Source organism: Bos taurus, chromosome 18 (assembly GCF_002263795.3).
Source record: "Bos taurus isolate L1 Dominette 01449 registration number 42190680 breed Hereford chromosome 18, ARS-UCD2.0, whole genome shotgun sequence".
Classification (NCBI taxonomy): Eukaryota; Metazoa; Chordata; class Mammalia; order Artiodactyla; family Bovidae; genus Bos; species Bos taurus.
Window position 1 is genome coordinate 10,772,668 of NC_037345.1, and position 143,166 is coordinate 10,915,833.

The 143,166-nt window shown below is 47.5% G+C and overlaps 3 protein-coding genes, 1 long non-coding RNA gene and 1 other non-coding gene across 6 annotated transcripts in view; 3 read left to right on the forward strand and 2 right to left on the reverse strand.

Moving 5' to 3' along the window:
- Positions 1-3,110: 3,110 nt before the first annotated feature.
- COTL1 (coactosin like F-actin binding protein 1) lies at positions 3,111-47,457 on the reverse strand. The gene is given in 4 exon segments (NM_001046593.1): positions 3,111-4,380; positions 22,837-22,994; positions 46,860-46,942; positions 47,211-47,457. Coding segments are annotated over 4 exon segments (429 nt in total). The 5' UTR covers positions 47,288-47,457; the 3' UTR covers positions 3,111-4,269.
- A 17,256-nt stretch (positions 47,458-64,713) lies between these two features.
- On the forward strand, positions 64,714-76,298 carry KLHL36 (kelch like family member 36). Of its 2 annotated transcripts, none has more exon segments than NM_001077118.1 (5): positions 64,714-64,846; positions 67,284-67,362; positions 71,967-73,040; positions 74,552-74,709; positions 75,587-76,298. In NM_001077118.1, coding segments are annotated over 4 exon segments (1,851 nt in total). In that variant the 5' UTR covers positions 64,714-64,846; positions 67,284-67,299; the 3' UTR covers positions 76,143-76,298.
- A 10,754-nt stretch (positions 76,299-87,052) lies between these two features.
- On the reverse strand, positions 87,053-88,797 carry LOC104974744 (uncharacterized). Its single transcript, XR_812587.4, has 3 exons — positions 88,676-88,797; positions 87,755-87,899; positions 87,053-87,506 (listed from the first exon to the last, which is right to left on the reverse strand). It is a non-coding gene; the product is annotated as an uncharacterized lncRNA (long non-coding RNA).
- Positions 88,798-98,060: 9,263 nt separating this feature from the next.
- The window catches only part of USP10 (ubiquitin specific peptidase 10), a 63,155-nt gene continuing 18,049 nt past the window's right edge, over positions 98,061-143,166 (forward strand). The window contains exons 1-4 of the mRNA NM_001098924.1: positions 98,061-98,155; positions 127,537-127,605; positions 132,231-132,291; positions 136,464-137,510. Coding sequence (NP_001092394.1) covers positions 98,135-98,155; positions 127,537-127,605; positions 132,231-132,291; positions 136,464-137,510 — 1,198 coding nt within the window. The 5' untranslated portion in view covers positions 98,061-98,134. The remainder of the gene's footprint in view (positions 98,156-127,536; positions 127,606-132,230; positions 132,292-136,463; positions 137,511-143,166) is intronic.
- TRNAH-GUG (transfer RNA histidin (anticodon GUG)) lies at positions 140,316-140,387 on the forward strand. Its single transcript has one exon. It is a non-coding gene; the product is annotated as a tRNA-His (tRNA).

Consider the following 143,166-nt stretch of genomic DNA (forward strand, 5'->3'; position numbering starts at 1 on the left):
CTGGGGCTGAGGGCAGCGGGAGGCCCACCAGGGCGGCACCTGCAGCTGGGCAACCCCCTTGCCAGCCTCAGATAGCCCCCTGGAGAGTAAAAGTCCATGGGGAGGCTGGCAAAGTTGAGAAGCAGAAGCCTCCCCTCAGGGATCAATCAGCAAAGAGCAATAACACCCCCCACCTCCCACCCCCTCACCACCTCCCTCGCCCCTCGCCCCTGGAGGGCACAGCAATCACTAGCACAGCAGCTATTGGCTGGTTTCCACGTAGATCTCCTCTGCCCTCCACCAGCCCGGTGCAAGTCCCCAGAGCTCAGGCATGGGCCTAGCACAGTGCCTGGTCACAGCAGAAGAGGTGTTTTTTTCAGGGAAGGGGGTGTGGGTCTTGGCACTCCTCCTACTGAGAGGTGGGGTCAAGTCCCCTTCCCTTGAATGTGAGGTGGGTGGTGCTCATGACCACCTCCCCCTAAAGTCCAGTGGAAATGCTGCCACGTAACCCCGGAGACTTGGTCAGAAAAGGACACACAGCCTCACCCAGGTCCCCCTGGGCTCTCACTCTGGGGAGGACTGGCTGCCATGCAAGCCCACAGCCCTTAATGAAGTTAAGGTCCACATGCACAATGAAACGCTATGCAGCCATAGCAAGGAATGAAATAATGCCATCTGCAGCAACACGGTGGACCTAGAGGTTATCGTACTAAGTGAAGTGAGCCAGACAGAGAAAGTCAACTATCATTATGTGGAATCTAGATTATGACACCAATGAATTTATCTATGAAACAGAGACAGACTCACAGACGTGGAGAACAGGCTCCCAGTTGCCAAGGGCAGGGGAGGGAGGGAGGGAGGGAGGGAGCGGGAGTCTGGGGTGTGGGGTGAGCGGAGGCAAACTATTACATATAGAACGGATGAAAACCAAGGTCCTGCTTATAGCACAGGGAACTAAATGCAGCGTCCTGTGTTAAACCATAATGGGAAAGAATATGGAAAAGAACGTAAGCATATGTGCGACAATCATTTTTCTCTACAGTAGAAATTACCACAACATTGTAAATCTACTATATTTCAATAAAATACATTTAAAACATTTTTTAAAAGGTCACAGCCTGATACATTGTGGCAGGAGGATGCGCTGGGTGCACTCAGCCACAGACCGGCCTTGGCTGCTGGCCGGGGGCCGTGTGAGACGGCCAGCTTGAGCATCCAGACCAGTGGATCCGACCACAGCCAGAGGAGAGACCCTGCTAGGGAAAATCGCCCTGCTGAACCCTTCCTAAATCCCAGTTCTACAAATTCACGGGCCAAACAACACAGTGGTTGGTTTACACCATTCAGTTTGGGGGAACCCAGAATAGCTACTGAATGTCCAGTGTGTCAAGTAATTAAGAGTCTAAAGCAAGAGCTTCACCCCAAGACCTGCCAGACCCTGAGGGAGGCCAGACTGGGGTGCCCATGCCCTGGGCAGCACTGGGAGCAGCTGAATGGAATCAGCTCCAGGCAGCACTACCAGATACCTTCTGGATGCTGGTTATTGGGGGCGGGGGGTTGGGGTGGAGTGGGGGGCTTCACTGGTGGCTCAGAAGGCAAAGAATCTGCCTGGGATGCAGGAAACCCAGTTTCTATTCCTGGATTGGGAAGACCCCTGGAGAAGGGAATGGCAACCCACTCCAGCATTCTTGTCTGGAGAATCCCATGTACAGAGGAGCCTGGTGGGCTACACTCCATGGGGTTGCAAACAGTCAGACACAACTGAGTGACCAACACTTTCACTCTCAACGACATAAAGGCAAGGTCTCTCTGCCCCTGAGGACATCAAGATCCCATCAGCCAAGTTCTGAAATCCCAGCAAAGGCCTGAGCTGCAGTTATCAACTAAAACCCCAGCTCCCTGACGCATAAACCCAGCTCCACCCTCTCTGCCCTTCTTGGCAAACATCCCCCAGGAGGCTTTGTCCCAGGTCTCCTTTTCCCCAGACCCCTTAGCCGGCTTCCCTCCTCCCCTTCACACCTCAGATGTTACCTCTTCAGAGAAGCCCTCCTTGATGCCCCTAACCAGCCCTAGTGCCTTTATAATTTTCTTCCTGAGGGGGCTTATCTACATGTGTAATTATCCAAGCTCTCTGACCAGCGCTAAAAGCCAGGAAGCCGGAGACCTACTTTGGCTCCCTCTGTTCTACGTTTAGGAAAAACTAGGGCACCCAGAGCTGTCAAGACTGAGTGGCAGGCCTGATGGGATGATGACCGAGCCCTGCCAGACATCCTCATAATCCTCACTGCTCCTTAATGATTTCACGGATAAGGAAGCTGAGGCTCAGAGAGGTTAACCAACCTGCCCAATGTCGCCCAGCCGTGAGCAGAGGAGCCTGGCTGAGGACGGGCCCTGGGCTGCCTCGGGCCTTGCCCACATCTTGCAGGATTCCTTCCTGGTCTCCCCGCCCCACTCACAGCTCCTCCAAAGCAGGCTGTGCATCTGAAACTCCTCTGGCCTGCTTCTGCACTCCCAGCAGGGCTGGCGTGCTGGAAATCTCGTTTTGAAGCTCAATCTCAGAAAGCATGTCATAGCCCAGCTGAAGGGGGATGCCTTCTCACAGCTTTCCCTGAATCCACAGAGTGGAGGGGTCTGACCACACAAGACATGTCACAATCCCACTGTCTCATCACTATTTCGGGGTTGGGCCTCCCCCGCTCCGGTCCTGAGCCACAGCACCAGGGCCACCCAGAGACTCAGGTTCGAATCCCAGCTCTCCCACCTGCCAGCTGGGAGGCCACAGGTGAATCACTGAGTCTCTCTGAGCCTCGATTTCCATAAAATGGGGATGCAAACAGCAACTTTTTTTTTTTGGCCACACCATGTATGGCATGTGGGGTCTTAGTTCCCCAACCAGGACTCAAACCCATGCCCCCTGCACTAGGAATTCAAGAGTCCTAACCACTGGACTCCCAGAGAAATCCCAAACAGCACCAACTTCTTACGGTTATTGCTAAAATCGAACAAGGTATGGAATATGAATACAACCAGCCCCCAATAGCTCTGTGAAGGCCAATTAAAATCTGAAAAGACAACCGCCTTCGTTTTTCCAGGAAAGAGAGAAGCTTTATAACACCAATCACACAGCCTTGTTTTTTGAAAAACAAAAAAACTGTTTATTTCTGTAAACCATTTTGAGTGTGGATGCTCTTGACGACCCCAACGCAGCACAGACTTCCCCCAACGAAATGAGCAAGGAAAAGAGAAAAAGAACGCTACCAAACGTGCTCATGAACAACCAAGCCAATCGCATCTTTCTTTGACAAAAAAGGAAATCCTTGGGCCGCTCTGATGCCACCGAGGATTACACCCACAGACTCTCTGGTCCCTCGAGGGCGGGGCTCCCGCCGCACACGCTCTGTCCCCTGCTCTGTTTGCTGACTGGCTGGACCTCAGTTCCCATCCCACACCCCGGGCCTCTCTCCCTAACATCCTCATCACTTGGAGAGCCCGGGACGTGACCCCTGAAAGACTCCTCCTGTTGAATCTGGACTTAGACCTTTGCCCCCCACTCCACAACATCGTGAGATTTCCATCAAGAGGGTGGGAACGGGCCACTTCAGACCGATGGCAAAGCCAGGCAACTTTTAAGGCAAATATTCTCTCTTCTCTTCTGGTCTGAGTCAGGCCTGCGCTTCTCTCCATCGAGCACCATCTCGGATGGGCATGGAGCTTAGGCAACTTGGAATGGGGGGGATGGGGGGGGACCCTGGAGCGACTCTCAGGAGCATGAGCCTGGCCAGCGGGATGCATGTGTGCTTGTAAAGGCCGCTGTTGAGGGCACGGCTCCCGGCACAGCCGTTGCCTCAGCGGGAAGCAGGCAGGCGCCAAGGAGAACCGAGATAGCAGCGTGACCCAGGTGCCAGAAGCGACACAAGGTTGGTGGGTGAAGCCGGACAGGCTGCTTGTGCGTCAGAGAAATATCAGGAAAGGGTCACCGCAGGAGGCGCCTCTGATCTGATGATGTGCGTGACCTTGGCATCAAAATGATTTTTCTTTAGAATAAGAAAGAAGGGCGGGGAGAAAGAATAAAAGAGAAAAGAAAGATGTTCAATGAGCTTCAGGGTCTAGGACACAGCAGGTGCACAAGGGAAGTGGGGAGGGGAGCTGGATTTTGGACGGGGTGGTGGGCGTCGCCTCTCATCGCGTCTCCTCTCCCTGGTGGGCTGGTGGGCTGGTAGCTGAGGCTGTGGCCCCCTCCCCTGGGGAGCAGGCAGATGACTTTGGCAAGGGGCGGGGTGTGCGGGGGGGTTACTCCGTCTGGGCATCGTAATTGGCTCCACCCGCCTTCTTGAGCTCATTCTTGATGAAATCTTCCTCCAGCTCCTTCCGATCACTGATCACAAACTCTTTGGCGAAATTCTGCAGGAACAAAACAAAACACAGAGTTCCCGTTAAAAGAGAGGGGACGGGATGTGAGTGTTGCTCAGGCAACACACCAGGAAGTCTTGGCAACTAAAATACTAAGAAATGATCAAAACGAAAATCTGGGGGCAGAACGGTTCTGCAGAGGGATAAAACAAAAACGTGGCCAGAGACCAGGAAATCAGAGATCCCGAGAGCACGCAGAAAGGCCAGGGTCAGGTCTGGGTTCAGATTCTGGCTCTGTCGTTTTCCAACTGTGTGGCCTTGAGCAAGTTCCTTCAACGCTCCGTGCCTCCACTTCCTCATCTGAAAACCCATCTTGTTAGGAGAATAACAGAAGAGGAGGTTGGAAAGGTAGGCTGGTCTACTGGCCAATGTTTAATACCAGGCTCTCTCACAGAAGGGGTTAGGGGTGGATGGTAGCCTTCCACCCATTTCCAAGGCTGGCATAAATCTCCCCACATTGGCTGATTACAAACTACCAACGGGGGCTTGTAAGTGGAGCTGGGAAGAGACTCATGACTGGCTGTCGTCAGCTGGTACAAGGTCGCTTCAGACACTCCTGTGAAGTGAGGCCTCTGGTCCTAGGTCTGAGTGATCAGCCCAGACACTGGGTGCAGTGAAGGCTGTACAGGGCTCTCCAGCCACACTCAGTTACATGAAGGTGGAGGAACTGCTTGCATTCACTCAACAAACACGGTGCCATGAGATGGGGCTGTGGTGATGAGCCAAACGGCCATAGCTGCTGTGGTATGCATGTGCCCACCATAAAAGCCCGAAGACCCAGCACACACGAGGTGCTCGCAAATGTGTGTGGCTTGAATGAGGGAAGCGGGTGATCTAAGCCATGAAGAGTCAACAGGTATTTGAATACATGCATTATAAAACTGCCATAAGGAAAATGTCAGGATGGTGACAGGTAAGAATACGGAGAAGTTACCAATATACGAATAACACGTCTGAAGGCCAGAACATCATCCACGTTAAAAAAAAGAGTCCGTGAGGAAATAATGTAAACGGTGACCACTGTATACAAAGGGCCTAAGTGACCAGGCAGTGCCACACATTAACAAACTTAATTCTTAAAACCTTTTAGCATGACTCGGCGATTCTACTCCCAGGTAGCTACCCTACAGAAATGAAAGCGTATGTCCACACAAACACTTGTAATCACAAACATTCATGGCAACGTTATTCATAACAGTCAAAAAGTGGAAACTACTCAAATGCCCATCAACACATGAAAGGGTAAACAAAATAGGGTCTATCCATATGATGGAATGCTGCTGCTGCCGCCGCTAAGTCGCTTCAGTCGTGTCCGACTCTGTGCGACCCCAGAGACGGCAGCCCACCAGGCTCCCCCGTCCCTGGGATTCTCCAGGCAAGAGTACTGGAGTGGGTTGCCATTTCCTTCTCCAATGCATGAAAGTGAAAACTGAAAGTGAAGTCGCTGTCATGTCCGACTCTTAACGACCCCACAGACTGTAGCCCACCAGGCTCCTCTGCCCATGGGATTTTCCAGGCAAGAGTACTGGAGTGGGTTGCCATTGCCTTCTCCAATGGAATATTACTCAGTCATAAAAAGGAGTGAGGTGCTGATTCAGGCTACAACAGGGATGAACCTTAAAACCATTATGCTCAAAAAAAAAAAGAACGAACCATTACGCTCAGTGAGAGAAGCCGGACGTGAAAGACCACATATTGTGTGATTCCGTTTATATGAAAGGTCTAGAAAAGGCAAACCCAGAGAGACAAAAGGAGCTAGAGACTGGAGCAGAAAAAGATGGAAATGCTCGGAAATTGAATGGCAATAATAGTTGCACAACCCTGTAAATTTACTAAAAATAACTGAACTGGAGACTTAGGGTGAGTTAATTTTGTGGCGTGTAAATTATATCATAATAAAGCTGCTTTAAAAACAAATCCTGTAATATATTAATAATCAATATTATTTCCATTGTGAAGATGACAAAACAAAGGCTGGAGATAACAACAGTTGCCCAAAGTCACATGGCTAGCAGGTACAGCTGACTCTAAAGCTGGCCTTCTTCTTTTTATTTTACTTTTGGCTGCACTGGGTCCTCGTTGCTGGGCACGGGCTTCTCACTGCGGTGGCTCCTCTCGTTGCAGAGCACAGGCTCTAGGCGCACAGGCTCAGTAGCTGGGGCGCAGGGACTTAGTTGCTCCACAGCAAGTGGAATCTTCCTGGACCAGGGATCAAACCCACGCCCCCCGCATTCGCAGACGGATTCCTTTCCCCTGCACCACGATGGAAGTCCTGAAGCTGGCCTTCTTAAAAGTGTCACCATCTCCTTTAGGAGTGATGAAAGTATTTTGGAACTGGATACAGGTAGTCTGTACAACACTGTGGAGGTACTAAATGCCACTGAATTGTATAGTCTTTAATGGTGGTTAATTTTATGGTATGTGAGTTTCACCTCGATTTTTAAAAGAGGGAGAAAGAAACAAAAAAGAATAAACCAGAAACAACCTCAAGGTCAAGTTGCACAATATTAAGACAAAACATGCCAAGCCACCAAGAATACTAACAGGAAGGAGGAAAGGGGAGGTTAATGTTTATCAAGCAACTAATAGGTGCCAGGTGCAGCCTCACACATTTTCTCGGTTATCCTCCTTCAGTATATTAGCTTTTTTTTTTGTTTTTAAAGATAAGTTCCACGGGCTGGACTTGGAGACATTGTGTAATCAGCCCAGATGACTAAATATCCTTTTCTATTCCCAGTCTGCCATGCTGTGCTGCTAAGGGTCTGTGTAAGTCATCAGCACAGAGTGAACACAGCAGAACGGCAGAGCCAGAAAGGGGAACCCAGAAAAAAATAAGGTGTTTCTCAACCTGAGCCCCAGCAGCAGGGGGAGGGGCGAAGAGCAAACCCGGAGGAGGAAGCCCCACAGCTCAAGATGCCTACAGAAGGAAGTCCAAAGTTCCTCTGCCCCGTGATAGCTATATATGGCTATCTAGAGAAACAAGAACACTCGCGCTTGTGTCTGTTAGCCATTAGACAACCTAGATTAAGAAGAGGTTTGATAAGGTCTAAGAAATCCACAGTGCAAGTGGACACAGCACCGTCCCCCTTAAAACCACAAGTATATGGGAAATCGAATCATAGCTAAAGGAGCAAGCCAGGGTAGCAGGACCCAGTGAAATACAGTATAACAATAAATGTAAATGAACAAAATTACGTTAAAAAAAATCTACGTCTCAAACTGCAAAAATAAAACTCAAACCCTATACATTTGGGAATTTGAGACATGCTTAAAACCAAAATTTTTTGACACGTTTGCCAAAACCAATTCTTTCGAACCAAAGTACAGAGACAAGCAGCCTCATCTGTCCCTACTATTGGAATCAACCCCCTCCCTCCAGAGGGCAGACAGGAAGTGGCCGGCCACATAGAGGTGGTCCTGGCGGGCCTGGAGGGGCTCTCCCACCACAGGATGTTGGGGTGGAGTTTGTGGAAGGCAGAGGCTTCAAAAAGGTGAGATCCCCTCAGGGTGTGGACTCCACAAAAAGTCCCCCAAAGGTCTGAGTCAACCTAAACTCAACCCCAAATGACTGTACATTTCTCCACCTCCGTTCCTTCCAGGGTCCTCACAGAGCGGGCATTCAACATGGCAAGGGAGGCGCCACCACCTCTGGGGAGTGGCCTTAAATGTCAGCTTTCAAAAACAGGCAGAAACAGCAAAAATGATTCTGTGGACAGCCAGACCTCAATGTAGGAGCAAAGCCCACGACCTGAGGGGCCTGCAAGGACTCGCCCACACTGAAAACCACAAAGAACACGTCTACAGAAAGCAGGCCCCCCCGCCCCGGCCCTGCCATGCGCACACCCTGGACTCTCAACCGCAGTCCCTGGCACCCTCCAGGTACCACCAACACCTCCCGGAGAAGAGGCAGGCCACACGGAGGCTGCAAGCGGCAGGGCGCAAGTCCTTGCGGAAAGGAAAACAGCACGGCCCAGAGCAACGCTAACACATAGGGAATCGTAAATTTGCTAGAAGCCACACCGAAACAAGTGATTTTGTTCTCCATACTTAATCTCAAAAAGCCAGTGCACTCAGCACACAGCAGTGTGACAAGCCAGGCTTTCCACGCTCTGCGGCCACACATGGCCAGTGGCAGTCCAGGTCCAGAGAGAACAGGAAAGAGCCTGAAGGAATGACGTGCTCAGGGACTTCCCCGGTGGTCCAGTGGCTAAGACTACACGCTCCCAGTTCAGGGGACCTGGGTTCGTTCCCTGGTCAGGAAACTAGATCCCACATGCCACAGCTACGAGTTCGAATGTTGTGACTTAAGATCTCGTGAGCTGCAGCTGAGACCAGAGCAGCTGAAAGAATAAATAATGAAATACGTACGGCTGAGTTCCTTTGCCATGCACCTGAAACTATCAACATTGTTAATCGGCTACCCTTCAATATAAAATAAAAAGTTAAAAAAACAAAAAAGAATAATGTGCTCAGTCAAGCAGACACATTAATCATAAAATATCAGAGCTGATCTGGGTCGGGGGGAGGAGAGCCTTCCAGGGCAGGAGTGGGTGGCTGCTGGATCCATGTCTTGATCTGGACGGTAGTTTCATAGGTGTGTACAAAAATTCCAAATTTTAGAATTCATAAATTCATCAAACTGTACACCTTAGATATATGTGTTCTCCTCTATGTGTACCTTGGTTAACCAAAGAAAGTCAGGGTGAGGGAGTATTGAGCTGAAAGAGCCTTTGACACTCTGACATTCACCCCCTCATTTGATAGAGAATAAGGAAGAGACCCAGAGAGGGGGAGTGATTCGTCCCAGGGAACACAGCAGCATCACACTGGGGCCCCGGGGATAGGCCCTCTCGCCTCGACATACTACCCGGTGGGCTGCGCGTCCCTCCCACGCCAGCAGCCATCACATCCTTCAGGCTGCCAGAGCCACATGCCAAGGACTTCAAAGCAACACGGGCTGGCCTGGGGGCACTGTGACCTAGAGTTCTAGAAAGATCTTTGTCATGTCTGGGAACTCGGTGTCCCTGGCTGACAGCCTGCAGACAGGGTCTCTCCCTTTTCTGCCAGGGCAGGACTTCTCAAAGGAAGACACCTCATCCAGCTAACCAGGACTCCTAGATGGCTTGCAGACACACACTGAGCAAATTCAGGACACATTCTGTCCCCGGGATGTTTCTCAAGAGCATTTAAGCTCATGCTTCAAAGACAGAGGATGGACATCGGTCTGCTTCCAAGGCGGGCAACTCTAGAGAAGGACAAGGATTAGGAAGTGGTGCTCTATATACAGTCAAGAATCTATTTGCAAGGCTGGTCTAAAAAGTGCGTATTATAGTTTCCCATCCTTGGTTTTAAATCATCTCACTTTTATTACTTTTGAAATACTATTTATTTGGCTATGCTGGTCTTAGTTGCAGCAGTCGGGATCTTCGGATCTTCTTTGCAGTATGTGGGTTCTTTAGCTGCGTCATGCAAGCTCTTAGTTGTACGTGGAATCTAGTTCCCCGACCAGGGATTGAACCCAGCTCCCCTGCATCAGGAGAGTGGAGCTTTGGCCACTGGACTGCCGGAGAAGTCCCAAAATCATCTTGGTTTTAAATAGCTCCCAACTCCCTGGGTTTAAGCCCCCGCTTCGGTCCTAAAATGTACTGGGAGTGGCCTGGGCCACATACTGAGACGGCTGCCCATGTGCATTTCCAGCAGCCTGACCCTCCCCAGAAACTTACCCTCCTGACCCTCAGTTTCCTCTCTCAGGTGGGGACGGTAAGAGGACCTACATCCTGTAAGGATCTGATGAGTGTGCCTAGTACAGAGCAAGTGCTCAAGAATGGTTAGGTAATATTTCACAAGATCATGGATTTTCTTCATTCTCAAGATTGTTAGGGCAGTCTGTGAGCTCTAAAGAAGTTTTCTGAAATGCTCAGAGCAAATGTATGCTGCTGCTGCTGCTGCTAAGTCGCTTCAGTCATGTGACCCCATAGACGGCAGCCCACCAGGCTCCCCTGTCCCTGGGATTCTCCAGGCAAGAATATGAGTGGGTTGCCATTTCCTTCTCCAATGCATGAAAGTGAAAAGTGAAAGTGAAGTTGCTCAGTCGTGTCTGACTCTTTGCGACCCCATGGACTGCAGCCTACAGGGCTCCTCCGTCCATGGGATTTCCCAGGCAAGAGTACTGGAGTGGGGTGCCATTGCCTTCTCCACAGCAAGTGTATAGGGTGTGGCTAAGTTCCCTTTCCCTCACCCACACTGACTTCTCCATCCTCACTGTTTACTTTTTAATGAAGGGAAGTCTGGGGAATTTCTCAGAATAAGCAGGAGAGTGACACAGGCTCTCCTCGCCCTTGCAGAAGGAAGACAGCAAGTCCAGCTGCTCACTCAAAAGCTGGGGACAGAATTAGCCATGGGAAGACAGAGAGGAGGTCCGTGGGGGCAGAAGTGTGTCTGGTCTTCTACCCAGAACATAAGGACCATGATGAGTTGCTACCCTACACGGAGAACACAGGTGCCGGGAAAGTCTGGAGAGAAAAAGTGAGTTAAGCCTGTGATGCCAGTAATGCCCATTTCTACAAGGTGGCGCCAGGGAAAAGAGGTGACCTTCATCATATCCTAAGATAACGAGAGTTAATGCAAATCATTCTTCCAATTAACACCTGCCTACTAAACATCTATATATGCCAGACACTCTCTGAGGCCCTGGGAAGTTAAAATCTGATACTAACAGGTCCCTCTGACAGTCTCAGAGCAGAGAAAAAAGAACCAGGAGGGCTCTAAAAGGCCCTGCAGGAAGCAGTCAATGGCTCTAGGCCCTGGTCTCCATCTCCATGAAAGAAGTGGTGTGGATGGTGGGTCTGCCATCTCTTTCCCCACCAGCCATCCTTGGGTTTGCACCTGAGCCTCCAGAGCCCACGGGACAAAGTTCCACCTTGGACACCAGAATCCAAGGAGCAGTGAGAGAAACCAGCACAGAAATGTCAACTTTGGGATTTGAGTATGACTTTCAAAAAGAAGGTTGTGTGCTGGCTTCAGGCCCATCCCAAACTCTTGCAAAAATGGGGGGATGGTACCTCCCCTGCCACCTGTGTGAGGTGGGGCAGTGTGTGTAGGCAGTGAGATGGGGCAGAGGGTGGATGGGACACATGCTGGCCACAATAATGTATCTTTTCCCCAAGTGGGCGAAGATTAATTATAAACCAAAGACCTTGGCGTGCTGAAGAAAAGCAAGTGGTCCCCAGCAGCCTGCACCTTGCTAAGAGAAAAGGCACCCTCCAAGGAACATGGGCCAGAAGAAAACACACAGCTTCAAAACTGCCAACCCCTCCTGGGCCCCCTACACCTTCCCTCCTACAACTATTCTGCAGAGTCTCAGAGACCAAGGTTTTAAAAGTCCTTCTAGTGGGGTATATTTACTAAAAAAGAAAAGGTTCCTGTAACCGGCATGAGTCATCACAGACAAGGGAAAAACAAGCAGGTTGTTTGGGAACGCAGGCACCTGCATCATTGTCACAGGTCAGGAATGACACAACCCTATTTCACTCAGGAGGGGACAAAGGACGAGAGAGCAGCCTGTGGTGGCATGCCGAGTGGACTCAAGGTAACTGTCCAACACTGACCACGGATATTTACAAGAGCCCCGACTCCACTCTGCCTGATTTCTGACAAGGCTCCATCAAGATCAAGGGTGGTAAGAATGTGGGAATTGGGGGCTTCCCTGGTGGTCCAGTGGTCCCCTGCACTGCAGGGGACATGAGTTCAATCCCTGGCTAAGGATCTGAAATCCTGCATGCCATGGGGCAACTAAACCCAAGCACTGCAATGAAAAATCTGCATGACACAACAAGACCCTAAGTGCAGCAAGTAAGAGCCGACACAGCCAGATAAAGAAATATATATAAAAAAAGAAGGCAGGAACAAGCTCCACTCTCTCCTCTGGTACCCACGGCAGACATCACAAACCAGTCACGGCACTTTCCCCACTGAGTCCAGACTTAACCTCAGAATCCTTCTTAATCCACACCTCCAAATAGCCCCTGCTATCAATCAACTGACAAGAAATATTAATCCAGTTTAGGACTTCAATTTCTGCCTGGTTGAAGCTGTGGCTAACATTTCTTTCTGTTTTTAACTTGGAGTATAACTGCTTGAGAAAACCATAGTTCAAAATGACAAATGTACCCCAGTGTTCACTGCAGCACCATTTACACAATAGCCAGGACATGGGAACAATCTGAATATCCATTAACATATGCACACATAAAGAAGATGTGGTACATATATGCAATGGAATATTGCTCAACCATAAAAAGTGGTTAGTATTTCTTGCTCCTCAGCAATATTCACTTTTGGGAATTTTTCCCAAAGGAAAAACTCAACAGAATTAAAAAAAAATTACAACATGTATACTCACAGATGTTCACTGTCAGTAAATACCAGACTGCTTCCACTTTTCAACAAAAGTTGAGTAAATAAGTAAGTAGCACCTACATTGAACAGTTCCTACACGGCAGGCACTTAGGATACACAGTATTTTATTTAATTTTTACAATTCTATGAGTTAGATATTATCATCCCCAATTTTCAGAGGAAGCTGAAGCTCAGGGAAGTGAAACAGCTGGCACAAGGTCACACACATCATGGGGTGGGGCTGAGACCCAAACCCATGTTTAACTCCACACCAAGTCTTCATCAGGGGGATGAAAACCACACACACACACACACACACACAACCCCACATCCACTGAACAGAATAGTATTCAGCCATTAAAATTATGAAAACTGAAAACATCTATGAAATGTTACATAGAAGGACCCTGAACCTCTGCAATGTTTTGTAATAACATGTATCATGCGCCCAGGGCTCCAGGGGAATTAGCAGGCTTAGCTGTGTGATTAACCATCACTCGAAGTGAAGCACAGTGAAGTCGCTCAGTCGTGTCCAACTCTTTGCGACCCCATGGACTCTAGCCTACCAGGCTCCTCCGTCCATGGGATTTTTCCAGGCAAGAGTCCTGGAGTGGGTTGCCATTTCCTTCTCCAGGGGATCTTTCCGACCCAGGGATCGAACGTGGGTCTCCTGCATTGTAGACAGACGCTTTACCGTCTGAGCCACCAGGGAAGTCCTTAATTTTGTCCTAACCATTTTTTCAGCGCCTGGGGATAAACCACCATAGGGGAAAGAACAGAGAGCCTGGAGCTTGTTCTAGGAGGGACTCTCAAAAGGCAGGGTCCTGGGGATAAACTACCACAAGAGAAGGACAGAGGTAGGGGGCGGTCCCGCAAGGCAAGAGACTGAGGGAGGGAAGATCTGAAAGGCTCAGAGGTCCAGGGCACAGGCAGCCTTCTCAACAGCACCACTGGGTGTGCGGGTCACACTTGGGGACCTCTCTGGACTCAGCGCTTGGGCTCCTTCAGTAAAGACCTGCACGGCTCTAATCTGATGTCCCCAGTCCATGGAAACCGTCTGCTGTGAGTGTCAGGAATCACTGTGTGGACATCAGGAGGCCCACCACTGCAGGGGTGGGGGGTGGCGGCAGGCAGGCACCACACCAAGGCTGGCTGGCCCAGGGCTGGGACCCATCTGGGGTTTTTTAGTGACGGGAACCCAGCCACAACCTACTGGCAGAGCTCTCAACTTGTGAAAGCGACTTGCATTTACATGCCGGGCTCAGGGTGTGGGCATCTTCCTCTTTCTCCCATGAGCTTTTAACCTCTTGGTAGCAAGAGCATAGAACCACGTTCCCCACTGCCCTCCCCTGAATAAAATGACCTCTGAGCCCCATCACCTGGCTTCTGTCTTGACACTCATCCTTGGCTTGAGGCGGCACCCCTCCAAGCCTCAGTTTCCTCATCTGCATGTTGGACACATCATGACACCTGCCCCTCCACACAGGATCCCGGCACCACCATTCACAGGCAGCTTGGGACTTTAGTGTGTGTGTGTGTGTGTGTTATCTGGTTGTGCCAGACCTTGGTTGTGGCATATAGGATCTAGTTTCCCAACCGTGCATCAAACCCACGCCCCTTGTATTGGGAACATGGAGTCTTAGCCACTGAACCACCAGGCAAGTCCCTATGTTTTCAATACAGGATTCGATCACCGGAAAGCCCCCTTGCGTGAGTCCAGGCCCAGGTGAAACACATGAGCACAAAAAGCCCCCTTTCTGGTTCTGAGAAGAATAAACAGCCAAACCACAGGCTTGAAGAAGCATAAAACTCCCCATGAGATAGAGGTAAGAGAAGTCGCTTCAGTCGTGTCCGACTCTGTGCGACCCCAAAGACGACAGCCCATCAAGCTCCACCTTCCCTGGGATTCTCTAGGCAAGAACACTGGAGTGGGTTGCCATTTCCTTCTCCAATGCATGAAAGTGAAAAGTGAAAGTGAAGTCGCTCAGTCTTTGACTTAGCGATCCCATGGACTGCAGCCTACCAGGCCCCTCTGTCCATGGGATTTTCCAGGTAAGAGTACTGGAGTGGGGTGCCATTGCCTTCTCCGAAAACTCCCCATAAAAACAGCCTTTTCAAAGAGGGATGAGGCATCCAAGCTGGTCCCCGAGTGGCGGGCAGCACTGATGCTCTGCAGGCGGGGGCAGCAGCCCTGTAAATCTCCTGACACCAAGGTACACAGGTTCTCCCCGCTGATCCAAACAGCTCTCACCTCTGCTTTCCACTGAAACAAAAGAAGAGCCTGTGGAAATTCCAATTCACCTTCAAGCCCCTCCCTGAGTGTAAATGGCTTCTACAACTTAATTCAGCCCGAAGAGCAGTTGTTGAACATTTACTAGCTTTTGTCCTAGAATACAGAGAAGGCAATGGCACCCCACTCCAGTACTCTTGCCTGGAAAATCCCATGGATGGAGGAGCCTGGTGGTAGGCTGCAGTCCATGGGGTCGCTAGGAGTCGGACATGACTGAGCGACTTCACCTTCACTTTTCACTTTCATGCATTGGAGAAGGAAATGGCAACCCACTCCGGTGTTCTTGCCTGGAGAATCCCAGGGATGGGGGAGCCTGGTGGGCTGCCGTCTATGGGGTCGCACAGAGTCGGACACGACTGAAGCGACTTAGCAGCAGCAGCAGCAGCAGCAGCAGTCCTAGAATAAGAATAAGGCACAGACTAGAGCCTACATGAACAGATCTATTTCTTCACATTTTAGCATGTTTTAGTACTTTTCTAGGTACGAGAAATGCAAATAAAGCAGCCATGGTCCCTGCCCTTGAGATTACTTTCTCGGGCCATTTAATTATAATTCAAGGAATTTGAGCTACAGGACAAACACAGGAGCAATTAATTCTGATTGAGGCTGGTAGGAGAATGGGATTAAAAAATCAGGGTCGTCTTAATGTTAATTTTTGTTTTTCATGTGTCTGTTTTTCACCTGTGTGTTCTATTTGGGAAAATTTCTATTCATATTTTGGCCTACTTTTGTTTTCTGAGATTTGTGTGTTCTCTTTTTTTGACAAGAAGGAAAGCAAAGAAACATCAGAGACATCTGTTAGATTTCACTCATTCAGCAATAATATGTGTGACTTTTTTTCTGCATGGAATCGTAATTCATAGTACTGAAAGTATATGTTCTAAAAGTTTATACTATGGGTAATGTAATGGCCACATGCATTATACGTGTTTTCAATAAATCTGTTTTATTCACATTTGTTAAAAAAAAAAAAATCAGGGTTGTGAAGGATGATAGGCGTTCATCAGTCACTAAAAGGAGAAACCTTTTCATTTTGTTTTTCTTTCATCCTTCCAACAGCTATGTGAGAATCTACATTCTCTTTAAGTGAGAACAGCTTCTACGGATAAAGTTACTTGCCCGAGGTCCTAGGGCGAAGGGGCTTCCCTTGTGGCTTAGCCGGTAAAGAATTCGCCTACAATGCAGGAGACCTGGATTCGATCCCTGTGTTGGGAAGATCCCCTGGAGAACGGAAAGGCTACCCACTCCAGTATTCTGGCCTAGAGAATTCTGTGGACTGTTATAGTCAGTCCATGGGGACGCAAAGAGTCGGACACAACTGAGCGACTTTCACTTTCACTAGGGCGAAAGGTTAATAATGCTGGAATATCAACTTGGATCTCACTCCCCTTAGGCCCATGATCTCTTCCATTTGACACAGCAGTATTTAAAAAAGAAAGAAACACTGTGCAATGATGTTCAGTTTCCAGTTTCAAAAAAAAAAAAGTTCTAACATCAAGGAAGATTAAGAACCAGGTCAGTATTTTTAAAAATCAATGTAAGATGTTTGTTTCCTGCAGATCTTCTCAGAGCCTTTAACGTGTCATGCGAGTCTATAAAAGTAGCTTCCAAAAGGTATGTTGGCCTCAGAACATTCTTCTTGGTGCTAGAGGACTTTGGGAAACGTGTAGTGGGCTGAAGTGGCAGAGTCGGGGTCCCTAGCCAGTCTGCAAGCACAGGGGACCTTTAGCAAATTCCCCAACTTTCCCCAGTCCTCAGACTCCTCATCTATAAAATGCAGATGATGGCAGAACTGGCCTTGTGAAGAAGAAATAATTTCAATATGTGGAAAGTCCTTCAAAGTGCCAGGCGTAAGGCAAGGGCACAGTAAACCTCTTGTTATTAATATAAGTACCACACTTGTACATAAACATGACCCTCCTGGAAGGGAGTTAGGACATCTGGCCCTGGCCCTGTGGGTGGACGGGCCCAGCGTGTAAACTGCCCCTGCTCCTGGGATTCAGAAGCCTTCAGGGTACACGTTACACTGCTGGCTCCATGCAGTCACTGACAGGCCCGTCCTTCCCACCTTCACTTTCCCTTAGAGGAAACACTCCCTGCTGTTCTCTTCCCAGAGCTGAAAGCCGAGATGTACCTCCGGGTAATTGGTTCCGTGAGCATTCATATGATGTTCAAAAATAAAAAAAGAGATAAAAGGACCACGTGAGTACAGAGCTTCTGCAAGGCCAGCACAATGCTCCATCGACCGAGTCCGTTTCTAAATCGAGACAGCCTGGCCCGGCGCAGGCTGGTCTCTGACGGGGCTGCTGCATTGTCCCTCTCACCCTGCAGCGGCGCCGGGACAATGGGCTGGGTGTTGTGTCGCCGGCACCAGCCAGGCATTTCTGTGCGGCAGACGACGGCTGTGGCGAGGCAGCCACGCACCCTGTCCACTCAGCGCATTCCAGGCCCAAGTCTGGGTGCCACCCTCGCCCAGGCTGGCACCCCGCTGCTGCCCCCAGCCTTGCTGGCCTCGTCCTGTTCTCCACCAGCCTCAGAGGCTGCTCAGAATCTCAGCCTGGCTCTGAACACAGACTAGGGACCCGCCATCAAACCTGCTGACTTTTGACTCCTCGGGGCTCCAGACCCGGGCCGGCTGCTTGTTAGCCATGGCTTGATGCAAGTCTTATTGCTCAGGGCTACGCTTAGGGTTACTCTCCTAGCTGATGCACCTAGGCACAGGCCCCAGGTGAGGTTCGGATTGTTTTGAAGTTAGCACCAGCAAAGGTGAGTGAGGCTGGAACCTTCCTGTGTTGCTGACGGATGTGACTTTTGTCCAAGCCATTTGTAAGAGTTAGGCAGGATGCTTCAAAAGTAAGATTCATGCCCCAGGTCAGGGACTCAGCATGTGGACCTGTCAGCCCCCAGGGAAACTAGAAAGCTGTGTATCACAGTGGTGTCGAACCAGGAAAGCTGGGAGTAATCGCAACTACACTCCCAGGATGCTGCCAGACACTGTTCTAATTGCATTTCCTGATAGTCGCTCATTCAATCCCCACAACAACCCCAGGAGGCAGATACTATACCAGCCCTGCTTCGGACATCAGGCCCAGAGGAGAGCAACTTGCCCAGGGCTGCACACTGAACAGCAGGGCTGAAACCTGAACTCACTCCATCTGGCTCCAAAGGCTACACCCCCAGACCCCTGCACGGCACACTGTCTCTTCTACTGACAAAGTAAAAGGTTCCTTTAAAAGTAATACACTATGATAAACAAAGTACCCCCTAAACAAATGAAACTATTTCAGAATATGTACAAACAGGACACAGCAGGTCAACTCATCCAATTCTTTTTTTTTTTAAGAAAAAAAATTTTTTTTGATGTGGATCATTTTTAAAGTCTTTATTGAATTTGTTACAAGATTGTTTCTGTTTTCTGTTTTGGTGTTTTGGCCAGGAGGCACGTGGGATCTTAGCTCTCCAATCAAGGATTGAACCCACACCTTCCGCACTGGAAGGCAAAGTCAACGGCCAGGGAAGTCCCAATCCAACTTATTTTTAAATGAGGAAACTGAGGTCCAGGAAGGGAGAGCGACTTGCCCACGAGCAGGCAGGTGGCATAAAGACCCATGCTTCTTGATTTCAGCGGCTCTACATTCATTTATGGGCTTCCCCGATGGTGCAGTGGTAAAGAATTCACCTGCCAATGCAGGAGATACAGGTTCGATCCCTGGGTCAGGAAGGTCCTCTGGAGGAGAAAACGGCAACCTACTCCAATATTCTTGCCTGGAGAATCCCATGGACAGAGGAGCCTGGTGGGCTACAATTCACGGGGTTGCAAAGAGTCGGACTTGACTCACCAACCGAACAACAACATTCATTTACATGCTCTACAGACAGGGAAGCCTGGTGTGCTGCAGTCCATGGGGTCTCAAAGAGTCGGACACGACTGAGCAACTGAACTGAACTGAACGTTTCATACAAAGCATAAGGATGTGGAGTAGTTTTATTATTACTAAAAAAAGGCCAGGAATAATCTTAAATTAAAACTCAATCCATTTATTCTTCACATGGAAATAGTGGTAAAAGGCAGCTGGGGATGTGATCCTGTCCCCAAGATAAGGAATCCAGAATGGCCATCTGGAGACCCCTTAAAGAACATCTGCTCTGAGTGCCCCCCCGACTAAGCAGAGGGGAAAACTGACCTGCCAGCATCAGCAAGATTTTAATGACTGTCAGAAGATACCATTACAGCAGTAAAATCGACCCTCTGTAACATAAATGGCTGTATTTACAACTGTAGTATAAATGTGAGGTCTTGTAACAGTTTCAGGTAATAAACCTTTTTAAATGAAGAGGTGGGAAATGCAAAAGGTAATGGTCAAAACATCACATCGCACCTGCAGTTCAAGATCAAGCAAGCATCCGCTATGCTCTTCATATATCAGCATCCTTTTCTTTTAACAACTGGAATCAGTTCAGAGCTGCCAGTCATGAGGCTCCACACCTCCCGGCCCCACAGGACATGCATGTGACCTCAGCTGGGCCAACTGGATCGCTTTAAGGGAATGACTGACACTAAGGGAGGAGGAGTCTCTCTTCCCCCGGGATCAAGACCCAGAACAGCCACCAGGCCTGGACCATTTCTCCTGCTGCAGAGGCCACCTGGGGCCAAACACAGAGGAGAGAGAAAAGAGAAAAGAAGAGAAGCTACGGCTCAGCTCTGGATCCAGCCACACCGCAAGCGGGCAACCCCTGCAACTCCTAGTTCAGAGAGCCAAGCAATTCCCATTTTGCTGCAATATGTTAGAGTTTACAAACAAATGAATTATAATCAATACTCCCAACTGAAGTCTTTCCACCAAAAAATCATATTTCCCCAAACCACTCTCCACCCATTTCACCAAACTGAGAAGAGTTTTAGATGTAACAGGAACTCTGCAAACTGCTACTAGGGACAGAGTTTCCTTTGGGGGTGATTTTAAAAGCTCTGGAATTTTTGGACAATGGCGGTGACCGCCCAACATAAATGTATGTCACACCACTGAACGGCACACCAAAAGGGCTAACATCTTACGTTATTTCATTTTACCACAGTCTTAAAAGTGGAAAGAAAACAGGGGTTCTGCAGGATTCAAAGACCGCCCCCACTGGATGCGCCCCAGCAAACACCCTCTCCCAGTGCGTGCTGTTCTTCCGGCCATGCCGGGCTGGCTGATGAGAGGGCTAAGCGTGGATGGTGGAGTCCAGCGGGAGACCTCTGATCGTGGACATGCATTCTTCTGCATTTTCCATTCTATTGCCACAAAGGAGACCCTTGAAAGCTGGTTAACCATTAAAGCCTCCAACTGTCCAGGAGAAAAACAGCCCGAGGGGTTGAGTAGGCGGCTGCCCAAAGAAAGGGTGCCAGTCCTGGACAGGGTGCCAACTGCAGTATTCGCTGGTAATGCTGATTAGGCTAGGAAGTGAATGACATTTATGGAACATTTACCACACCCCAGGCATAGTGCTAGCCCTTTAGGAGGTAATTTGACAGCCTATACCTTTTTTTTTTATGTTCAATATATATCTATTTTTTAATTTTTGGCTCAAATATTTTAAAATTTCATTTTATTTATTTTTGGCCACGTCAGCACACATGGGAACTTAGTTCTCTGGCCAGGAATTGAACCTGTGCCCCCTGCACTGGATGGGAAGAGTCTTAACCACTGGGCCACCAGGGAAGTCCTAGCCTATTCCTTTTTAAAGGGATTTTCACCCCTGTTAACTCCAGAACACTCCCCCTCCTGAAAGGCGCGTTAAAGAAACAGTTCAGTGTAGGGCGGGAAGGAGCTGAACGTATTAAAATGCTGGTTGGAACGTATTATTTATAACAATAAAAATGGGAAGCAACTAAGAGGCCAACACCGAGGGGATTTTCAATCCATCACAGTACACTTGCGAAACCGGACTTGTTGGCAGCCAGAAGAACGTTCATTACAAAGACTCTGCAGACACATAATTTACGTAATTATGTTATGTTAGGAAAAAAGAAGCTGATTAGGTGTGATTCATAGGCTGTGACTGTAGCAATGCAGAGGGGAGTGCGTTCACCCACAGGACTGGGAGGAGAGAAGGAAAAATCGGCCGTAATAATGGAATGATAGGAGTTCTCTCCTATTATTACTTTTTAACGGAAGTTTTATTTGGAGATAGTTGTGGATTTAGAGGAAAGTTGTAAGAGACAGCACCAAGAGTTCCTACGCACCCCACGGCCATTTGACAACTGTGAACATCTGAAGTTACCGTGGTGTGTTTGTCACAGCCAGGAAGCCAACACTGGAACACGACTACCAACTAAACCCCAGACTTCATTCCGATCTCACCAGTTTTTCTAGATTTCACCAGTGTGTCCTGGATCCGACCCAGGACACCACACTGCACTCGGCAGATTTGTGTGTGTGTGCGTTTCTTTTTTTTTAGGATGCAATAGCTTTTTGTATATTCTCAGATATGAGCAACCAACACCACAGATTTTAGAACAGTTTAGAATATTTGCATCACCTCTAAGGAAGCCCTGTACAAGTTAGCCATCCACCCCATATCATGGGTTTTGGGAAATCCTTCTGCAAGATGGAGATCCCTTTGGTAGGGAGAAAACCCTCTCCCCTCCACCTCCTTGCCCCAGTCTATGGTTCTGGAATTTGGACTTTTTTCTATGACTTTATTGACTTGCTTCTTCAGGCTATGCTGGGTCTTCACTGCTGCGCGGGCTTCTCTCTCGTTGCGGGGAGCCGGGGCCACTCTCTAGTTGTGGTGTGAGGGCTTCTCTTGTTGAGGAGCGCGGGCTCTAGGGCGCACAGGCTTCGGTAGTCATGGCTCCCCAGCTCTAGAGCCCAGGCTCAATAGTTTTGGTGCACAGGCTTAGTTGCTCCACAACATGTGAGATCTTCGCAGACCAGGGGTTGAATTCATGTCTCCTGCACTGGCAGGCAGATTCTTTACCACTAAGCCACCAAGGAAGCCCTAGAATTTGGATTTTTGTTTCTCAGCATGACCCCAGGCCCTAGCTTCAAATGACCTGCTTTGGAAATTTCCAATAGTGTCAATTTTTTTATGTCCAGAATGCAAAAATACAGAACTTTAAAATGGGAAGCTCTACAGGTAGAGCTGTTTGGAACCCCAGGGACAAAAGCAAGGTACACTATTTCCCCCTCTTCCTCTAGTCTAATAGGGACACAGGAGTAAATCAGCTACCACCAGCGCCCAGCTACTCAGTCTAGGGATCTTTGCCATTGCTGATGCAGCCATTGTCATTCTAGGGTCATCAAAGTCATCTTTAAACCCCTGCTGGTGCCCATGTGGTTGACATTTATTCATTCATCAAATGTCATTGTGCTCCTACTGTGTGCTAGACACCATTCAGCGGGCACTCATGAACTCTCCCTTTGCATCCTCATGGCCACGGCTGGAAGCCCTCCATCACCCACAGGAAGTGGCGCCATTTTGGTCATTCCTCCAGCCTCCTTCTCCATGAGCTGCCTGCCCCACCCAGAAAGGCAGACACCAGCCACCACGTTCCTAGTATTCGATGGTCAGGATCACAAATGCGGCTACCGTACCCAGAAGGCAATTTGGGGTATCTCTCACCAGTGTCGCTGGTGGTCCAAGGACTTCGCACGAGACGTTCAAAGTCATGGACCAAGGAGCCAGGCCAGCCCCTTGTGTCCCTACTGGATGGTGACGCTTTGCGGAATGTGACCCCCACCCCCCGGACCCTAAGAGAACACAAAGACGGTTACCTGCACCACCTCCTTCACCAGAGTCTTGTCGGTGCCAGTCTTAGCGCGCTGCAGCCCGCTGACGTTCTCGCCGATCCATGTGATGAGGGCGAACTTGGACCTCTTGCTCATCGCATCCCCCGTGGTGAAGCGCACGAAGGCAAACAATCGGACGTCATCTGCACCAACAGCAAAAGGAAGGCATGGTGCTCAGTTAGAACACCCAGATCCACACTCCCCAGGCGGGGCTCTGAACCTCAAGGGCACCCAGAGCGACACAGAAGGAGCCACTGTTCCCTCCTTCGATCCCAACAACAGCGCTGCAGGCGGAGATGCCCACTTCACAGACGGGAGGCGCAGAAGGGCCCCAGGACGCTCCGGAGGCTGTACAGGCAGAGGGAGCCCAGGCCTCTCTGGCTGCCACGCCCGCCACCCTGCCCTCCCCTCAAACAGCCATGCCTCAAATTCTGAATCTGATTCAGGGAGCAAAAGGTGGTCAACTGTTTTTATCCCAAATCTTTGAGGCCCTATTTGGAACAGGAAAGCCACACAATAGAGAGGACCGAACGGGGGTCGGGGGACAGGGAACAAAGACAGTGGCCCCGCTTCTGGCGTGGGATTCAGCTTGGGGCCCCCTGGGCATTCTTAGATTGTGGCCATACAATTAGGCCAATCAAGAATTCTGAGCATTTTTCCACCAGGTGTGTTGTGCTTGTTACATGGCGGTGGAGGGCGGGGGGGTTGTAGGGGGTGATGCGTGCGCATGCGTGTGTCTCCACCTCGGCACTCCGGTCATTTGGGGCTGGGTGGGTCTTCCTGGTGGGATCGTCTCGTGCATTGGAGGACTGAGCAGCAACCCTGGCCTCTGCCCCCTCCATGCCAGTATCACACCCTCACCCCAGGATGACCACCACCAACGTCTCCAGCTGTTACCCGGTGTTCCCTGGGGAACAGAACCACCCCCAGCTGCTGCCAGGTGAGCACCAATTTCCAGACATACTTTATGTCCCCATTTAATCAGGACCCCTTTCAGTTTTGCACCAAAATCCAGCCCTTTTAGTTGAGGCCTCACATATCCTTACTCAGATTACTCCCTAAACAGTTCACATGTCAACTGCAGTTACCAGTGAAGTCTCGATTCAGCCCCTCCCTGATGATGGCCAGGATGCAGGCTGCTGCTCAGTTGGTTCAGTCGCTCAGTCATGTCCGACTCTTCGCGACCCCATGGACTGCTGCACGCCAGGCTTCCCTGTCCATCACTAACTCGTGTCCATCGAGTCAGTGCTGATGGTTTGGGGTTAATCATCCTGTACCTGCCCCTTGACTCAGCTCATGCTCTCAAACGGCTTTTCCTTGCTGGCTTTAGGATTTCTCAGGGACCCAGCGACTCGTGGAGCTGTGTTTCCCAAGCACTGTGTGTATCTGAATCACCTGACATCTCACTTAAATGCAGATTCCAATTCGGCAGGTCTAGGACGGGACCCTGGGGTCTGCATTCCTAACTAGCTCCAAGGTCATACTGATGCTGTTAGTCAAAGGATCACACTTCGAGGTTTCACGACTTTATTTCTTAAAACCAAGGCATCTTGGGCTTCCGGTGGTCCAGTAGTTAAGAATCCACCTGCCAATGCAGGGGACACAGGTCTGATCCTGCTCTGGGAAGATTCCACATGCCAAGATGCAACTAAGCCTCTTCACCACAACTGCTGAGCCTGCACTCCGGAGCCCGTGAGCTGCAACTACTGAGCCCATGTGCCGCGATTACTGAAGCCCTCGTGGCCTAGAGCCTGTGATCTCCAACAAGAGAAGCCACCGCAATGAGAAGCCCGAGCACTGCAACCAAAGAGTAGCCCCCACTCTCTCCAACTAGAGAAAGCCCTCAAGCAGCAAAAAAGACCCAGCACAGCCAATAAATAAACAAACAAACAAAAACCAAGGCGTCTTGATCCTAGAATCATTCCAGGTGCCTCCATGTGGAATCCCACACAAAGTATAAAGTGAAAGTGAAGTCGCTCAGTCGTGTTTGACTCTTTGCAACCCCATGGACTGTAGCCTACCAGGTTCCTTCGTCCATGGGATTTTCTAGGCAAGAATACTGGAGTGGGGTGCCATTTCCTTCTCCAGGAGATCTTCCCAACCCAGGGACTAAACCCAGGTCTCCCGCATTGCAGTCAGACGCTTTACTGTCTGAGCCATCAAGACCACCAGCCCTCTGAGTGTGATGGAGACAGTCCACACTGGCTGGTTAGTACCTCAAAGCCCAAGTTCATCCTAGACAACAAGCCAGCCAGTCTAGCAGGGAACCATCTGACCCGGGGGAGCTAAGACACAGCGCTCGACAGGGCACGGACTCCAGATTCAAACTCTATATCCAGGCTTTTCTTAAAGGAAACAGATCATAATCGCCATTCACGCTGACACAGCACCCTTCAGTTTATGGGTTAGTATTCATCAGGTCTTCATAAGGATGCGGGGAGGTGGGCCATGGGGGACATCATGGTCACCATCATCTACATCTAAACCTCCATTTGGGAGATGAAGCCAGGAGGTCGTGTGACATGCCCAAGGTAATGCACCAAGGACAAGCCAGCCTGGAGCCAAGGTGTGTCTCAGGTGTGTCTGCCCAGCCCTCCTCCTTTAGGGAACCACCCCCCGACCTGGCCATGGGAGGCTGGTGGGAGCCCATCCCAGGACCTGACCACAGGGGTCAGTGGGTGACAGAGTGGTGAGGACAGAGAAGAAAGACGGGTCTCAGGGACACTTCATGGGCCAAGTTAAAAGGGGTTAGTGACCAACATACGTCGCACATGTATGCATGTGAGAGCTGGACTATAAGGAAGGCTGAGCACTGTAGAACTGACACTTTCAAACTGTAGTGCTGGAGAAGACTCTTGAGAGTCCCTTGGACAGCAAGGATATCAAACCGGTCAATCCTAAAGGAAATCAACCTTGAATATTCATTGGAAGGACTGATGCTGAAGCTCCAATACTTTGCCACCTGATGCAAAGAGCTGACTCACTGGAAAAGACCCTGATGCTGGGAAAAACTGAGGGCAAGGGGAGAAGGGGGTGACAGACAATGAGATGGTTGGATGGTATCACTGACTTGATGGACATGAGTTTGAGAAAACTCAGGGAGATAGTGAAAGACAGGGAAGCCTGGTGTGCTGCAGTCCACGGGGTCGCAAAAAGTCAGATATGACTTATCAACCAAACAAGTGACTGACTGGCTATGGGAAATGAGGAAGGAGAAGTCTGGGAACAGGAGACCACATGAGTGCCATCTCTAACTCCAGAGCAACCTGACTTAATCCCCAGACATCTGAGCCTCAGTTGGCCTCATCTGAAAAATGGGGTGATTTTTTGGTCCTCTCCATTTTTCCTTTTATGGAAGTAAACGTCACACCACAAAAAATTCACCATTTTAACTATTTTAAAGCATACAAGTCAGTGGCACTTAGGACATACGCAATATGGTGCCATCATCACCACAGTCTAATTCCAGAACATCTGCATCGCCCCCCAAAAGAACCCCCTACCCACCAGCCATCACCCCTACCCACCAGCCATCACTCCTCACCCTTCCCCCGTCCCCCCAGTCCTAAGCAACCACTCAGCTACTTTCTGTCCCTGGATTTGCCTTTTCTGGACGTTTTACAGATGGAAGGAACCCTACAGCATGTGGTCTTTTGTGTCTGCCTTCTTTCAACTCAGCATGTTGGCAAAGTTCATCCATGTGGAAACATGATCGGCATTTGATTCCTTTTTTTTTTTTTTTTTAATAGCTTGAAGGCTTTATTTATTTATTGGCTCCACTGGGTCTTCATGGCTTTGCAAGGGCTTTCTCCAGTAGCGGCGAGCAGGGGCTACCCTTTATTGCGGTGTGCAGGTCTCTCATCACGGTGGGTTCGCCTGCTGTGGAGCAGATTCTAGGTGCACAGAATTCAGCAGTTGCACTGTGCTGACTCTAGGGCTTGCCGGCTTCAGTAGTTGTAGCTCACAGGTTCTAGAGCTCCGGCTCAGCAGTTGTGGCACACGACATGTCAGTCCGCAGCGTGTGGGATCTTCCCAGACCAGGGATTGAACTCATGTCCCCTGCACTGGCAGGCAGATTCCTATCTACTGCACCACCAGGGAATTCTGGTACTTCGTTCCTTTTATGGCTGACTAATACTCCATCGTATGGATGGACCACATTCTCTTCTATTCGTCCATGCACCCACTGATGGGCTTTTGGGATGTTTCCAAATTAGGTGATTTTACACCTCTCTTCTGCATCAGCCATGAGGATAAAATGGGATGCTGTGAAACCTGTCTGGCCCGACCCCGTAGAACCTTCTCCCTGGAGTAGAGCTGCGGGTGAGGTGTGAGCACAGGAAATAAGGCTGGTGGGGCTGAGGAACTGAAACTCACACAACCACGCACGGCCAGTACAGGAGCCCTTTCGTTCCCCTGTATTTCCTGGCACTGGAGGCTGCATTTGGGAAGCCAGTGCGTTCTTCTGAGTAGTGTTACTGGAGGATCAGGAGAAGCAGTTCCAAAGTGTTTAATTAAATTGCAGCGTTGACTTGAGGGGGAGGCGGACCACACATCTGATGCCTCCTGACTTGCTAATGCCAAGACAACACCAGCAAAAGAACTTGCAGCCTGTTTCCACAGCAACCACTCTATTTCCCTTTACCTCATTGGTCAGTCTGGATGTTTGGGATCCCGTGACCACACTTGGATCCCAACTGCTCCGTCACTGGCCAAAGCCACTAAGAAAGTTACAAACCGTGTGTCCCAAGTACCAGCCTAAGACCTGTCACAGGACAGACGCCTTACCCCCAGCCCCAAGGACATGGCCGTAAGATCTTCCAGAACTGCAGGCCAGTGTCATTTAAATTATCACAGCAGGAGAGACCACTTTCCTGGGTGGCAGTTTGGTGCTTATCTGACATTGGTCTGGCCGAGAAGATTGCTGACATTTTTGAAAATCCGAGGGTCACATTTTGCTTACAAATGTCCGCTGCTCGGGATGTGGCATGACACTGAAAAGTCAGCGGAAAGTCTGACGTGGAAAACCTGTTGGTCTGGCAGACCTTTGCACAGCTGCCCACACAGACCTCCAGCCCTCACGCCTCCTAAAGGAGGTTCTTAGCCCATCTGACCTCCAGCTAGTCAACGCAGGAGGAAGTTCTCGTTTAGTCACTAACTTCCCTCCTCTGAACAAACTGGGCAGATCAAACACAGATGTGCGCACAGGTGTATCACCTGGAAGGGAGAGCTTGACCTCCTCACACACACGTATATGAAGTGTGTCTGTGTGTGCCTGTCTGTGTGTACGTGCATGCTCATGCATGAGTGTGAATGTATGTGATGGCGCCTACACACCGGGATAGCAAACTTGGCTAGAAGATTGGTCCTGAGGTTACTGCCACCCCCGGGGTGGCACTCGGGGGACTCAGTGGCACATCTTCCCAGTCTGGGGTTGAGGGGGCAGAGGAGTCAAGGTGCAGCTCTGGATAACCCCAATGGGGGCACCCAGGCCCTGAATTCACACCAGAGGACACACCCTGAGCCCCCTCTGAGAGAGGTCCCAGAACAGCTGTGTACACCTGCTTGCCCCCTGAACCATTCAGTCTCAACATTCTGGTCTACAGCATCCAGGTTGAATCCAAGTTTTGGAATCCACTGGAAACTCATCCCCATTCTGTCCCAGCTCTGTGATAAGACCAGATTCCTGAATGCCTCCAAGCCTCAAGTTCCTCATCTGCAAAATGGGTCACATATATCTCATAAGGCATATTGAGGATTAAATGAAAAAGAAAGAGCGTGAAAGGCTTGGCTGATGGGGCTGGTGACTGTATTTCTCTCCCCACCTGTCTGGTGAAATGAGGTCCACAGTGGCCTCCACTGCCAAACCCCAGGGGATAGCCTCCGTGCCTTCCGGCCTCTGATCTGGCTTTCTGCATCCACCAACTTAACGTTCACTCTGCTGGGTCTCAAAGTAGGGGCCCTCCTAGGCACATGGTCATGGAACCGCTGGTCTCATGAAGATTTCTTGAGGGCCTACTGTGTGCCAAGCACAGTGCCAAGCATTAGGGGGCACAGATAAGACGAACGAGGGTCCTGAAGATAACAGAAGCTGTTCACTGAGAGCTTGCTACCCGGCAGGTGCCATCCTAAGCATTTATGTGTGACTGCACATTTTCTCATCGCAACCTCTCTATCTGGTCAGCACTGCCCACAATCCCACTTCACAGATAGAAAAACTGATGCTCAGAGAGGTGAAGTGACAAGAAACCAGACATCTCTTTTTCCTGGTTCCATCTAGAGCAGCAGCTCTCAAAGTGTGTTCCTTGGACCAGCAGCAACATCATTTCCCAGGAACTCATTAGACCGTGAATTCTGAAACTCTAGGAACGGGGCCATTTTTAAACAGAAGTCAGTTTAAAAGAGACCCTGGGGGAGATTCTTATGCCTCCATAGCCTAAGAACCACTGACCTAGAGGATGAGGTGAGGAGAGCAGAAGATGGGGTTTTCAACTCAGAGGACCTGTTCTCCCCTGGCTGGGAAAGAGGGTGAGACAAGGGTCTTGTGGGCAGAAAAGCTGAAATGCCCAGAGTTCAGCCCCACCCCCATCCTCCCCACCCACACCCTTTCATTTTAAGGAAGTGATCATATAAAGGAGCTTCCTGTATGGTCTGTCTTCTCAATGTTGTAATTTATAGAATTCGAGGCATGGTTCCTTGAGCATCTCACCATCAAAGACCACCAGGACTGTCCCCCAGAGACTCTCCCTCCCCTCGAATCCACAGCCCAAGACAAAGAAGAGTGGTCTCTAGAAAAAGGGCTGCTGAGTCACGGCACTACTAACAGCTTTTCTGTGACCTCTGTGTGTCTACTGACACACTTGTACACTAACTTGTACACTAATCCTTGTACACTAACAAGGATTCCCAAATGCATCACAAAAAGCCACATAGAGCCCCATCTCAGGGGAGCCCTCCACCAATGACAAAACAAGGTCGGGAGCCCCGTCCCTGAACACCGTCAATGGCCTTTGGGCCCTCGCTGTGGTGGCCTCAATTCGGGGCTGTGGACACCCTCCCCTTCCCGCCCAGGAAGAGTCTTGTCCATGAAGAGATGGTCCTTATAGGGTGTTAATAGAAGTCCCCTCTCAAAAGAACTTGACCCTTTCATTGGTCTATGTAGCCTCATCACAGGTCAAGGATGGGTTATCAGTGTGAAACATCTGTACCAGCCAATCCCACAGCCCTAAGGACCCCCAGGACCTAGAGACCCCAGACAGGGCCCACTTGGTTCAAAGTCCTGTTCCTCTTTTCAAGGCTTCTCGCCGTCACATATTAAGTACATTAATCTGCAGCATAAAGTCACTGCATGTAAAGTTCTTGGGACACTGCCTGGCAGAACTGTGCTCAGAAACGCCAGCAGCGGTCACTAGGCGCTCTCTCCTCTGCAGCCCCTTCCTCCCCCTCCCTCCTCTATCACCCTCCTCTATCCTGCAAGGGGATATGAAGGACATGGAATGATACAAAGAGAGAGACATGACCACAGAGGGCATGGGAAGAGGAGTGAAGAAAAAAGGGAGGTCAGATGTCTCTGGAATCACCAAGGCCTCAGGGATGAGCTGCTCTAAAAATCTTCCCAAAAACTATGAACGGCACACAGTCCCCACCAAGCCCTGGAGGACTCCCTGCCCTCCTGCACACCTCCCAGCCACAACGGAAATCTCCTGAGGTTCAGAATCACTGAGGGGCAGTCTGATCCGTCACACTCAATATTCTCGCCATGGCGACCCTGACACAGGATCCACATTGATCCAGGGCCCTCATCTTCCTCCCAAAAAGACCTGTCTTCCCTTCTACCTTTTCCCACAGCTGGCACTGGCCAGAGGACAAAACCCAAAGGCGACTGAGACTCTGCCATGAGCCAAGCAGTGTGACTCTCTCACACTTTTGCAAATGTTTTGAGCAATTTTTTTTCATTACACACAAAACACATATGAGGTGTAGAATAACTAGAAATACAAACAAGCAAAAAAAAAAAACAAAAAACCTCCCTCACCACCAAAATAGCCTAGGAAACTCCCTATGGAACCTAAGCAAAACTTTGGGGGCACGTCCTTTGATCTTTTTAGCTGCTTCCATACCTGTCCAATTCGAGTCACATCTCCAGTGCCAAGCACACAGCAGGCACCCAACAAAACATCTACCAGTCAACAGAAAGAAAAAAGAGAGACAGAAGTAACCATTTCATAATTTCCACCCAGTGCTGAAGTTCAGAGCAAGACAAAAGAAAGGGGGAAGGAGACAGCAGGAAATTGCCCCAGAGTCGGGCTGAAGCTGCCCTTACCTTATATAGACTCCCTAAGAAGTTATGCAAACAAGGTTCAGTAAGGAAGAAAACAACCCACACACCAAAAAAGCTGAGCTGTCAGCTTCCACCGAGCAAGCTCCCCAGAGTGGGCATGAAAGGAAACAGGAAAGAATTCAAACATCCTGCCGCCTGGGGCAGAGGGACAGCTGGACAGAAGCCACAGCTGCATCATTTCCAGTGGGCTGCTAACAGGGGAGACCAGGCGGCCACAGATGAGGACCTGGAAGTGGGGGGAACGGCCCCTCTCTCTGACACAGAGGACAAGGGCTCCGTGGATGTGTATACAGTCCTTGCATATGAGTTCGCACAGCCCATGCACATTGACGCTTTGTCCCACCCCTCCTCAAAGCAGGAGATATCTCAAATGATTCCTTTCCCATTGGATTTTTGTGAAATGAATGACCCCGCTTTCCTAGTCTGACACAGAACACAAGAAAATGGAGTATAGGATAACCAGAGGAAAAGAAAGATGATTCCTTCAGTAGAACCCTCAGGGAAGGACCCGATCAGGAGACCGAAACGATCAGGACAGCTAAAGGTTTTCCCCCAGTGACAAAGCACCAGAACTTTTTTTTTTATGATTACTTTTACTTCCTTAAATGGAAGTCGGTGTGCTACAGCCAACTGCATCTCCTGACTTAGAGAACCAGTGGTTGCAACCAGTTCCTGGAGGCTATGAGTCCACGACAGCCTCGTTGACAAGGAGACACTCTGGAGACACTGAAGGATTCAGCGCCTGACTGCCTGAGCACTACATGCCCTGGGCTACATCTCTGCATTCTCCTATAGGTTTTCTGTTTCTTCCATTGCTGTTAGTCATTTGACAAACACTTGTGGTTCAAAGACTGCTGAATAAGATACAGTCCGAACCCTCCAAGAATACACAATCCTAGCAGGGCAAAAAAAGAAAAACTAAGCATGTGAATACAGTGAAGTTAGCACCATGACCACAAGGCATCACAGGGCAGAGGGGAACATCAAAGAAGTAAAGAAATTAACTCTGCCTGGGGGCAGTGATCAGGGCAGGCTTCACAGAGGCCACGATGTTGGATCTGGGTCTTGAAGGACGACTAGAATTCATCTAGCTAACTGGGTAAAGAGGAAGAAGGGGGCTATGTTAACAACTTAAGAGCTAAATTCTAACAGAACTCCAAAGACCAGAGCACCAGCTTCAGTGGGCAAGTTCAAAACGCCTTTCTCTACCGGCCTCTCTGTTTGTGACTTGCCACTGGCTAGAGGAGCATATAATTAGCTTAGTATTACTGGGTGTAAAACGAGAGTTGAATGGCTCAGAATGACATCCCTTAGGGCTCCTGCAGTCTGCTCATCCCTACCCCAGGAGGACAGGCATTTTGTCCCCTAGGAGGACATCTCCAGGCCCCAGAACGGTGCCTGACACACTGCCCACACTCAATAAACATTTCTTGAGTAAATGAGGAGCCTCTGCCCATCTATCTTAGCAGCTTAGAAGCATTTCAGTCCCCAGTCCTCAGCTGGGTCACTTCAATGGGAGATTCTGTCTTGTAAGAATAAAACCAATCCCCTCCCCAGATTTTAAAGGTGTGCCTTCTAACGAAGAGACCGGGAGAAATAATCAGATGAGAACAGACAGGTAGCAATTGACTGATCTGGACAAAGGTGCCCTGTAAATAAAAGTGCATGGGAAGGGCAGCCCACCACCACAGTGTTGCTAGGATTAGCAATGCCTGCATCACGTGGGCCTTCTTCTCGCCCTTCCCTGCTCACATCGCCAAGCACGGTGCCCCAGAAGAGCAAAGCAGACACCAGCCCTCAGCAGCTCAGAGAGCCAGGAGGCCCGGGTTCAAGCCCTGGCTCTGCCTCTCTCTGCTGTGTGACCAGGGACCTGTGGCATCCCGTCTCTGATCCTGTATGTTCTAAGCTGGGGGTGGGAGGGGTAGCTTCTCAGTCCCTGTCTCCGAGCCCCCTGCGTGGTGGGGACAAACACACAAGTGGGTTTCACCCCCCTGTGGCTGTTGACACTTGCAGCCCTCGAGTTCGCCCACACGTTTACAGCTGACTCATCCCACTCTTTTATTGATTCACACAGCTACTAACCCACATGAGTATCCAAGACAGACTTTCCCGTTTTAAGGACCCACTTCTGAGGAAAGGTTGCTGGCAACGTAATACTCCCCTGGACACCAGCTCGGTGCCAGGCGCTGGACTGGAAGATGAAAACCCAGCCGTGGGGGCTGGTGCCGGGTCTCGCCATCAATCCTCGTCTGAACTGTGGAAAGGAAAGCTCAGAACTGAACCTGGCACAGAGCCAGAGGCTCTAAAAATGGCACAGGGTGACGATAAGGATGTGGACGACAATGGCGGAACGCACAGGGGAGGCGGGAAACGAGAGTGCGCGAGAGCAAGTTCACGCGCGAGAGCAAGTTCATGCGCGAGCACGTGGCGGGGCTGAGCACATCTGGAGCACATGGACCTGCACAGCCGCCCTGGGCAAAGGCAAGTCTGACATGAAGAGGAACATGGCAGAGCCAGAGAGGCCGACCTGCTAATGAACCACAGGAAGGCCAAAGGCGAAACTCCACAAGGTCGTGGACAAAAGTTGTGGGAATAAAATGCAGGCCGTTGAGGCAAAATCAGAGTCGTGGCCATGGCCCTGAGCCCCACCTCTGACCCCGTTCCCTGCACACTGCGAGGCCATCACACTGCTGGATTTCTGCCTTCCTCCCACCGCTTTTCTTCTTTACATTTTAAAAACTGAGAGGTTTACATACCATAAAATTCACCCCTTATAAGTGTAAAATTCACTGGTTTTTAGTATATCCATGAGGTTGCGCAACCATCACCATTGGCTATTTTAGAACATTTTCATCACCCCAAAAGGAGACCTGGTGGCCATGAAGAGTCACACTTTGTCCCTCATCCTCACTACTGGCAACCACTAAACCTGCTTTATATCTCCACGGACTTGCTAGCTCTGGAAACTTTAAATAAATGGAATCCCATGCCATGCGGCCTTTCGCGTCTGACTTCTCGGCATAATGTTTCACTCAGCAATGTTTTCAAGGTTCACCCATGCTGTCTCATGAATCAGTACTCCATTCCTTTTTATGGGTGATTAATATTCCATTCACGGATGGACCACATTTTGTGTATCCCTTCACCAGCTGATGAACATTGGGTGGTTTCCGCTTTGGGGCAACTGTGAATCATGCTGCTGTGAACATTCACGCACAAGTTTTTGTGTGTTTTCATCTCTCTCAGGTAGATACTAAGGCGTGAAAGAGCTAGGCTTAGCCTTTCAGGAACTGCCAAGCTGTTTCCCACGGTGCCTGCACCAGCTCTCCTTCCCCCCAGCAATGCACGAAGGTTCTGACTCGCGACACCTTACAACTCCTGTTATCACAGCCCCCTAGTGTGTGTCAAGTCACATCTCATTGTGGTTTGATTTCCATTCCCCTAATGACTACTGATGCTGAGCATCTCTGCATGTGTTTACTGGCCATGTGTATGTCTCCTTTGGAGAAATGTCCATTCGAATCCCTTGCCCATTTTCCAATACCAGTCTTGTTGAGTTGTATGAGTTCTTTACATACTCTGGAAGCTGGACCATTACAGGATGCATGGTCTGAGGCCCTCCCCTTTTGCGGGGGTCACTCCTCACCCAGGTACCCGCACGCCCAGTTCCTTTTCATTCAGGTCTTGCCTTCGTGTCCCCTCCACTTCAGGCCTCCCCTGACCACCTGGCTAACAGTGGCCTTCCCACAATGTGTCTCTGGCCCACTGCTTCATTTCATTTTCTTAGCACTCATCTCATTCTGAAAAGACCACATTTGCTAGATTGTCTATTAGCTGCCCCTGCATTTTCTGTGAATGCAAGCTCTGTGATCTGGATTGCTCAACTTCCCTAGTGTCCAGAGTCCCTGGCACATAGTAGGTCCTCAATGTACATTTGTTGGATAATGAGTGTAACAAAGTGCCAAAGAAGAAAAGTTACTTTCCCCAAATCGAACACATGGCAGTTAGATTTTGCCAAATCAAGAACAGAGCAAGTGATGTAAATCAACTATATTTCAATATATATATATATTTTTTAAATTGGCTTCCCTGGTTGTCCAGATAAGAATAGATAAGAATTCACCTGCCAGTGTAGTGCACATGGGTTCAATCTCTGGCTCGGAAAGATCCCACATACCACAGAGCAGCTAAGCCCCTGTGCCACAACGACTGAGCCCACGTGCTGTAACTACTGAAGCCCACGCACCTAGAGCCCATGCTTCGCAACAAGAGAAGCTATCACAATGAAAAGCCTTTGCACCGCAACTAGAGAGCAGCCCCTCCTCGCCACAACTAGAGAAAGCCTGCATGCAGCTGCAGCAACCAAGACCCAGCGCAGCCAAAACTAAATAAATAAAATTTAAAAAAACAGTGCAAGTGGCATTCCAGTTCAGGGCTACAAGAGCTCAACAGAGTGAACACAGGCCCTCCTTGATCAGGCAGGGGGCTCACAGGGGCTCACAAAAGTCTGACTCTTTTCCCTCCTCCCCAGAAGCCCCAGCATGTGACCCAGAGGGGCCCCTGGCCAGCCCCTGGCCAGCAGCTTCCTTTATTTTCAAATCCTGAACAATACACTCCATTCTAGAGTCAGGGTAGAATTATAGCCCAAAAAAGGGAAGAAAACTACTTCCGGGTCAGATCAGATGACCTCCAAGGGCCATCCTTTCAGTCAAAAGCAGCAGAGTCAGAAATCTTTCCTAGGAAAAATGGAGGCGTTTGAATTAAGGAGTGTTGCTCCCCAGAGACCATCACAGGTTTTCCACTTGAACAAAGGCAGAAAAATTACCTCTGAGCTGTGTATTCTTAGAAATGTGCCTCCAGCCAGAGGCACAGGCCTCCGGTCTGCCCCTTGGCTTTCAGAAAAAGAGCTTGTGGCAAACTGTTCAGAGAATAGCTCCTAAGAGTTCTTATTAAGGAGAAAAAAAATATTTTTTCCGTTCTTTTTATTGTATCTATATCAGAGGATGAATGTTAACTAAGCCTATTAAGATCATCATTTCATGATACATGGAAACCAAACCATCATGCTGTACCCCTTAAGCTCATACAGTGGTGCATGCCAATTATTTCTCAACAAAACTGGGGGAGGGAGGAGAAGGGGAAAAAAGAAAAGAGCTCGCCCATGGTCTTCCCTCCTTGTTTCAAAAGAATTTCAGCTGCACGTGTTGGGAAGCAGCAGGGCGTCAGGAGTGTTGGCCGGAGGGCAGACACTGGGTAAGGAACACAGTTCCACCTCCATGCAACCCAGGGTTGGTGCTTTCCTGGCTCTGAGCCTCAGTTTTCCTGTCTGTGAAATGGGAATGACAATAGGACCCTGGTACCACATGGGGCCATGGTGTCATGAAATAAAGTGAGGATTAAATGACTCTGGCTGGCAAGACAGTAGCCCCCAAAGATGTCCATACCCTAATTTCCAGAACCTGTGACTCTGTGACTGGACATGGCAAAGGGCATGTCCATGGCACACTTTACAAGTGTGATTAAATTGAGGGTCTCAGCATGGGAAGATTGTCCCGGATGACTAGAGTGGGCCCAATGTCATCACAAGGGTCCTCAAATATGGAAGTGAGGAAAGCAGAAGAATCAAAGAGATGGCTTCATAAGAAGGACTCATCCAGATACTGCTGGCCTTGAAGATGGAGGAAGGGGCCACAAGCCAAGGGATGCAGAACCTGTAGAAGCCAAAAAAGGCAAAGAAACAGATTCTCCTTTCAAGCCTCTGGAAGGAATACAGTCCTGCCCACACCTTTATGCTAGTTCAGTGAGGTTGATTTTGGACTTCTGCCCTCCAGACTCTAAGACGAGAAATTATGTTGTTTTAAACCACTGAGTCTGTGGTCATTTGTTACAGCAGCCACAGGAAACTGATACAATGACCTCAGCACAATTTCTGGCACAATAAAAGCCCAGTGTTCGTCATTATCTTTAAGGATTATGATAACTTATGATTGGCAAGGACAGTTACAGAAATACACAGATGATTAAAAAAAAGAATAAGTGCATGAGGAAAAATGAGACAGATGATTGGAAATTAAGTCCAGAACTAAAACAGGATGTCAGGCAAGTTAATTTCAAATGCACTGATGAAACAAAACACAAAATGCTAAGGTTAACAACCCTGCCTTACACACAAGCCTCTGGGGACTTGGCCCTGCTGAGGCCACTGAGCAGAAGCCGAAAAGCCAAGGCATCAAATTCAGTTGGAGAGGAAGACACCTAGGGACTCCAGGGCAGGAATGTGGGCCAGAGGCCAGAGGGGAACAAGGGTTTCAGAGCCTCAGCACCTAAAGACTCTCCATACAGGCCACTGGGTGGTTACGTTGGCAGAGGGCATGTGGACTGTCCAGGGGTGAGCTCGGCTATCAAACGTCTCAGGGGACCGTGTTCATTCATCTATTCAACACACACTTGGGGAGGTCAGCTGTTGTTCCAGGTGCTGACAGCACAGCAGAGAACCAGGCCAACCAGGTTTCTGCCCTCAGGAGCTCAGATTCTATCTAGCAGCAGAGTCAAACACCAGATACCAGAAGCTCCTGTTTGGGATAGAGGTTGGGGAGTTGCTAAGGGCTTGCTACCCATGACTTGGGTCCACACAAGAGAGTGACACAACCACCGGGGAAAAGAGATCGGGACCAGGTAACCGCGAGGGGGAGGATGCTCCACAGGGTACCACCACCAGAGAGACAAAAGCCCTTCTTTCCACAGTCTCACCATGGGATTGAAGAAACAGATGCACACGTAATCACCGCAGAACAGGATGAACATCACAAAGGCAAGGAGGCCATCTGAGTGGAGGGGATATCTACACTGGGCCTTAAAGGATGTACAGAAGTCTGCCAGGAAAGCAAGACCGACGAGGACAGGCCCAAAGAAGGAAAACTGTGCCCAAGCTCCAAGGAAGGGAGAGGGCAGGGCAGTGCAGCCTCGGACACAGATCTGGATTCAAAGTCCAATTTCTCTACCTACTGCGCCATCTCAAGCAAGTGACTTTTTTATTATTTTTATTATTGAATTAAAGATTCTTTAAGTTCTGTAGTGCTTTACAATCTTCAAAAGTTTCCCACATGATGTCATAAAATCCCATAATAATCCTTTTCTCCCACTACCCCTGTCTTCCCTAGTGGTAAGGAATCTGCCTGCAGTGTAGGAGACCTGGATTCGATCCCTGGTTGGGAAGATTCGCTGGAGGAGTAAATAGCAACCCACTCCAGTATTCTCACTTGCAGAATCTCATGTACAGAGGAGCCTGGTGGGCCACAGTCCTTGGGGTTGCAAAGAGTTGGACGCACCCCTCACGTGCCCCTCCTCCCTCCCCTCTCCCCACTGGCAACCACTGGTTTGTTCTCTGTCATCTGTGAGTCTACCAAACAAGTGACTTTGGACTCTCTGAGGAAACAATCAGATTTCTTATCAGTAAAATGGAGAGGACTCCTACTCTGGCGTCATTGTTCTTATTACATACATACCCCTCACAGGTAAGAAAAATTAGATGAGCTAATACATGCAAAGCGCCTACCTAGTGCAGGACAGTTGGCATCCACGGGGTCAGAATCATGTGTTGGGATGTGCATGAAAGGGGTGAGCTGCTGAGCATCCCATCCTAACGGGCATTCTGGGTCATTTCTAAGCATTTGGACCTTGTGGGCAAAAGCGACAAAAGGTTAAGGGGAGAGAAAAGCTCTCCCCACCTCCCCACCCCTACCTGGACTGCAAGCTCAGGAGGTTCTGAAGGGGTCAATTCAGTCCTGGGCAAAAGGCTGGAACTCAAGAAATGCTCCACAGAAGGAAAAGCCAGGGTCAAGGGCGGAGCCCAGGAAACACCCACACTTCTGGGGCACAAAAGGGAAGCAGAACCAGCAGACGGAAGTGAGAGCAGGAGATGAGAAACAGGAAAAGAGAAGTAGGTGAGCTTTGCACTACAGAAGCAGATGGAAGGGAAAACCATGTTTTTAGTAACTAGCGGTCACTGCCGAAGGCTAGAAGGAGAGAAAGTGAACAAATACAAAGAAACGTCCACTCCATGTGGCCACCAGGAGGCGACCGAAGACCTGGGCACGGGGTACCAGGCTCCAGATGTGGGGCGGCGGGATGCCAGGATGTACCGAGGTGAAAAAACGGTGGGAGATGAGGACATGGATGTAACATCTACATGATTCACCAGCAATAATTTCTAAAAGTTTGCATTAATGTCTAAAGACTTTCAAGGAGGGAAAACTCAATTCATTTCAACTAACTGAACACTTTCGCTGAAGCAGAGACACCCTACTTAGCAGGAAAAGGGACATCTAGCAACCTTCTCCACGGAGGTATGGCCACAAACTCCACAGCAAGTGGAAACATCACATGAAGAGCTGTTACAAAGCCCACACATCTTATGACACAAAGAAGCCACACAACGCGGCTCAGGATCCCCCAACAACACATGCATGAGCCAAGAAGGCAGCGGGAGACTGAATTTTGCAGAAAACTGTGAAAATAATGTTTCCAGAGCACTTCAGGTAGCACTGAAGAATCACCACCCAGCATTGTTTCTGGAGCAACAGAAATGATGTGTCAATCAATCCCCGTTTGTTGATTGCATGACAGAGAGACTGTTTAGCACTTTACAAGGTCCAAAGCCCTGTCACAGATCTACAGCTTCCTTCTGACCTCATATTCCCTTTGACTCACTAGATAATTTCTCTCCTTCCTTTCTCACTCAAATTTCTAAATTTGAGTAAAGCTAGAGGGGGGAAAGATGCATATGTGCAGCTTGGGGGAAAAAAATCCAGTACAGAAGAGCAAAATAGAGACCGCTATACCTGTGTGTGCTGCACAGCCGCACACGCAGAGGCCAGTGAGCGAATTTGTTTCTTTCCCAACCTGTCCCTCTTGCAATAATAGCAAAGAGCCTCTCTTTGACTGAACTCTAACCATGCTCTTCTAACTGAGCTCTTTTTCATCTGGGTCTCAACTTCTGGACTTGTGTGTTCATCTTAGCCTTCACTGATTTTGGCAAGGATCCCGCCAAGTCAACTAAGCCAGAATTCCCCGTACGCCACATCTGATCACCCCTCAATATATAATCAGGCTCCTTGTTCTCACCCTTCCCCGGTGATGTCTGATCCTTGGCATGCCTTCAGCAAGAATCCTGTTAAGTCAGTTTAGCCAGCTTCTCCCTTCACCCCAGACCCTTCCTCCTGGTAACTTTCCAGCCATTGATACCTACCTGGCTCCTTGACTCCAAATTCCCACTTTTCCTTGTGGTATTCAGAGTTGAGTTTGACCTCTCTCCCTTGTAGTGGTCCCTACACCTATCACAACAGTCCTCTGAATAAAGTCTGCCTTACTGGTCTTTGTTTTTTTGGCTGCACTATGCACCATGTGGGGTCTTAATTCCCCTACAAGGGATCTAAACCATGCCCTCTGCAATGAAAGGTGGGCGTCGTCACCACTGGACCATCAGGGAAGTCTCTGCCTTACTGTTCTTTAACAAGCGTTAGGATGAATGTTTTTGTCTTTTAACAGTAAAGACACCCCTGTTCTCCTTAACCATCCCACTGCCAAACTCAGTCCCTGAGAAGCACTTGCAAGGTTCTGTGTTACTGATAACTACCTTAATTGAGCACCCATTGTATAGTAGGCATTGCCTATAAGCTTTATGTGTATCATGTCAATTTATCCTCAATTTTAGCAACCCTGTACCCTGTGTGCAATCACTTACTGAATCTTATAGATGAAGAAATAGAGAATCTGGGAGACTTGCTCAAGGTCACACAGCACAGCAAGGCTACAAGTCAAAGCAAGACACCCTAGCTCTACCTTTGATGCTCATAACCAGCAGAAAACTGGATTCATTCCCAGATGCCTAGATTCTTTCTAAAATAAAAATGCTTGCAACAGAGTACTTTGGGGTCAGTTCATCAATAAAAGATCTGTTAAACAATGTTACATTTATACAAGAGATAGATTAGGAGCCACTTTAAGGGCTGGATGATGACAATAAAACATCAGCACCATGAGAACAGGGGCTTTCTCTGCTGCTAGATTTACCCTCAGTGCCTAGAACAGTAACCTACAGAGTAGTCAATCGAAGGAAGGAAGGAAGGAGGAAATGAATCAATGAATGAACAAATTTCTGAGTGTTAAACTATATTTGAATTATATCTGGTTTTTATTCTCTTCCTTTTGCTTAATCTTGCTTTCTGAATATTCTGCAACGGACCTGTACTACTTGTAAGGTGAAGAAAAAAAACATTTCACAGACACCCTGAGCCATTGACCCAACACATACACATGATCTGTAAGCCCTTCCTACAGAGATCAGAGAGATCATACTGCCAGTCAGTCTGGCAAATGACTCCTTTCTCCTTTCCCAGCTTATCCCTGGCTCCTCCCCACTCACCATGGCTCTGTCAGGGCAACCAGAGACCCTCCAGACAGCTCAGTACCCATTCCCCATCATCTCTTCCCTCCCCCCATCTCTCTGATCACATACTTTACTTCCACATCAATTAAATTCCACCAATGAGATGACAATCACAGTGACTACCATTTATGGAGAACGGACTGCATCCTCGGCACCATGAACTTGCTTTCTTAATCCTCCTAATAATCACATTATAGCAAAAGGATGAGCAGGTGAATAATTCAGCTCACATGATTAGCAAGCATTTGAACCCAGACCATCCAAAGCAGCCTAGACCTTTAACCACTGTGCTAACCACCTCTTACCCTGTACTGACCACCTACTGCATGCAGACCTGGGTCAAAGGTTTCAAGCATGTCCACATGGCACCTACTGTGTGCCAGTCTGGGGTTGAGCACCTCTTCTAAGTGAACTCAGAGTTGAGTGCTGACTGTGTGCTGAGCTAGGGCATGCACAAGAAAGTTCAGATCAGAAAGCACACTGTCATCCTAAACGCTCCTAATCCTTAGGAGAACAGAAATAATGATATAAAAAGTAATAGTAACAACAACCAATATGACTAGGAGAGTTAAAAAAAAAAAAGTAACAGTAACAACAGCCAACTGTATCACTATGTCTGGGCTCTCCATTTAGACATATAACTTCAGTGAACCTTCTCAGTCAGCATCAGAGGCAGGCACCATCAGAACCCCCATTTTACAGACCAGAAAACTGTGGCACAGACAAAGAAATGCCTGAGGTCACATGGCAGGAGACAGAGTTGGGATGCGAATTTAGAATTTCTCTGATTCCAAAGGTCCTGGCTGTTGAAATACAGAAGGGATTGCACTAGGTAGGTTTGCTGGCTCAGTCTCAGATGGACAGATACAGGGGAGAGGAATGCCACCCAGAGGGAATCACTGGCCTGCAGGCTGAGAGTGTTACACAGGGTCAGGCTGCAGATGCACAAAGGGGGCTGTGGGAGCTGCTGCACAGGAGATGTGGCTGCGGACAGACAGGCTGGAAGGCCAAGTAGATAGCCTGTACTTAGTCGCAGATGGGAGCCACAGATGGTTAAGGAGCAGAGAAGGAACTTGAGGAGACCCACGATTTAGGAAAAGTTACTTTGCAGGCTTCCCTGGTGGCTCAGTGGTAAGACTCTACCTGCCAATTCAAAATACACAGGTTCAATCCCTGGGTTGGGAAGATCCCCTGGAGAAGGAAAAGGCAACCCACTCCAGTACCCTTGCCTGGAAAATCCCATGGACAGAGGAGCCTGGTAGGCTACAGTCCATGGGGTTGCAGACAGTCAGACACGACTGAGCAACTTCACTTTCACTTTCACTTCCATTTTTGGGGGTGGAGGGGGATAGAATGAATTTAAGACAAGAAGGACCATGGGCTGAGAGACTGTTGCAATAAAGGGTGGACATGGACTCTTTGGGTCTGCCCCTCTTCTGCAAGCAGCATGCCCTCGCCTTCACTCTTCCCTTAGGAACCCACCCTCCCCGACTCCACCTGCTGGTTTGGTGGGGCTACCCCTCCCCCACTGTCTCCTGGTTTGGTGGGGGGTGCCCCTCCCCCACTCCAGGCATGGGCACTGATCCAGGTATAGACAGCCAGAATTGCAGGGATTAGTTCACATGCGCACATGAACCCAGTCAGAGTCTCTCAGTCTGGAGACTTCTGCGGAAATCGGAAATCCGTGGCAGTCGGTCTCTCTCTCCTCCCCAAAGCCTGGAAGCTGGGTGGTTAGAGGTTATCTCGTCACTGCTCAGGGAGAACTTGCCCTCCTGCCCCCAAGACAGGCGATCAAGGAGGAAAACAGGGCTGGGGGAGGGGGGTGAGTTCGGACAGCCATATCTGCAGCTAGTACTTTACCTGGACTTTCCAACCACAGAAGCTAAGACTGATTTCTTTTCTTCGGGGGTGAGGGAGTAGGAAGTTTACTGCACTGGGCTCCTTTCACTGCACCTGACAGATCTCTAACCATCCCACACGGACTGAAGTTTGGGGTGAGAAGTAAGAGCAGAAGCGGTGATGGAGCGGTCAGTACAGAAGGAAGGGGCCAGGTGAGGCCGGCACCAGAAGAGCCAGTGTGGGGCCCAGAGGGCTCCAGATCCTGTCAGCAAGAAACAGGAGGACAAGGGCGGCCCAGCGACCTTCCAGTTCATGACCTTCAGGAACCAGTGCCTGGGGACAAGGACAGGCCAGCCTGGGGGGCGGAGGAGGGGTGACAGGGAGAGGCTTAATGGGAGATTCCATTCCGAAGAAGAACCGGTGGGGGGGGCGGTGGGGGGGGGCGGGGTGCAGAGGACGGAAGAAAGATAGTAGCCAGAGGGCAAAGGAGGGGCGAAAGAGGGCATTTCAGAGCAAGGATGGGGGGCAGGGCGAGGATATCAAGGAGGAGAGAAAGCCCACAGTGGGGGTGGGGGGCCCTCCAAGCCCCTCGTTCCCCCAGGGCAGACGGAGGAGCGACCAGGCACTGTTTTTAGGCTCCCAGGTCCCCTGTGACCTTGTGAGAGCTTTGGAAATAGGAAGGCTATGCCAGACCAGGAGCACTAGACCCTCCGGCTTGTCAGGACACCTGGCCAGAGATGAGGGCCACGGAGAGGCCTCCCTGCATCACAGGAGTGGGCGAACGTGTCTTCTGTAACTGCCAACAATCCCACCAGCCCCGACCAGAACCTGCTGTACAGCAAAGATGCTCCACGACTCAGGAATGAGCTTCTAAACCACTTTCTTAGTGAGAAGAGGTCAAGAGCACAGGCCTCAAAGCCACTCTGCCCGGGTTCAAGGCCCCGGGCCTGCCACGACCTTGCTGTGACTTGCAGGCAAGTCACTTAACCTCTCTGGGACTCCGTTTCCCCACCTACGTACGGAAGGGAAGCAAGCTCAGAAACGGAGACAAGGTGTGCCCAGTGCAGTGACTTGCGTGTAGAAAGCTACTAGTCAGCGTTCCGAACCCTTGGTCACTGAGTTAGGAGGACGCGGTGGCATGATAGAACAGGCTTTCCTAAGACAAACAAGAGCAGGCACGGCAACCACAGCTTGCCTATGCATTTGTCCAACAGACGGCTGGGGAAGGAAGGCGGACTTCCAGCCAGAGCAGACGGAGCCTTCAGATCCTACGGCCCATTCATAAGCTCAACAAGCAGCAGGGAAAGCATTTTTAGCTCTCCCACCAGGCCCTCCCCACTGCCATCCCTATTATTGGGGGAAGGAAGCCCCAGGGAGGGAGGAAGTGTTCTCTGACCACAGCCTCCCCAATTCAGAATCCACTCACAGGATGCTCTTTATTCCCGGGGTCACCTTCTCCTACTCAATGGACAGAACAATAGCTTCAGAAGCTGGGGGGTGGGTGGGAGGAGAAGACCCCAGTCTGATGGCAGGGGGTGGGGATGATGGATGGCTAGCAGGAGGAAACTGCTACTTTACTGTCCAGAGAGGAAGGAAGCTGGCTTGTGAGAAAAGCTCAGAGCCGGCAAGGCAAAAAATACTGCTGAGCCTCCCAGTTATACACCAAACCCCAGGAGGCTGCACTTACTCCACTTGTGAAAGCAGGCATCATGGTGGTGAAAGGACAGAGGTGGCTGAGAGACAGGGTTCCTGAGTCAGGGGCCTGGCTTTCAATCCTGGCCCCATGCACCTCAATAGATGTGAGTTATGATAGTATTTTACACATCTGCTTTTAAACAAAGGGTTCCTCAGATGGCTCAGTGGTACAGAATCCGCCTGCCAATGCAGGAGACTTGGGTTCCATCCCTGGGTCGGGAAGATCCCCTGGAGAAGGAAATGACAACCCACTCTAGTATTCTTGCCTAGGAAATTGCACAGACAGAGGAGCCTACAGGCAGGCTACAGTCCATGGGGTCACAAAAGAGTTGGACACGACTTAACTAAACAACAACATTTTAAACAATCCTGTCCAAAAGCAGTGAGTGAAGGTCTAGAGGTAGCTCTGGGAGATGTTTTAGTTGGGAGATTTTTTTTGTGTGGGGGGGATGGTAAATCTCAGTACCACCCAGCCCACAGCAGACACTTTATAGATATTCTTTGAATTAGAATAAATTCAAAATAGTCCTTTGAATAAAGGAAAGGGGCTGTTGCATGATCTTGAGCATAGTGTTGTATTTTTTATTTATTTCACAAATGACCATGTCATCTGTACAGGCACTGACTCACCTATCTTTTCGACAGCCCTCTAAGATTACAGGGGAGGAAACCAAGGCCCCAAGAGATTAAGTAACTTGCCCCAAACCACACAGCTAGAAAGTGGCCACAAGGGGATTCAAACCTACCTTGCTGACTCTAGGTCCCCACCCTAACTTTCAGGCCGTACTGCCTTTGTCTGAAAATATCTATTTCCAAGCTAGAGCCCAGAGCCCAGAAAAAGAGCCCATCCTCCAAGCTTAGCTTTAAAGGGCCTTATTACCAGTGATGCTGGGCCTTTTGCTTCAGTGGTGTGTGTTGGGGGGCAAGGATTGGAGGTTGTGGTTGTACATGCATGTGTTTTTTCCACTTACTGGTTCAAGACAACCCAGGGAAAGGCACAAAGTTTACAAATCCTAAAGATTTTGCTTGAAAGATTTCTTATATGTACACACCTGTGTAACTGCCTCCCAAATCAAAATACAGAATATTCCCAACCCCTTGAGACCCCACCCCACCTTCCATATGCCTCCCCCCAGTCAGTGGCTAGCCCGACCACTTTTCTGACTTTTCACGCTACAGATTAGCTTTGCCTTTTCTAAAATTTCACATAAATGGGATCATATGGTATGTACGCTTTCATATTCTGCTCTATATTCTATGAACAAAAACACATCACCAGCACATGGACAATGATTGCAGCAGAAAGGAGAGGGCTGTCGCTAACCATTTCTTTCTCCTTCAATAAGCACCAGGATTGTTTTTATTTTGGCTCTCTGACTAATGAAAGGGGAAACCCGGGAGGGCTGGACCCTGGAGTTTGGAACTCCATGAGTTAACGGTGGAAAGCTAGTGACCATGGGGGCAAAGGAGCTGTCCCGCCTGAAAAGGTTACTGTGAGAGGGAGGAGGCTGCCGGTCACCTCTGGTTGTTCTGGATGCCCAGAGGAGAGAAGGCTTGTGGAGGCTTTCGAACGCTCCAATCTGGTTCCTCCAGCGCTGGGGGCGCCCAGAGTGGCCTCAGACTCCTCCCTAGCATTGACCTTGTTCCAAAAGACCGGGAGTCCCCCCAGAAGGCGCGTCTCCCTACCTGTGCACTGTTGGATGAAGTCCTGATATTCCGCTCCCTGCTCGCCGGGGACGATGGTGGAGCCGTCATATTTAAAAGTCACCCTTTGGATTGGGAGAAGAGAAAAACACACACATACACATACACATCAACGTTGGTGCCTGAACGGTGCCGAGCTTCCACAGAACAATCTAAAAGATGCTCTGGCTAGCGAAAAGCCAGCGCTGGCTTTCCACGCTGTCCCGGGTTAAGACTGTGGGGAGACCGCACGGGGATGACCCTTAATCCGTCCCGTCTGGAAGACGGCTCAGCGCACCAGGCCCCTTGTGAGCTCAGGCAGCGGGGCTCGAAGAGCAATGCAAAGTTCCTCACCAGATGACGGCCGAGCTGTCGTCGCGCACCAGGTTGTACGCCGTTCGGCAAGCCTCTTTGTCGATCTTGGTGGCCATCGCCGCGGGGCCGCAGTGGGGATACTGTGCTCGCAGCGACAGAAGAGCGCGCTTGGGGCGGGCTGCAGGGAGCGGAGCGGAGCGGGGCGGGGACGCGCGGAAGGCGGGCGGGCAAGCGGGCGGGCGGGCAGCTGGCGACAGCAGCGAGAGAAGGAGAGCTCCGAGCTCCGAGAGCGGCGGTGGCTCCGAGTGCGCTAGGAAAGCGAGCTAGACCCAGGCCACGCAGCCCCGCCCCCCTTCGCCCATTGGCCTCCGAGGACGCATTACGCCCCACCCCCTATCGCTATTGGTCACAGAGCGTGTCGGGGCGTGGCGTCTTTACCCGCCAGCGACCAATCCCAGCCCGAGTGGGTTGCGCAACCCTGAGAAGGGGGCTGGAGAGAGGGGCTTTTTCTCCCTCCTCCCCTCTTCTTCTCCCTCCCCGCTCTTCTCCTCCCTCCTCCTCTTCTTTTCTCCCTCCCCCAACCCTTTCTTGTTCTTCCACTCCCCTAACTCCTCCCCCATTTCCTCCTCCCCAAGCCCTGTTTCTCCTTTCCCTCTCTCTACTCCCTCTCCCTCCTCCCTTCTTGAGTCTCCCTCCTCATTCACTGCCCGCTCCTCGCCTCACCTCCTCCCCTTGCTCTTCCCACTTCCCTAACCCCTTCTCCCTCCTTCCTCCCTATTCCCACCTCCCCTCCCTTCCCTCATCTCCTACCCCAGCCTCCCCTAGTCCTCCTTATTCCCCCAAACAACAACTCCGTTTACCTCCTCCCTATTCCTTGTCTTCAAGCTCTTGTCCTCTCGCCTCCTCTCTCTCTCACTTTGCACCCCCCCCTCCTCCCTATCCCTTCCTCTACCTCCCTCCTCCCCACCAGGGCTCCTGGGCTGCAGAGCTCCACAGGGAAGCTCCACATGGGTGACTTACTGCATCAAACTGCCCTGGCCCAGTGTTGGGCTCCGTGGTTTCTAGGTAGGGAGAAATTGGAAAGAAGTAAGATTGTTAGATAGGAGGGGATAGAAAGTGGACTGCTTCCAAAACACTGGTGGGGTCACTGTTTACTTTACGCTCTGGTTATTTGCATTCACATCTTATCTCCCCCTTTGGGTTCCACTGAGGGCAGGAGCTGACTCATTCTGTCTTCTTCCTTCCCTCACTGACTCAGTCATTCATTCCCTCCTGCAATCATTCCACAAAGACCAGTTACAGGGTTCAGGCAAGTAAAAAGGCTGGACCCCCCAAGACCCGGCTCTTGAATCGCATCCAGTGTTGCCTCTTTTTAACTGTAGGCCTTTGGACAAGCCTCAGAAACTCTCTGATTACCTTCCTCCAATGGAATAGTAATAGTACCGACCACTTTAGATTCGAACATAACTTAGCGACTAAACAACAACTACAACTGACATCATAGGTTTGCTTTATGGTTCATGTTTAATGAAACTTGTCAACAAATATGTTAGACATTCAACAAAAGATCATTGTTGTTGGTTATCAACTAAAATAAATCGTAAATAGAAACCCCAAAGGTCAGGGACAATGTTCAATTAATAATAAAATTAATTCTTAATGGTAAACAAACAAAAATCAATCGAGCATTGAACAGGCACATGGGGGAAGGTGAGTGGGGAAAGTAGGAGCTGGTATTGCTATAAATTAAAAGGCAAAAACAAAGAAATTCCAGTTGGATGCAGCTCAAAGCAGCTCCTACCTTACTCCCTGATGAAGATAATGGGATAATTAGTTATTAGAAAGCAAGCCAAAGATGGAGCCATACCTCACACCGCAGATCAAGGTAAATTCCAAAAGGATCAAAGATTTGCCTGTAAATAAAGGAAACCACAAAAGTGTCATAAGAACACATGGGAAGCTTCCTTTATAAGATTGGAATGGGAAACCAAACTAACCGTGACTCAAAATCCAAAAGCCATAACGAAAGATAGTTACATTCAGATATGTAAAAAGTCTTCTTCGAGGGGAAAAAAAAGAAAACAAAACAAGGCAGCAGAGCAGTAGAAAGTATTTGCAACTCAAATCAGGAAGAAGGTACCTCGCTGACATATAGAGAAACCAACCTAGGAAAAAGAGGGAATTCCCTGGCAGTCCAGCGCTTAGGACTCCATGCTTCCACTCCTGGGGAGGTGAGGAGGGTTGGGTTTGGGGAACTAAGATCTTGCAAGCCCTGTCGCACAGCCAGAGAGAAGGGAGAAAAAAGAAAAGTGAGCACAGGATATGACCAGACAGGTCAGAAGGCTCTTAAACAATGAGAAGATGCTCAGTCTCAAGCCCTAATAAGAGAAATGCAAATTGAAGCAAAACTGAGATAACTTAAAAAAAAAAAAACTAACAGTTTAGCAAAAAAGCAAAATTTGACAAGCATGCTTTGTTGGTGAAGCCATGAAGACTCAGGCCATCTCATACAAGCTGGTGGGAGTGCAAGTTAGCACAACCAGGCATGGAAGCCACTTGTCAATATCTAGCAACGTTGCAAATCTCTGTGCTCTTGGCCAGTTTCCCCTAGAAACATCAACAGGACATAGGGCGGCCTGTGTGCCTTGGTCCCACACTCAGAGATTCTGATGTAGTTCATCTGAAGTATGACTTAAGGGCTGGGATTTTTAAAATCCCCTTTCATCATTTTCATGGGCAACTGGGGCTGATGGTCGCTGCTATAGACACAGTCAAGTAATCACTGAGTAATCATCATTCAAGTAACCACTGACTCGATGGATGAGTTTGAGCAAGCTCCAGGGAGTTGGTGATGGACAAGGAAGCCTGGAGTGCTGCAGTCCATGGGGTCGCAGAGTCAGACATGACTGAGCAACTGAACTGAACTGAATCATTGAGCTTTATTGCTAGTAGCAGAAGCCCCTCATTGATGGGGGGCTGGATGAAGAGATAATGATACAGGTGTGCCGTGGAGAAATATGAAGCTGGAAAAACAAAGAGAGTAGGGGGCTTCTCTCTATGCACTGTTACTGATAGATCTACCGTCTACATTAATGATAGATCTACAGTCTACATCGTGATGGAACAAGGCAAAGTACAGAACAGTATGATCAAAACACCTTCTTGTGCAGCTAGCTTTTTAAAGTCGGGGGAGGGAGTACAGAGATATTTGTGTTCGTCCATATGTGCATAAACACCTCTGGAAGAACACACAAGAGAAAAATAAAAGAGTTGTGCCTGAGATGGAGATGAGGAAGGAAGCCAGGTACAAAGGGAAGAGGAGAAGGAGAGAGATTTTACCATATACCATTTTACTTCTATCTATCCTGTTCTGTTTTTGAACATATGAATGCACTATCTATTAAGAATGTTAAACAACAACAACAAAGTGGTTTCTAGCCTGAATTTGATTCCAGAGTTCAGGGACCCTGCCTGGGTGCCTCGACTTTATCTGGATGCTTCCACCTTTAACTGTGTTTCTCCTATTTGTAGTTGCTGTCGCCCTCTACTGGACTGAAGGTGTAAGGTGGGTTTTGAAACAAAATCTGATTTTGAGCATTGTGAAGACAATATGCCCAGCTAAGGCAGAACAATAAACTGCACCCCAGTAATAAATTCGCTGTGTGAATATTTGTTTAAATCTGAGATCCACACAATATAAAAATCAATCTAATCAAGCTCGCGTTTCTTTAGAAAAAAATCAGATCAAAATATTTGACATATATTATGTGCTATGACAAACCTAGACTGTGTAATAAAAAGCAGAGACATCATTTTGCCAAACCATCACAAAGGTCCGTATAATCAAAGCTATGGTATTTCCAGTAGTCACGTAAAAATGTGAGAGTTGGACCATAATGAAGGCTGAGTGCTGAAGAATTGATGCTTTCGAACTCTGGTGCTGGAAAAGACTCTTGAGAGTCCCTTGGACAGCAAGGAGATCAAACCAGTCAATCCTAAAGGAAATCAACTTTGAACATTCATTGGAAGGACCGATGCTGAAGCTGAAGCTCCAATACTTTGGCCAGTTGATTCGAAGAGCCGACTCATTGGAAAAGACCCGGGTGCTGGGAAAGATTGAGAGCAGCCAGAGAAGAGGGTGACAAGATGAGATGGTTGGATGACATCACTGACTTAATGGACTGGGAGATAGTGAAGGACAGGGAAGCTTGGCAGTCCAGTCTATGGGGTCACAAAGAGCTGGACACAACTTAACGGCTGAACAACAACAATGTGCTAGCTACTATGTCAGGAATTGGGGGAGGGGCTTCGCTGGCGATCCAGTGGATCTGCACTTCCAATGCACGGGCTTGGATTTGATCCCTGGTCAGGGAAATAAAATCCCACTTGCCACATGGTGGGACCAAAAAAAAAAATTGAGAGCAGGTATAAATTCATTCATTTATTCATTCATTTATCCACCCATCCATTCATTTATTCTGGCCCTGGGCCTATTGTGTGTCTAAAGGGATCACACACACACTTGCCTGTAGGGGGCAGGCACGTAATGTGAATGAGCCAAGTACACAGTCTAAGAACATTTTTTCCTGAAGGTCATTCTCCTCTGGGTGTCAGTTTCATCTTCAGAACTGCCCTTTTAAAGGGGGCTGCTGGTCCTCAGATCTGTCCCAGTTGCTATGCAGGAATCTTAGCATAATGAGGCCAAGCCTTCCAGTTGTCTAAGGAAAGCAAATAATCTGAATCTTTTTGTGAAATCTCATCTCTAGATTCTTAAACTTGGGCAGTAACAACGTTACATGTAAGAGCTAGACAAACACGCTCCCTGCCCTCATGGGAATTAGTCTTGGAGGGAGACAAGCCACTTTGGTGTGGGTAGTCTTCTTGCTTGTTAACACTTGAGTGTTAGTCGCTCAGTCGTATCTGATTCTTTGTGACCCCACAGACTCTAGCCCACCAGGCTCCTCTGTCCATGGGATTCTCCAGGCAGGAATACTGGAGTGGGTAGCCATTCCCTTCTCCGGGGGATATTCCTGACCCAGGTATGGAACTCGTGTCTCCTGTATGTGTTTTCTGCATTACAAAGGGATTCTTTACCATCTGAGCCACCAGGGAAGCCCAAATGGAAACTCAGTTCAAATAGGCCTGGACAGTGGAGAGAAAGCAATGACTCCATGATGGGAAAGCCCAGAGTTAGTAGAATTCAGGCATGTTTAATAAAAAATAAAAGACAGGTAACCAAATTTAAAAATATTGAAAGGGGACTTCCCTGGTGGCTCAGTGGTAGAGAATCTGCCTGCCAGTATAAGAGACACAGGTTCAATCCCTGATCCCAGAAGATTCCCACATACCACAGAGAAACTAAGCCTGTGGGCCACAACTCTTGAGCCTGTGCTCCGGAACCCAGGAGCTGAGACTATTGAGCCCTTGTGCCCTAGAGCCTGTGCTCTCAACGAGAGACGCCACCGCAGTGAGAAGCCCGCTCACCACAATTAGAGAAAAACTCACGTGGCAACAAAGACCTAGCACAGCCAAAAATAAACAAATAAAATTAATTAAAAATTTTTTTTAAGTAATAAAAATACACAAAGGATGGGAACTTCCCTGGTGATCCAGTGGCTAACACTCTGCACTCCAAAAGCAAGGGGTCCGGATTTGATCCCTGGTTGGGGAGTTAGATCCTACACGCCACAACTAAAGATTGCACATGTGTCAACTAAGACCCAGTACAGCCAAGTAAAATAAATAAATAAATATATATATATTTAATGGGACAAGCTAGGACCCATCCCTGTGATATCAGGCAGGGGAGAAGAAGGGGACAGTGAGTGGTGAGGGGCAATGAGACAGTATATTGATATAATGTTAATACAGCATCTATGTACCCTATTCATGATATAGTAACTATATTATGCAGTATTAGGGATAGTAATCAGGGGGCTTCCCAGGTGGCTCAGTGGTAAAGAACCTGCCTGCCAATGCAGGAGACATGAGAGAAACAGTTTCAATCCCTGGGTCAGGAAGATCCCCTGGAGGAGGGCATGACAACCCACTCCAGTATTCTTGCCTGGAGAATCCTGCGGACACAGGAGCCTGGTGGGCTACCCTCCATGGGGTTGCAAAGAGTCGGACACGACTGAAGAGACTTGGCATTCATGCAGAGTGAGTAATAGCTTACTATGGGTTGTGTTCTCTGTGCTGGCCACCGTGCTAAGTGCTGTACGACTATTTTCTCAAGTAATTCTCACGTCAGCCCAAGAAGACAGAGCCACTAACCGCTGCAACATAAAGGAGGGAACTGAAGCACTGAGAGGTGGCACCATCTCCCCAGGTCACACAGCAAGAGCCTTGCAGAGACACTGTTAGAACCCAGGCGGCATGACGTCAGGGGTCTGAGCCTCCCCAGGAAGAGGCAGAGTCTGGACACAGTGAAACTGACCCAGAGTAGCTCAGCCATGTGTGCTCCATTCTAGAAACACTGTGCTGACTTTTTAAGACCATCATTTCTGCATGAGCTTTGTTTCTGTGATTGCAAATAATAACCTACAGAATTTTGAAGGTCAGTGTCCTAGTTCCCACATTTACCTTGGGGCTGTACATTAAAAGAAGGAAAGGAAGGAAGAAATCCCATCTCAGCTGTAATTAGAGATGGAAATAAAACATAACCCTGAAATTTGCTGTTCTCAGCAAGGTGGTTGTCATTCTAAAGCAGGTGCCTTACATGGAATAGATATTTATGGAAAAAGGTATTTATAGAATCGGTGCTGAGCTCACTCATTGTCAAATCTCTGAAAAGAGGGCCCCTGGGGCTTTTGGGAAGTGAAGGTGCTGAGCTATTGACAGAGGGAACGTAATACCTACCTCCTCCCAAATGGTCTTTCTCAGGAACTGTGAGTCACCCAGAGAGAACTCCGCCTGGACTCCAGAAATCCAGCAAGAAGACACTGGAAGGGCAACATGATCTAGGATTTTATCTACCAGTGAGTAAGGGCAGGGTGGGTGCAAGCCTCTGAGTGGAGCAGTGTGGTCTAATGGCTGAAGGTTCAGAAAATTTCTCTCCCAAACCCTGGCTCTGCCATTCCCTTCCTGAGCCTCAGTCTCCTCTTCCATGAAGTGAGGACCACATGTGGAAAATCATATCAAAGGCAATAAAAGCAACTACTTAAAAAAATTTTTTTTTTAGTCGCACCCATGCAGCATGAGAATCTTACTTCCCTGACAAGGGATCAAACCCACGCCCCCTACATTGGGAGTAAAGAGTCTAAACCACTGGGCCACCAGGCAAGTCCCAAAAAGCAGCTGATATTTTAAGTGCCAGCCACCCTCCCCCTCCCCTTTCCAATCAGTATGAAACTTTAAATTGCCTTACTAGACGTGGCACACAAAACTCCACCAGGAAACAGAAACTATATACAGAGCTCATTCAGCGAGTGGGGAAGTATATAAGCAGGAAGAATTGAATGAAGGATATTGACTACAGCAGCGAGCAGAGAAGTCCAGCAGGTTGGTGCACCCCAAGAAATCAGCCACAGCCCAGAGATGGGTGAGCAGCCCTGGGTCAGAGAGACAGGGTCAGGGGACACTAGAGTAGAGCTGAAATCACCTAAGGGATGCTGCAGCTCAGAGAAGGTATGGCTACTGGAGATTTGCTCCAGAGACGGGTAGAAATACCCCTGCCGTTTCTTCCCTCCTGCCTTCCACTCTCTCACCAGGGTCTTCCACTATCAGACCCAGCATCCTGCAAAGGGGACCCCTTCTCCCACTCCACCACCATCCTCCTAGCCCTTCAGGGTCAAGGAGGGTAGTTAGGAGGAGGCGGAGGGTACTTAGAAGGAGGCGTTCTAATGTCCAGAACCAGGGAAGAAGACATGGTCGAGCTGGTCAGACCACGCCTTGAGAATTGTGTTCTGATGTGGGGATTGTGCTTAAAGGAGGACCCCAGCAGACACTGGGAGGGATGCGAAGCCACAGATGTGGTTTATCCTGCAGGAGAGTGGCTTTGTGGAGGATAGGGGAACTGCCCCTTCACTTGGGAGGAAGTCCCTCTTACAGCAGATAATAGTGTTCTTTTAAAAAAAAAAAAGAAAGACTTGGCTGCATTGGGTTTTTGTTGCTGCACACAGGCTTTGTCTAGTTGCAGTGAGCAGGGGTTACTCTTTTTGTCTAATTGCGGTGCATGGGCTTCTCACTGTGGTGACTTTTGTTGTGGCTCACAGGCTCCAGAGGTCAGGCTCAGTAATTGTGGCACTTGGACTTAATTGCTCTGTGGCATGTGGGATCTTCCCAGATCAGGGATCAAACCCACAACCCTTGCATTGGCAAGTGGATTCTTGACCGCTGAACCAGCAGGGAAGTCCTGAAGGTAGTCTTATACGACCCTCCTGGGAGCAGATCTAACCCGATTACAGGAAGACAGAGTTGGAGTCAATATAAAGAAGATCTTTCTCTTTCATAGAAATTAACACAACATTGTAAATCAGCTGCACTTCAATTTTCAAAATATATTGATAAAAAAAAAAAAAGGAGAAGAAGAAAACTCTTTTCTGATGGAACTGAATTTGGCTTTCCTGGGAGGTAGTGAGCTCCCCATCACAGCAAAGGATTTGTGAGAGTTAATTCTTGGTCTAGTGACCGTTGCTATTTTGAACTAGCTTCTACTTTTGACATGACAAAGAAATTTCAGTAACCCAGGGGATCCGGTATTATCAGTTAAACTTTTAAACTTGCTTTGTGAAAACCTGTTTTATTTCCCCTTGGTGTGGTGTGTTTAGTCATTCACAGGCTGTAAGTTTCTCACAGACAGTAAGATGTATGTAGATCCGCCTGACTTTAAGCAAACATAATATGTGAAAATTTTGGTTCTTGGTTCCACTACAAACAAACAAACAAACAAAAAGCTATCATTTAATTTCTTTAAACAATAATTTTCCCTAGGACATTTAAAATATACTTTCAGGGTCAAATAAAAATTTTCCTGAAGTGTTTATTTTATGTTGGCTAAGGGAAACTATTATCCAGAGGAGGTCTATAGAGAGGAATAAATTAATGTGAACAATATGCAAATAAAAAGCCACAATTTTCTGCGGTATTTGTTAAAATAAGCATCTTTTTGGCTTTTAGCACCCCATAACAGCAGCCTGCTGAAGAAGACAATGGCAACCCACTCCAGTACTCTTGCCTGGAAAATCCCTTGGGCAGAGGAGCCTGGTAGGCTGCAGTCTATAGGGTCCCGAAGAGTCAGACACTACTGAGCAACTTCACTTTCACTTTTCACTTTCATGCAATGGAGAAGGAAATGGCAACCCACTCCAGTGTTCTTGCCTGGAGAATCCCAGCGACGGGGGAGCCTGGTGGGCTGCGGTCTATGGGGTCGCACAGAGTTGGACACGACTGATGCGACTTAGCAGCAGCAGCAGCAACAAGTATATGTATATGTTCTTCTTTGAGCACAGGCTGGCTGAAATACACTAGTGTATTTTTTTTAATTGAAGTATAGTCGATTTACAATATTGTGTTAGTTTCAGATGTATAGCAAAGTACTTCAGTTATATTTATATCTACTCTTTTGCAGATTCTTTTCCATTGTAGATTATTATAAGATATTGAATATAGTTACCTGTACCAGATAGTAGGTTCTTGTTTGCCTGTTTCATATAGTAGTGCATATCTGTAATCCTAAATCCCTACTTTATCCCTCCTCCCTCTTCCCCTTTGGTAATTATAAATTTGCTATGCCTGAGTTTATGTTTTGTAATAAGTTCACTTGTTTTATTTTTCAGATTGCAGATCAGTGCTATTACATGGTATTTGTCTTACTCCGATTACTTCACTTAGTATGATAATCTCTAGGTCCATCCACGTTGCTGCAAATGGCATTATTTCATTCTTGTTTATAGCCCTGTATCTTTCTTCTTGCATGGACCTTCTATAACCTTCTATTGTGATTTCCCATTTCCCATTCTTTATGGTGGTTACAGAACCTAAAGAATCTTTCAAAACCGTCGATGTGCAGAATGAACCCTTTACCTGGAGTTCACAGTCCCTTCCACCTTCTCTTCCCTGGTTTCTACAGTTCATTTGATGTCAATTTCCTTAATCAGGGGCTTCAAGTTTTCCCAAGTTTCATTTCAGTTTTCATAGAGACAATATTCTTTCTTTTTACCCTCATGTTTCCATGATTTCTGTAACACTTAATGGAATCAATTATTGATGATAATAAACACAACTGCCATACACAAGTTTGGGAGCAAACACACACACTCTGCCTAAGGGTAGAGGACAAAGGTGAGGAAGAAGTATGTAGGTGGAGAGTTCAGTATGCACGTGTGTTTCACAGAAGAAATAGGACAAGTTCAGTAACCTAGTGAGTCAGTTTAATGAAAGCTAGTTAAGAGAGTGTCTTAAAAAAATAACTATAAAAATTAAAACTTTGAAACTCAATTAAAGCTTTGAAAAAATTAAAAGCTTTGAAACTCAAAGTGCCTTTTTGTGTGTGCATTAGCTCATATTACTTGGTCATCCATCATGTGCTCTTTCATTCATTAAATATTCCTTCTGTGATCTCACAATAGTAGACATATTGCTGGCTACAGGCTGATTGGCAGGGTCACTCTATTATGCCCATTTTATTGGTGGGGAGACTGAGGCTCAGCCAGCTGACATTGCCACACACATTTAAGTACAAGTGCCAGGTCTTTTGGTTGTACATCCTCATGTACTTCCTACCATGTAAGACAGACGGTTCAGATTTCTCTTCCCCTTAAACCAGAAGTTCAGGTTCTCCATGCTGACAGTATGAGGGAGAAAGCAGACTATTCTATAAGCCATTTTGGAAAACTGACAGATAAATAGATTGAAAGGCAAATTTTCCCAGTGTTTGGAGTCAGAGTGCTGACAGCAAACAGAAGGCACATTAGATGGATTCTGAAGAGAATTTATTTTTTGAAATAAGTGTGTATGTATATATCTATGTATGTATTTATTAGGGCTTCCCAGGTGGCTCAGCTGTAAAGAATCTGCCTGCAATGCAGGAGACACAGGAGTTGCAGGTTCAGTCCTGAGTGGGGAATATGCCCTGGAGGAGGAAATGGCAACCCACTCCAGTACTCTTGCTTGAAAAATCCCATGGACAGAGAAGCCTGGTGGGCTACAGTCCACGCAGTCGCAGAGTCGGGCATGACTGAGCATGAGAATACATTTATTTATTTGGCTGCACTGGGTCTTAGTAGGGACACTCAGGATCTGCAATCTTCATTGCAGCATGCAGGGTCCCTTTTTTTAAATTAATTAATTTTAGTTTTGGTTGCACAAGGTCTTCATTGCTGCATGTGGGTTTTAGTTGCGGTGAGCAGGGGGCTACTCCCTAGTTGCAGTGCATGGGCTTCTCATTTCGATAGCTTCTCTTCTTGTGGAGCACAGACTCTAGGGTGTGTGGGCTTCAGTAGTTTAAGCACAGGGGCTCAGGAGTTGTGGCTTCATACTGTATGTAGGATCCATTAGTTGCACGTGTGGGATCTAGTTCCCTAACCAGGGATCTAACCCGGGACACCTGCATTGGGAGTGCAGAGTCCTAGCCACTGTACCAGCAGGGAAGTCCCTGAAGAGAATCTAGGGACTACAGGGAGTTCCCCACCTTTCTCCTCTTGCCCTCCTGTCTCCATCTGGTGCCTCCCACTGGTTCAACCCAATAGGAAGTCACAGGGGAGAGAGCCCAGGTGATGCCTTCCGTCAAGGTCGGACTTCTAGGACACAGAGAAGGTGAAGAATGAATCTGAGCACAAGCAGATGGGTAACAACCAGAGCCCACCCTGCTTGCCAATTGGCATCACTGATATAATTCTTTTTTCCTTTATGGTGTTAAGAATTCTCTGAGACTGATTCAGAAGGAAGGGGCAGGGGAAGGACATTCCAGCCAGGGCCGTATTGGTACCAGCCCACCAAGGGGGTCAGAGGGAGAGGGTAGGGGCAAGGTCCTAGAGTAGACACAGGGAACTGTATTCAATATTCTGTGATAAACCATAATGGAAAAGAATGTATATACACATATAACTGAACTGCTGTGCTGTACAGCAGAAGTTAATACAACATTATAAGTCAACTATACTTCAATAAAATAATACATACATATATACACAGGTAAAGCTACTTCAACCACACTAGCCAGGCACCCAGCTCACTGCCAAAGGGTTTCTGTTCTCATAGAGTCCAGCTTCCCCTGCATGGACCCCTGCAAGCACCCCATGTCCAGCCAACCAGAGTTCCTCCTCAACTGTCCACTGCTTCACTCCTCCGGGTCTTTGCACATGCAGTTTCCTCTGCCTGAGACCCCCTTCACCACTCTCATCTGCCTAGAATCTCCCACTTACCCTTTCAAACACAGCTCAGGTGTCACTGCCCCACAGTTTTAAGTCATGCACAGAAAAGCTTTATCTCAGGGGTGTCAGGGAAGTTTAGCATTTGAAAAAAAAAAATGTTCATTCCTGGAATTAACCATGCCAACAGAGCAAAAAAAGAGCAAAAAAAAAAAAAAATCTCTGGGGATCTGGAGATGTATGTGTGAATGAAAATATCAGTGAGCCAGTATCACACACAGGTCATCATGCTAAGCCCTCTCCATGGAAGGGGAGGCAGGTAGACAGACTCTACTGCCTCACTGTAAACCTCATTCCTCAGAGGAGGAAAGCAAGGTACAGAGAGGCTGAGCAATTTGCCCAAGGTCACACAGCTGGCAAGTGGTAGAAGCGAGGGCTGAAGTCTGGTATCTTCACACCACATGCTGTAACTACGTGGCATACTGAATGAATGACTGAATGAATGCAACCACCAGAACCAAAATGATGGTCGACCCAGAGAGACGACAGCCCTGCTGAGTCAGGGTGGGCTGCCCAGGTCAGTCCCTGCAGTGGGGGAGAACAAGAGCAGGGACAGGCAGTTCAGAGATGGAGAAGGATGACACCCCCTCCCATGGAGCAGACCCTTCCCTGGGGACCTAGTGTTCCTCCTCCCCTGGGTCCCGACGGCTGGGGGCCAGCCTCCACCCGCCCCTTATATCACTATATTACAACTGCAAGTTCCTGTGTCTCTCTCCCACTTTGGATGTCAGGCCCATCCTGACATTTCACTCAAACTTTTCTGGCCAGGACTGTTTGTCCACCTAGGGACAATCCACTTTTCTTGAATAAAGGAGACAAACGATATTCAAGACTGCAGGAGCCCTGGTGAGAACACGGCCAGACCCCACTCCAAGAAGCAGTGGAGCAAGGAGCCAGTTGCTGGCAGGAGGTCAAAGCAGGACCAGCTGCTTGGCTGACAAGGTATCAACCAGGCACTTGCTCTTTTCCCTAAGAAGAGTCAGGCTTGGGCCTGAAGTCTGAGCTTGAACTCTATAGACAGAAACTAAGGGGTCCTGCAGCTCACGGGGGAGCTTGGAAGAGATGTTGAAAAGGATGTATCTGAGAGTGCTGCTCCGTGCTGTTCCTAGAATCCCATCAGTACCTCAGGGCTCAGTGGGAAAGTGCTGTGATCAATTAGCAATATCTGCCATGCGTACTCTACCACCAGATGTAGAGGTATGCATGCTCTCTGTTTACCATCAGGTGGCAGGGCTGTGGGCGAAGGGGCTGGGCAGATTAGTAGTCATAACAGAATGAACGGTTCTCAAGAACTTGGAATGTGCCCTGTTAAATGCTTTGCCTGTTCTATTTTATTTAATCCTCAAGATAACTCTCAGAGATAAGGGACTCTGGCCCCACCCCTATGGCAGCTCTATGAGAGTCACAATTTTACCTACTTGTATATTTTTTCATATTTATTTATTTATTTGGCCTCGCTAGGTCTTAATTGTGGCACATGGGATCTTTAGTTGGGGCATACACACATTTAGGTGTGGCCTGTAGGATCTAGTTCCCTGACCAGGGATCGAACCCAGGCCTCCTGCATTGGGAGCGTGGAGTCTTGGTCACTGGACCACCAGGGAAGTCCCACCATTTTATTTATCTGTGTTTAGCGCTATATCCGCAGCACCTAAAAGAGTACCTGGCATATGGCTGGCACTCAAAAAGTGTTTGCTATTGAGTAGATGAACTCCCATTTTGAAGATGAGGAAACTGAGGCCCAGAGAGACAAGCAACTTACTCAAAGTCATACAGTTAATGAGAGGTCCTCTAGGGCAGCATCTCTGGAATGTTCTGAGAAGTGGCATTGTTCTATAATCTGTGCTATGCACTAGCTACAGGTGACCAGTCAGGACGTGACATGGAGGTAAGGCAACTGAGAAAGTGCATTTTAAATTTCATGTAATTCTAACTAATTAAAATAGAAATGGCCCAGCACAGCTCTAGAGCTTGAGAGTTCAACCACCCTAGACCGATACCAAACACCAGGTCCAGGTTTTCCAAGTCAAATGAAAACACTGAGAGTTTTTTCAGTTATAATCCTATCAGGAAGGGCAGGGGGTGTAGCAGTGAATGAATCACAAGTAATTGTATTACTTATGTGGCTCTCCTGGCCACACAGTTTTGCGAAGGCTTTTATCCACGCGCTGGGTTTCACACGAGAGGCTTGAAGACTCCATGGGAGACGTGGCTAGTCAGGGTTACCTGCTGACCTTGGACCACAGCCAGCTGTGCAACCCTGAAATGCCAAGCATTTCATTTTCACAGCTGGCAAACAGGGAACCATGGCAAACAGAGTCAAGCTGTGGGCCAGGCCAGCTTCCTTAGAAACCTCAGCAGTAAGTGACCAGCAGTTCTGACCTGACAGGTCCCAAGACAGCATCAGCTCCAGGAGAAGCCGTGACACGCAGGAAGCTTTGTGTACATTTAGCGCCTTCTATCTGCCTCCCCTCCCCTCTTCTCTCTACCCCTCTTAGGGGCTGGCCTCTTCCTTTCCCTCTAGTCATGAAACAAGATGATCTTGAGAAAGCGCCTGAAGCTGATGAATGAATGCTAAGGTGTCAATGACTCATAGAATCCATTTTCAAATGATTTCTATTTTAACAGGAAACAAAGTCTTCAGCTAAGGAAGAGTTTTCTAACTGGTAGACAGGCATCATCAACAAAAGTTCAAATTTATGGAGCTTTGTTCATGGGGTTTTATGCTTCCCTGGTGGCTCAGATGGTAAAGAATCTGCCTGCACTGCAGAAAACCTGTGTTTGATCCCTGGGTTGGGAAAATCCCCTGGAGAAGGAAATGGCAATCCACTCCAGTATTCTTGCCTGGAAAATCCTGTGGACAGATGAGCCTGACGGGTTACAGTCCATGGGTCAGAAAGAGTCAGACACAACTGAGCGACTAACATGCATGGGGCACTGATGGAAGTAGTCAGCATGTATTAATTCATTTATTATTCATTCATTCATTATATCATTCATTCATCATGTATTAATTTGTCAACACCACGAAAGGAACAAAGGCTACCCCATTTGGAGGTGGGAAATGGAGGCACACAGTGCAGCTGGTCCAGTTGGCACCGAGCCAGGGCCCAAATCCAGGCACAGCTGGGGAGGCAAGTTCTGCGGAGAAGGAAGCAGGAAGCAGAAATGCCAACTGAGGGGAAGAAAGTCTTTTCTCTTTTAATCTGAGATTAGGGACGACCAAGGCCTGGGCCAGCAAACCTCTGTGGCTTCACCCATTTACTGGTCTGTTGCTTCTTACCCTCCAATCTAAACAGTTACAAATTTACTGGAGGAACTGAGCCAAGAATTCCACTTGCAGACGTGATCCAGGGTGGCCCCCAGGCTGGCTCACTTATGCTGGGCTGCAATTTTTCTAGATTACTCAGCCTTTGGGAGGAAAGCTGGGCCAAGGACAAACCTCTGGTGAGAACAGAGTGTTTAGAGAGCTGCCTGCCTCCTCCTTCCCTCCTCCTCCAAGAGACTCAGGGACCTGGAGGCTCCCTGGGGAGCTAGGGCTGCAGCTGCAAGGAACAGTTCTCCTAGGCCTCACTCCATCCCCAACACCACCTCCCTCCCTATCCCTCCCACCCGCCCCCCACCCCAGGCCCAGCTGTTCTTGGGACAGGGCTGGCAGTTCACTGACACCTCTCCAAAGGGCCTGCACCACACAGAATCACGTGCATGCAAAAAACACAGGGCTGCTCTACACTTAGGTACTGACAGCTGTTCTCCTTGGGTGAGTAATGTTTTCCCTTTTGTGCTTGTCCCTTTTGATACTGAGTACTTCCTTAGTTTTTATTTATTTTTTAAATTTTGTTTGTGCTCTGTGGCTTGTGGGATCTTAGCTCCCCAACCAAGAATCGAACCTGCTCCATGGCATGAAAGTGCCGTGTCCTAACCACTGGACCGCTGGGGAAATCCCAATCCACCCTTTTTAACTGTACAATTCAGTGGTTTTTCATCTATTCAGAGTTGTTCAATCATTATTATGACCGAATTTCAGAACATTTTTTATCACACTCCTGCCCAAAAACATCCCTTAACAGCCACACTATTTCCCTCAACATCCCAGCCCTGAGTAACCACTAATTTCCTTTCTGTCTCTATGGATTGGCCTGTTCTGGACATTTCATATAAATGGACTCATACAATTCCCGTTCTTCTGTGTCTTTCACTTAGAATAATGTTTCCAAGGTTCATTCAGGCTGTAGTGTAAGTTTGACAATGATAGATCTGTGGTGGTTAAAGCTCATTTATTCCTCAAACACGTAGTTAAGAGGCTACCAGGTGCCAGCCTTGGGGCTGGCAGCAAACCCTGCCCCGGCGGGTTTCCAGTCAGGGAGAGAGAAGAGTAAGTCGAATGAACAAGGAATGATTGAGAAGAATTAGACGGAGGTAAGCACAGAGCTCGGAGAAGGCAATGGCAACCCACTCCAGTACTCTTGCCTGGCAAATCCCATGGACGGAGGAGCCTGGAAGGCTGCATGCAATCCATGGGGTCGCGAGGAGTCGGACACGACTGTGCGACTTCACTTTCACTTTTCACTTTCATGCACTGGAGAAGGAAATGGCAACCCACTCCAGTGTTCTTGCCTGGAGAATCCCAGGGACGGGGGAGCCTGGTGGGCTGTCTATGGGGTCGCACAGAGTCGGACATGACTGAAGCGACTTAGCAGCAGCAGCAGCAAGCACAGAACTGTTTGGTAGTGAAGAGAGGAATGGTGACTTTAACACAGGGGGCCAGCGAAGGCCTCGCTGTAAGTGAACGCAATGCGGCCGGCCGAACTAAGGTTGGAAGAGGGTGAAGGTGCGAAGGTGCCCCCGCGATGCCCCCTCCCAGCACTCAGGTCCCCCAGGCCCCCGACCTCGCCTGTCTGGTCCACGCCGTGTCCCTGCGCCTGGGACGGCGGTCGACACCCAGGAGGCGGTCGCGATGCTTGACTCTTGAGTGGCCCGCCGGGGCCGCCAGTGAGGCCCCGGGTCGAGGGGGTGTGCGGGCCGAGGGGTGGGCGAGGACCCCACGCAGGCCGGGACCCCGCACAGACCCCGCCCCGGCGCAGGCCCCGCCCCGCGCAGGCCCCGCCCCCGCACCGCCTGCGCCCACCCGCTCCCGGCCGCCGCCATTGGCTGCGCGCGCCTCCGCCCTCGGCCTCGCACTTCCTGGCGGAGCCATGGCCGCGCTCCCGGCCGGCCCGCGGGCTCCGGCGCTCCGGCCCCGCCGCCCCGCCCGCTCGGCCCCGCCGCCGGGGGTCCCCGCGCCGCGCCAGTAGCGTGCCCTCCCAGGTGGGCCTCCGCGCGCGCCCTGCTCCTGCGCTGGCCGGGGCAGGAGCCCGCGCGCCTTCCGGGGGCCGGGGCAGGGGGCGGGCCTGCTTCGGGAGGGTCGCCGGCGCCGCGGTTCCGCCCGCGGGAGCCCTTTGTGCTCGGCGGAGCGCCGGTGAGGACCGCAGGGCTAGGGGCGGGCCCCGAGGCTCGGGGCTGGGGAGGGGGCCGCCGCCCCCACAGGTGGGACAGGTACGGCCTGCGCGGCGGCGCGCGGCCCAGGTGGGCGAGCGTCCCCGCGTCCCGCCGCCGGCGCCCTCCCCGCTCTGCGCCCTCCCCAGCCTCGCGGCCGGCGCGAGCCCGCCCGGGCGGCTGTTGTGCCGGCTGTTCCGCCTAGCGGTGCCGTGTCCGAGGAAGCCACGGCGGTGTCCGCCGAGAGCCGGGACCGGTGAGTGCGGGCGGGCGTCCGGGTCCACCTCCACCTCCACGACGCGGTTTCCCCCACCTCCCGAGCGCCGCGGTCCGGCAGGTTTCAGGCCTGAAACCCGGGCTCCCTGGGGACCCTGCCGGCCGCCCGGACGTGGCCTCTGTTCCGTGTTTAGTAAAAAGACCTCTCAGCGCCTCACTGGGTATCGCCACCGTCCCTGCGGATGGCCTTGACCCCTCACCTGCTTGCAGAAAGCACAGGAGGCAGCTGACACCCACACTCCTGGAGCAGCTGGGCACCCGAACCGCTTGCCCGCAGACAAAAGGGAGCCTCCTCACGGGGAAAACTCTCTCTAGAAACGTTGGCCTAGAAAACAAAGCTTTTAGCACTGAAGGCAGACCTGAGACCTGGCTGGCTGCCTCGGGTGGTGGAGACGGTCTGCTGCGGGTGACCTTGGGCGGGCCCCACGGCCACCTGAGCCTGGGCATCAGGAGCGGCGGTGACACCTGTCTCGGAGGGTGAAGGTGAAACAAGGAAGTCAGGGATGAAGAGTAGGATGGCTGCTGGTGTCCTTCCTTTCCGTCTCTGAGCCCCCAGCATCCTAGGGGCAGTCAGAAAGGATTGGGGGGAGGGCTACAGCTGGTCTTTGTCACAAAGTTGCTAATTTGCCGAGAGAAATCTACTTATCCCTTCCTTTCCCCCAGGAAACTGGCAGGGTAGACTGCACCAGGATCGCTTCCCCAACCCATTCCCCCACATCACTGGAGCCCCCTCTTGTTTTCCGTGATTATCTTAACTGAGCGCTGGACTCCTTATTGCACTGTTACTTATTAGCAAAAGCTGACTCTTCTCAACTCGGATAGCAGGGGATAGATCCCTCTGTAAACCCTCTGTCCCAGTATATGACTTGTGCCCATGTTGCTGGCTTAATCCTTCCTCCCTGTGCGCCCATCCTCCGAGGTCCCCCAGAGCCGGCTCTGTGCTCTTAGTGAGTTACTTGACATTTCAAAAACTGGAAGAAGCCTGTCATGGTGTGGGTACACCAGCCTTTGCCATAGACTCCACCATGAAGTGTGTAGAAAGGTTAAATTGCTTGTTCAAGTTTATCTTGGATGTTCCAGGCAGGACATAACCCCATCCCCTCTCCCATTCTCTCACAAAGGTTTCCTGCCTGTGGGTATTTGTTTAATGGCCAGGTGGAGTAGCCTAGGGCTTGAGAGCATGCAAGCCTCCTTACCTTGGAATCCTGACTCTGCTGCTGCTTCCTGAGTGTGAAGCTGAGCAAGTTCCTTCCCCTCGCTGGGACAGCTTCCTCCTCTGTAAACTGAGGGTAATAATAGTGCTGGCCTCCTGGTGATGTTGTGGGGCTTAAATCAGTGAGACAAAGAAAACAAGACAGTGCCTGTGTCCAGAGCATATTTTATACGTGGTAGTCGTCACTGAACCGTATCCTGAACGTCACAGAATTTTACAAGGGTGAGACTCAAAGCCTAGGCCCCATTCAAGTGCCCATGTCTGTCCAGTTTTGAAGCTGAACAGATTCAGCTTTGATTGCCAGCCATTCACTAGCTTTGTGTGACCTTGAGCTCAACATCGTCATCTGTGAAATGGGTTAAGTGACGTCAGCTTGGTCAAGCCAGGTGGAAGGTTACTATGATGGCAGGTGTCAGTCCCTTAACTTGGTCCCAGGGTCATAGTCTGGGTTCTGAAATGACAACTGTTGATACTGTGGTCTTGATCTATTGCAAAGACGGCCTTCTGATCAAACATCCAAAGGTAGGTGTTTGTAGGTGAGCTGAGAGACAAGACGTGGTGGGACTTTAGGTGAGAAGGGAACGCTTACTATGTGTTCTGTCTGATTTGAACACCCGAATGTTTTCAGCACTCAGCGTGACAGAGTGCTTGGAAGTACAGTGTTGTCTCTCTCTTCCCTCCCTTCGCTCTTGCTGTCACTGACACCTGCCAGCAGAGCCTGCGATTTGTGAATGACCTCGAGTTATTACTACATGCTCAGAAACCCCGTTCTTGTCGTAGGGCTGCGATCTCGTTTATGATGGAGGGAAGCCGGCAGACGCGAGTGTCTCGGCCGTACAAGATCAGCGAGTCCTCAAAGGTCTGTGAACGGGTCACTGTGCCGATTGCCCAAGAAGCGTGAGGGTTTTCTAACAAGCTCATTCTCATTGTACAGGCTGATTTTCTATTCTTGGCATTGGTGTTAATCTCCTTAACGGTGACTAGAGGCGGCACAGGCAAGGAGTGGAAAAATCATAAAATCAGAGAGAGCGGGGGTTGAAGGGAGTGGTGGATGTTAGAAACACAACTGGACTCCTTTATCCTGCACTTTGACCCTGAGAGGTGTACAGGACAGGGTGGATGCCATGGGATTCCTGTTTCCACCTGAGGCTCCAAAGATGTCTGTCAAGAAGCCAGCCCCCAGCCTTATAGTGGGGGCAGCACTTGGCATACCTGATGTGAAGGGCCAGAGCCTTTCCTGATCGTGACCTTCTGGGACCCTAGGAGTGAGTGAGGGTGGGCCCCCAGGGCGCTGCTACCTACCTGTGTCACACTGACTGCATCAGACTCGTCTTGGGAAGGGGGGAGGGGGCAGGTGTCTCATTGGAAGTACATGTACCCAGCCCCACCCCAGACCTGCTAAATTAAAGTCTGGGAGCAGGACCTGGTATTCTGTAACCTTTAGCAGACTCCTCAGGTGACTTGGAGTGGCCCTTGTCCCCACAGCCGCTGTAGATGAGGTTCAGGGGACCAATTTGTGGGACAGTCCCCATTTATACCTGTCTCTTTATAAATATCAATAGCGTCCTTTTCTTTAAAAGTCTCCTGTTTTGACGATTAAATGTCATGGTTGGACTATATCATGCATTCTCCATGGGGCTGACATTGCTCACAAGGGGTGAGCTTCGGGGTGTGGAAAGAATTTTACTCTTTCAAAGTACATATAATACATGCCCAAATATATAGACTGTATATTGTGTGTTTAAATGACATAGCAAGCTGTTAGGGAAAAAATATCTTAAAAGCAGACAAATGAAGAAAGATGAAGAAATACCATTTTAGATAAAGGGAGCTGCGAGCAACTTACAGATGAGGACAAAAAGAGGAATGAGGTTCAACAGATGTGTGAAAAAGAAAAATGGGGTGTAATTTTCAGGGGAGGCTGATCCCCCTGAGAACTCTCCTGTTTCCATTTGAGCCGACTGAGAAGGCCCTTGCCAAGCCTGGCTTTATCTGCTGTGAAAACCCAGAAAGGTCTCACTGCTGCCTCAAAGGGGCTTTGTTTCGGAGCTTGGCTGCCGAGACAGCGTAGCTTTCTAAGTTCGACAGCGCTAGAAACCTTTGTCCCTTCAAGCCAGATTCTGAGCCTGTTTCTCTTTGAATTGAAGCTTTCAGGAATAGGCTTCTTTATCCCTTGGTTTGTTGTATTTATGTTCCTAACATTTCATACTTAGCAAGCGCCCAAATCATAACGTGCCCTTGAATTTCTAGACATTCATCACACCCGTGTGGCCAAAACCTGGATAAGTTAGAAAGAATATCACCAGACCCCTCCGGGTCCCTGCAGTAGGGAGAGCCACTCTCCCAGCTTTCAGCAGTTTCACCTGCCCTTGAACTTGTATGAATGGAGTCGGGGGTGGCTGTGTGTGCCTGCTCCTTGCTCTTGTTGGCCTGCTTCGGAGGGTCACCCCAGTTACCGCTTGTGGTGGTACACCTTGCCTGTCTCAGATCAATGGAGCCTTCCATTCTGTGGCTGCCGCTGCTCATTTGTCTACTCTAAAATATGTTGATCCAATTTAATGCTGAATTTTTTATTCTTTAATGTTTATTTATTTTGGCTGTGCCACGTGGCTTGTGGGACCTTAGTCCCCTGACCAGAGATTGAACCCGCACCCTGTGCAGTGGAAGCGACTGGAGTCCTAACCACTGGACCACCAGGGAAGTCCCTGAATTCTTTTTTAGTATAAGGTGCCCCATACCTCAGGTTCCCTGGTGGCTCAGCGGTAGAGAGTCCACCTGCCAATTCAGGAGACACAGGTTTGATCCCTGGGTTGGGAAGATCCCCTGGAGGAGGAAATGGCAACCTATTCTAGTATTCTGGCCTGGAAAATCCCATGGACAGAGGAGCCTGGCGGGCTACAGTCTATGGGGTTGCAGAGTCGGACACGACCTCACAACTAAACAACAACATCCCCATACCTGCTCCTTTCTGCCCAGCATTAGACCCTGAGTACCTGTGTTTCTTTCCCTTGCCTAGCCTTTGGTGAAGGTGCTAAAATAAGAAATGAAGGGATGAACAGGGTTAATGTCATGGGAGAAAGTCGAAGGTCAGAGTTTCTAAATTATGTGAAGTGCTGCAACTCAGTTACTGATGACCCTTTAAAGTCGGGAAGTCACGGTTGTCTGTTTTTAGTTGTTGTCTCTGCTGCTACACTAAACATGTGGAAACAGGCTGTGGTGGAGACCCAGGTGCAGAACTAAACGAGCCCACCTAGCCTGGAGGCCCAGCTGTAGAAGCAGTGTAGAAGCCCTCTCCTCCGGGGCTCTCCCTATCCTTGCCCCTCCTCAGGGCTATTTCCTTTTCACGCCGCAGCTAGGGGCCTGTGTACCCCTATTTAACTGTGATAGTTCCAGTGCCCCCGCCAGCTTGGAAGCAACCAGACCAGGGTGGGCTCAGAGCCCACTTGAGGCCCCTCAGTTGCTTCTCAAGGACACTAGCCTTCACTGTCACTCGATAGACCGCCCCTGTGGTGCCTTTTTATTTCCTTCAGTCTGCACCCAAGTGGGGCCCCAGGCCAGCTTGTGCTGGAGCCCAGACCTTTCCTGCTCAATTATAAGCCAAAACCAGGCCAGCCCAGCGCTCTCTGGATAACCAGAATAGGCAGAAATATCCATGTGTGAACCTCCAAGAAGCCACCCTGTAATGTCAGGCAGGAGAGCCTGGCTCTGTGGACTTGAAAGAGAAGGGAGCTGTAGGGATTGGCTGCATGGTGTCCTCAGAATGTGAGGATGTTGCCTGAGACTCGGTGTGGATGGAGCCATGGATGTTGGAACTGGCTGGACGGGAAGGACCACAGGGAAATAAAGTGGCCCGTTACTGGTGCATTGGAGGTGGTAGAGAGCAGATTTGGAAGGGAAGGAAAAACCAAGCCCCAGCCATAGAATACACGTTGAGAAGTAACCTCTAGGGACCTGTGTGCAAGTCAGCCAGCTGCTTGCACCTGCCCAGCCTCACCACCCCCACCACACATCAGACTTAATGCCTAGCCCTTTTTCCCAATCACCCTTGAATCTCCCTGCTGATGTTTCTGAGTGGTCCGTTTTCTTATATGTTGAATCATCTTCTTGTTTTTATAGAGAGTAAATAGAGCAGTGTGAAATATCCTGATTATTCCGTCCAGGATTTAGAAACTGTTATCTAAAGTCTGAGTTTTCTTTGTATCTTTAAAAGCCCAGGGCAGGCAGACAACAGTCAGTCAATGTCCACCAACCTGAATGTATTGAATTAACTCCTATTAATTATTCCTATCAATTGATTTGTTAATTCCTGTGTAGCATGGTGATTAAAGGTTTGGGCTCTGAAATCAGATCTAGTTTCAAATCCCAGCCCTGCCTCTCAGTCTCTGTGGGATTTTGGACAGATTTTGCAGTCTTTCTGAGCCTGACTTTTCCTCATCTGGAAATATAATTGACACTCCCTTGGAGGGTTCCCATGATGCTCGAACAAGAGCGTGCAGTCACGTGTACAGGGCCATGTGTAGCATAGTGTTGCTGCAGTTTACATACGTTTCTTTTAACCCTGGCCGTGACTGCTGAAGCCGTGTTTCTGAGAGTAAGTTCCCCAGGCACGTTAGTCTCTGGGTCCCGTGACCTTGTTGGATGGTCTCGTAGCCTAAGTGTCGGCACTGCGCCTTCGTGGGGACTGAGGGGCCCAGCAGGTGACTCTGCTGCCGCTCCCCTGGGGCCAGCTCTGTGCCAGGTTCTGTCTCATGACCCCCACAAACCTGGGTGATAAACAGACTCAGCCTCACTTGTGAGACCAGGAACGGAGGCTCAGAGGCTGCTGGAGACTCAGAGGCTGCAGAGCTGGGGCTCCACCAACTCCCGTCCCACCAGAGAGGCTCCGCCCCACATAACTTCACCCTCCCCACGGGACAGCGTTTGCAAACCTCTGCCATGACACACACTTGCTGAGAAGGAAACAGAGATGGGAAAGGAGGGAACGAAGAACACTTTGGGGAATTCTGTTTATAAAGGAGGAAGAGAGGGGGAGAATGAAAGGAAAAAAGAAAGGTTGAGTAAATTTTATTTGTAAAGAAATGGAACTGAAAGTTGCTCAGTCGTGTCTGACTCTTTGCGACCCCATGGACTGTAGCCCACCAGGTTCCTCTGCCCATGGGATTCTCCAGGCAAGAATACTGGAGTGGGTTGCCATGCCCTCCTCCAGGGGAATCTTCCTGACCCAGAGATCAAACCCGGGTCTCACGCATTGCAGGCAGATTGATTACCATCTCAGCCACCAGGGAAGCCCAATACAAGTACATAGCCACACACACACACAGTGAAACACCCTTACTTCTGCGAGGTACTCTGGCACTCTGTTTCCCGTTCTCTCTCATTCTGCTGTATGCTAAACGCTGGTCGGGTGGCGCTAGGTGGGTCCGAGGCCCCCTCCCCTCCTGACAGGCGCTCTCGCCGATGCAGGTGTACCGCTGGGCCGAGCACTCGGGCACAGTGCTGCAGCGGCTGAATGAGCAGCGCCTGCGCGGCCTCTTCTGCGACGTGGTCCTGGTGGCCGATGAGCAGCGCCTGCCGGCCCACCGCAACCTGCTGGCCGTGTGCAGCGACTACTTCAACTCCATGTTCACCCTGGGCATGCGCGAGGCCTTCCAGAAGGAGGTGGAGCTGATCGGCGCCTCCTACATCGGGCTCAAGGCCGTGGTGGACTTCCTGTACGGCGGGGAGCTGGTGCTGGACGGCGGCAACATCGACTACGTGCTGGAGACGGCCCACCTGCTGCAGATCTGGACTGCGGTGGACTTCTGCTGCGAGTACCTGGAGCAGGAGGTGAGCGAGGACAACTACCTGTACCTGCAGGAGCTGGCCTCCATCTACAGCCTCAAGCGGCTGGACGCCTTCATCGACAGCTTCATCCTCAGCCGCTTCGGCACGCTGTCCTTCACGCCCGCCTTCCTGCAGAACATCTCCATGCAGAAGCTGTGCGCCTACCTGGGCAGCAGCGAGGTGCAGCGGGAGTGTGAGCACGACCTGCTGCAGGCCGCCCTGCAGTGGCTGACGCAGCAGCCTGAGCGCGAGGCCCATGCCTATCAGGTGCTGGAGAACATCCACTTCCCGCTCATCCCCAAGAACGACCTGCTGCACCGCGTCAAGCCCGCCGTGTGCTCGCTGCTGCCGCGCGAGGCCAACTGCGAGGGCTTCATCGAGGAGGCCGTGCGCTACCACAACAGCCTGGCAGCCCAGCCCGTCATGCAGACCAAGCGCACGGCCCTCCGCACCACCCAGGAGTGCCTGCTCTTTGTGGGCGGCGAGGTCTCCGAGCGGTGTCTGGAGCTCAGTGACGACACCTGCTACCTGGACGCCCAGAGTGAGCAGTGGGTCAAGGAGACGCCCCTGCCGGCCCGGCGGAGCCACCACTGCGTCGCCGTGCTGGGGGGGTTCATCTTCATCGCCGGCGGCAGCTTCTCACGGGACAACGGAGGGGATGCGGCCTCCAATCTCCTTTATAGGTATGACCCCCGCTGTAAACAGTGGATCAAGGTGAGATTAAAGCCAGATTATTTCTTTACTCTTGAGGACTTTCGATCTTCTTAACCTTAGTCTTGACTGCCCCCTCACTCCCTTCTCTCAGGCCTGGACAGCCGTCCTGCTTCTGAACTAGGTGTGATGATAAGATGACGAGCCCCATCACAGCCCCCTGCCTGGTTGGGGGCACTGAGGGCTGACTGGCCACCTTCTGCAGGGATGGGCCACGCCCAGGGCACCGCTGCCCCGTAGAACTCTGCACCCGCAGAACAGTTCTGTGTCTGTGCCATCCAGCAGTAGCCACCGGCCACATGTGGCAGTTGAGGGCTTGAAGTGTGGCCCATGGGACCGAAGAACTGAGTTTTCGGTTTTATTTCATTGTCACGTGTTTAAACGTGAGTGTGAATGGCCGTGCGAGGCTAGTGGCTACCATCCCTGATGGCACTGGTCTGGAGACTTGACCCATACTTCTGACAGCCTCCCCACGTCTGGGAGTCTCCGCCAAGCTCCTCTTTGGGACAGGTTTGGAGGTGCTTCAGGGAGGCTGCGAAGGCTCATGTCTCGTAGGAGCCATGGCCCCTTGGAAGGTGTGGTGGCTCATGCTGGGAAGGGGCTGGGGCTTGGTATCAGACCCAGGTTCACGGCCCAGCTTGGCCAGTTGTAGCTGAGAGTTTCAGGCTGGCTCCACGCCCGCTCCAAATCTCAGCTTCTCCCTCTGGAAGCGGGTGGGGGGATGTTGACCTCCCAGGGTGTGGTTGTAGCTCACATTGTTGGGGGGTGGGGGTTGTGCTCCTTTCCTCCCCAGAACCACAGCGCCACTCACGAGAGTCTGTCCCAGTCTTCATGCTCACCTCAGTCTCCTGACCTAACTTGGAGGTTTCCTGAGCTCAAGGTTCAGAAGGGACTCAGATGACTTTTCTCTTTTATTCTCAAAAATCTAAAACCAAGCACTCTGTAAGTCTTGCCACAAGAAGGAGGCTCCCAGCCTAGAAGGCTGGCCTCCATACCTTCATAGCAGTGGCAGCCTAACCATATAGTCTGCTGTGGAACCGTGTTCATTCGAATGTCCTGCTTGTCTTTAAAAAGGAAAAAAGAAGCTTGGGTCTCCTGTTGCTAATTTCCTGCTGAGTGCTACTTTCTGCCCGCCAGCACAGATGGCAATCAGTACTACTTTTTAAAATACCTGATTGTGGGGGGCAAGGGGAAAGGTGAACTTACATTTCAGGAAACCAATCCATCAGTGGCTGGGACCCGTGTGTCCTGCAGAATTCTAGTCCAGACAGGTTTGGCCAGACAGGTTTGGGGAAGTGAATTCTCCATGCCCCTCATAGGGATTCATGAGGTCTTGAGGGCCCCACCCAAAGAGCCCCCCTTTCTTCTTCCAGTTTGGCTCCCTTCCCCAGACTCAGGTGGCCTCTGCCTCACCTGGGCTGTGTCTTCCATGGAGCATGCTGGGGACACAGTGCTGGGTGTTGATGCTGACCCAAGTTTGGGAATGGGGAAGTACAGGCGTGTCGCCTCCACAGGTGGCCTCCATGAACCAGCGCCGTGTGGATTTCTACCTGGCCTCCATCGAGGACATGCTGGTGGCCGTCGGTGGCCGAAATGAGAACGGAGCACTCTCCTCGGTAGAGACCTACAGCCCAAAGACCGACTCCTGGTCCTATGTAGCCGGCCTGCCAAGGTGATTGGGGTTTGGGGGCAGATCTACAGACGCCGAGGCTGCGGGGTGGCAGTTGAGCCCACCTGCCTTTCTGGGTATCTTGGCCTCCAATTCCAGGCAGAGTCTCCTGGCTTGTGAACAGCAGCATGAGGAGCAGAGGGCGTAGTGGCGGCGTGTCAGGGCGCCTGTTGGGGGCTGCCTGAGTGCTCCGTTTGCAAGTCTCCTCACTGCCTGAGTTTCAGGGAGTGGGTGCTGGGTTCAGGGGGTGAGAGATTCACTGAAAACCTCTCAGCTTTGGGCAGGAGGAGTTCAGGGGGTGGGGGTCGTCTGTGCTCCATCTGACTTGAGCAGGTGTCCCCACCCTGTGCTGTCTCTGCTGCTTCGTCTGTGAAGGGGGCGTGATGACTGTCCCACCCTTTCCAGATGTCCATTCACTGCGTTTATCGTCACAGGCTTAGCAGAGGGGACTTGTTTATCTGACCAGCCCCCTGCGATCGAACCTGCAGGTGCACCCTCTGAAGCAGGCTTGCTGTGGACTTGTGTCTAGGGGACTTGGTCCCTGGAAGTTAGAAGAGGGTGTGGGGTGAGCGTCTGGGTGTGGATCCCAGCTCCTTCACTGAGCCACCAGGGAAGCCCTACCTGGACACCTGTGAATAAGATGAGTAGACAGTCATGATAGTAGCTACTGATGACCGTGTGCCAGCCTGGGCCTCGTGCTTCACGTGATGAGTTGAGTCCCTTGATCCCCAAAATAACTAGCAGGGTGGATTGTAACCCACGTAGTTTATCACCCAGAACCAGATGACCGTGGTTGAGGAAGCCGACCGATGAAATCTTGACCTTGTCCTAGGCAAGCCCTGAGCTTCCTCTCTCCCTCTGTTCGTCCGCCCATCCACAGGTTCACCTATGGCCACGCGGGCACCATCTACAAGGACTTTGTGTACATCTCGGGGGGCCACGACTACCAGATCGGCCCCTACCGCAAGAACCTGCTGTGCTACGACCACCGGACGGACGTGTGGGAGGAGCGGCGGCCCATGAGCACTGCGCGCGGCTGGCACAGCATGTGCAGCCTGGGGGACAGCATCTACTCCATCGGCGGCAGCGACGACAGCCTGGAGTCCATGGAGCGCTTCGACGTGCTAGGCGTGGAGGCCTACAGCCCGCAGTGCAACCAGTGGACGCGCGTGGCGCCCCTGCTGCACGCCAACAGCGAGTCGGGCGTGGCCGTGTGGGAGGGCCGCATCTACATCCTGGGCGGCTACAGCTGGGAGAACACGGCCTTCTCCAAGACCGTGCAGGTCTACGACCGCGACAAGGACAAGTGGAGTGAGGGCACCGAGCTGCCCAAGGCCATCGCTGGCGTGTCGGCCTGCGTGTGCGCCCTGAAGCCGCGGCTGGAGGACAAGAAGAAGAAGGGCAAAGGCAAGAGGCCCCAGGACCACGGCCAGTGACCCCTGGCATGCCGACAGACCAGCAGCCACCGGGAGAACCCTGGCACCATTATGTACGACCTAGCAGCTTTTTTTTTTTTTTTTAATTTTTACTTTTATGATTCTTGGTATTTCTATGGTATCACAGTAACCGATTAAATATTCTATGTGATTTGACATACCATCTTGCTTGAGTAATTAACCCAGGGCCCAGGCAAGAGTGGTCACTGCGTCTGTGCGGGGCTACTTCCCAAGTCACCAACCCCTGTGGGTGCCCCCCCACCCCCTGACCATCCCGCTGAGAGCAGCCAGGGCAAGAGTGACGCAGAAGTTTCTGTAGTGGAATGAAGGGCTCCGGTGCGACAGTGCAGGCCCCGTAGTCCCCGCCTCCCCAGACCTGGCTGAGCTTTTCAAACACCAGGTTCCTGGGCCCCACCTCAGAATTAGCGATTCTGAAGGGGACTGAGGGGGGCTGAAAACTACTGTCCTCGGAATGACTGAGTGTCAGCCACGCTTGGGAATCACTGGTGAGGTGGTTTTTTACAGGCAGGGCACAGAGGCTCCTGGAGAGTGACCGAGGGTCACCAGCAGCCCAGGCAGTCAGGTGAGGTGTGGGACTTCTCACCAGGGACGTTTCCCCACTGGGCTTTCTTCCTCAGGTGGCCATTTCTCCCGGTTGGTCATCGTCCCGAATTCCAAAAGGGAACAGGGGAGAAAGGAAAACAGGCACGTGGCTCTTGATAAGCGTTATTCTGTAATTTGTGCTTTGGTCTTTTTACTGTCTCTTCTGGAAGCCACTGTTTATTAGATTACTGATGTACTGAGCCCCGCCAATCTCCATTTATCACTCAGGAAAGAAGGGAGCAGGTGGAACGTGCCGTTGTGTTCTATGACCCCTGCTCTGAGACACCCCAGGAGGCTCCCACACGAGGGAGGGCCCAGGGATTCCGACCAGAGGAGGCTGTCGGAGCATCTCCCCAACTCCGGCACCAGATCCTATCCCGCCCGGCCGTCGCCAGGTAGCCCTGTGCTGGGGGCACACTCTTTAACAAGTCTCGAGCTGCTTCCCACCTCCTAAAGGACGGGAGAGATCCTGGCCAGGCCTCCTCCCAGGGGTCGAGGTCTCCTAGTCTGCATGAGTTGTGATGGTGGGTTCTGCACCTCCTCCTGAAATGCGTGACCACCCCCGCTGGTCCCACAGTTACCAGAACTGACAGCAGTAGCATGTGCCCTTTAAGGAGCGTTCGAGACTCCTGCCCAAGCCACCTGTCACACCAGGACGATGGGCGTGGAGCAGGTTTTAATCACCAGCCAGCAGAGGCATTAGTGATCTGTGCCGTGGCAGAGATCTTACTGCAGAGATGACAAGGCCTCGTGATTATCGTTAATGTTGGCATTAGAATAAGAAGCTCAGTGAACTTCTTTCTCCTTTTCCTTTTTTCCTGACTCTTTATGGCACTTCCCTCCCCTTCTCTTGAAGGTTCACTGTGGTTTTGGTTGGCCTGTTTCCATAGTGACCAGGAGAGCTGAGAGCCAGCTGGGAGTTGAAAACTTCGTACCCAAACGAGCACTGCCTCTCATGAGATGGGTGACCTGTCTGCATGTTTAGCCTATGGAAGTTGCTAAAGGCTTACAGACCCTTGAGAGGTTCTGCAAAGCATACAAATAATCAAAGCAAAAAACTGTCCACCTTCTTGGATCTCCTTAATACAACATTTCAAAGTGTATTAAAGGCTCTGAGAAGTCCTGTGTCACCTGTTAACTCTCCATCAACCCTTCACCTCCAAACTGCATTGAAGCTGCAATCCTTCTTTCATCTCAAACTTAATCCAGCCCTCCCCGGAATCCATGTTACAGCACTCCTGCCAACTGTGGGAGGGCTTGCCTTCCTCCTGTTCCAAGGCACGTTTCATTGTTCCCTGAGAGGCACATAACCTGTGGTCTGTTCTCCCCAGCTTAGCCCAGGTCATGAGCAAAGAGGGGGTCATTCAACCAGAATCCAGGGCAGATTGGGCTGAGCACAGAGAAAGACCAGGCTTGCTGTGAGGAGCAGGAAGGCTTTGACCTCGGGAGGACGACAGCTGTGAGTTTTTAGCCTAAGCTAGCTGTTGTGCTTTTGACAAGAAGGGTGTGCTGCTGGCTTCTATTCAGATTTTCTCGTGCCTTGATGTTTCCCTTGCCGTTATGCTATGAAGGATGTTTATGACCTATGCACCTTCGAATCTGATATGATTGAGGCGTGAGTGTTCTTTTAAAGGTAGGGTCGATGAGGAAAATTTCTTCTTGTAGACCCACTTCAAATAGCTAGTGGTGGCTCCACTGTTCTAAGAAAGGTTTTTCCAAGCTCTTTGGGGTCCATGGAGAGGAGCTTTGTGACCCAGGGGCAGTGCCTGCCTGGGTGCGGGAGAGTGCAGTGGTGGGACCATGGCAGGTTCCTGCTGTCTGCGCTTTTAAGGTGGAAATCAGTGTGCTGTGCAATCCAACTAAGACTAGAGGAAAACTGTCTGTAACCCAGGTGGGCAGAACTTTGGGGCACCCTTAGCAGGCGGCCCTTTGAACTGCAGAATCACAATAATGTGATTTCCAGCCGCAGTGACAAAGGCTTGGGGTCTCCTGGCCACCACGTTGAGACAGAAACGGCAACTTTCCCCATCGTGTTGTCAGTGCTCCCAGCTGTTCGCCTTGAACTTTGACAACACCTTGATTGTCTTATTTTGATCTTTCAGAATGATGGGCTTTTATTCAGGTTCAGGGTTTTTGTTTTTTTTTTCTTTTTAAAGAACTAGAGTTTTAACTTCATATGAGTGGTAGGCTTTGAATTTGATCCTCGCCCAAGTTGGAATCCTGTTTGCTTAAGACGTTAGTGTAATGACAGAAAGAAAGCAGAGTAGTAAAGCTGAAGAATCCTTGTTACTTACAGTGGTCTGTCTGCTGTTTAAAATATACAGATTATCTTCGCACCTTGCTTGTGTGTATGGCTCAATCTGTATTTCTAACATCCTGCCGCTTTTAGAAATCTAGACTGCCAGGTGGTACGTCTACGTCTTTCTAGGTCTTAATCTGAGCAGAAAACCTCATGTGTGTATTTCTATTCTGAATGCCCTTCCCTTTGCCCCTTAAATCATAAGTTGGCCACATGGTGACTTAGTGGGAACTGCAGAAGTCAACCCTAAAGGGGGTTCAGTGTTGGATGGCAACCCAGATGCCCAAGGGAAGTGGCGTCCCTTGCAGGTCTAGGATCCCACTCTTGAGTTCAGGTGAATTAAGGGCCTGACCCCTAAGCCAGCAGGGACCTCTGGGTGACAGGCAGCCATGTAGGAAGTGAAGGACTCCCCCCACCCCTTGTAGACTTAGCAGCCGCCTCCTCCTCTTACCCTTTCCTCCATGGCATGCGCCTCGGCCAGCATCTCACTGAGCTTCTGGCTCTCAGGTCTTCTGGTTAGAATCTGAGACCCCTGTTCCCAAACCTGAATGGGCAGTTCCAGCCGTGTGGCATGGACATCCTTGCTGTCTCCATGGATTCTGAGCATCTTCAGAGGGGAAGGGGCCATGTCCCTGACCTCTAGCATAAACCTCTGAAATGTAGGGCCGCTCTCCAGGTGCTTGGAGAGCCCATCCCCTGTGTCCGCCAAGCCTGGCAGTTTTTAAAGTTTTTTGAAATGTTTTGATACTTTTTGATACCATTTGCTAATAACCATTTTGTAGTTGCCTGACGGGGTTTTCATTTTCCATCTCCCCACCACCACCCCTCCCGAGGTCAGCTCCAGGGTCTTGTCCTAGCGACCTCTCATGGCCATGATGCTCTGCCATGGCTGCGATCTGATCCATGCTTTTGAGTTGTATGATGTCACACATGGCCCAGGAGTGTGACTGTCTTGGTCCTCCAGCTGAGCAAAAGGGCAGTGGTGTGTGATGAGGACGCGCCAACACCCTGAGACGTTGGAACATTTCTTCCAAAGCTCCTACCGCAGCAGAGTGTGCAGAGTTGAAAAGATCCCTGAGGGCCGATCCATCTGTCACCTTTCCAGTATGGGTCATTTTTCAGCCCAGGGCCTGGCTGGGTCTCGTCACTCTGGTTTGTCCACCCTTTCTTTTATAAAGACACATTAACTTGAAATCCAACAAAAGCTGTAAGCTAAACCATCCTGCACTTTACAGAGTTTTGGAGATCGCTCATCTTTTTTTTTTTTTTTTTTTTCCCTTTTTACACGGGTAGAATTTGTGGCTTTGCAGGGTGTTCGGTTTGGTGGTCTCAAGAAATTGTATTTTGGTTGCCTTAGAAGAATTAATGAATGTACAAATTTGGGGGAGGGGGGCCAGAGGAGAAACCTTTCTGTGTCAGTTTTCTTTGAGAAAAGGAACTCTACTTTTCCAAGTTACTTGAGCTGTCTTTACAGGTTTGCTTGTGATAGAAGGAAAATGTCCTTTGGATCAACTGAAATCCATCATTACCTCCAGCTCCCTTGCAGAATTAGATCTTTGATGATTAAGTGTTGATAATTCACTGGGTATGTTCTGGCTGCTAATGTTACTGAAGCTGGTTATCACGTGTGTGCTATTTTTTTCATTTGTTGCTTTTGTATTGTAACTGTATGACACCCAAAGCTTTTCTGTTTCTTATCTCTTCTTAATTTCCTGCATGTTGAAGTTTTTTTCCCCTTCTGTTTTTAACTCCATAAAGTATTCAATTCTCGAAACACATTAAAAATGATTTGCCTGCTAGGGTATGGCTTATTTTATAATTAAAGCCCTAGTCTTGTGTGGTTATTATAGTAATCTTCAGTCCTATTTTCTCTGCCCAAATGAAAAAGAGCCCCTTTGCATGTTGAGCCCAAATATAATTTGGAAATTAACCAGACTGCCTTTCGGTGTCATGGGAGGCAAGGGCATTCCCAGTCAGCTCTCACTATGCTCCTAATTACTGTATTTTACCAGAAGTTTCATTCAGTTTCTTGATGACAGCCCTAAGTCCTCTGACCTGAAATGAAACTATTTCCTTAAATTTGTGTCCGTTGGGATAATCTGATTAGAAAAGAAAAACAAGCAATGGGTTATCTTTATCAGAAAGATACAATAGCATTTCTGTAAGAACAGAGTTCCTTTACCACCCTTAGGGCCCAAGAAGAGGCAAATAGATAGCTCTGATGCCCTGCAGGGGTTTCAAAGCCTCCACCAGCAAGCAGACAAGCCCAGACACTGTGGTTGGGCGTCACTTCCCTGAGCCTTTGGTAATTCAGCTTTGGGAGAATGGTGGGAAGAACCTGCCTCAGATTTGCCTCTGAGCCACTGAGCTGCCCCAGATGGGATACCAACTAACAGATGGTAAATTCTCCTTGATTCTTTTACTTCCAGAAGAATCTTAGGTTAGAAATGAGATGCCTCCCATTTTCCAGATGATGCACCCAAATCTCGGGCTAATTATATTACCCACATTGAACTACCTCACCTCCCCAGAAGGTCCACGTCCTTTTGGGTTCTCTTGAACAGAGAGAGAACCTTAGACAAGGACTTGGAGGCAGGTGGCTGACCTGGGGAGCTGGTCTCACAGCCCAGGAAGCCGAGCGAGACCAGGAAGGAGGAAAAGCTGCTCACAGGGGGCTTTATCTATGACTGAGTATTGAGTCACCCCAAGCTGTGGCTTAAAGCCATAGCAGTTATTTTTGGTGATGAATCTGAGGGTTGACTGGGCTGATGGAAATAGCACTCTCCTGGGTCTCACAGTCATAGCCAGATAGGAGCTCCCCAGGACTCACTACATGTCAGGGCCTGAGACAGCTGGGGCCCCTCCCCCCTCATTTTTTTCTCTCTGCTCTGCTTCCCCCATCCCACTGGTCTCTCTCCCCCAGAGTAGTAGGGTTAGTCGCTCTTTGCAACTCCGTGGACTGTAGCCCACCAGGCTCCTCTGTCCGTGGAATTTACCAGGCAAGAATCCTGGAATGGGTTGCCATTTCCTTCTCCACGGGATCTTCCCAACCCAGGGATCGAACCCATATCTCCTGCATTGTAGGCAGATTCTTTACTATCTGAGCCACCAAGAATCTACCTTCTCTGTCTCCAGGTCTTTCTTTACCAAGTTTCTTATCTGGAAGCCAAAGTCTCCCAGGGCAAGTGTCCCAGGCCTGACTAGCAACAGCCACATGGCTGCCGTATCCTGCTCCTTGAGAGCATCACAAGCGACCACCATGGACTTCCCTGGTAGTCCCATGGTTAAGACTCTGAACTCCCAGTTCTGGGGGCATGGGTTTGATCCCTGGTCGGGGAATTAAGATCCTACATGGGGGCAAAAGCAAAGATGCCCTAGGTTGGAGGTTGAGGGGTGACAGAGATGGCACCTTTTTCAAGGGGCATCAATGAACTGGAAAGCCCCACAGCAGCCCATGTGTCCTCACACATCTGCCCAAGGAAGGAGGGTGGGTGCTCCCAGAGGCCCCGGTGATGTCCATCCAGGGCTGCCCTGCTCACAGAGCCAGCTGTTCAGAGAGCTCCCTCCCTCCTTCCCTGGGGCAGAAAGAAGCCCCACGTGTGACACAGGGGCATCCTGTCAGCGTGTGGCCAGCCCTGGAGCAGAATCAGAGGAGGGCAGAGGGTCCATGTTGGACCCCAGAGGCACCTGCTTCTCCTGGAGCTGGATTTTAACCTAAGTTGGCCAGCTCACACCCAGCTCTTTCAACGCCTTGAAAATGGCCACCATGTACATTACCTGCATAGGGTGTTACGCCCCCAGAAGGCACTGCTGGGGTGCAAATACCAGAGAACGGAATATCAGTCAATGAACAGAAATGAAGCATGACGTGGGTGACATGGATGAAGCCTCGAAAATACTATGCTGAGCTGAAGAAGCAGGCACAAAGGGCACCATATTGTGCAATTCTGTTTACAGGCAGTGGTCAGAACAGGCAAATTCAGAGACAGAAAGTGGGTTAGTGTTTGCTTAGGGCTAGGGGAGGGGTGTGATGCGAGAAGATAGGGGTGCAGGAGTTAAAGGATATGGGTTTCTTCTGTGGTGATGAAGATACCCTAAAATTGACAAGTGTTTGTGGTTGCACATGTCTGTGACTGTATGAAAAGTCATTGAATTGAATGATGTATGAATTATATCTCAATACATTTGTTTAAAATACCAAAGCAATACCTCACCCCAGAGACTTTGCTGGCAATCCAGTGGCTAAGACTCTGAGCTCCTAATGGCAGGTTCGATCCCTGGTCAGGGAACTACATCCCACAAGCGGCAACTAAGAGTTGACATGCTGCAACAAAGACCCAGCATGGCCAAATAAATGAATATTTTAATTAAAAAATGAAAATAGTAAGTAGTTCACCCCATTCTCTGAGTTTTGTGTATTGGTCTCCCAGATAACTATAGGTTGAGATTCAGACTAGAAACCCCCCTTCTTAGGTTCTAAAATTGGGGTTCTAAAAAAGTAAGAATAGGACTTCCCTGGTCATCCAGTGGTTAAGTCTCCGAGCTCCCAGTGCAGGAGACACAGGTTCTGTCTCTGATCTGGGAGGATTCCACATGCCACAGGGCCACTAAGCCCGTGCGCCACAGCTACTGAGCCTGGAGACCTTAGAGCCTGAGTTCTACTATGAGGAGCTGGAACACCACATCTGAGACTAGCTCCATGGAACTGGAGAAAGCCTGTGCCGCAGCGAAGACCCAGTGCAGCGAGAAATAAATAAATAATATTTTTTTAAAGGGTAAGCATTCTTTTAAAAAGAATTTTTTTAAAAAAGGGTAGCATTTAAAAAAAAGTAGCCTTGATTTCAGGCCGGCCAAGGGAGCAATTCTGTGTGCAGACCTCGGGGTATCCTTCAGAGGGCGCTCTAGAGCAGCAGTCCTCAAACAGCGGTTCTTGGATCAGCAGTATCTGCATCCCAGGAAACTTGGGAACGCAGATTCTCAGGTCCCACCCCAGATCCACTGACTCAGCCACTCCTGGGGTGGAGCCCAGCAATGTGTGTTTTCATGAACCCTCCTAGGAAGTCTAAGGGGCTTCCTTGTAGCTCAGTCAGTAAAGAATCTGCCTGTAGTGCAGGAGACCCGGGTTCGATCCCTGGATTGGGAAGATCCACTGGGAGAAGGAAATGGCAACCCACTCCAGTATCCTTGCCTGGAAAATCTCATGGACAGAGGAGCCTGGTGGGCTGCAGTCCATGGGGTTGCAAAGAGTCAGGCACGACTGAGCAACTAACACTTACTTAGGGAGTCTAAGGCAAGCTCGACTGAGGATCACTGCTCTCTAGATGGTTCTGTCTCCTTTCTGCTCCCGCAGGCTTTCCTGAGCTACGAGTCTTGCCAGATCCCCAACAGCTGCGCCCGGTTTGCACTGACCAAACCTGAACTATGGGGCGTCCCTCTGGTTAAAGTCCAACTCAACCAGGGAGTAGCGAAAGACTTGGGCTTGAGAAGGCTGGCGAGGTCTCCGAGCAAATCTCTGCAGGGCCACATACCTGCTGCATCCCAGGGAAAGTGAACCTACCTCATCCGTGCACTTCCTGTTGATGGGAGGCAGGAAGTCCTAGGGTGTGGCCTGACCCTTTGAATCGTCTCCAGCATCCGCTGGTGCTGGGAGTTCATGCTTGGCTTAAGTGGAATCTTTTGACCAGGCGTGCCATAGCAGTGATTCATCTTCCCAGGGGTCACCTAAAGGCACTAAAAATATCACTCTTGTCTGCAGTTCTGAGTGCCTCAATGCTGCGGGCTTTCTTTTTTTGTTCCAGACTGAAATTCAAGAGACCAGGATTCCAGTCTGATCTTCCTAACTAATTAGCCTCAACCAAAGCTGTGCTTGGTGTCTCCTGCTTTTAGAACAGGGACTAGATCTCACCTCGGCCACATGGTCGGAGCGCAGGGCTGTGCTTCAGGAATGTGGTATTTTGCTTTCACTCTGAAACATGCCACCTGGACAAGAGATTTTATCGCTTAAGTCTCAGTTCCTTACACTGTGGATGAGATGTCCCTCAGAGTGTGACCTGCCTCACCCTTGTCTCCTATGCAGCTGCCCCAGAGGAGCTCTGGTCAGGAAACGTTTAGGGAACTCTGAAGTGAGAGCTTCCTCTTGGAGACTCACAGCAGGCTACACATTTGTATATTACAGCCTCTGAAAGTCCCATTAAAGACACCTACCTAACTTTAGTTAGGACCCTTCCCTGGTGGCTCAGATAGTAAAGAGTCTGCCTGCAATACAGGAGACCCAGGTTCCATCCCTGAGTCAGGAAGATCCCCTGGAGAAGAGCATGGTAACCCATTCCAGTATCCTTGCCTGGAGAATCCCATGGACAGAGGAGCCTGGCATGCTATAGTCCATGGTGTCGCAAACGGTTAGACAGAACTGAGTAACTAACACAGCTTTGGTTAACCCAAGGTTTCTCAAGCTTGTTTCTGCCTGGGGCCCCCTCCTTGCTAATAACTATAGAGGGCTTCCCTGGTGACTCAGGGGTAATGAATCCACCTGCCAATGTAGAAGACGTGGGTTCAATCCCTAATCTGGGAAGATCCCAGATGCCTTGGGGCAACAAAGCCCAAGTATCGTAACTATTGAGCCTGTGCTCTATAGCCCGGGAGCTCCAAGTACTGAACCCCACATACCCTAGAGCCTGTGCTATGCAACAAGAGAAGCCATCACAAATGAGAAGCCCATGCACCCCAAAGAAGAATAGCCCCTACTCACCGCAACTAGAGAAAAGCCCATGCAGCAAAAAGACCCAGAACAGCCAAAATAAATAAAAATTTTAAAAAGTAAACAAAAGTAACTGTAGAGATTTTATGTCATCATAACACGTTTTAGGAAACAGGAAGCTAAAAGGTTTCTGTGTCTCATCAACTCTGACAAAGATTTGGTGATATTCCCATCACCCATTTGGAAAGATGTCACAGAGATGTCAAAGAATCCTCCATAGGATTCCTCATGGAGGACAGTGGCATGATGTGGTTACTATGTTTTAAGGTCTGGCTCTCAGTTTTGTGTATCTAGAATCTTGGTCTGGTTAATGCATATGTGATGGTTAATTATATGTGTCAACTTGGCTGGGTAACAGTGCCCAGATATTTAGTCAAACATTACTCTGAGTGTTTCTGTGAAAGTGTTATTTGGATGACATGAACACTTAAATCGGTGAACTTTGGGTATAGCAGGAGGCTCTCCATCATGTGGGTGGGCCTTGAATGAGGTGAAGCCCTGACTAGCACAGAGACCAACCTCCCCAGAGCAAGAGGGAATTCTGCCAGCAGACAGCCTTCAGACCTGAACTGCAACACTGGCTCTTCTCAGGGTATCCAGCCTGCCAGCCAATCCTGCGGATTTGAGGCTTGCCAGCCTCTGTAATTGCATGGGCCAATTTCTTAAGATAAATGTCTCTCTCTATCTATATCCATATCGATATCTATATCTATATATATACACACACTTTCTATTCGTTCCATTCTCTAGAGAAGGCTAACATAACAGCCCCAAGAAAACAGACTCAGGGAACTGACTACATGAGCCAAATTCTGAAAGAGTTCAGCCTAGGGTCCTGTGTGCACTGTCTGTCCTTTCCCCTTTTAAAAAATCTTAATAGAAAATATTCAAGCCTACAGGTGGCCAGGGCTCTGCATGCAGAGCTTTCTTTACTCTTTATCAAACTTGCTTTGCTACCACCAGTAAAACGGCAGTGGTTTTGGAAAAGCAGCATTTTTTTTTCCTTTCTTTTTTGTCTGCGTGGCATAGCATGTGGGAGGTCTTAGTTCCCCGACCAGGGATTGAACCCTTATCCCTGCAGTGGAAGTTCGGAGTCCCAGTCCCTGGACCTCCTGCAGTGGGGACAATGTGGTCAAGGGCCCCTCTTCTTTCCTGGGAGGCTGCCCTCCCCAGAACCTGCACATGCTGTTAAATTAAAAATTATTGTATAACTAATATATCAATACTGCTAATAGCGGCAACACTAACTTATATGCAAAACATTTTTATTTAATCATAGAGCAAGCACAGCATAGTAATTACCTACCCAATGGTAATTACCCTTTTATTATTTTTTAAACTTCTGTGAAAAGAAAGCATCTTAAATTGGAAAGAAACAATCCATGTCACAAGCCAGTTAGTCAAAAAAATGTTTGTCTGTTTGGAGAACCCAGAATGATCATGGTAATTTCCACCCCTTATAAAGCACTTATCATGGACCAGGCATCATGCAGAGCCCTTGGGCTTTGTTGTGTCTTCACGGCCTTGATGGAGGTGCATCTCATAAATCATGATTCAAGATGAAGAAACAGAGATAGAAAAATTCAATCTCTTGTTGAGGGCGGGCACAGAACTGAAATTTAAGCCTTGGAGCATTTAACTCAGAAGTAGAGCAATGTAAGCCAGCATGTGGCCTAGTCAGTATGGGTGTGTTCTTCACAAAGCCCTGTTGATGGAAATGAAGAAAAAGGTAAGGCACTGTGCCTCTGAATAAGGACTGTCACTCCCTTGTTTTGTGTTTCTCTCTCTCACCAGACTGAGCAACCAGAGAGGTTCTATTACCCAAGGCAAGTTCGTGCGCCCGACACAGTGAGGTCAAACAAACCAAAATGTCAGAGTTTGAAGCAGAGAAAGATTAACTGTAGGGCCAAGCAAGGAGAATAGGTGGCTCATGCTCAGAGAACTCAAACTCACTGATGGTTGTTAGGAGAATTCTCATAGGCAAAATTTAGGTGAGGGCTGCAGGAGGTGTGACTTTCTTCTGATTGGTTGGTAGTGAGGTAACAGGGTGATGCTCCAGGAATCCTGAAGTTATCCACCTGGGTGGGGGCCTTTGTGTCTGCAGAAGAACCCAAAGATATTGTTTGAGGTGGAACCAGGACTCTACCCCAAGTCTACACTATTGTTTCTTGGCTGCTTCTTGCTTGTTTCTGTATCCCCTGGGCTTCCCTGGTGGCTCAGATCGTAAAGAATCTGCCTACAATGCAGGAGACCCAGGTTCAATCCCTGGGTCAGGAAGATCTCCTGGAGAAGGGAATGGCTACCCATTCCAGCATTCTTGCCTGGAGAATTCCATGAACAGAGGAGGCTGGCAACACACTTTCTTTCCCTTCCCTGATAGGCAACTATCTAAATCTGCCCTTTGGAACTCAGGGAAGGTCAAGAGGGCTGAATGAAGCCTATTTCTTACAAATAAGAAATGATACACACAGAAAGGATGTGTACCATGGAGGGCACCACTGGGTCCTAATCCAGTTCTAATTTTAGTTAAACACCTCATCTTAGACCGTTTCCTCTACCCATTAAAACAAATCAGAAATCCATATGGCATTAGGATAACATTGCCTCTCTTACCTTTGACATCAGCTAACAGGTTCCATCACATCAATGTCTTTCCATTATTTCCCCTGTTCACTAGCTCCTCTGTAGCATCCTGTTCAGGATGGCTTAATTGGGAAGGCTGTGAACTTTTCCTAGCTTCAGGCATGGCTGTATCCAGGAGCTCACAAAGTGTCTCTGGCCTGGGATTCAGTTGAAGGCTCTTAACTAGTACCAAGCCCTCCTGTCTCTTTGTGAGCCTCCGACTTCACCACCTTCCCATCTCCAACAACTTACCTGCCAATACCTGAGATGTCTTTCTAAAGTGAAAACGTGGGGACTTCTTTGGTGGTTCACTGGTTGGGACTCTGCACTTCCACTGCAGGGGGCATGTGTTCGATCCCTGGTCAGAGAACCAAGATCCTGCGTGTCACACGAAGCAGTCAAAAAAAAAAAAAAAGTTCCAGCATTCTTTCTTTCAATATCTATACAGACTCTATCTTGCATGCTTCCTCGAATCCATCCCCCCACTCTGCTGCCTTCCTTATTAATAAGCTTAGTGAACCTCTGACATGGGTTCACTATTATATTTGAATGTCATGTTTTAACTTTATGAAAATGACACTTACATACCAACAATATTAATGTATTTATGGCACTCATTTGGTGGTAAGTAACAAAATTCCAGTCCAAAGTGGCAAAGGTTTGAAGGGGTCGGGGGACTCAGTTCATGTGGAAACCTGAATTGTCTGCAGTTTCAAGCTGCTGTATCCAGGGGCTCAAGAAACATTGTCAGCTGTCTCTTACCTCTGTCTTTGTGTCTGTCTCTCCATCTCTCCATCTTTTATCTCTGCTGAAATCTGCTTTTTTTTTAATTGACGTGTAGTTGATTTACAATATTGTGTTACTTTCAGGTGTACAATAACGCAATTCAGTTATACATATGTACACATTCTTTTTTATATTCTTTTGTATTATGGTTTATTGTAGGATGGGCTTCCCGGGTGGCTCAGTGGTAAAGAATCCACCTGCCAGTGCAGGAGATGCAGGAGACGAGAGTTCAATCTCTGGGTTGGGAAGATCCCCTGGAGGAGGAAATGGCAACCCACTCCAGTATTCTTGCCTGAAATAATCTCGTGGACAGAGGAGCCTGGCAGATTACAGTCCATGGGGCTGCAAAGAGTCAGACATGACTGAGCAACGGAGCACGCGCTCTATTACAGGATGTTGGTTATAGTTCCTGTTTGGCTTCTTCTAAAGCAAGGATTCTCATATGACCACAGGCTGCCCACCCATTAGAACCTTGGTGTGCCGTGTGTGGCTGCATTACAAGGCTGTCTTTCTCACTGGGCTGTGATCTATCTTGGTGTTACAAAGTCTAAGCTCATACTGCTTACCACACGACAGGTCAGTAATGAAGAGATGAGTTTTGGGGGCAAAGAATAGCAACTTTACTTGGAAAGATGGCAAACCAAGAAGAAGGTGGGCCCACCTGTGCACCAAAGAACCGTTTTGCCTGAGTTAGAATTCAGATTTCTTTTACACTAAAAGGGGAGGGAATAAAGTCAGACATTTCCTGGTTCTGGGCTGCCTCTGGAGGGGTGTGTTAATTTCTTTCTTCCTGCAATCATTCACATGTGGGCCTGATCAGGATGTTTCCTATGGGCTAAACAAAGGTATTAAAAATATATATTTATGACATGCTTAATCTTTAGACTTGGCATGCAAATTTTTAGTTGAGGCATGTGGGATCTAAGTTTCCTGACCAGAGATCAAACCCAGGCCCCCTGCATTGGAAATGCAGAGTCTTAGCCACTGGACTACCAGGCAAGTCCCCCCAAAACTCTTGCATTACAGTAATCAATCTTCACTTGAGAGTAGAAAGGATACTTATTTTTCTAGGTTAAAGAAGACTGAAAGAAAGCTATCCTAACTCTCCTCCAACACCAGCTGTCTGTTTTGCAGGAAAAAAAAATGTTAGATGAATATCAATGAAAAATAAGAATTTCTTGGATGAACGGGAAAGGTTGGTAGGAGTGACTGGATCAAGAAACATGAAAGGGTATAAAATAGTGATGTCACCACTTTAACTCAGTGGTAACATGAACGCATGGCAGCTAATGGATTAGTCTATGTGATATAAGCTTCATTTCATCATGCCAGTCCATTTCAGTATCTATCCTATGAGGCCGGCAGGAGACACTGGACTTTCCTCCTATATGAGAACTGAGTATAGAAAATCAATGATTGCTTCAGAGATTCAGAGTGACTTGAGGCCAGAATCAATGCAATCCAGACCCTTGGTACTTCTTACCTTGGCTTACTCCTCTTCTTTAGCACTTTCCCCCTGGCCAAGGTCCTTTAAGATAGTGGCACCTGTTCTGTGGTCTGGAGACAGTGCCCAACCCTGGGTAGGGCAGAGATGAGGAAATAAGTACGACAGAGGAGAGAGGAAATACACTGTGTGGGTGTTCTGCTCCAGAAGAGACTTCAACTACATGAGTTCTACCACTCAGAATAAAAGGCCGAAAGGAGAAGAAGTAAATGCATGAACACACCCTTGGGGAGCTGATATGAGAGGCAGCAACCTGCATTTCCTGGCCCATCTGCTCCCTTCCTTCCTAAGGCAGGTTGCTGGGCTGAATTGGATGTTGATGTTTAAAGTTTAAACATACTTGAGATAACATGCCCTGCAGAGCAAGCCATGATTAGGGGGGCTCCGGGGGGACAACCTGAGGCTCCATTCTGCTCTGGGATGAAAAACCCCCAGAGCTGATTTTATTAAATGACACAGAGGGAAGAAGGCCACATGACAACGCAGGCAGAGACTGGAGTGCTGAAGCGCGAGGCCGAGGATCGCCGGCAGCACCAGAAGCTGCAGAGAGGCCTGAAATAGATGCTCCCTCAGAACATCTGCTTGTCGCAGCAGCCTTAGGAAACTCATACTGCTACTAGGCAGGTTCTTTCCTTGCGTAGAACAGGAGAATGAGATTACTCGGATGCACAAATTTGGCTCAAGGGCTTTTACCCAGCCCTTCCCCATCCCCACTCCTGCCCAGGGGACAGCCCTGCCAGGCACCTGTCCAACTCTCTCCCCGCTGCCCCCAGCCCCTTCCCACTTTCCCGCTTGCTTCTCAGAGGACCTAACCAGATACTCTGATATCTTAGATTCAACGGTTCTCAAGATTTCATCTTGTTTGCTTCACTTACTCCTTTTTCCTCCCTGTTTTTTTTTTTTTGCCTTAAATATTTTTCAAGCAAACCCCATACATCCTGTCATTTCACCTGGATATATTTCAGCACGTGTTAGTCGCTCAGGAGTGTCCAAGTCTTTGTGACCGCGTGGACTGTAGCCTGCCAGGCTCCTCTGTCCATTGAATTCTCCAGGCAAGAGTGCTGGAATGGGTAGCCATTCCTTTCTCCAGTGTATTTTCCTGATTCAGGGATCAAACTCAGGTCTCCTGCAGTGCAGGCAGATTCTTTACCATCTGAGCCACCGGGAAGCCCATATCTCAGCAACATCCCTTGAAACAGGAAGTGGGGTTTTCTAGAACAGCCCCAATTTCACTAGCACACCCAATACTTTTGTTGGTAGTTAATTCCCTGGTCTCCAGGCCTTACTCACACTACTAGATTGTCTCAAAAATGTCTTTTTGTATGAAATAATGCCATTTTCAGCAATATGGATGGACCTAGAGATGATCACACTAAGGGAAGTTAGAAAGGGAAACAAACATTATATAATATCACTTTTATGTGGAATCTAAAATATGACACAAATCACCTTATCTACGAAACAGAAACAGACCCTCAGACACAGAGAACAGACTTGCGGTTGACAAGGGGGTGGGGTGGGGAGGGGCAACTGGAGGCTTGGGGTAGGAGACACAAGCTGGTGTATAGAGGATCAATAAATAACGAGGCCCCACTATAGAGCACAGGGAGCTATATCCAGCATCCCGAATCAACCACAATGGGAAAGAATATGAAAAAAGAGTCAGCTATATGTATAGCGGAATCCCTTTGCCGTACAGCAGAAATTAACACAACATTTTAAATCAATTATACTTCAATAAAATAAAATTTTTAAAAAGAGAGAGAGGGAAAAAAAGGATTTCCCTGGTGGTCTAGTGGTCAACATTCCATACTACTGCTGCAAGGGGCACAGATTCAATCCCTGGTCAGGGAAGTTCTGTGTGCCACAAGGTGGGACCAAAACAAAGAAAAAATGCAAGAGTGTCTTTTTATGGTTTGACTCAATTTCCAAATCAGATCCCAAGCGGGCCTTTGGCAAACCTATTATTTTTTCATCACGATCCACCCCACTTAGAAGTGGTGATTGGAAAAAAAAAAAAGAAGTGGTGGTTTGGGCTTCCCTGGTGGTCCAGTGGTTAAGAATCTGCCTGCAAATGAAGAGACATGGGTTTGATCCCTGGTCTAGGAAGATCTCACATGCCACGGAGCAACTAAGCCCATGTGACAACTGCTGAGCATGAAGGCTGTAGAGCCCTTTCACTGAAATGCAGAATAGCCCCCCTTGCCACAACTAGAGAACGTCTGCCCATAGCAAGGAAGACCCGGTGCAGCCATAAATATATCAATCTTAAAAAACAAAACTATAGTTCTATCTCATGAAACTGCTTTAAAAAACAAAGTGGTGGCTTGACTTCTTTCAGCTTTCAATACTGGACTGAGTGGCCTATCCCTTCTCCAGTGGATCTTCCTGACCCAGGAATCAAACTGGGGTCTCATGCATTGCAGACGGATTCTTTACAACTGAGCTATCAGGGAAGCCCCTCTTTCAGCTTCCTCAGTCCCCAAATGGGGAAACCAATAATCTTCACCTCACTGGGCTTTGTGAGAATTAAAAATGGTCACTTGTTCATTCATTCATTCAAAAACTATCTATTGAAAGGCTGCGAAACATCTGGAAGGGTTACAGGTGTGTAAAAATATCAGGGAATAAAGGTAAGCTTCCTGGAGCTTAGAGTCTAGTGGAGGAGACGGATAATCCACACCTCAAATAAATATTCTGCACACTGTCGTTTAGTGAGAAGTGCTGTGGAGGGGAAAAACAAAAACAGCACAGGAGAGACCGTGGTTGGGCAGAGAAGAGGTCCTTTCAGAAAAGCCCTTTTGGAGCTGGTGGCCATCAGAATCAGAGATCTGAGGGAGTAAGGGGAAAGGGAGTTCCAGGCAGGCAGAGGGGCCCGTGAAAAGGGAAGTGGGGGACCTGCCTGGTGCCGAGTTGTCCTTCTCAAAACTCCTAGTTGGTTTTTTTTTTTTGCTGCATTGGTTCTTCACTGTTTTTTGACGGCTTTCTCTCGTTGTAGTGAGCAGGGGCTACTCTTTGTTGAGGTGTGAAGCCTTCTTATTGTGGAGACTTCTCTTGTTGTGGCGCACAGGCTCTAGGTAACTGGGCTTCAGTAGTTGCAGCACATGGGCTCAGTATCTGTGGCTCATGGGCTCTAGAGCAGAGGCTGGATACTGTGATGCCTGGGCTTAGTTTGCTCTGGATCATGTAGAATCTTCCGGAACCCAGGATTGAACCTGTGTTCCCCTGAATTGGCAGGCAGATTCTTATCCCCTGTGCCATTAGGGAAGTCCTCAGATTTCTCTTCATTTTACAAAATTATTGCTGATCCCCCAAACTTTTGTTTTTGTGAATTCTATCTTATTGCCATTTACCAGTTAGGAATGAAAACCGAAATATTTATAAAAATGTATGACAATTTATTTCTCATAAATTCATTGTGTATCAGTGTAAAAATAAAATATTTTTTTTATTTTTAATGAAATATAACTTTTCAGAACGACAACAACAAAATGGTGTTGAGAAGAGTAACATTGTTTTGCATTTTGCAGCTGCATTCTCATACCTGCTTGTGACTTTGCTTGGTTGTGATATGTCGCTTTGAATTGAAGTGTGAAGAAAATCCAGCCTCACACAGGGCATGCAGCTGGGAAGGCAGAGAGAAGTATTTTCCTAAAAAGTATAGTTCGCAAAAAGGAATGGCCTTTTTTTTTTTTTTTTTTAAGAAAAAAATTAGGAAGGGCCTTTTTCAGTAATTGTGTATATTTTCATTTGTTGCTTGTGAAAAGCAAATTTCTTAAAGGAAAACTGCAAAGTGGAATGTGAAATCATCTCAATAAACTTTTCAAACTCTGTTAGATTAAAATCCACTGATCTATCTTAGTACTTTGAATGGATCTTTTACTCATGCGTGATTTTATAACATCCTACATGGGTCATTTGGAAAATACTGATTCAGTGAGTTATGCACACCTTCCAAATGTTGAAATGTTCCATTAGTATTAAAAAAAAAAGCGACAACCCTCATTTGTTATTATCACCATTAATCTCGTCAGAAAAGTCTTTAAATGTTGGGAAGCTGCTCAGCTCACAATGGTGGATATGTCTCCTCAAATTCCAATTGTTCTTAGAAAGCTTGAATTTTATTATCGGCAATAACATCCTGTCAAATGCACTGAGCCCTTGCTAACATTATCTCCCTTTCCAAAAGTCTGGATAATGATAATTTCCATCATTTATTGAGTTCTTGCTCTATGCTGAACATCTTATTAAGCAATTTACATATGTTTTCTTGTTATTGTATTCATTTCCATTACATTCCTGAAAGGTATCATCCCTCCTGTTTTACAGAGGAGGAAACAGAGGGTCCGGAGAGGTAGGTACTTGCCCCAGGTCACACAGCTACCGGTACTCTTCTATACTATCAGAGCTCCAGAAAATAATTTTCCAGGTAGGATAGGTCTAACTGAAATAGTCTAACCCCTGGGACCCAAGAATTAACTCCTGCTTGTCAGACCATGTAGCCATTGGTTTAGATGGGAAAATATGGGGCCCCTCTCAAGACATAGTTACCAAAGCTTAGCTCAAATGTTACCTCCTTGGAGAAAACTCATACCTTCCCTGGGATTTAATAAAAAGTCCCTTATCACTAATTGATTGGTAGTTAAAAAGTGCTAGGCACCATATTCCATGAGCTAAATACAGTAGTTTCCTCCTGGCAACATGCTTGCAAAGTAGATTGTATTATTCCTCTGTGTTAATTTCCTGTTGCTGCTGTAACAAGTGGCCACAAATTTACTGGTTTACAAATTATTTTGCAGTTCTGTAGGTCAGAAGATTCACTGGGCTGAAGACAAGTTGTAGGCAAGGCTGTCTTCTTTCTGGAGGCTTTAGGAGAAAATCTGTGTCTTTTCTAGCTTCTAGAACTGCATTCCTCCATCTTCAAAGCCAGCAGCCTAGCATCTTGAAATCTCTCTCACTCTCTCTGTCTTCCCTCCTCACTTAGTTGTTAACTTCTCTGATTGTCTGACTCTCTGGCTTCCTCCCTCTTTCTTTTTTTAAGGATCTTCGTGTTTACATGGGTCCCACCCATTTAATCTCTTTATCTCAAAGTCTTCAATTTAACCCCATCTGCAAAGTCCCTTTTGGAGAAGGCAATGGCAACCCACTCCAGTACTCTTGCCTGGAAAATCCCATGGGTGGAGGAGCCTGGTAGGCTGAAGTCCATGGGGTCGCTAAGAGTTGGGCACGACTGGGTGACTTTACTTTCACTTTTCACTTTCATGCATTGGAGAAGGAAATGGCAACCCACTCCAGTACTCTTGCCTGGAGAATCCCAGGGACAGAGGAGCCTAGTGGGCTGCTGTCTCTGGGGTCGCACAGTGTCGGACACGACTGAAGCGATTTAGCAGCAGCAGCAGCAAAGTCCCTTTAGCAATGTAAAGTCACATCTGTACGGGTTCTGGAGATTGGAAAGTGGACATTTTGGGGATGGGATGACTCTGCTTACCACACCTCCTTTTACAAAAAATTCACAGAAAGTTTACCTGCTGAAATTCACACAGCCCAGAGAGTGCGGGTGTTGGGATTTTATTTCAGGCTTTCTTTGGTGGGGCTGTGCTAGGACTTTGTTCCAGTGTGCCGGCTCCCTAGTTGTGGGACGAAGGCCCACAGCATGTGGGATCTTAGTTTCCCAACCAGGGATTGAACCTGTGTCCCTGCATTGGAAGGTGGCTTCTTAACCACTGGACCACCAGGGAAGTCCCTTTCAGGTCTTTCTTGACTGTGCTTTCCTCCCCTGGCTCTCATTGCAAGTATAGTAGTGAAGGCAGTGAAGTCGCTTAGTTGTGTCTGACTCTTTGCGACCCCATGGACTGTAGCCTACCAGGCTCCTCAGTCCATGGAACTTTTCAGGCAAGAGTACTGGAGTGGGTTGCCATTTCCTTCTCCAGGGGATCTTCCCAACCCAGGGATTGAACCCAGGTCTCCCGCACTGCAAAGAGTTGGACACGACTGAGAGACTGAACTGAACTCCCGCACTGCAGGCAGACGCTTTACTGTCTGCGCCACCAGAGAAGGGCCTGCTAAGGACTGCAGGGCCTACAATGTGTTAGTCGCTCAGTCCTGTCTGACTCTGCAATCCCGTGGACTGTAGCCTGCCAGGCTCCTTTGTCCATGGAGTTCTCCAGCCAAGAATACTGGAGTGAGTTGCCATTTCCTACTCCAGGGGATCTTCCCAACCCAGGGGTCGAACCTGGGTCTCTTGCATTGCAGGCAGATGCTTTACCATCTGAGCTACCAGGGAAGCCCAGGGCCCACAATGCTTGCTCATATTTCCCTTTTCACATGTATCTCCTTGTATTGAAATCAAGTGGTGCCACCATTAAAACAAACAAAACATGCTGTTACAAACTAGATGTAAACCACTATAAGTCATCAATGGGTTTTCATATCCCTCCTTGTCTTTATATATAGATTTTTTTCCTGTGGTTTTAATATCAGCATGGGTACAACAGTATTGTTTCCCTAGCTTTTTAAAGTTTTTTTTTTTTCATTTTTTTGCCAGTGTGTTCACACTCATTTAATTTGCTCCTTACATAAATCTTATGAGTTAAGAAATTTAATTAACCTCATTCACGGGTGACGAACCCAAAGACTCAGCTGGAGGGGCCGAAGCAGGTGGTACCCTGCATGGTCAGGTGGGGCTCACTGTTTCTGGAACCAATGACCCGAAAACTGGTCTGTCTGCACACATGCATGTAGGTGTGTGATAGGTAACACTGGATGCTTATCATTTGCCAGGCCCCAATCCTAAACGCTTTACGGGTGCGTTTTTATTTTTTTTTAAATATTCTCCGATGCCTAGTTAAAGGCGTGGCACAGTGCAGGCGCTCAGTGTGTTTGTGGAATGAATGAAAAGTGAACAAATAAGAATGGGTGGATGCGACCTCCATAAACGCAACTGCTCTGAGATCTTCAGCTCGCACTTCGGAGACCCCGGCCCAAGGGTTCGGCGGACCGGGCCGACCTCAGGCCGCAGCTCCCGGCCCGGACTTCCCGAGTCCCGCCAAGCACCGCCCAGGTGGCCTCCGGGGTGGTGAGAAGCTCGGGCAGACCAGGCGCTCCGGCGTTATCACCTCCGTCCCCCGCGCTTTCCCTCCCGGCCCGGCAGCTCGGGTCTGCAGAGGGCGGGGCCGTATCCGCCTAGGGGCGCGAGCTCAGGGTCCACCCCAGGCCGGCTCCCGCCGCGCACGCCCACCTGTCGGCTGCGCATGCGCAGCGCAGGCCCGGCGCGCCCGGCCTCCCCACGCCCCGCGGCGCGCGGCCAGTGCGCAGGCGCGGCGGCCGATGCGAGTGTGTATGTGCGGGCGAGAAGATGGCGGCGGCGGGGGAAGCAGCGTGAGGAGCCGGACGAGCGCCGAGGCTCATTGAAACGGGCCGCCATGGCCCTCCGCAGCCCGCAGGTAGCCGCCAGCCGGCGCCCTCGGCGGGAAGGGATCCCAGGCCGCGGGCGGGCGGGCGCCGGGGCGGACGGGCGGGCGGGCGCACCCCGGCTCTGAACGAGCGTGTGGGAGTGGGGGAGGGCGCCGGGACACGCTCCCCGGGACTAGGCCCCGAGCCTCCCGCTGCCTCCGCGTCTCGGCCGCCCTCAGCCCGGCCAGGCCCGTGCCCGAGCCCGCCGGGCCCCACCTCGTGGGGGCGGCAGAGAGGGGGAGCCCGGGCCGGCCTGGAGAGGGTATGGGGGGGGGGTGCGAAGGGGTTAACCTCAGGGCTGGACCGCGGGGCGAGCCGGCGGTAAGGATGGGGCCCTGGCCGTCCCGGGAGGCGGCCGAGGGGCTTCGGGAGGCCCGGGAGCGGCAGAGCCTTCCACGCCCTCCGGTTGCCTCTCTGCCCGCAGCGAACCACCAAGATTTGGGGGTGCACCGTTTTCCCCGTGGCACTAAAGGTTGCTTTCGCAGTTTGATTGACTCCGTTGCGGGGGTTGGGGTGGAGTGGGGTGGGGTGGGGGTGAGTGAGATTGCTGGTTTTCTGGCTTTTAGATTCAAGTGACTGAGGAGCAGCTTAAGGTTACTGTTGCAAAGGGGACTCGAAATAACTCGCCAGGACTATACTTTTATTAATACCTGCCTTTGAGTGACATGCTTTGCATGAATCCGTTTCAGCCCGTCTGACACTATACTAACGCACACTGTCAGAGCGGTCTCTCAGGCTTAGGGGCCACTTAAGATAATCCCGTAGTGGAAAGAAAGAGGAACGAGCACGCTTTTAGGGAGATAGTTTAGAGTTGAACTCAGTGCTCCCTACTCTCCCAAATACAGTTGCTCTGTTTGAAAATCAGCATGTGGTCTTATTTGTCGAGCTTGCTGTGTAGACCACTGATTTGTCGACTTCCACTCCCTGGAAGTTGTTGCACTTTTTTGTATCAACTCTGTGTGCTGTAGTATTAACTTTGTATTAAATATAGGGAAATGGAACGGAGTAGCTATTGGAAAACTGGTGGCCGGTAAATCATAACTCTCTCTAAGCAGTTGGTTTTTGTTGCCCTTTTGGGAATGGAGTAGGTTTTAATAACTTGTAATTAACGCGTGTCGCGGAATTTAAGACGCGATAATTAAAAAAAAAAAATGAGATCTTAACAGGAAGCTGCAATTTTGTTAAATTTTTGGCGCTTCAATTTGCTCTACAACTTTCCGCCTTTAACTTTTTGTTCACTAGTACGTCTGCTTTTGAAAGTAACTCAGTAAAGTTCTATGCACAAAAAAAGGCTTAGTGGTTGAATAAGTTTTACGTGTGTAATTCAAAGATTTCTTAAGAAATTTAGTATTTGCCTTTTTCTCAACTTAAATATTAAGATAAATAGCTACAAAATAGGTACAAGGTTCATTGTGAACGAATGGGTCATAGTCTTAGTGATTTTGAAATGAAAGAAGCATGTTTACGCATAATTCACTTCATTATCATAAGCACCCGTCGCAGGGCAAAATTGAAATGTTAATGAGCAGTGATAATATGTAAACGTGATTGTAATTTCGTTTGCTTTCCTTGTCCTAGTGTTTGTTTTATACAGCATTATTGCCTGCATGTTGTACATCTTTGGAAAATTAAGGTGGCAACAGTTAGCTGAACATAAATGTTAGCAACACTTTGGGCTTATTCTTTTAAAGTATGATTGAAATGCTTTTAAGTTCTAGCATAGAGAAGGTAGGAAAGGAAATGGTATGATTTCTCATACTTTTCGTAATTTTCTTTTTAGAAGAGTAGTAATGAAAACAGGTAATGAAATCATGTATGTGACAGGATTTAATGGTTGGATCCTGCATAAGTCAGGCTGAGCGTTTTAATAATTCAGTTTTATTCAGTTACCTCCTGTCCTAAGGGTACTGCCTTGGTCATTGCCATTCATACAAATACTGATGGAGCGATCACCCTGTGCTAAGCACGATGATGCATGTTACGTGTTTACTGTGGGGGTTAACAACCACAGATTAGCAGTCGGGGCTCTATTTCATTTTATTTTTTTCTTAGGTTTTTTTAAGGGTCCTCTTTTAAAATTGGATTTTTAAGGTTACAGTTGATAAAAAGAAAAAAAATATTTATTTGACCCAAAATATAAAAAATATTATAATTTATATATATATATACATACACTTCATAAAAAAAAAGAAAGAAAAAAAAATAAAACATTTATAGACTATATCCTATTTCCATAGTATTGATTGAACCCTTTTCCCTGGATTGACGTGAAACTGAAAAACTTGGAAACATTTCTAATGCGGATAGCTTTCAACACATTTTAACAAACCCAAATAATGAACTTTGACAATTGAGGTGAAAGTACATCTCTAATTAATATTTGTTGTCATGAGGGAACTGATGAAATGATTTGGGATAATTAATTTGAACTGACCAGTGCTGTCTTAAACTGGAAGAAGCGTTTGTGATCGTTGCAGCTGTTCTTAGTGAAATCTCTACAGTAACGCTTCTTACACCCTATTTGAATATCATGTGGCTGCTCCTGTCCTGGTCCTCTGCAGCGGGCTCACCTCAATCTTTTCCTTACCTAGGTTAAAATAATGTGGCCCCTTATTTTACACTGTGGGATTTCTTGGATCCAACTTTGAGCATATGGTAGAGTGTTACTGAAGCATTGAATATCTTTGTAACTGACAGCTGTGTTAGTAGTTCTCCAAAGAGAAGCATTTTTATTGGCGTTTCATAGTGAGCAGCTGAAGTAAATAAAATTATTTGCAGTATAGGATATCTGGAGATACCAGTGTTCGTTTGTAGAGTGACAGCAAAATCTTGAAACAGGTCCTTGCACTAGATATGCTATTTAAAGTTTGAGTTGATGATCTCCTCCGTGGTTCCTGCAGACCAGCAGTGGAGGTGAGAGCCCCATCCAGGGCCTCCCCTCGAGCTCTGGAGCCCATCTTGTGGGGACCAAGTGATGAAGTGATGGCAAGTAATAAGTGGACCCGCCTCACTCTAAATTCCTCTCCAGAGCAAAAGTTAGGACGTTTATTTCACATTTTTTTGAATGTAGAACTAACATGACTTGAATAGTGGGTCACATAGGAAAACTAAAGGAAGAAAAAAAATTCCGAAGCTTAATGATTATTTAATGTCAGGCCTAGTGGCACATTTACTTTGTGCTGTGCTCACACTATAATATTCAAGTAATTGAGAAAAGTTGTATCATTTCAACCTGAAGTAGTTACATCAAGATTGTTTGTTTGTTTGTTTGTGCTTTTACAAATGTCAGACATGCAAGTGCTTGCTGTTAAGAGGTCTGGCTTTTCAAGTGGCACATTGAAGGTGGTTGCTGAGGACACTTCTTCCTGACAATACACTAAGTATGAAAACCAGTGGGAAGCGCTTGCTTTTGAATTTGTAATTACGCTGTCACAGTTCTCTTTACTGCCACACAGGCAAGAATCACTGTGGCACAAAACAGATAAATCTGTTTGCAGTGGAATTTCCTGGCCTTGGGCCATGGGATTACTGTCATTTGTCACTTTAGTGCTACTTCAGCAGTGTAGATGTTCAATTCCAAAGACTTGCATGTGCTTGGACTGCAGTTTTCCTGTTTTTTGACGTGATCTCCCAATAGGTCTTTCTGTGATCTTTTCTGTCAGTGCAGGCTGGAGGAAGAACTGAGTGTAGGCAAAGTAAAGATAGCCCTTGGGGTAGGTTTATAGTACTGTTTGTTTCAAGGATCAGGCACTGTAGGATCTGTCGTAAGCCTCAAGGTGGAGTCTTCAGAGCGTAGACTTTGCATGAGTGGGCCACTTTCTATTTGAAAGCTCCTCAGTCGTGACCCCATTTTCAGCAGAGGACCCGAGAAACCAATAGCTCCATGCTGCTCCCTGTCTGGAAAGACCCTGTGCTCGGGTTGCCCTCTCCCGGGAGTAGGCTTGCTGAGGTGTAGAGGTGGAAGTGTGGTTTGGGGTGGGCAGGACACAGCCAGTCTTCCTGGGCATGCCCTCTCTGGCTGCCTTGAGAGCTGAGAGATGACGAGGTGCTCGGACCACGTGCTAGCCCAGGGCTGCTCCTCTGCTCTCCCTCTTCAGGCCTCTCCCTCCTGGGCTTTGTCTGCAGCTTTTTTTGGTTGTCATTCTTCAGGTCAGTTCTCACTTTATTTTTCTGATTATCAGCTCAAGGACCATCTCACCATCTCATAAGCCTACACTCTCTGGTTTAAGAGTCTCACAAGTAGTGCATTGAAAATGAAAATACCTCCTAGTAGAAAGACTGGTGCCCCACTCTTGTGCCTTTGGTATCCAAGTTTTACACCTAGCTGCCTGCCTTTCTCTCTCTGATGGTAGTACAGTTTTGTTTCCCCACTTGTACTTGTTTTATGGAGAAATGCTGCTTTTTATCTGTGTGTATTACATGCACACAGTTGGCATACCAGTGCTCTTTTCTAGCAAAGTAGTCTTTAAAGTGTCAAAAGATCAGCGTGATAGCTGCAAACTTATATTGTCATTGGAGCTACTGTGGAAAAAAAATTAAATGTAACTTGAATAATATTAGAGATTTCAAGCATGCCTTGCTGTAAGACACTGAATGTAGGGAAAAAAAAACCTTGCATTTAAGACTGAACAAAATAGAGGGCTTCATGTTACAGACCTGTTATTGTGGATGAGCTGGCTGGGGAGGGAAGGGAGGAGTCCCATGAATAGCCCCCTCACCCCCCCATCCTCACCCCTCTCCCGAGCTGTAGTTCCATGAGAGCCATTGGATGCACTGGAAGTGGTGGGGATGGTTTTTTGGACCATTTTCTTAATTTACTTTCCTCACTGTTCAGGAAAATAGACGTTTATCATTATTGTGAGTACAAGTCAAAAGTATTCTTTGTTTTAAAATATGTTGACTAAAGCTAGATCTCTGTATAAATTGTCTGCTGCAAGCCATGGGCCTTGTGAACTACATCCAGAACCACCCAAGAACATTTAATACATGGCTGTGTGTGGAGAGTTTTGATTCGGCTTCTGGAGAAGGAAATGGCAGCCCACTCCGGAGTTCTTGCCTGGAGAATCCCAGGGACGGTGGAGCCTGGTAGGCTGCCGTCTATGGGGTCGCACAGAGTCAGACACGATTGAAGTGACTTAGCAGCAGCAGCAGCTGGGCTATGAGTTAGTCTACATTGTTTAATTATTCTCACATAAAGATAGTATCCTTTTCTCTGGATATAAGTGATGCATTTTAAATTTTATTACACTCATTTAAATTTAGTTAGGGCCAACTTGTGAATTTATTTGGTATTCTGGTAACCGTCAAGAGCATTTCTAGTTTTCCTCCTCTTATGTGTCTCTCCTATTTTAGACAGTTTATAACTCCAGAGGAGTGAAGCAATGCCTCTTGAGAGACTTTCATCATTAAAGTATGTACTCTCTATTTTTTCCTGAAAATATCAGTCTTTTTACTTTTAACAGCACTTGGGAGGATATAAAAGAGAATTTGAAAATGACGTTTAATTCTTGAGTTTTTGGAGATTCTTGCCTGATGTTGTAGAAAACTTCTGTCTCTTAATATTTAAATGGTAATTCTCCTTGGATGGTTACCAAGATGTGTGTGTTTATTTGAGACCTGGAGAGTAGGCCTTTGGGGTAGATCTGGTGATTGGACAAGGAGGAGCATATTTATTATGAAATGAAACATTACAGCGATCAGCATGTGGAGTGGTTGTGTAGTTTATAAACTGCATGGTTTGTGAAGTGCTGTGGCTGGCATGATCCTTAAGCAACCCTGTAATGTATTCCTATTACACCATTTTACAGATGGGTAAAGTGAGACTCAGGAGGTTGTGATTGAAGTCACGTGGCCGTGAAAGGCGCTATCGGGGACTTAAGAGCAGGTTTTGGACTTCTAGCCTCTGTCGTTTATACTTGGCCAGACTGATAAAGGCCTGCCGTTTCACAGTGCAATTTCCATATGATAGTTCTCAGAGAAGGTTTATGGAATGACCGAATGAATGAAATAAAGGTTTACATGTTTAAGTAATTATTTAGAGCTGGAAAAGGAAATGGCAACCCACTCCAGTATTCTTGCTTGGAAAACCCCGTGGACAGAAGAGCCTGGCAACCTACAGTCCACGGGGTCGCAAAGAGTTGGGCACAACTTAGCAACTAAACAGCAACAACCAGTCTGTTACTAATTATTAATTGCTAGATTCTGTGTAGAGTGCATTTTGGTAAATCTTGTTCATTGATTTTAAAATACAAAATAAAGACTTGAATTTCTTTTTTTTTTTTTTAAGACTTGAGTTTCTGAAACAGACACATTTAAAGTAAAAAGTCACTGCCCCCTCCCTGATCTTGGTCCCATTGGTCTGTCTGGTGTGCCTTTCCTATTCTGACACTGTTTTTGTTCCCTTGTCTCATAATGCAGTCTTCTAACCAGATGGTTGGGCTTCCCTTGTGGCTCAGCTGGTTAAGAATCCACCTGCACTGCGGGAGACCTGGGTTTGACCCCTAGGTTGGGAAGGTCCCCTGGAGAAGGAACAGCTGCCCACTCCAGGATTCTGGCCTGGAGAAGTCCATGGACTGGATATGGGTAGCCCATGAGGTCTCAAAGAGTCGGACCCTGAGCGACACCGAGTGACTTTCGCATGCACGCAACTGTATAGTCAGTGGGCTGGACTTTTTGGAGCACCTCTTGTTTCTAAAATTATTGAAGCTGTGTATTCAGGTAGAATAGACTTTTTCTTATTTTTATTGGCTTTTGCCAGGGGATGGAGCAGATGTTCTGGAGGTTAAAGTGGTTCTCTGTGACCCAGTATACTGAGAACTGTGGAAGTGCTGTAGAAATCTATGACTATTAAAATGCCTGAACAAATTTTTTTTTTTAAGAAATGGTATTTTGAACACATTCAACCCCATAATTATAGCAGTCATGGTGTCCAATTTCTATATTGTAAAAAAAAAAGGTCTGATTCAGATTCACATTCTAATCTGTTGGTCAACTCTGCATTAGAGAAGACCCCTGAGAGGACAAACCTTTGGTTAGTTTGAGAGGTTAGTAGGTCATCAGCCTTGGTGACTAGTGGGGAATTGGGTAATGAACCTGGACTTTCTCCTGTCTTATCCAAAATCAGACTTTCCTCACTTCCCCACTTTGTTTCTTTCTTTCTTTCTTTTTCGCCACACTGCGATCTTAGTTCCCTGACCAGGGAGTAAACCTGTGTCCCCTGCAGTGACCTATGGAGTCCTAACCACTGGACCACCAGGAAATTCTCTAAAAGATGAAAATCTTTAATTCATTAGTTATTTGGAGGCAGAGTGGGAGATACATTTTGCTTAGTAACATTAAGAAAATAATTAGTGGTAAATTAAAACATGAAGTATTTTTATGTTAAAAAACTTAAAACTACATATTAATTTGATCAAAAAGCAAGTTAGACTGTGAAATATTTGAAAAAGATTGAGAAAGATTTTTTCATAAAATATCTGTCAATAAGGTGATTCATGTTTGGTCTGTCCCCTTTGTATTTATTGAAATACTGCAGTGGCAAGAAAAGAAAAACAAGTCCTAAAGAACTGGCCCACTCCTCATGTCTGCTTCCTCTCCCCAGAAATCATATTCCACCACTTCTAATGCAAAGTCAGGTCTTCCAAGGGTAGTATTCTGTGTCTTTGGAATTCATTTGTAATATACCAGGCACTTTTATTCAGAACTACATATAAAGGACTTTATATCTTTTGTGATTGCTCAAACAAAGAATTTTGGTGGCCAGGCGTTAGCAGGATAGAGCTGAAAAGAGATCTGTGCTTTGGGAGTTGACAGCATAGTAGGAGAGAGAAACAGGCTAATTGGTGAATCCCCTTTTTAGGGTGGTAATTCCTGTAACAGAAGTGTGAACAATATAGTAAGAAACTTTCATTCATTCGTTCAGCAAGTCATTGAGTGGCTGCTGTGTACCATGCACTGAGGATGGAGTGATAAGCAGAGATGGGCATTGTCCGTCTTACCAGGGAGCTTACTGTGGAGATAGACACCCACACTAATCAGATAGTCGCAGGAATGCAGAGGGCCATTCCACACTGAAGACCGAGTCTGGAGGAAGGGCAGGGGAGGCAGGAGACCGGCTCCCAGAAGCAGGGCCTGGGTGATACCCAGTCTGAGATGGCTCTGTGGCTGCAGGGCCTGGGGAGCCCCTGAGAACTCAGAACTGGGTGCCAAGGCGGTGGCGGTGGTGAGGCGGCCAGTCTTACCCCGGCGAGAGCGTGGAAGAGGGTGACGCATTCATGCTGCCTGCCCTGCAGAACCATCCTGCAGGCTCATGGTGGCCACAAACTTGAGCTTGGGGAGGGTGCGGAGGAGGTGGGGGGAGTGGCAGTGCTATGTGGGTTGGAAAGGGGAGCGTCAGGGGAAGCTGAGAAGAAGCGTCAGGAGAAGCCAGTCGACTCTCTTAGAAAGGCGACATTTGGGCAGAGAAGCTCAGGGATGGGGTTTTGTGGGGAGCACATGCAGAAGAGCAGAGTGTTTAGGCCTGCGGCCTGTTTGGGAGACAGACCTGTGCTCGGTGGGTGACTGCCTGGTGTGTAGGGTGGGATGCTGGGACGGTGTGGGGGGGTTGGGGGACAAAGGACTTTGGTAGTTCAGCCTTGGTGGTGGTGGGTGTCTGAAAGCACAGGCTCTGTGAGGGTTGCTGGCGGAGGTGGTTGTTCTAGGCCCGGTTGGGGTCCTCCCCAGGGTGGCAAAGGTGTCCTCTGCTGGCTCTCCTCTAGATCTCAGAATGTTTTTTCTGCTCACTTCAGCACCTTAAACCCTAAAACTTTGAGCAGGGAAAATGTAGGATGTTTGGGGATATCTGAGGCAGATTAGTGCAAGGCAAATAGCCCTTGAGTGTCCTCAGTGATAATTGGATAGAGTTGTTAGGGAAGTCATATGGGGACATCAGTTAGTTCAGTTCAGTTGCTCAGTCGTGTCCGACTCTTTGCGACCCCAAGGACTGCAGCACCCCAGTTTTTCCTGTTCATCACCACCTCCCAGAGCTTGCTCAGACTCATGTCCATCGAGTCGGTGATGCCATCCAACCATCTCATTCTCTGTCATCCTCTTCTCCTCCTGCCTTCAATCTTTCCCAGCATCAGAGTCTTTTCCAGTGAGTCCGTTCTTTGCATCAGGTGACCAAAGTATTGGGGTTTCAGCTTCAGCATCAGCCCTTCCAATGAATTTTCAGGACTGATTGCCTTTAGAATGGACTGGTTGGATCTCCTTGCAGTCCAACGGACTCTCAAGAGTCTTCTCCAACACCACCGTTCAAAAGCATCAATTCTTCGGCCCTCAGCTTTTTTATAGTGCAACTCTCACATCCATACATGACTACTGGAAAAACCAAAGCTTTGACTAGACGGACCTTTGTTGGCAAAATAATGTCTCTGCTTTTTAATATGCTATCTAGGTTGGTCATAGCTTTTCTTCCAAGGAGCAAGCGTCTTTTAATTTCATGGCTGCAGTCACCATCTGCAGTGATTTTGGAACCCAAGAAAATAATGTCTCTCACTGTTTCCATTGTTTTTCCATCTGTTTGCCATGGAGTGATGGGACTGGATGCCATGGTCTTAGTTTTTTGAATGTTGAGTTTTAAGCCAACTTTTTCACTCTTTTCTTTCACCTTCATCAAGAGGCTCTTTAGTTTCTCTTCACTTTCTGCCCATATTCTCTTTAATTTTTTTGGGAGGGGGGCAACTTTAAAAACCAGCATTTATTCCTTGATTGTAAAGAAAATATATCACCCATATATCATGACTCTGAGATGACTTCTGTTAATATTTTTAAATGCTTCCCTTTAAATTTTAGACATTTGGGCTCATTTTACACAATGTGCTGTGCTGTGCTTTGCTTAGTCACTCAGTTGTGTCCGACTCTTTGTGACCCCATGGACTACACAGTCCATGGACTTCTCCAGGCCAGGATTCTTTACCAACTGAGCCACAAGGGAAGCCCAAGAATGCTGGAGTCGGTAGCCTATCCCTTCTCCAGCGGATCTTCCCCACCCAGGAATCAAACCAGGGTCTCCTGCATTGCATGCGGATCTTTACCAGCTGATCTATCAGGGAAGGCCCATTTTATATAGTAGTATTTCTAGTAGTATTTCTTAAGCCATGATCCTTGGTCGTGGTCTTCTCAGTTGAACCACCTGGCATCCTGGTGGCCATCCAGACCCACTGACTAGGGACCCCTGATTAGGCCCCCAGCTGTGTCCCCTCAGCCCCCAGGGCCTCAGCCTGACACAGGTGTCAGAGCCTCTGCATGCTTTTGTTTGCCGCCTTTCCCCTTAAGCTGCAGAGCCCTTTCCCATGAATAGAATTAACTGAGTAATATTTTGGACATTTAAAAACATTTTCAGTCTAGGTTAGGTATGAACAACAACAAAAGACGCCAGTTTGTGGCCCTCTGCAAGATAATGTTAGTAATTTTAGTCCTGAATCGAGTGACTTGTGGAAACAGAACCGACTGAGGAGCCTGACACGTTGCCACTTTGAAGACGTGCCACCCTGGGTCTTGAGCCTGAGAGTTCAGTTTTGTTGGAAGTTCAGTAGCTAAACTGATGGACAAATTCCTCTCCACAAACATTTATCCAACTCTTGCTCTAAATTGTATTATATTCCCCAAAGCCATTAGAAACTGCTGGGTGCCATGTGGTGAGATAGGACTCTCAGTGTGGGGGCAGCTCGGGCTTCGCCCCAACTCCGTTTAACTATGACTGTCTGCCGTCTTTGAGAATTGGGGCATAGCATTAAGCCAATTTGCCATTGGAAATTCTTGCAGCCTTTTTTTGTTGTTGTTGCTGGTCATGGATTTGTCAGCTTTGAAGTTCTTGTCTCCAGTTTTTCACAAATTGGTGCTAAAGTAACACTCTTGGTTCCATCTTGGTTCTTACTGAATTCTTGGCTTTTCCATGCCACACTACACAGTGTGAGTTAAGTGCCAGGAGCACAAACTTTCTTTTCCATGTGTGACTGGAGTTCTATTCCATGAAAATGAGATAAGAGATTGCTTTGAAAAAAAAAAATCTTGAGCAGTCTCTTTAGTTTTGGCTGGAAGCTTCTCTGGCTGTAACTTGAACTTCATTCACAATGACTCTGTAGCAATATCCTAGCCATGACTGGTCTTGGACACAGAGTTGCCACAGCTCAGTTTGGAAAGACTTGGCCTCTCACCCCCTGACACATGTTGAACAAATGAGTTTCTTTTCTTTTTAAAATGGACAGAAGGTAAAATATGTTGCCATTTTGTTTCTTTGCCATTGATTTCTTTTTGGTTGAAAGCATAGATCTGAGTTAGCTTCCTCCCTTCCCTGTGAAGAAGGGAAGGACTCCCAAGCCTGTCCTGCACAGGAGCCTGGAGGGCCCTGTGGACTTTGGTGCTGGGGATGCCTTGTTCTTCCTCCCAGTCAGTCAGCTCTTCCTGGAGGCCTGCAGGCTGCTGGCCCCGGATGGGCAGAGTGCCCGAGCGGTGGAAGGAACGCATGGCCCTGCCTGGCGGAGGAGGGCACAGCACACAGATGTTGTCTGGCAGAACATACTTCTAGTCCTGGGAGTGAAGGTCAGGACCACAGGGTGCAGGAACCACAAGGCACAGATTTGCCCTCCCTAGACATACCTTTATAGTAAGAGAGCTGCTGCAAAAGAGGTGGGCTGCTCCTGAGGTTTTCAGATGGATTGCAGTTCTTGCGTTAAGAATTCAGGTGACCTCTAGGCTTTCTTGAAGGGTTTCGTGACTCTCCTTATTCGTGTTGTATAGTTTGTTGAATCCAGGCGACTCATCTGTATATCAGCTAATCTGTTTTGTTTCATTCTTTGGGCTGTTTCTTAACAGGTTTAGCTGAGATCAGAGGACCGTTACTGATGCAATAAATACCTTCATGGTAGCCTTCCCCGTAGTGGTCCAGAGCATTGATCCTTGGTTGACTTGGTCTGAGCAAATGCCTTTATCTCCAAATTCCAGAGCCACAGAGCTGTCTACCTTCCCAGGTGGAGAGCCTGAGTATGTCATTGGTGAGTGTGGAAAGAGAGCTTTTCCATTGACTTACTGGCTCAGTTATGTTTTGTGTTTCCTACCTTTGTCATCTTAGATATCTCAGCCAGTGTCATCGTTCGCCCACTGGTTATTCCCCCCCCCCCCCCCACTGGTTATTTTTTTTAACTCAGCTGTGTGCCAACAAAAATGAGCACAGATAAGTTGTCTCTGCTGCAGCACGCTACCCCCTCTGTCCACGCGCTTGCTCCCTGGCCCCAGGCCACTTGGAGTGGGTGAGTCTTCTCAGGCAGGCCTGCCTCCGTGCCCTCTTTATTTATTTTAGTTTTTCAAAGTGGACAGCTTGGTTTATTTTGCATTTTTCCTAGGACCAGACCTTATAGATGGCATTGTTGTTGTTTACTTGCTAAGTTGTGTCTGACTCTTTTGTGACCCCTGGACTGATGGGCTACAAATGGTAATATTTTCAAGTTATTGCCTCTTTTGTATTGTGTATTATTTTTCATTTGGCAGGATCATAATTGAAACTGAGAGTATGCTCTAAAATACCATACTTTGAAGTAATCTTAAAGTTGTTGTTCATTCACTAAATCATGTTCGACTTTTTTCCGACCCCATGGACTGAAGCACACCAGGCTCCCCCTGTCTTTCACTGTCTCCAGGAGTTGGCTAGAATTCATGTCCACTGAGTCAGTGAAGTTAAAATTGTTTTATGTCTGGCAATAGCAGATGACGTTCCACCATTTACTTCTGTTTATGTTCAGGGAAAAAGACTTTCTGACCTAATTGGAGATTTCCAGCTCTAATGCCTCTGTGAGTTAAGCTTCAGCTAATATAGTGAAAGAATGAAATGTTAGCTTCATTTTTGAATTTCTTTTCTGCCCTTTTTAAAATCGCAGCCTGCTGCACCCCCGCCACCTTCTTGCCTTGCTTTCTCTTCAGAGCACTTAACACATGATCCCCTTCATCTGATATCCTAGCAGCTATTTGGTTCATTTTCTCTCTCCCTTTACTAGAGTGGAAGATGAGTGAGGGGAAGGCGTTCTCTTGTTCACTGTTACATTCCCTGAGCCTGGAATGTAATAAGTGCGCAAAATATTGATGAATAATTTATGAAAGACATAACACAGTCTATACATTTAGGTAATCCCTGGTTGACTGTGGGAATGAGGCTAATCACCTGTTAAAATCCAGAATAACTCAGGTTTGTTAGGAAAGTAATTTGCAAAGAGGAGACTCGAACTGAGTTCTGCAGTGTGAGAAGTCAGCTGGGCCAGCTATGTTAGCTGCTGCTTGTAGCTGCACAGGAAGATACCTAAAGTGTTCTCACCCTGTGTAGGAGCAGGCGACTCAGCAGGTGACTAGGCATAGGAAACAATTGGGGCAGGTTCTGAGATGTGCAGTGTGTTGAACTCTGCAGTGCACATGGCAGGTTCTGCAGGGGGAATTCAGGAGTGAAGGAGGTGGGTAACGAGTGGCCTTGAGAATGAATGGGATTTGGGCACATAGAGAGAAAGGAGGAGGGCATTTGATGTGGGCCGGTGCCCCCAGCTTGGGTGGTAAACGGTCACCCAGCCTGAGAGAGGAGTTGGGAGCCCTGCAGTAGTGTCCAGGATACAAGGCTCAGCTTGCTGTAAGGAGGACCCTGGGATGCTGTGCTGCATCCCCTGCTTCTCAGGCTGACGCTACGTTAAAAGTCAATGGGGGGTCCTGTTAATGGCATGTTTGGCTTCTGTAGGTCTGGGCTGGGGTCTGAGAGCAGCATAAACTCCCAGGTGTGTCTGCTGCTGGGCTGGGACCCACACTGAGTAGCAGGGTCGTATAGGACACAGGGAGCGTGAGAGTGTCTGCAAGTCCTGGAATCGTGTGCCGAAATGTGTGCGTGTGCATCCTTGAGGTGGTGGGCCTTGTTTGCTTACATCTCCTCCTCACCACCGCCAAAAAGGCTAGGGGAATCACTGTCTCATAGAAGTAATGTGCCGATTAAACAGGGTCCTAGCTCCCTGACCGGCATCACTTAATTGGGATGCTTCTTTTAATTCATGCAGTTGCTGCTGTTTTTACCAAATGAAATCTTTTGAGCATTTTGATGTTTTGATGAGATTGTCCCAGGAACTGGGTTATGTATATATAATTCAAGATAATCTTCCAAGTTTCTCATCCAAGAGTTTGGAAAAACAATGAAGTTTGCTATTGGCATAAGTGCAAAACCTGGTTTTGAGGAAATAGTGGGCCTTTTGATTTTAAGGTTAAGTCAGAAAGTAACAGTGAATGAATCTAGGGGTTGGCAGCTTGAAATATGGAATGGAGTATAACTGAGCAGTCCAAGTTGAAAGTGTGAGTTCAGAATTCATCTGCCTAGTTGAAGCTGTGAGAGTAGGTGGAAGAATGAGTGGGAAGAATGCTTAATGGGAGAATGAATATCCAGGTGTCAGCCCAGAGGAGAGAGAATGGTTAAGAGCCAGAACCAAGTCCTGAAGAAGGTAGAGTGCCCTCCAGTAAAGATTATTATGAAAAGTGTGTGTGAGTGAGATCTTATTATTAATCAAGTGCTTGATAGGTTGATGAGCTTAAGGATGTAAACTGATTTGGTTTGAATTGGGTTATTTTTGGAAAACCAGAATGTTGGAGGCGAAAGATTTCATTGAGTCAAAAGAGCAATGGAAAATGAGTTCCGTTACAAAGCAGTGTCTCTGTGGAAAAGACATTTCTGAAAAGTTGCATTGGAGTGGAATGTTTCTATCAAATTATTTCTAGTTTAGTTGTGTTATAGTTTTTCTTCTGATTGTTGGGCTTTAACTTGTTAATGACCAATAAACCCTTTAAAAGCACTAAAAGAGTTCCCATTTTACAAACATCTGCTTTGTAGAAAGAAAAAAGCGCCTTCTCTGGATGTGCATCGAGCAGTAGGTGCTCTGAGGCCGTGAACAGTCGCCTCAGATTGTCTCGTGGTTTCTCGCGTGTGGTTTAGAGCCCTCACCGAGTATGGGAGCAGTTGTGCTGCCCCCGCCCCAGTTGTCTGCTTAGTTTCTTCCACTCCTGCATCGCTGGGTCCTGGCAGTGCCCCTGTGTTCAGTGATTCTCAACCCTGACTGCACATCAGATTCACACAGGAAGCATTTGAAATGCTAAGTGAAGCCTTGCTTCCCACCGTGGAAACCCAGAATTGTGGCCTGAGGATGCTCAATTGGTCCTCAGGTGTTAGTCAGGGCTGAGAAGCACTGCCTGATGCCTTTGTCCTGTACAGCTGACCCTGTTCCCTGGCTTGGTGACCTTCACCTTTGTAGGAAAACAGTATTGTGAGCTGACTGGGGTAAAATTTCTTTTCCAGATTTCTGAGCTCCATATGTTTACCATACAAGAGACTTTCTGAAGTCTTGAGTTTTATTTTTCTAATAAAATACTTTTAATCGTAACAGAATCTACATATGTAATTCAAGAATGGAGTTCAATCTATTGTTTTGGCTGGTCAGGTGAACTATACCTCCATAATTAGAATCTTAGGAGGCTGTTTTTCAGCAGGTCGTTAGGTGAAGGTTAAATTGAGAAGGTAAACAGTGGACCAACTCTTCTAACTTTGGTCTTCATTAGCAACCAAAGCAATTCATGAAAGGGAACATTCTATATTCTTTCTCCTTAAAATTGGAAGGAGAGGGGTGTGTGTACCAGCTAAGATGAGTCCTGTTTCTTACACACCTCTCTGTTTTTCAGGGTGTTTGACGAGACCATTGGCAGTGACCAACAGAGGAAAATATGTAGTCACACCTCTTTTGTTCCAAAATGTCTTTTAACATGGAGCTCTGATTAAGTGATGCACTTTCCTTTCTGGCAGGTGGCCTTCAGTAGTCAAGCTTTTGTTGGTTTGATTCCAGCATATTTCATTAAGTGAAAAATCCTGTAGAACAGATGGATTTACAAGTTTCTGCTCATGTAGCATTTTGTTTAATGCAGCCCTAGTTTTGATTCAGCATTGTTGGCACTGATTGTCTCTGTGTAGTGTAGGGTTTGGGTATGTCAGGGGATCTAGGCAGTTGTAAAGGCCAAGCCAGGCATGAACAGTCTGAGGTTGGAGGCTTAGAGAGGCTGGTTACAGTGATAACAGGCAGCGGAATACAGATGCGTGCACTGTAGTTTAGGTCGTGTTGTGTACCACTAGTTAGGGTCTCTGAGCTATGGAACATGAAATCTTAAAGAGCCCTTGTGTGTGAGTATTTATAGAGTGCTTAAGACTTCTGCTCGTGTAAAAGAAAAATGAGTATCGTGGTCCTTGATCTTAAAGAGCTGTTTTTATAAAACAACTGCCTCATCGATTTATTGATAGATGTGTGTCTAGTTAAAAATGTCAACCATATTGAGGTATAATTTAGTACAATAAATGTGCCAATTTTAAGCTAGCGCTTTGAGTTTTGACAAATGTATATAGGAGGGTAACTGCCCCCACAATCAGGATAGAGAACATTTTCATTGCCTGTAAGTTTCCCTTATGACCCTTCACCATGAATCCTCATCCCTCTCACAGGCAATGACTGAGCTGCTTTTTCTGTCACTATTATAGGCTGAGTTCCCGTTTGCTAGAATTTTCGTTATGTTTTATAGAGTGCTCTGTGTGTTGCTTCCTCTCACTTAGCATAGCATTTTTGGCATTTGCCTATGTGGTGTAGGAATCCTTCCTTTTCAGTGCTGGGTAATAGTCCATTGTAGGGATGGGCCACAGGTTCTCTCTTCACCTCTTGATGGGCATTTGTTGTTCCAGCATTTGGCTGTTATGAATGAAGCTGTTGACCACATTCACGTGCAGGTCTTTGTGTGAACATACATTTTCATTTCTCATGGATAAAATACCTAGAAGTAGAATTTTTCTGTGTCATATGGTGGATGTATGTTTGATTTTTGTAAGAGGCTGCTAAGTTTTTAGAAAGCGGCGGTCACCTTTCACCTCTGCAGCAGCAGTGCCTGTCCCCCTTCTGTGTCCTCACCCACACTTGACAGCATTCCCAGGAACACGAGCCACATCTGTGACAGAAAAGTGAAAACTCCTGCCTGCAAGCAGGGAGTTCTTAAGGAAATAGGCTTTAGTAAAGAAGTTTAAGTAGAAGAGAGTGGGGGCAAGAAAAACTGGGCAAATGCCTCCAACATGCTAGACACAGGGGACTTATATGGTGGTCAGCGATGTTGTGGGGGGAGAAAAAAATGTACTTTTACTAGGTTGATCTGACCTGATGCACATCCATGGTTTGTTTTGCCAGTGCCTCCCATTTTTCCCCTTTAAGGTGTAACATTTTGGAAGTTGATTTTTCTCCAGTTTGGGAGACCATGTGATTATTGTGAATGATTTTCCTTTAGGTCAGAATAGGTATTCTCTTAGTAAAGTTTTCAATAAAGCTTTAATTCACTTTTCTTGATTATGGTTAAATGTTATACTTAAAAATTGCATGTTATATCTTGACTATGTTAAAAGTTTATATTTAGAAATGAAAATTGTGCCCCTGCTCGCCCACTTCTGCTGATAGTAAAAACGGGAGCATAAGAAACAATGAGAGCGGTTGAGTTTGAGTTCTTCAGCCTGCCGACTCGGGAGTTGGAACTGTTGCTGTAGAGAGGGCGTCGGTCCTCAGCCCTGGAACTTGTATAGGTTGTGGGCTTTGCTTTTCTTCCTCCTCTTCCTGAACTCATTTGTTGAGCAGAGCTCTTGAGCACCTGCTGTATGCCAAGTACTGATCCAGGCAGTGGAAAAAATGAGTTGACTTGGTGTCTGTTCCTTTTCAAAGAACAACTTTATGGAGGTATGATATACATGCAGTGAATTTAATTCATTTAGTGTATATAGTCTGATGAATTTTGACAGAAATGGTTCTTTTTCATTGGTGTTGCACTTTCCCCTTCCCATCCCTTCCCTTTCCTTCCTAGATTAGCACCAAGGTGATCGAAATGAAAACAGGTGGAATTTTGAACTTTTTTCTACTAGGGGTATCCCAGATAACAAGTACCAAATTGACTGCCTAATTTATCAGCTCTTTTCCATGTGATAAGTCTATATAGCAAGTTATTGTATAATGAGGGCTGTTTAGTAACAGTTTAGAGCAAAGCAAGTTAAAATTTAACTGACATTGTGTAATGTACAATAGGCCTGGAAAGTTGGTAAAAGTGGATTTGTGTTAACTGAATCATGTTTTCTGATTTGGAGAGTGCAGTCTGTGGAAACAAGTTTCAGCTTAGACTCCCCATGAAAGCACTTAAATAAATCCAGTCTATTAAAAATCTTGGAAAAGTGAAAAGATAACTTTTTAAAAGTTACTATTTTTTTGCCATGCCATGTGGGATCTTAGTTTTTGGCCACACCGTGCAGCACTTGAGATCTAGTTCCCTGACTCGGGATCAACCCCATGCCTCCTGCATTGGGAGTGAGGAGTCCTGACCACTGGACTACCAGGGAAATTGTTGAGAGGGTAGCTTTTGATAGGACTTGAATAGTCAGAATAAAATACACAAACCACATGAAACCAACACTTGACATTTGAATCTTCAGGAGGGCGTGGCTTTGGCACACTTTTTGGTCCATTTTTCCCCTTCTCGGGGCTCCTCAGCCACAAGAAAGTGAGGAGCATCCTGCTGCAGCCCTGGGTAGTCAGTCGAGGCATAAGCCTTCCTCTGCCCCCTCTTCCTCTGTCTGCTTCTGCCGTTTGTAGTGCTGTAAGCAATGCGCAGTTCACGCACACGGTGACAAATTTATAAATATCGTGGTGTCCCAAACTTCGTCTTGTTCAGAATTTGTTCTCATAATCACAGTTCAGCGTGGATAGTTGATGCTCAATACATGCTGTTAAATCAATGAAATTCCTGCTGTGCATTGAACATTGTCGCCTCCAGGTGTCCCTAGGCCACCCACACCAATTGCCAAAGTTAAGACTGAGCAGTAACTGTTCAGTAGATGTCACCATCCATCAGGTACTGGGTCCTGATGAAAAAAAAGTAAAGAAATTTGAATGGTTCTTTTTATGCAAGTACTGATCTGATTTTTTTTTTTAAACTTCATTTGTTAATAGTTGCCATTTAAATAGCTGTACATTTTGGTGGTTTTTAGTATATTCACAGAGTTGTACAGCTGCCCCCACAGTCCATTTTAGAACACCTCATCATTCCAGAAAGAGGCTCCATACCCATAATGGTGACTCCCTGGTCCCTCCCCACCCAGCCTCTGGCAGCCACCCTCTCTCCTTTCTGTTTCTGGGGATTTGCCTCTCCTGGATATCACCCAGTGCATGTGGATGGACTCTTACGATGCGTGGCTCTTGAGTCTGGCTTCTTTCACTCAGTGCGATGTGTTCAGGTGCCAGCCACCTGGTAGCCGTGTGAGTCTGAGAACATTCCCAAAGCTGTGTTTCTCCGGGTTAGATCCAGGAGATCCTTTTGGAGCTGGGAAGAACTGTGGAGATGGATTTAGTCTGGCATACTCTGATTTTAGAGATGAAGTTAAAGCGTTTATCACTCGGAGCAGTGTTCTTTAGTCATTAAGTCTTGCCAGACTCTTTCAACCCCACGGACTGTGGCCCACCAGGCTCCTCTGTCCGTGGGATTCTCCAGGCAAGAATACTGGAGTGGGTAGCCATTCCTTTCTCCAGAGGATCTTCTTGACCCAGGGATCGAACCTGCATCTCCTGTGTTGCAGGATTCTTTACTGCTGAGCCACCAGTGTATTAGTCCTTAACGTTTCCTCCTACCTCCCAAATTCACTTTTGTGTTGGAAAAGAGGGAGGCGGGAGGAGAAGACTCTACTTCCTGTGCTTGGTTCTGGCATTTGACCCTGCAGGCTGGGCTTTGAGTGTTCTTGGGACACTGTACCTGGGTCTGGCTCGCAGATGCCTGACTGCCGCAGAATCTGTGAAGTACAATGCGCACGCAGCAGTGTTTGTTGATCATGCCTTTATAGCCTAAGTTTTTACCTCAGAGGCTGACCTCCCATTTCCCTGAGTCCTTTTGAAGGCAGAGGACATGGATTTGGTGGCAGCCTGCACAATGACTTGTGTTTCTGGATCTCAAACCTTGGAAGCTGTGTTCCAGCGCCCCCTAGTGCCTGCTCTGGGGGTCGTCCTCCGGGTCCCTGCTTCCTGCAGAAGGTGCTGTTTTCCATGGCTGCATCGGATCCCTGGAGAGCCAGCAGTGGGCCACGCAGGCGACTGGCAAACGCCTTTCCTTCTCCTCACCTCTCCTGGGCTGAGGCTGTGTCTTTGCTTTTCCTTTAGCAGGAACACTGGTATTTCCAGTTTGGCCTGTGCCTTTCGCAGGCTGTACAGCCCTAGGCCCTAGAGGGCCTTCTGGAGTCTGCTCTGGCAACTCAGAGTGCCGCGCCCTGGCGCTGGGCTGCAGTGAAGTGTCTTGCATCCACCCTGGCTGTGCTGAGCGCTTGCCCCTTTTCCTCATGTGTTTCTTGTGCATATATTTTTCATGTCCTCTCTAGAAAGGATCACAAAATCAGACGGGAACAGTAGGAGTTCTGAAGGCCTGAGCTGGGGTCAGTGGAAGGGAGGTGAAGTGGAGCTTTATTCTGATTGAGAGGACCCCTCCACCCCCAAGCCCCTTCCCAGAGAGGGGACGGGGCAGCCCAGCACCCTGTGCTGTGTCCCGACCCCCGTGGCCTTCCTGCCCCCCCCACAGCTGGGAGCAGAGCGTCTGTGGTTGCTCTCTTGTTCCTCCTCTTGACTCCAGTATTCATTCAACTCTGGTGGGCCTGGCTTAAACCTCAGGGATCTGCCTCACTTGATGACGATGCCAACATTTCTGTAGTGCTCTGTGGTCCACGGAGGGCTCGCAGTGCCCGTTGCCTGGGTGCCTAGGTGTGCCGGCCCCTGCAGGCTTGGCAGGGACGGGGAAAGTGGGGTTGCACTTCCTCCCCTTGCCAGCCTCACAGTTGTGAGTTTCAGCTGTGAGTTTCAGCTCTCCCTGCTCCCGCAAGACAAACAAATGCATGTGGCCAGTGCCATTTTCTTCCTAGATTGTAAATCCTGTGAAATCAGGCACTGACTCATTCTTATCTTGTTTTTTTTTTAAACCAAAACTTACCGTATTTTTCTTTAAAAACAGACTTTAAAATATATTTATTAATTCTTCAGAGGAAGGAAAATGTTTCACACAAATATAAGAAGAGGGTAGGTAAAAATTTTCCTCACAGCTGAGTGTTTTCAGTTTTAGTTTAAAAACAACCCCAGCAAGCTCTTTATTTGGGAATAATTTTAAATTTATAAAAATTGCAGAAGTACAAAGAGCCCCCATATGATTTTTTATTCATATTGACTGGTTAGGGTTGAACCTCACTTAATCATTGGGGTGTGTTTAAGTTCTCTCCCTCTTTATACAGATACCTGTACAAACTCACAAACACACGAAAATACAGACACATTTTCTCTTACCCTTTGAGGTTTGAGGGTGAGTTACATGGACTGGGACCCTTTAGCCTTCTTGTCTGCTTGAATGTGTATTTCCCATGAATATTCTCTTAAAGTAACCGCAGTTGGATAGCTATCACTTCCATATGTTGACATGGAACGCAGTATCTTTTTCTAATCCACTGTTTGTATTCTGGACTTGTCAGTTGACCCTATGCTCTCCTTTTATAGCATTTCCTCTCCAGGGAAGGATCCAGGATAGGGTCAGATGTTGCATTTAGTTGTACTGTCTCTTTAGCTTCCTGCCATCTTGAACTTTTCCACAGCCTTTTGTGACATTGAGTTTTTGGAAGAGCACAATCCTGCCCCTGCTTTTTGGTAACATTCTTCATTTTGCCAGACATCTAAAACAGTTTGTGATTGAAAATTAGGAAGACTTTTGGGGATGGTGAGACTGGAACATTTTAATGGAAGCTGGCTGCCCTGAATTTCTGGGATAAACTCTTTGATGTCACAAGACTTGAGATGCTTCAGTCAGATATATAAAACTTTAGTCAGATATAGTTTTAGTTAAACAGTTGTCACTAAAATTCAGGGCAGTGTAATTTATGCAGTCACTGGGGTTTGCAGTTGAATAAATACTTGGGTTTTTCTATGCTTTTGTAGTTTTAACTTCATAATTTAACTTTTCTTCCTAATTTATTTAAGCTAAATTCTGCTTTACAACAATACTTCTATTTGCCTTTTTGGAACTGTGGATAAAAAACACTTCTTCATAGTGATGCTTCCTGTGATTATTTGTAACTGATGTAGATGATTTTGAAAAGCACTCAAATGATAGCCTCCAAATTTATGTGGGGTATTATATTTTATTATATCACTTCCCTTCAGTGTTTTTGAGTGGTTACAAAAGAGACATTAGTTTCTCTGCCCATGAAAGAAATACTTACTGTTTTTTCACATGTATTGTGATGGCAGGAAATTGTCTTTTATTCTGATGTCTCCCTTACTTGAGACTTGAGTGACTTTGTGCAACTCAGATTGGGACTTGGCGCTAGCCTCTTAGCAGCCCCTTCTGTAAGCTCAGTCACAAAACTGTTCTTTAGATTGTTGCCAGTGTTAACTACTTACTTTGAAAAACTCCTGCATTTTAAGGATTGAAAATAGATCCGATTAGGGCAGAGAATGTGATTCATGTGTATTTTTATGGAGTTTATTGATATATGTGAGCTGGTGTTAAGGGGATTATGTTAAAGTTCAGAGCAGCTCTGGCTAGCCATTTGTCAGGTGTTAAATGATACCTCAGCATTGCATAGTTGATAGTTAGCAGTTGCTTATGGTGTCATTTTTGGATTAAATGTTTTCATCAAGTCCTGATCTGTTTTCAAGGAGATCATGAAACATAGGTGCAAACACAGCTTCTGGAAAATGGGTATATAAATAGTTGACAGTGATTTGATAACACTGACTTTACAGTTAATCTTTTGAGTAAAGTATTTTTGCATGGTTCAGAACTAAGAACTCTGAAAAGATATATCCTTCTCTGTTCCACGACCTCCACTGACTGTCCCTCCTTCCAATATCTATTGCTTTTTAAAAATCAGTTTTTGCCTGTGCTGGGTCTTTGTTGCTGTGTGCGGACTTTTCTCTAGTTGCAGTGAGCAGGCTCTAGAGTGCTGGCTCAGTAGTTGTGATGTCTGAACTTAGTTGCTTCTCGGCATGTGGAATCTTCCTGGGCCGGGGATTGAACTTGTGTCGCCTGCGTTGGTGGGCGGACTTCTCACCACCAAGCTACCAGGTTAGTCCTGGTATTGATCTGTCTTTGGTTGGTGGTTTAGTCGTGAAGTCATATCTGACTCTTTGTGACCCCATGGATTGTAGCCTGCCAGGCTCCTCTGTCCATGGAATTTTCCTGACAAGAACATTTACTTCTCCAAGGGATCTTCCTGATCCGGGGATTGAACCTGAGTCTCCTGCATTGCTGACGAATTCTTTACCACCGAGCCACCAGGGAAGCCCCTGTCTTTATGCAAATACAAATCAGTATTTCTATTTTCCTGCCTCCCACCCCCCCTTTTTTTTTAACCCAAAGAATGTTTTCTTGTAACAGTGTTGGAGATTCCTCGCTGTACATGCTCCTTCCTTCTGGAAGGCTGCACCAGCAGCTCTTAGTCCCCAGTGGAGGGGCAGAGTTCTAACCCAGGACCGCCGGGGAATCTTCTGCCCTTCCTGTTGCCCTCACCAGTGAGTTTTGTAATCAGGTTAAAGGTGTGGATCTGTGGAGAAATTATTGACATGAAGTTGTAATGAGAAAGCACACTTAAAATCTGTAGCAGATTTTTCCAAATAATCCTTTAAAAACAAAGATTTGAGTAAAATCGAAAATAATAGGAGAAAAAGTCTTTCCCTGGAGTTTAAGCACTTACTCGCCTTCTGCAGTGGCCCACACTCTGTGGAGTGTGCTTCTCTCTGGATCTGAATAAATCCACTTCTTACCTATCATTTTGTCTCTCACTGAATTCTTTCTGTGATGAGACATCAAGAACGCGAGCTTCATTAGATCCTGAAACCAGCTAAACCATCCCCAGCTTGTCATCAACACTGTTGCAGACGTCTTCGTGCTGTTTCTTTGAGACAACTTTTGGGCATTAACAGCTGGTTGGGAAACTCCCTTGGGAGGGACAGCATCTAAAATCAAGGACGTGTGCTCATCTTTTCCTACGAGAACTCCAAAATTACAACTTGCTGCTGAACAACCATCAACAGGAGAATATTGGATCCCACCAAAAAAAGATAACCCACATCCAAGGGCAAAGGAGAATCCCTGGCAAGACGGTAGGAAGGGCGAAATTGTGTTTAGAATCAAACTCCATACCTGCCAGAGACGCTCGGAGGGCTCGAACAAAACCTTGTGCACTCCAGAAGACCCCACAGAGACTGAGCCAGACCGGCCTTGAGTGTTTGAGTGTCTCTTGTGGAGGTATGGGTCATCAGTGGCCTGCCGCAGGGGCAGGGGCTCTGGGTGCAGCAGTCCTGGGTGTGGCAGAACGGCAACCTCCCTACAAGAGGTTGCCATTAACCCTACCTTAGAGCTGTTGAGCACACGACCCACAAACTGCAGAACAATTATACCAAATAAATTCTCTACTGTTAAGAAGTTCTGGGACCCACAACAGATTTCTTAACCTGGGGATTTGGCAAAGGGATTGAGAATCCCCAGGGAATTTCACTTTGGAGGCCAGTGGGATTTGACTACAGAACTTAAACAGGACTAGGGAAAAAGACTCTTGGAGGGCAAGATAAAACCTTGTGTGCAACAGGACCCAGGAGAAAGGAGCAGTGACCCCATAAGAGACTGACCCAGACTTGCCTGTGAGTATCCAGGAGTCTCCAGAGGTGAGGTGTTGGTTGGGGGCAAACAACAGGGAGGGAACACAGCCCCACCCATCAACAGAAAAATGGATTAAAGATTTACTGAGCATGCATCGGAACAAGACCCAATTTCCCCCACAGTCAGTCTCTCCCATCAGGAAGTTTCCATAAGCCTCTTATCCTTATCCCTCAGAGGGCAGACAGAATGAAAGCCACAATCACAGAAAACTAACCAAACTGATCACATGGACCACAGCATTGTCTAACTCTACGAAACTATGAGCCGAGCCGTGTAGGGCCACCCAAGACAGATGGATCATGGTGGAGAGTTCTGATAAAATGTGGTCCACTGGAGAAGGGAATGGCAAACCACTTCAGTATTCTTGCCTTGAGAACCCCATGAACAGTATGAAAAGGCAAAAAGGTACAACACTGAAAGATGTCTCCAGATCGGTAGATGCCCAATATGCTACTAGAAAAGAGTGGAGAAATAACACCAGAAAGAATGAAGAGGCAGAGCCAAAATGAAAACAGCGCCGTATTGTGAATGTGACTGGTGATGGAAGTGAAGTCCGATGGTGTAAACAACAGTGTTGCATAGGAACCTGGAATGTTAGGTCCATGAATCAAGGTAAATTGAAAGTGGTCAAACAGGAGATGGCAAGAGTGAACATTGACATTTTAGGAATCAGAAAACTAAAATGGACTGGAATGGGTGAATTTAACTCTGATGACCATAATCTACTATTGTGCGCAGGAATCCCTTAGAAGAAATGGAGTAGCCATTATAGTCAACAAGAGGGTCTGAAATGCAGTCAGTACTTGGGTACAATCTCAAAAATGACAGAATGATCTCTGTTTCCAAGGCAAGCCATTCAATATCACAGTAATCCAAGTAATCCCCACTAATGCTGAAGAAGCTGAAGTTGAATGGTTCTATGAAGACCTACAAGACCTTCTAGAACTAACACCCAAAAAAGATGTCTTTTTCATTATAGGGGACTGGAATGCCAAAGTAGGAAGTGAAGAGATACTTGGAGTAACAGGCAAATTTGACCTTGGAGTACAAAATGAAACTGGGCAAAGTTTTGCCAAGAGAATGCACTGGTCATAGCAAACACCCTCTTCCCAACAATTCAAGAGAAGACTACACATGGACATCACCAGATGGTCAACACTGAAATCAGATCGATTATATTCTTTGCAGCCAGAGATGTAGACACTATACAGTCAGCAAAAACAAAACCAGGAGCTGACCGTGGCTCAGATCATGAACTCCTTATTGCCAAATTCAGACTTAAATTGAAGAAAGTAGGGAAAACCAGTAGACCATTCAGGTATGACCTAAGTCAAATCCCTTACCATTATACAGGAAGTGACAGATAGATTCAAGGGATTAGATCTGATAGACAGAGTGCCTGAAGAACTGTGGACAGTTTATGACACTGTACAGGAGGCAGTGATCAAGACCATCCCCAAGAAAAAGAAATGCAAAAAGGCAAAATGGTTGAGGAGGCCTTACAAATAGCTGAGAAAAGAGACCCGAAAGGCAAAGGAGAAAAGGAAACATATACCCATTTGAATGCAGAGTTCTTCAAGAATAGCAAGGAGAGATAAGAAACCCTTACTCAGTGATCAGTGCAAAGAAATAGAGGAAAAAAATAGAATGGGAAACACTAGAGATCTCTTTAAGAAAATTAGAGATACCAAGGGAACACTTCATGCACAGATGGGCACAATAAAGGACAGAAATGGTATGGACCTAACAGAAGCAGAAGGTGTTAAGAGGAGGTGGCAAGAACACACAGAACTACTATACAGAAAAGATCTTCATGACCTAGATAATCATGATGGTGTGATCACTCACCTAGAGCCAGACATCCTGGAATGTGATGTCAAGTGGGCCTTAGGAAGCATCACTACAAACAAAGCTTGTGGAGATTGTAATGGGAATTCCAGTTGAGCTATTTCAAATCCTAAAAGATGATGCTGTGAAAGTGCCGCACTCAATATGCCAACAAATTTGGAAAACTCATCAATGGCTACAGGACTGGAAAAGGTCAATTTTCATTCCAATCCCAAAGAAAGGCAACCCCAAAGAATGCTCAAACTACCGCACAGTTGCACTCATCTCACACGCTAGCAAACTAATGCTCAAAATTCTCCAAGCCAGGTTTCAACAGTATGTGAACCATGAACTTCCAGATGTTCAAGCTGGTTTTAGAAAAGGCAGAGGAACCAGAGATCAAATTGCCAACATCTGCTGGATTGTCAAAAAAGCAAGAGAGTTCCAGAAAAACATCTACCTCTGCTTTATTGACTATGCCAAAGCCTTTGACTGTGTGGATCACAACAAACTGTGGAAAATTCTTAAAGAGATGGGAATACCAGACCACCTTAACTGTCTCCTGAGAAATCTGTATGCAGGTCAAGAAGCAACAGTTAGAACTGGACATGGAACAACAGACTGGTTCCAAATAGGAAAAGGAGTACGTCAAGGTTGTATATTGTTACCCTGCTTATTTAACTGACATGTAGAGTACATCATGAAATGCCAGGCTGGATGAAGCACAAGCTGGAATCAAGATTGCCAGGAGAAATATCAGTAACCTCAGATATGCAGATAACACCACCCTTATGGCAGAAAGCGAAGAAAAACTAAAGAGCCTCTTGAGGGTGAAAAAGTTGGCTTAAAGCTCAACATTCAGAAAACTAAGATCATGGCATCTGGTCCCATCACTTCATGGCAAATAGATGGGAAAACAGTGGAAACAGAGAGACGTTATTTTCTTGGGCTCCAAAATCACTGCAGATGGTGATTGCAGCCGTGAAATTAAAAGACGCTTGCTCCTAGGAAGAAAAGTTATGATCAACCTAGATAGCATATTCGGAGAAGGCAATGGCAACCCACTCCAGTACTCTTACCTGGAAAATCCCATGGACGGAGGAGCCTGGTAGGCTGCAGTCCATGGGGTCGCTAAGAGTCAGACACGACTGAGCAACTGAACTGGAGCGTTCTCATAATTGACCATGAGGTTTGTTCCAGCAGACTGGTAGAAGGCTTGCTGGATCACGGTTCCTTCCCTTCCTCTTCACTGACAAGATTTTGTTGAATCATTTGAAATTTTAGTTCTCTTACTGGATTGACCAATTTCTGTTTTTTTTAAATACTTGTAGAAAGTGTACATAGAAGTGTGATTTCAAAGAGTATTTCATTTATTTTTATCTTTCCAAGAGAAATCCAGCCTGAAGAGAAAAACTTAGCAATCCTATAAGAACGTTCACTTCTTATCCTAATGTGTCTTCCCCACATCGTGAATTAAAGTAGCCGCTTAGAAGGTAGAGTGGTTCTCTTCTATGTGGACAGCATTCCTGTTGTTGGTATTAAATAAAGCAACATGAGTCTTCACGTTTGCGTTGGGCTTCACGTCTGCAGTATCGATCATCTTTTGGATCCTACTTGTTTGTTACTGCTGTTGTATCCCTTGAATGCATTTTCTGGAACTCTTAAGCAGCCCACCTCCACTCATCCCAAGTGTGTATGAGAGTCAAGAATTATTTTGCCTTTTGCACTTGAGTAGTAAACTATAGAATAGAATTCTATGAAAACAAAAAGAGACACTTTTTTTCTTGGAACTTTCAAAGCATTGCTGTCTTGCTGTATTGATTTTGGTTCTTTAAGATCTTCTGTTGAGTTTGTAAATTTAGTAATTTAAATTTAATAATCCTTTGATTTCTTTGAATACTTCCTTGTTCTCTCCTTTTTTTTTCTTGACATTCTGCTTATTTTACCTGCTAGAATTTCAGGATACAGATTAGAATTTTAACTTCTTTTCTGTATCCTGTGTTTTGTTTACACAGATTCATTTTCCCCTGTTTTAATAGTAACCCTCTTTATTGCTGTTTATTTTTTGCCTCTCATGTCCTTTGATTTTTTTGTTGTCCATTCATATTCAAGAACTGAAATCATTAATATTTTGGTGGATGTCCTTATAGCATGTGGCCTTGTAAGTCTGATGCTTCACTTAGGGTGATGCTTTAGAGAGTCATTGATTAGTAGATCATCATGTTCATGTATCATGTCCACCTGTTGATACACATTTGGATTCTTTTCAGTTTCTGGTGGTTATGAATGAGTACAGATGCTGTAAACTTCAGCATACAGGTTTTTTTTGTTGTTGTTTTTGTGGACATTGTTCTTCATTTATTTCTCTTTGGTAAGTGCTTAGGAGTAGGCTTGCTGGGTTGTGTGGTAAGTAAACTTTATAAGGAACTCCCGAACTCTTTTTTTTTTTTCTGAGTTGCTGTGCCTTTCTGCATCTCTAGTTGCTTCACATCCTTGCTGGCAGTTGGTATTGTCTGGAACGTTTTCTCCCATCATAAGGTCCATCATTTTGATTTTCTTCCGTAAAACCCTAAGGTTTTATCTAGACTTACAGACCTCTCTGCAGTGGGGCTGTGAAGGAGCTCCAGACAGCACTGTCTGTTTCCTGGAGAGGGTCTTGGGGGTTCCTGGCGGATTCTTTATAGGGTCCATGTAACACTGTTTTCTGAAACTGTGTGATTTGTGTATTTTATGTGATCTGTGATTCTTTTTTTTTTCCCAGTATATTTTTGGAGATTTTAGCCCTGATGAATTCAATCAGTTCTTTGTGACTCCTCGTGCTTCAGTTGAGGTAAGACAATTTTGTTTTATTGAGTGCATGCATAAATTTAATTGATGGTTATGTTTTAGATCGGGTTTTTTTTTATGCCTTTTAATTAGGAATTCCAATGTACAGAAAAGTGAGGAGCCTAACATGAAAAAATGACTGGACCCACCCATTGGATTTGATTACTGTTAACATTTTGCTATACTTGTAAATAGCAAAACGTTACAGAGACAGTTGAAGCTTCCGTTGTATCCTCGCATTCGCCCTATTCCCCAGAAATACTGAAACTGCCAAAAATGCACAGTACGTTTTGTTTCCTGGCTGTGATTTTCACCTCTTACTGTGCATGTATATATTGTTTGTTGTTTTGTGCGGTTAGAAATGTCTCATCAGGGGCTTCCCCAGGGGCTCAGTAGTAAAGAATCTACCTGCAATGCAGGAGATGTGGGTTTGATCCCTGGGTCAGGAAGATTCCCCTGGAGAAGGAAATGGCAACCCACTCTAGTATTCTTGCCTGAGAAATCCCATGGACAGAGGAGCCTGGTGGGCCATGGTTCATGGGGTCGCAGAAGAGACCTGCCTTGTGACTAAAGAACAAAAACAAAGTCGTTTCATGCTGTATTCATCATTTTGCAGTTTGTTTATTTTAAGCTAAATATTCTTTAGATTTATTTGGATATTTTGTTCTTCTTTGATTTTAATTGTTAAATCTTATTTTTTTGGCTGTGTCCTGTGGATCTTAGTTCCCTGAGCAGGGAATTCCCTGCCAGGAAATTCCCCATTCATTGTGAAATATTGGACTTAGCTGTTTCCATGCTGAGGGGGCTGTCTAGGTCTTCAGCTTTTCCATTAGTACAGAAGTGTGGCAGTGATCATATTTTGTCATGTCTCCTCATGCTCCTCTGTGGATTTCTCCAAGAAGTATTCCTAGGAATGGAATTTTGGCGCCCTGCAAGGAATAAGCATCTTTAGTGCATCTGCTTTCTAAGTGGTTTTAACAGTCTGCATCCCTGTCACTAGTGCATGAGAGTTTTTGTTGTTGTTGTTCAGTCACGTCATACTGTTTGCGACCCCACGGACTGCAGCACACCAGGCTTCCCTGTCCCTTACCATCTCCTGAAGTTTGCCCAAGTTCATGTCCATTGCATTGGTGATGCCATCCAGCCACTCACCCTCTGATGCCCTCTTCTCCTTCTGCCCTTGATCTTTCCCAGCATCAGGGACTTTTCTACTTTTCTATTGAATCAGCTGTTTTCATCAGATGACCAAAATACTGGAGCTTCAACTTCAGCATCAGTCCTTCCAACCAGCATTCAGGGTTGATTTTCCTTAAGATTGAGAGGTTTGATCTCCTTGCTGTCCAAGGGACTTTTAGGATCTTCTCTTCTCCAGCACCACAGTTTGAAGGCATCAGTTCTTTGGTGTTCTGCCTGCTTTATGGTCCAGCTCTCACAACTCTACATGACCGCTGGGAAGACCATAGCCATAACTATATGGATCTTTTAGATCCCATTAAAAAGAAAAATTTTTGATAATTCCCAGTATGCTGTGCTCAGATGTTCCAATTGTGTCCAGCTTTTTTTGACCCCAAGGACTGTAGCCTGCTAGGCTCCTCTGTCCATGAGATCTCCCAGGCAAGAATACTGGAGTGGGCTGCCATTTCCTTCTCCAGAGAATCTTCTCAACCCAGGGATCAAACCTGCGTCTCTTGTATTGACACTTGGATTCTTTACCACTAGTGTCTCCTGGAAAGCCCCATTCTCAGTACGCTGCTAAGTCGCTTCAGTCGTGTCCGACTCTGTGCGACCCCATAGAAGGCAGCCCACCAGGCTCCCCCGTCCCTGGGATTCTCCAGGCAAGAATACTGGAGTGGGTTGCCATTTCATTCTCCAATGCATGAAAGTAAAAAGTGTCCGACTCTTAGCGACCCCAGGACTGCAGCCTACTAGGCTCCTCCATCCATGGGATTTTCCAGGCAAGAGTACTGGAGTGGGGTGCCATTGCCTTCTCTGGTTCTTCTTCTTCTCAGTATAGACATACTTAAAATTTTTGCTAATCTAATGGAGTAAGTGGATTTTTGTCGTTTTAATTTACGTCTCCCAGATTACAAACATTTGAGCACCATTACATTACTTTCATATGTCCATTGGCAGTGTAGATTTCTGTTTCTGTTAATTACCTGTTCTATATCTTTTGTCCATATTTTTACCAAATGGCTTGTCTTTTTCTTATTGATTTATAGGGTTAATAATCTTTTGGAGTACATTTTAAAGTTTTAGTGTCTTGTATTTTTTTTCCTCATAGTTTGTGGATTTTTTAAATATTTTTTAAGAAATTTTTTCCTTCCCTGAGGTCATAAAGACATTTAAAAAGTTTTTCAAGTTTTTGTTTTCACTTTGGTATGTAATAAAACTTGAGATTGTGGTGTTGAGTGTGTGTGTGTATGGGTGGGGATCTAACCCCTTACCCCATAGCAGTAGCAAAAAAGATTTAAAAATACTACCTTCTTATTATTGAAGGTCCTGAGTATTGACCTCACAATATGGTAGCACTGTTTCCAGAGTAAGTTGGTTTGATTTTGTATCTAATACAAATAAATTTTAGCTTTTTCTGTTGCTCAGTTTCCTTTTGTGTGTGAGATTATATATTTTTGCTTAAAAAATTCTTTGTTCTTATAAGTAACTATATAGTTAAAGAGAGAACTTTGAACAATTCTTGCAGTTTTATTCTGCTGCATTTTTATTATACCCAGTTCCCACAAAGGGGTTTCTTAGAGGTGGTGGAGGTTTGCTGTGTAACAGGCACCATATGCAGTGTATAGAGTGAAAAAAAATACACAAGTTTTCTGTGCCTGAACTCATTCTGGCATTCTAGTAATTCCCAGTTATGCTCTTACCAGGTTAGTAAACCAAAGTAAGTGTTTTAAACACACTTAACAGAAAACAGCAGTATTGCCCTGGGGCATGCCAGGGGCTCTGTTTTCAGATCCTGGCTCTCCTGCTCCCTAGATTCTAAGTACAGTGTGATTTCAAAAAACAAGACTTTGAGTGCCTTACAAGTTAGATTTTATCACCAGGGGGCACCCGAGTGTCATCAGTGGAATAAAGGCTGTGTCAGGGAGTTTGCTGTCTTCTCTGACTGCAGAGGGATGTCATCCTGATTTGTGGCTTCCCCAGACACACTGTTTTGCTCCGTGTGTCCACGCCAGTGATAAAGGCTGGGGCACTGGATGGGAGCGTTGGAGTCGTGTGTGGAATGGTCTTGCACTTCAGGCTCAAGTGCAGCCCACCTGGGCACACAGTGCTCTGCCGTGATGAATGCTGGAGTGCCCCTGTCTGGTGTAAGTATGCACTGCTAAGTCCAGAAAGTGGTCAGTTCCTTTTGTTTTCTTGGGCTTCTCCGGTGGCTCAGACCGTGAAGAATCTGCTGGCAGTGCAGGAGACCGTGGTTTGATCCCTTGGTCGGGAAGATCCTCTGGAGAAGGAAATGGTTACCCACTCCAGTATTCTTGCCTGGAGAATCCCCATGGATAGAGGAGCCTAGCAGGCTACCGTCCATGGGGTCACTAAGAGTGAGACACGACTGAGCGACTAACAGTTTTGTTTTCTTAGCTTCTTATTTGTCATTAATTCTCTCAGGAGAGTACTTGGAGTGATAAGCTTTTATATCTGAGACTGTTGCATTGACTCACTAAGAGTTAATAGGAAATCAGCTGAAGTAGTAGTTCTGAGACAGTTGTGGGCGTGAGAGTCTCCTGGGTGCCTCTGAACATGCCAAGCCCGGGACCCCATCCAGGCACCCCAGGGTGTTGTACTGTTTCTGCTGTAGTGTGCAGGCTTTGAGAAGTGCTGTGGTAGAAGCCGTGTTAGGCTGGAATCCTTTTGTTCTTTGCTTCCTGCTTCAGATAGCAATTATCTGTCCACTTACCTTACCCCTTTCCATTCTAAACTTTCTCATTTCAAACACAGCCATTTGAAACATTCCAGCTCATAAGTATTATGGAATAGCTAGGAGGGAAAAAAATTGGCATATTCATGATACCTTCCTGCATTTTGCAGAGAGCCCAGGCACTGACCATTTTGCTGTCTCTCTTCCAAACAAGGAATGTGGTTGCCAGCTGTTAATCCAGTTGTTTAAGGCACCCTGTTAAAAGAGAGCTGTGATTCTCAGGCTTTTCTTTCCCAGCTGCTTTGTTCACTGTCCCCAGGCTTGGTTCCTGCCTATGGCTGAGTGGACTTGTAGTGATGGTGAGCAACGTGTGCAGATGGTCACGAAGACTCTGTACTGGTCAATGGACAGAGACAAGCGTTTATAGTATTTGATGTGTACTCTGCAACTCCTGTGAAACAGAGGGTGTGTCGTGAGCCTTTTGTAGCTGATTGACATGTCCGTTGGAGCCCATTTTTTATTTTTTACCTCATTTTTGGATCTATTTAATAACAATCAGTGTTGGAAAGCTTTCTGATGATGTTTTAATATGAAGATGTTTAGTCTTACTCTTTCCCCATCTGTGTTATTTTGTTAAAAATAGTGTTATGAAAAGTTGCATGGATAAATAGCCTTTTAATGAGGGTTGCTTTAATGAAATAGCATGTGTTGAACTTTAACAGTTTGTTGAGTTAAACTCTGTTTTCCACTTCCCTGGGCAGCTTCCTCCATACGGCGGGACAGTTCTGTGTGGCGCACAGGCTGCTGATGACCTCCCCGATGGTAAGCACGCGCCGTGGGTGCAGTCTTCCTTCCTTTCCCTTTCAGCTTGATGTTTTTGCTGTAAACTCGAGTAGCTTTAATCACCAAACCACTTTGGCTAATGAATTAAAGTTTATTCTGTGCTTCAGAGTATCAGACCTCCAAGGTGAGTTTTGGAAATAATTGCTCATTTCTGTTTGTTTCGTAAGGATCCTCTGGCACAGGTGTACCCTTCACAGCCAAGGCTGTCTGTGCGGGTTCCGGAGTGGGCTGTCTGTTGAGTGCACCGGCTGTTGGGCCCAGAACTGGCACGTCTCTGAGTACGTGCTTTCCACCCGGCTCAGTGGCAGCTCGTTTCTCTTGTCCTGAGTTTGCGGTTATGTCCACGCCTGTTATCAGGGCTCTTGGGAATTCAGGTGATCTCTTCACCTCCTGTCCTGACTGAGTAGCTGTCTGTCTGTGTCCCAGACACTGAGCTGATCACTGGAGGTGATGCTTACTGAGTTGCAGCCCTCTCATATATGTTACAGTGTCACTAACAGTAGGGTCCTCTCATCTTGCTGGCTGCCATTGCACGTGTCAAACCTGTCTAGACTGCTTTTCAGTTTGCATCATGCTCAAGGTCCTCATTGGCCTTGGAGAAGCTGGAAGCTGAACCTTTTCTTTGAGAGCAGTGATTTGGTTCCCTGTTTCTATAGCATTGTCAGAAAGGGTTTTATTATAATTTAGATTTAAATATAAACCTTGCAGAGACCATGTAAACTTTTAATCTGCAGACAAATGAGAAAATGATTTTATCTAAAATTATTAGCAGCTTTATAAGAAACATAAGGTAGAGAACTTATGATGACTTAGGATGAGGATAAAATAAGAGATGCCAGAGGGACCCAGACACCCTTGCCAGGCCTCCCAGCCTCTGGAGCCCCCTTGTCGTCTGTGGGTTGAGGTGCTCCCTGACTTCCAGTACTTGGCACGTAGCCGCTGTGCCGCCGGTGTTTGCTCGGGCTCCAGATGTCTCGCTGTCTTACCTGTTGTCAGAGCCCTGGTCCAAGTCGTGCCTTACCATCCTTCCAGGGGCTTCGGCTGCAGATGAAGGCTCCGCCTCCCTCTCAGACCCCCAGTGTCGCAGCGCCTCTCCCCTCTGCTCCACTCCCTCTTCCTCACTCTCACCATGTCCCCCACCCCCTCCAGGCTGGCATCCCTGCTCAGTTACGCGTCTTGGCTCTTTTTCTCCATTCTTCCCCCTCTCCTCTCAAGTCCATCTTTTAATCTGCCAAAAACACAGCTGCTCACACTGAGAGAGGCCAGCTCAAAGGCCCCTGTTCCCCAAGGCCTCTTCTGTCCTGTTCTGTTGTTTTTATTTCTCCTACAGTGCCAGCTCACTGTCCAGTAGTCAGTGAATCTGCCTCCCTGTTTAGGCTGAGTTCAGCTGTGGGCGCTCATCCGTTTCTGTGTGCAGCAGCTGCACAGTACAGTGTCTGCAGTGTTGTAAACCCTCAGGATGGTTTTGGATGAGCGCTTTAGAGTGATTTGTTCCGGCACTTCCCACCACACCTCACACTCTAGGTGGGGGCTCCTAATGTGGCCTTTTTAAGTTAGTCCCCAAAGCTGGAAGTAGCCTTGCCCCTCCTTCCCTCCCATCCCCTCCCCCATCCAGTTATCCTGCCAGCTCCTCTGACCTCTCTGTAGTTTCTGATCCAGATAGATCTCTTTGTGTGTGTGTTGAGGAGCATTCTATTTTTAAATTTTATTCATTTTTTTTTAATTCATTCTTATTTGAAGGATAATTACAATATTGGGTTGGTTTCTGCCATATATCAACACGAACCTCCTTCACACCTCTCATCCCATCCCACCCCTCTAGGTTGTCACAGGGCCCCGGTTTGAGCTCCCTGAGTCATACAACAAATTCTTGGAAAGCTGTAGAGGCTTTATCTCACCCACCCTCTGCTTCCATCATTCCCGTCTTTGATGTCTGTCTTCCTATAGATGTAATCCCCTGAGGCAGGGACCTTGCCTTACTAATCTCTGTACCCCTCCCCCTTGATAATAAACACTTTGCACATGGCTGAGAGCTCCATGATTATTGACTTGACTCACTATGAACTGATTGGAGAAGTCAGCTGAGGAAGCCACTTAAGCAGTGGTTCTCAAATGGACGTGGCCATGAGCATCTCCTGGGTGCCTCTGAGCATCTCAGACTTCAGGACCCCATCCGGGCACCCCAGGCTACTGCACTGTGAGTGCTGCAGTGCACGGGCTTTGAGAGTGCTGTGTTAGGGTGTGATTGTTGGTTTGAGCTAATTTTCCTTCCCCTAACAAATCCCCTGCCTGATGATCCAAGTGCTCATGAGCTTGCAGGCCTTCCATCACTTTTCCAGCCCGACAGGTTGGGCCTTGTCCTGACTTCTCTGCCCTGGAGTGCAGTGCATGGTGTGTCCACAACCCGTGTTCCTGCATAAGAAAAGGAACCGAACTGTTCTGGGTAGGACTCAGCCTTCCAGGGATGTGGTCAGACTGTCCACAGTCTGGTAAATGTTTTGGTAACAACTGTAGCATATCAGAATGGTTCCATTAATGTCACATCACATTCTGGAGTGTTGTATGTTACGATAAGATTAATGATTAAGATGTGGAACGCACTGTGTTTGTTGGGAATAACCAAACTCTGCACAGGCTGCATGGTACAGCACATACTAACTTCAATGTGACTCCCGATGCACATTCCAGTCTCTGAACGGTGGCCTCCCTGCTTCAGCTACATCCGTCTTGGTCCACAGAGCAGCTCTGCATCCTTGCAGCCTCACTGGATGGAGCTCCCTGGAAGCAAACTGGACAGTTCACTTTTAGGGATAATGGAGAAATATATTTCCTTTGGTGATTGTTTTCAAAATAAGGAAACCACGAAGCAGTGCTCAGGGGCCAGAGAATTGAAATTGTTCTCTCGATATCTCTATAGATGGTTAGCTGTAACCATCATCATGTTCTCTTTTCAGGAATGTTTTGCTGTTGGGCTGGTGTATTCTCCCCACTCCCAGGGTGTGTGATATCAAACCAAATGGAGAATTAGAAAACTATTCAGGGCACTGGCCCCTCTGTGGGCTGTTTTTTCTCCTCTAAAAATACTTCGAAAGTAAAATATATTCAGTTTTCTGAGTAGAATATGATTATTTTGGTACTGTGATTTTTTTTTTTTTAAATAAACGCCTTGAGAAAAAGTGGGCCTCTTGTACTAGACTTGAGAAATCTTCAGTAATGCATGAAAAATAAATAAAAAAATACATATCCTTTCCTAACTTCAAAATGTGTAACTATTTCGTCACATATAAGATGACATTGGTGTTTAGTTTCTATTGAGAAACTCAGTTGATTCTGAAACTCAGCCTAATTTTTGAGATGTGATCTGTGAAAAAAATGTCCATCTTAAATGGATAGAATATGTGGATTGTTGTCAGTGGGGAAGTGGGGAAGAAGTATTAAAGGATTTCAAGGAGATTTTTAAAGGTTTGCAGTCCTAACTTTATCTTGGAAGCACCTTCCTTACCCATGGGGTTAATCCAATATGAATTAATTTAGGAGAAGTTACAGGCACTCATGCAAGGCCATTTTGGGGCTTCAGTTAAGGTTGTTAATAGAAGAGTCTGGGAAATGGATAATTTGAAAGAGTGCTTTTGTATAATTTATACTTTTTGAATTATTAAATTGGACAAATTAGAGAAACCATATATTCATAATATATATATAGAGAGAGCACAAGCAAGCAGTGGTTTTCAAGTCCCCAAGTTGGTCGTGTTGATTTTTAAAAATTAAGTTTTCCAAAATATATATACCCTAGTCTTAGGTATAAAATAAACTAATAAAATCAGATTGCATTGAGGGACATGTTCAGATAGGCAGAATAGCATTTGTTTCCTATTCAAAGTTTCATTTTAATTTCTACCTTAACTACCGTGAGTGGAAAATGGATACCAGCTTCTGTGTTTCATATCTCCAAATTAAATATAATTTTGTGGTTATTATTTATTTCAGCAAATTACTTACTTAACACAGAAATTAAATGTTTTAGCTTTGTTAATTACTGCAAGACTTTAAGGTTTTAGTTTCAAAAAGAAATAATTACTGAGACTTTTATAAGTTGTATAGCTGTGTTCTTAACTAGTGGCATATTTACTGATCATTTTCTTTCTAAACAGGACACGACTATCAGAGAATTGAATTTGGTGTTAATGAAGTAATTGAACCCAGTGACACTCTGCCGAGAACTCCCAACTACAGTATTTCAAGCACATTGAACCCTCAGGCCCCTGAATTTATCCTTAGCTGCACAACTTCCAAAAAGCTCCCCGATGACATTGATAAAGAAGTGAACTATAGCTCCGCCAATTGCCAGTACCCGGGCCCTGCCCTTGCCCTGGATGGCGGCTCTCCTGCCGAGGCGGAAGCTTTAGAGAATGATGGTGTTTCGGGTGGTCTTGGACAAAGGGAACGTAAAAAGAAGAAAAAACGTCCCCCTGGATATTACAGTTACTTGAAAGACGGTGGCGAGGGTGGACCTTCGGCGGAAGCCCTGGTCAATGGCCATGCCGGCCCAGCAGTCTCCAACAGCGTAGGCGCCGAGGACACGGACTTGATGGGGGATGTACCCACGGCAGGGACCCCCCGGACTTGGGGCAGCCCTCAGGACGCCACGGACTTTGTCAGCGACGCCGGGCCTGCTGGGGCTTTCCCTGGAGCCCTGGACGGCGGGGCCAGGACTGCAGGGCAGCTTGAGGGCTGCCCCGGGGCTGACTCAGAGGCCTCCTGCCTCCCTGCCGAGGCCGGCAGGGACACCTTGTTGAGGACAGCTGTGGCTCAGCCCTCCGTGGGGACTGATACTACTGAGAACCTTGGAGTCACTAACGGACAAATACTTGAATCCTTGGGTGAGGGCACAGCTGCCAACGGGGTGGAGTTGCACACCGTGGAGAGCTCGGACTCGGACCCCGCCAAGGCCGAGAGCGCCCCACCACCTGCGGATGCCCCGGCCTCCGCAGCGGGCACTGTGCCTGCCAGTCAGCCTGCCAAGTCGTGGGCTAGTCTTTTTCATGATTCTAAGCCTTCTTCCTCTTCCTTGCCTGTGGTTTCTGTGGAAACTAAGTATTCCCCTCCCGCCACGTCTCCCCTGGTCTCTGAAAAGCAGGCGGAAGTCAAGGAAGGGCTGGTTCCAGTTTCAGAGGATCCTGTAGCCATAAAGATTGCAGGTATAGTTCAAAAGATACAGGTCTGAGGCCAAGATGGGAGCAGACAGTCTGCACTGTTATCCAGAGCGATAGCGGATTACCTATGTGTTCAGATGAATTTCTGAACAATACCTGTGCCTTATGTGTCACTAAAAGTAAAATGACATATGAGCAGAGTCGGGTGGGGAGGGATATCTATCTTACTTTTACGTTAAGTGGAAAACCCATGTCCGTTACCAGTCATTTGACAGATGACATTTCCACGTCTTGCCTTCTGACTAATTGTGCTCCCTTGTGTGACTAATGGGTAGTCCTGCCTGTGTTCCAGTTATTACGACCTCACGGTCGTAATCCCTGAGGATTGCACTCACTTAGGAGTTATTTCTTAGGATATAAGAAAGTACTTTTTTTTTTTTCTTTTTAATGCCTATTTTGGATTGAGTAAATGGATTTTATTCAATTTTAGCACACCAAGGCCAATTCTTGACTGGAAAAGAAAAACTGCAACAGTTTGGCCTGAAGTTAATATTTCATTTGATATGCTAAGGCTCACAAAGCAGGGCCAGTTCACAATAAAACTGTAAAGCCTCATGGCTTATGTTTCTAAAGTTAAGGTGGGAAGTCAGAAGCAGGAACGTGTGTGTTTTTACACGTGCCTAAGAAACTGGGGCTGTTCTTCAGGATTCATTATCCAAGGAGTTTACCAGTAGCCAGTACTTCAGGTTCTTACCCCATTGGCCCAGTTAAAATGAACTGTCTTTTTTTTTTAAGTGTATTGGTCGCATGGGTATTAGTTGCTGCCTGAGACTTTTCTAGTTGCGGCGAGCAGGGGCTGCTCCCTAAATGTGGTGACTCTGCTGCTTATTTTGGTGGCTTCTCGTTGTGGAGCACAGGTTCTGTAGTGAGGGCCTGGTGGCTCAGACGGTGAAGCATGTGCCTGCAGTGAGGGAGAGCCAGGTTCGATCCCTGGTTTGCGGCGATCCCCTGGAGAAGGAAATGGCAACCTGCTCCAGTACTCTTGCCTGGAAAATTCCATGGATGAGGAGCCTGGTAGGCTACAGTCCCTGGGCTCACACAGTTGGACACGACTGAGCGACTTCACTTCTTTCCTTCCTTCCTTTCTTTTAGTAGTTGTGATGTATGAACTTAGCTGCCTCGAGGCTTGTGGAACCTTCCTGGATCGGGTATCAAACCCGTGTCCCCTGCGTTGGCAGGCAGATTCTTAACCACTAGATCACCAGGGAAGTTCTGAATTGTCTTTGTTTAGGCTTTAATGTTTGCTGGTTTAACATTTTGGCATACCTGACAGCATTTGGCACCAAACGATGAGGGTGAAAGCAGTAACGAGATGCAAAGTGTGTGCTCTCTTACGAATGGCCAGGATTGCAGCAAAGACAAAGCGCATCCTTCTGCTGAGAGTAAGATGACACCAAGCAATACTAGAACAAGTTTTTAAATAAGCATTTTATTACTTATACAAAATACAATATTTTGAGTAATCTAGGTGTTGGATTTCTCTTTAAATGAGAAGTTAATTGATAGATGTACCAGCATTTTGGACTTTTAAAACGAATAACTTTTAGGTTATTTGGGTGAATTTTTTACTGTAACTTTTTAAAACGTGTTCATTGCAAGGGAAAGCTGTAAGAGTCAGGGGAGAATAGTAACAGCCTTTGTGTAGATCATTAAACGTCATTCTTAACTTGTAGTGGGAGATGCATGGTCTGGTGCTTTTAAAAGCGGACATGCTGTTTAAACTCAGAGTGAAAGTGAAAGTCGCTCAGTCGTGTCCGACTCTTTGTGACCCCATGGACTATATATATAGTCCATGGAATTCTCCAGGCCAGAATACTGGAGTGGGTAGTCGTTCCCTTCTCCAGGGGATCTTCCCAACCCCTGGATTGAACCCAGGTCTCCCACACTGCAGGCGGATTCTTTACCAGCTAAGCCACAAGGGAAGCCCTTAAAGTGAGAAGGCATTGTCATGTTTGTATTCCTAAAATTGCTTCACAAAGGGTGGTGGTGGTTTAGTTACTAAGTTGTGTCTGACTCTTTTGTGACCCCATGGACCGTAGCCCGCTAGGCTCTTCTGTCTATGGGATTTCCCAGACAAGAATACTGAAATTGATTGCTATTTCCTTCTCCAGCGGACCTTCCCAGCCCAGGGATCGAATGAGGGAGTCCTGCATTGTAGGTGGTCTCCTGCATTGCAGGCAGATGCTTTATTTTTCAGCCACTGGGAAGCCCACTTCACAAGGAAAACCTCCATTCCTGGGAAATTCCCTCAATCTATTTAAAAGAAGAAAGAAAATATTCATTTTAAATGTTTTAAAGCGTTGTAGTCAAATAACTTTATTTTTTTTTTATTTTTTATTTTTTGTCAAATAACTTTAAATGTGGTTTGATACATAGTTTGCTGTGTATGTTAAAATCTAGTTGACTTGCTAAAATCTGACGGTAAACTGCTCTCTAGAACACTGTGAGGAAATTCCCTGGCGGTCTGGTGGCTAGCACTTTCACTGGGCCAGGGCCTAGTTTCAAGTCCTGGTTGGAAAACTTAAGATCCTGCAAGTGATGCGGCTCCTCCAAAAGAGAAATGGAACAGAGCGACACTGGGGGCTCTAAGTTATTTGTATTGGTGCAGAGCATTGCTACAGTCTAATCACTTTTGAATCGATGGTCCCCCATTACCTCCCCCCAAGATTTATGTTTTTAACCGTTTTTGATTAAGTCAGTTATAAAAATGTTTTCATTATCTGAGCAAAAGTGTGGTTCCTTTCAAAACGTTTCATTCTTTTGAGCCTGATTATTGAACCTTAGAGGGCTTCCCTGGTGGCTCAGATGGTAAAGCGACTGCCTGTGATGCAGGAGACCCGGGTTCAATCCCTGGGTCGGGAAGATCCTCTGGAGAAGGAAATGGCAATCCACTCCAGTATTCTTGCCTGGAAAATCCCATGGGTGGAGCCTGGTAGGCTACAGTCCATGGGGTTGCAAAGAGTCGAATACGACCGAGGGACTTCACTTCTTCATTGAACCTTAGAAATACAGAATGTAGGTGCTGAAAGTTTTCAGTATTTCTTGAAAAATAATGCAGTGATAGTCACACTGAGTAACTGTTGGAATCACACTGAGCTTAGGTAAAGTATAGATTGTTTAGAATTTTTTCCCCCTTTGTCATATTCCCCTCCTGAGAGGTTTACCTTGTAAAAATGAAAAGGTATATTGAAGTGGTTGTAGGTCAGATCACTGCCACAGACGTAGCTTTAATGGTAGGCCCGCTTATTTTATTTTCTTTTTTTTTTCCTTTAAGCAGCATTTAACTGTGTGAAATTCTAGCTCCATTAAAAGATCTGTTGATGTTGGCTGTCATAGAATTTGACTTGCATTAACGTCTCAGTGGTTCTGCTGAGAGAGTAATTTTTATGTGTATCATTTTATTTATTAAATTTGGGAAAGAAACAGGAGGGAACGGCAGTTTGAATAAGTTTATTCTCTTTTGAGTTCTTAGAAGGATATCAGTATCCACAGGCCAATTTTTGACCCCAGGGTCATTTATTTTGGGTGTCCGCATTTCTGGATCATCTGTCTGCCCTGTCATTATGTCTGTGCTTAATGAGTGCCAGGTAGTTTTGTATAACCACAAATGAAATGGAACTCAGATCAACTGTAAACAGAAAATAATAGTCATACACAGCATTTTGGAGTGAAATATAGCCAGATTTCAGTTACTCACAGTCTGTTTATCCATTACTGCATTGCATTCTGCTTTTACATTCTTTGGTGGCAAGGCCATCTTCATGGTGTCATTTGTCAACATTTTGTTCCTTTTGCCGTTTTTCTTAAGTGTAAACTCTGATTTAAGCAGGAAACGGAAGGGAAAAGCACTTCCCCAACCTGGTGGGAAGCATGGACCTGCACAGGAGGCCTGTAGAGGCTTGGAGAGGCTTCCGTGTTTCAGGAAGTGGTTTATGTCAGTCTGATAGGGAGTATATGCCATTTTTCAGTAGGAATAACTGAGTCAGGAGATGAGCAAAAGGAACCTGAAAATCTTAATTCTTATAGCTTGTATTGAAACTAAGTGCAAAACCTGAGGCACACACCCATGTTGAGAGTAAGTGTGACAGAAAAAAGCAGAGGGGACAGCCTCAGCTGGTGCTCCCTCCAGAGCCTGGAATGGAGCATACCCTGCTGAGTGATGAATGTTAAAATCTTCCAGGGCTTTTACTGGGGGTCACTTGTACTCTCCCAAACCTGAATTATATCAAATGCTTTCAGGTCACACACAGAGTTATTTTGTTCTTTATGTTTTGCTTTCAAAACTATGCACCAGTGTATTCTGTTTTAAAGGTGTGTAAATAATGGTGGCAAGGAGCGAGACCAGGCCAAATGCCCAAATAGGAGCAAGAATTCTAGTCTCAGAGAACTATGTAAAGTGAGGTCTTAGACCGCTGAAAAACATTCTGTTCTGCGGGGTATTGAGGCTCTAGTCATGCCATTTATTATGAATTTTGGTAAAACACACTTAATAGATGATTTTACACTGTTTTGGACCTAAAAAACTGTCGCTGGAGAGAGCAATAAAATCACTACAAATTGGATCTGGTCAGAAAAATGAATTCCTGGATCTGTATTTATTTTAAGCAATATACCCCAATTGAGCTTTGCTTTGGTGGTTTATAAATCATATCTATATTTCTCCTGTCCTTGGGAAATACTTTCTCCCATGTTTTTCATTCTCTTCACATTCTCCCAAGTAGTCCAGGCAGTGACCATGCAGCAGGCCCTGAGTGGAGGAGGTCCACCACCTGTGTGCAGACTCACGTGGGTTGAGAGTTCAGTTCACGTCTGACTTGACAGGTGTATGTCCTTGCAGGTATTTCTGTTCTGTATCCTTTATAGACCTCCCTAAATGGGACTCCCTTTCCCACCATGAGAAAATGTAAGTTGATTTGTCGCCAGTGGGTAGTGGCACATTCTGATCACTTCACTGTCCTCCACCTAATTAGATAACCAGGATAGTGTGTGTTCTTCCACAGTGATGTAATGAGGAAGAAAACACTTGGAGAATGTTTTAAACAGTTAGGAAGATGACAGAAAGGCAGGTCAACAGCAGCAGAATGTCAACGACAAGCCAACTGTTGAGCCTTCAGAATCAGTGAAAGTTCTGTGCCTTGCATTTTCATGGATTTTAAATGGTAATATGACCTTTAGGTGCTGACTTTAGGAAAACAAAATTTGATGCATAAAATATGTAAGAATACTCATGGCTTGTGAACTTATACATTTGACAGTGTTAGTATTACCATTTGAGTTTATAAATCATTTCACTTGAGTGATTTGTGGTAAGGTATGTGGTTTACTATATATGTCTTGAATTGTAAGAAAGGCTCTTAACCATTCAGTGTTTTTGCCTGTCAGCAGATTTCATAAAGTTGAACTTTAATTCAGGCATTTAATGTTTGAGCTATTACAGAGGTGGAAATAACGGTTTCAGTTTTGTATCTTCTGTGTGGTATGGAGTCAGTGCTGGCATTTTATGCCATTCCTGTAACACCATTCCTCCGCAGACCTGCCAACTCCTGTGGAAAAGATGGCTTGAAGAGAGCACCCTCCTAAAGTTACTGTCTAAACAGATCCAAGTAGTAAATTATACCAACAACAATGGATTGAAGAGAAG

Bases quoted from the DNA above. Each gene is read 5' to 3' on its own strand.
- KLHL36 (XM_024978614.2), top strand. From the start codon at position 67,300: ATGATGGAGGGAAGCCGGCAGACGCGAGTGTCTCGGCCGTACAAGATC. The intron at 67,363-71,966 runs GTCTGTGAACGG...TCGCCGATGCAG, and splicing joins AGATCAGCGAGTCCTCAAAG to GTGTACCGCTGGGCCGAGCA. The intron at 74,710-75,586 runs GTGATTGGGGTT...GCCCATCCACAG, and splicing joins TATGTAGCCGGCCTGCCAAG to GTTCACCTATGGCCACGCGG.